At 44.7% G+C, this 144,179-nt stretch overlaps 1 protein-coding gene across 1 annotated transcript; it reads left to right on the forward strand.

Moving 5' to 3' along the window:
* The first annotated feature begins 30,052 nt into the window (after positions 1 to 30,052).
* Positions 30,053 to 91,895, forward strand: LOC147970456 (uncharacterized). Its single transcript, XM_087523444.1, has 2 exons — positions 30,053 to 30,865; positions 91,878 to 91,895. The coding sequence occupies exons 1-2, from the start codon at positions 30,053 to 30,055 to the stop codon at positions 91,893 to 91,895; spliced, it is 831 nt and encodes a 276-aa protein (XP_087379570.1).
* The last annotated feature ends 52,284 nt before the right edge of the window (positions 91,896 to 144,179 follow it).

Genomic DNA, 144,179 nt, shown 5'->3' on the forward strand with positions numbered 1-144,179 from the left:
CGTCCCCACTCATCGTGATACGTCTCCGTCGTATCTACTTTTCCAAACACTTTTGCCCTTGTTTTGGACTCTAACTTGTATGATTTGAATGGAACTAACCCGAACTGACGCTATTTTTAGCAGAATTACCATGGTGTTATTTATGTGCAGAAACAAACGTTCTCGGAATGACCTGAAATTTCACGGAGCAACTTTTTGGAAATTATAAAAATATGTGCAAAAGATGAAGGCCAGGGGGCCCACCACCTGTCTACGAGGGTGGGGGACGCGCCTGCCCCCCTAGGGCGCGCCCCCTACCTCGTGGCCCCCCTGGAGCTCTTGGGACTCCAACTCCAACTCTATATATTGTGTTTCGGGGAGAAAAAAATCAGAGAGAAGAATTCATCGCGTTTTACGATACGGAGCCGCCGCCAAGCCCTAAAACCTCTCGGGAGGGCTGATCTGGAGTCCGTTCGGGGCTCCAGAGAGGGGAATCCATCACCATCGTCATCATCAACCATCCTCCATCACCAATTTCATGATGCTCACCGTCGCGCGTGAGTAATTCCATCGTAGTCTTGCTGGACGGTGATGGTTTGGATGGGATCTAACATGTAATTGAGTTAGTTTGTTAGGGTTTGATCCCGAGTATCCACTATGTTCTGAGATTGATGTTGCTATGACTTTGCTATGCTTAATGCTTGTCACTAGGGCCCGAGTGCCATGATTTCAGATCTGAACCTATTATGTTTTCATCAATATATGAGTGTTCTTGATCCTATCTTGCAAGTCTATAGTCACCTATTATGTGTTATGATCCGTTAACCCCGAAGTGACAAAAATCGGGATACTTACCGGTGATGACCGTAGTTTTAGGAGTTCATGTATTCACTATGTGTTAATGCTTTGTTCCGGTACTCTATTAGAAGGAGGCCTTAATATCCCTTAGTTTCCGTTAGGACCCCGCTGCCACGGGAGGGTAGGACAAAAGATGTCATGCAAGTTCTTTTCCATAAGCATGTATGACTATATTCGGAATACATGCCTACATTACATGCCTACAAGTTCTTTTCCATAAGCTAGTTCTGTGTCACCCTAGGTTATGACTGTTACATGATGAACCACATCCGGCATAATTCTCCATCACTGATCCATTGCCTACGAGCTTTCCATATGTTGTTCTTCGCTTATTTACTTTCCCGTTGCTATTGCTATCATCACTACAAAATACCAAAAACATTACTTTTTCTACTGTTACCTTTTGCTACCGTTATCACTACTGTCATATTACTTTGCTACTAAACACTTTGATGCAAATACTAAGTTTCCAGGTGTGGTTGAATTGACAGCTCAGCTGCTAATACTTGAGAATATTCTTTGGCTCGCCTTGTGTCAAATCAATAAATTTTGGTTTAATACTTTACCCTCAAAAACTGTTTCGATCCCCTATACTTGTGGGTTATCAAGACTATTTTCTGGCGCCGTTGTCGGGGAGCATAGCTCTATTCTTTGAGTCACTTGGGATTTATATCTGATTATCATTATGAAGAACTTGAAAGATCCAAGAACCAAGATTTATCCCTCAACTACGAGGGGAGGTAAGGAACTGCCATCTAGCTCCGCACTTGATTCACCTTCTGTTTTGAGTAAGCTTGTGACACCTAAACCTGCTTCTGCTATTCGTTCTGATATGTCGCATGTTATTGAAGATGTCACTCCTGCTATACATGATACTTATGATGAAACTACTTCTATGCTTGATACTACTATGCCACTTGGTGAATTTCTTGATGAACAACTTGCTAGGGCTAGAGAGATTGAAAATATTGAATCTGATAATACTGATGAAATTGATGATGAAGACTTGCCTGTTATTCCTGAGGGTTATGTTTTTCATAAAGAAGCTTCTTTAGCTATTTTAGCTTGCAAGGATAGACACGAACTTAAGAGGTTATTAGCTAAATGGAATAAGCAATTTCTAAATGCTAGGATGAAACCTGTCCCTGCTTTTTCTACTTCACCTATCTGTGTTACTGATAAGGATTATGAATTCTCAGTTGATTCTGATATAATTACTTTGGTTGAATATGATCCTTTTCATGGCTATGAATCTGAAACTGTTGTGGCACATCTTACTAAATTAAATTATATAGCCACCCTGTTCACTACTGATGAGAGAACTCGTTACTTTTATATCCTTAAAATATGTCCGTTCTCATTAAAGGGTGATGCTAAGATATGGTTTAATTTTCTTGATCCTGGTTGTGTTCGTAGTCCCCAGGATATGATTTATTACTTCTCTGCTAAATATTTCCCTGCTCATAAGAAACAAGCTGCTTTAAGGGATATATATAATTTTGTGCAAATTGAAGAAGAGAGTCTCCCACAAGCTTGGGGGAGGCCTCTCCAATTACTTAATGCTTTGCCTAATCATCCTCTTAAGAAAAATGAAATACTTGATATCTTTTATGATGGACTAACTGATGCCTCCAGAGATTACCTGGATAGTTGTGCTGGTTCTGTTTTTAGGGAAAGAACACCAGATGAAGCTGAAATTCTATTGAATAATATGTTGACAAATGAAAATAATTGGACACCTCCGGAGCCAATTCCTGAGCCTATTCCTAAATCAACTCCGAAGAAAAGGGGTATTCTATTTTCTCAGTCCTGAAGATATGCAAGAGGCAAAGAAATCTATGAAAGAAAAAGGTATTAAAGCTGAAGATGTTAAGAATTTACCTCCTATTGAAGAAATACATGGTCTTAATTTACCGCATGTTGAAGAAACATATGATCTTAATCCATTACCCACTGAAGAAACTCATGGTCTTGATAACCAGACACAGGTAGTAAAGGTAAATTCTCTCTATAGATATTATAAAGCTGAAATCCTATTTACTAAGTTTGATAGCCCATGCTTAGATGAGTTTGATAAATTTATGGCTAAGCAAGAAGACTTTAATGCTTATTTTGGTAGACAATTGAAATACAATTCAAATATGCTTGAACACTTGGGTGATTATATGGCTAATGTCAAAGGTGAACTTAAACTTATTAGTAAACATGCTTCTATGGTTACCACTCAAGTAGAACAAGTACTTAAAGCTCAAAATGATTTGCTCAATGAATTGAATAGTAAGAATAATGATAATGCTATTAGAGTTATGACTAGAGGTGGTAAAATGACTCAGGAACCTTTGTATCCTGAAGGCCATCCTAGGAGAATTGAGCAAGATTCTCAGAGAAATAATATAGATGCACCTAGTCCTTCTAATAGGAAGAAAAAAATGATATGACTTTGCATGCTTCTAGTGAACCTATTACTGAAACACCTGAGAATCCAAATGATATTTCTATTTCTAATGCTGAAACTGAATCTGGTAATGAACCTGAAACTAGTGATAATGTTAATGATAATGTTCATGATGATGCTCAACCTAGTAATGATAATGATATAGAAATTGAACCTGCTATTGATCTTGATAACCCACAATCAAAGAATCAATGTTATGATAAGAAAGACTTTGTTGCTTGGAAACACGGTAAAGAAAAAGTGCCTTGGGTTCAGAAACCCATGCCTTTTCCTCCCAAACCATCCAAGAAAAAGGATGATGAGGATTTTGAGCGCTTTGCTGAAATAATTAGACCTATCTTTTTGCGTATGCGATTAACTGATATGCTCAAAATGAATCCTTATGCTAAGTATATGAAAGATATTGTTACAAATAAGAGAAAGATACCGAAAGCTGAAATTTCCACCATGCTTGCTAATTATACTTTTAAGGGTGGAATACCAAAGAAACTTGGAGATCCAGGAGTACCCACTATACCATGCTCCATTAAAAGAAACTATGTTAAAACTGCTTTATGTGATCTTGGAGCCGGTGTTAGTGTTATGCCTCTCTCTTTATATCGTAGACTAGATTTGAATAAGTTGACACCTACTGAAATATCTTTGCAAATGGCTGATAAATCAACTGCTATACCTGTCGGTATTTGTGAGGATGTGCCTGTTGTAGTTGCAAACGTTACTATTTTAACGGACTTTGTTATTCTTGATATTCCCGAGGACGATAGTATGTCTATTATTCTTGGAAGACCTTTTTTGAACACTACAGGGGCTGTTATTGATTGCACCAAAGGCAATGTCACTTTTCATGTTAATGGTAATGAGCATACGGTACACTTTCCGAGGAAACAACCTCAAGTTCATAGTATCAATTCTATTGGAAAAATTCCATCGATTATATTTGGAGGTTTTGACTTTCCTCTTCCTACTGTCAAGAAGAAATATGATATTCTTATTATTGGGGATGTGCATATCCCCATTGAGGTAACATAGTGTTCTTCGAAATTTCTCCGGTTCCATGTTATTCGAAATGAGTTCATTAACAAGACTTGATCAACCTTGTTAGTGGATTCCTTTTGATGATCATGAGATGGATGAAACTAGAAGGCACAACCTTCTCTACCCCACTTTTACTTTCTGTTATTTATATTAAATAAAATAAAAATAAATATTTTTCTGTCAGTTATTTGATTATCCGTGCAATATAAAAATACCCCGAAAATAAAAGTTCTCTAAATGCCCTGAAATTTAAATATGATTTTTTTCTGGAATATTTGAGAATATTTGGCACTGAGAACACGACAGGGGGGTCAACCACCTGCCCACGAGGGTGGAGGGCGCGCCCTACCCCCTGGGCGCACCCCCTGCCTCGTGGGCCCACGGTGGCCCTCCTCCACTTATCCTTTCACCCAGACACTCTTTCTTCCTCCCCTAAACACGAATAACCAGCTCAAACCCGAGTCCAAGCTCGTTTTGCTGCCATTTTCGATCTCCTTGCTCAATGCACCTCTCACAAAACTACTTGGGGAGATTGTTCCTTGGTATGTGACTCCTCCATTTGTCCAATTAGTTTTTGTTCTAGTGTTTTATTCATTGCAAATTTTTTCTGCTTAGGTGACCCTGTTCTTGAGCTTGCATGTCAAATTTATATGGTTCCAAGTAGTTTTGATGCATGATATAGGCTCTAGGCACTTGTAGGAGTAGTTGCTATCAATATAATTGAGTTTGGTTTACTTTTATTTTGAAGTTACTAAAAAATTTCAGAACTTTTCAGAGGAAGAAAAATTCTTAGGAAAATGTTCCAAGGTGGTTCCTCAAGGAAGCAAGGACCCAGGCTTGCAATGCGTGATGCCGATGATGAGCCACCAAGAGACGCCCAGTGCGTCCTTGTGAATGGCCTACTGAGAACTTTATGGATCAAGCGGGAATTAAGGAAGAATTTAACGCATATTTGCGTAACGCTGATCTTGTGAGCTTCGAGGAAGAGAAGTGCAGCCAGTATCACAATCTTACTAGTTCCTTTGTGAGAAGGTTTGAATTTTCATCTTCACGTAATTCTCCAACTTTCCTATTTGATCTTTATGAAAATTCTTATACTATGGACTTAGAGGATTTTACCACTGCTTGCAAACTTCCACAATGGAGTAGTATAAGGGATCCTCGCAAATCTGAATTTAGAGATTTTCTTGCTAGCATAACTGTGGGACAATCTAGAGATATTACACAAGCTACCATAGGGAGCATTCACTTTCCTGCTATACATTATTTTGCTCTCTTCATAGGTAGATGCATCAATAGTAAAGATGAGGCATGTCACATGTGTGTCCCTGACCTTGGTATTCTTAGGAGTGCTGTGTTAATTAGGAGATAAATCTTATAATTTGGGAGCCATTGTTGCACGTAGGTTGCATCTTAATAGATTTAATGGAGATTTCTTTGGAGGAATTTATGCAACCCGCATAGCTAATTTTCTTGGTATAGCCATACGCGAAGATGATATTGAATTACCCCTACTTACCTAGACTTTGATGCTATGGTTCACCACCAGTTTGTCAAGAGGAATGAATCACCTCTCCAGTATCGACTAATCTTTGACAGACGCCGTGCTGTCCATATTACTCTCCCTGCTCCTGCCTTCTTTGATCATCAGGCAAAAGGAAGATATGTTATTACCAGAGAGGAGGCAGATGAGTACGAGAGGAGAGCGGAGGCCGCTCGTCGCCACGCTGCATCTCAGTATGACCCCAGCTATTATTATGGATATCTGCCAGGCCAGCCGTGGCCATAGACCAACTTAAGCCAAAATCCTAAGCTTGGGGGAGTACATATTTCTCACCGACATTACATTTATGTTCACACACTCATTTCTTGCTGTCGGTGCTCATACTTTTTCATTGTATCATCCATGCTAGTTTAATTTCCTTTTTATGCTTTCTTCTTGTGTGTTTGATAAACCTTAAGAAAAACCAAAAAAAATTGGTTGTAACTTTTAGCTAGTTTTAATTTCCATGCTAGTAGTAGTAATTAAAAAGAAAACCCAAAAATATTTCATGTTCTTCTTTTGCTTGTTGGGAGCTTTCCCGTGTAAATAGTTTTATTTCTTTTCTTTTCTTTGTGGGTCAATAGGAGAAGACCATAATTAAATTGTTGAAGTGGCTCTTATATGCATAATTGTTGATCTGACAAAAGAGCCCATATTGCCTTGTCTTCTCCTATTTATTGAATGCTTGCAGATTCCAGCTTAGTCCAATGCACGTGCACTATTATTATTATTCACATCATTCGGTCATGCAAGTGAAAGGCAATTATGACGATATATGATGGACTGACTGAGATGAGAAAAGCTGGTATGAACTCGACCTCTTTTGTTTTTGTAAATATGATTAGTTCATCGTTCCTGATTCAACCTATTATGAATAAACATGTTTGCAATGACAACTAGAGATCATAGTTTCTTGTGCCATGCTTGATTAGCTATGAGTTATAATGGTTTACCTTGCGTGCCAACATGCTATTAAAATGGTTGTGATGTGGTATGATAGGGTGGTATCCTCCTCTGAATGATTTAAGTGACTTGACTTGGCGCATGTTCATGCATGTAGTTGAAAAAAAATCAACATAGCCTTCACGATATTTATGTTCATGGTGGATTATATCCTACTCATGCTTGCATTCGGTGTTGATTAATTTTAATGCATGTTCATGACTGTTGTCGCTCTCTAGCTGGTCGCTTCCCAGTTTTTTGCTAGCCTTCACCTGTACTAAGCGGGAATACTGCTTGTGTATCCAATCCCTTAAACCCCAAAGTTATTCCACATGAGTCCACTATACCTACCTATATACGGTATCTACCTGCCGTTCCAAGTAAATTTGTATGTGCCAAACTCTAAACCTTCAAATAAATATCCTGTTTTGTATGCTCGAATAGCTCATGTATCAACTAGGGTTGTTCGTATCTTCCATGTTAGGCGGGTTATTCTCAAGAGGAGTGGACTCCACTCCTCACTCACGAGATAAATGGCTGGTCACCGGGATGCCCAGTCCCATGCTTTATATAAACTAAATCAAAATAATTGCAAACAAAACTCCCCCTGGGACTCTTGTTAGTTGGAGGTACTCGTTGTTTCGAGCAAGCCATGGATTGATGCTTGTTGGTGGAAGGGGGGTATAAACTTTACCATTCTGTTTGGGAACCGCCTATAAGTGTGTAGCATGGAAGATATTGACATCTCTTGGTTGTTATGTTGACAATGAAAGTATACCGCTCAAAATATTATTCACCTCTATTTCAAAACCGAGCTCTGGCACCTCTACAAATCCCTGCTTCCCTCTGCGAAGGGCCTATCTATTTACTTTTATGCTGAGTCATCATCCTCTTATTAAAAAGCACCAGTTGGAGAGCACCGCTGTCATTTGCATTCATTATTGTTAGCTTACATTGAGTATGACTTGACTAGATCTCTTTTACCATGAATTACAATGTCTAGTTAGTCCTTGGTCTTTAAAGGTGCTCTGCATTTATGTTTTGCGGTCTTAGAAAGGGCTAGCGAGATACCATATTGTTATATCATATTATGATTGTTTTGAGAAAGTTTTGTCATCCGAGATTTATTATTATTGCTCGCTAGTTGATTATGCTATTAATATGAGTAAACTTGAGACCTAAGCGTTATTGCGAATGTGGTTAGTTATAATCTTTGCTGAAAACTTGAATGCTGGCTTTACATATTTACAACAACAAGAGCAAACAGAGTTTGTAAAAGTTTTTCTTTATCACTTTTAGTTTGTCAACTGAATTGCTTGAGGATAAGCAAAGGTTTAAGCTTGGGGGAGTTGATACGTCTCCGTCGTATCTACTTTTCCAAACACTTTTGCCCTTGTTTTGGACTCTAACTTGTATGATTTGAACGGAACTAACCCGGACTGATGATGTTTTCAGCAGAATTACCATGCTGTTATTTATGTGCAGAAACAAACGTTTTCGGAATGACCTGAAACTTCACGGAGCAACTTTTTGGAAATTATAAAAAATACCTGCAAAAGATGAAGGCCAGGGGGGCCACCACCTGTCCACAAGGGTGGGGGACGCGCCTGCCCCCCTAGGGCGCGCCCCCTACCTCGTAGGCCCCCTGGAGCTCCTCCGACTCCAACTCTATATATTGTGTTTCGGGGAGAAAAAAATCAGAGAGAAGAATTCATCGCGTTTTACGATACGGAGCCGCCGCCAAGTGATACGTCTCCAACGTATCTATAATTTTTGATTTCTCCATGCTATATTATCTACTATTTTGGACTATATTGGGCTTTGTTTTCCACTTTTATATTATTTTTGGGACTAACCTATTAACCAGAGGCCCAGCCAGAATTGCTGTTTTTTGCCTGTTTTAGGGTTTCGAAGAAACGGAATATCAAACGGAGTCCAAACGCAATGAAACCTTCGGGAATGTGATTTTCTCATCAGATAAGACCCAGGAGACTTGGACCCTCCGTCTAGAAAGCCACGAGGCAGTCATGAGGGTGGAGGGTGCCCCCTAGGGTGCGCCCCCTGCCTCGTGGGCCCCTCGAAGCTCCACCGACATACTTCTTCCTCCTATATATATATCCACATACTCGCAAACGATTAGAACAGGAGCCAAAAACCTAATTCCACCGCCGCAACTTTCTGTATCCACGAGATCCTATCTTGGGGCCTGTTCCAGAGCTCCGCCAGAGGAGGCATCGATCACGGAGGGCTTCTACATCATCATCCAAGCCCCTCCGATGAAGTGTGAGTAGTTTATTTCAGACCTACGGGTCCATAGTTAGTAGCTAGATGGCTTCTTCTCTCTTTTTGGATCTCAATACAATGTTCTGCCCCTCTCTTGTGGAGATCTATTCGATGTAATCTTCTTTTTGCGGTGTGTTTGTTGAGACCGATGAATTGTGGGTTTATGATCCAGTCTATCTATGAATAATATTTGAATCTTCTCTGAATTCTTTTATGTATGATTGGTTATCTTTGCAAGTCTCTTCGAATTATCAGTTTGGTTTGGCCTAATAGATTGGTTGTTCTTGCCATGGGAGAAGTGCTTAGATTTGGGTTCGATCTTGCGGTGTCCTTTCCCAGTGACAGAAGGGGCAGCAAGCCACGTCTTGTATCGTTGCCATCGAGGATAACAAGATGGGTTTTTTTATCATATTGCATGAAACTATCCCTCTACATCATGTCATCTTGCTTAAGGCGTTACTCTATTTTTAACTTAATACTCTAGATGCATGCTGGATAGCGGTCGATGAGTGGAGTAATAGTAGTAGATGCAGAATCGTTTCGGTCTACTTGTCTCGGACGTGATGCCTATATACATGATCATACCTAGATATTCTCATAATTATGCTCAATTCTGTCAATTTCTCAACAATAATTTGTTCACCCACCGTAGAATACTTATGCTCTTGAGAGAAGCCACTAGTGAAACCTATGGCCCCTGGGTCTCTTTATCATCATATCAATCTCCATCACTTTATTATTGCTTTGCTTTTACTTTGCTTTTACTTTTTACTTTGCATCTCTATACCAAAAATACCAAAAATGTTATTTATCATCTCTATCAGATCTCACTTTCGTAAGTGACCGTGAACGGATGGACAACCCCTAAGCGCATTGGTTGCATTGAGCTATTGTTTTTGTGTAGGTACAAGGGACTCGAGCGTAGCCTCCTACTAGATTGATACCTTGGTTCTCAAAAACTGAGGGAAATACTTATGCTACTTTGCTGCATCATCCCTTCCTCTTCGGGGAAATCCAACGCAGTGCTCAAGAGGTAGCAAGAAGAATTTCTCGCGCCGTTGCCGGGGAGTCTGCGCAAAAGTCAACATACCAAGTACCCATCCCAATCCCAATCTCCCGCATTACATTATTTGCCATTTGCCTCTCGTTTTCCTCTCCCCCACTTCACCCTTGCAGTTTTATTCACCCTCTCTCTCTACCCCCCCTCTCTATTTGCCTCTTTTGCCCGTTTGCTTTTTGTTTGCTCGTGTGTTGGATTGCTTGTTTGTCGCGATGGCTCAAGATAATACTAAATTGTGTGACTTCACCAATACCAACAATAATGATTTCCTTAGCACTCGATTGCTCCTCTTACCAATGCTGAATCTTGTGAAATTAATACTGCTTTGTTGAATCTTGTCATGAAAGATCCATTCTCCGGCCTTCCTAGTGAAGTCGCCGCTACCCATCTTAATAGTTTCGTTGATTTGTGTGACATGCAAAAGAAGAAAGATGCCTTTATAAAAGCGTGTTCTTCTAGTTCCTATGAAAATAATGATGAAGATCTAAAAGTTATTGATGTGTCCCCTATTAAATCTTTGTTTTTCAATATGAATCTTGATAATGATGGGACTGAATATGATCCACCTTTACCTAGAAGGCGTTCTAAGAATTCGGAATTTGTTGATCTTGATGCTAAATTTGATAAAAGTGGGATTGAAGAAATTAAAACTCTAGATGTTGCTAAACCCACTATATTGGATTTTAAGGAATTTAATTATGAAAATTGCTCTTTAATTGATTGTATTTCCTTGTTGCAATCCGTGCTAAAATCTCCTCACGCTTATAGTCAAAATAAAGCGTTTACTAAACATATCGTTGATGCCTTGATGCAATCTTATGAAGAAAAACTTGAATTGGAAGTTTCTATCCCTAGAAAACTTTATGATGAGTGGAAACCTACTACTAAAATTAAAATTAAAAATTATGAGTTTTATGCTTTGTGTGATTTGGGTGCTAGTATCTCGACTATTCCCAAAACTTTGTGTGATTTGCTAGATTTCCGTGATTTTAATGATTGCTCTCTAAACTTGCATCTTGCGGATTCCAGTATTAGGAAACCTATGGGAAGAATTAATGATGTTCTTATTGTTGCAAATAGGAATTATGTGCCCGTATATTTTATTGTTCTTGATATAGATTGCAATCCTTCTTGCCCTATTATTCTCGGTAGACCTTTCCTTAGAACGGTTGGTGCAATTATTGATATGAAGGAAGGGAATATTAGATTTCAATTTCCATTAAAAAATGGCATGGAACACTTCCCTAGAAAGAAAATAAAATCACCATATGAATCTATCATGAGAGCCACTTATGGATTGCCAACCAAAGATGGCGATACCTAGATCTATTCTTGCTTGTTATGCCTAGCTAGGGGCGTTAAACGATAGCGCTTGTTGGGAAGCAACCCGATTTTATTTTTATTCCTCGATTTTTGCACCTCTTTAGTAATAAATAAATTATTTAGACTATGTTTTGGTTGTCTTTTTTGTGTTTAATTAGTGTTTGTGCCAAGTAGAACCGTTGGGAAGACTTGGGGAAAGTCTTGTTGAACTTGCTGTAAAAAACAGAAACTTTAGCGCTCACTAGAACTGCTGTCATTTTTATTTGGAAAGTGATATTTAGTTAATTCTTTTTGAAGATGATTAATAGATAAATTCCTCACGTCTAGAAATTTATTTTAGAATTTTTGGGGTTCCAGATCTTGCGCTACCTACAGATTACTACAGACTGTTCTGTTTTTGACAGATTCTGTTTTTCGTGTGTTGTTTGCTTATTTTGATGAATCTATGGCTAGTAAAATAGTTTATAATCCATAGAGAAGTTGGAATACAGTAGGTTTAACACCCATATAAATAAATAATGAGTTCATTACAGTACCTTGAAGTGGTCTTTTGTTTTCTTTCGCTAACGGAGCTCACGAGATTTTCTACTTTAAGTTTTGTGTTGTGAAGTTTTCAAGTTTTGGGTAAAGATTTGATGGATTATGGAACAAGGAGTGGCAGGAGCCTAAGATTGGGGATGCCCATGGCACCCCCAAGATAATCTAAAGACACATAAAAGCCAAAGCTTGGGGATGTCCCGGAAGGCATCCCCTCTTTTTCGTCTACTTCTATCGGTAACTTTACTTGGAGCTATATTTTTATTCACCACATGATATGTATTTTGTTTGGAGCGTCTTTTATGATTTGAGTCTTTGCTTGTTAGTCTACCACAATCATCCTTGCTGTACACACCTTTTGAGAGAGCCATACATGATTTGGAATTTGTTAGAATACTCTATGTGCTTCACTTATATCTTTTGAGCTTTATAATTTTGCTCTAGTGCTTCACTTATATCTTTTAGAGCACGGTGGTGGATTTGTTTTATAGAAACTATTGATCTCTCATGCTTCACTTAGATTATTTTGAGAGTCTTAATAGCATGATAATTTTCTTAAAATCCTAATATGCTTGGTATGCAAGATTAATAATAAAACTTTAGTATGAGTGTGTTGAATACTAAGAAAAGTTTGATGCTTGATGATTGTTTTGAGATATGGAGGTAATAATATCAAAGTCATTCTAGTTGAGTAGTTGTGAAATTGAGAAATACTTGTGTTGAAGTTTGCAAGTCCCGTAGCATGCACGTATGGTAAACGTTATGCAACAAATTTGAAACATGAGGTGTTATTTGATTGTCTTCCTTATGAGTGGCGGTCGGGGCGAGCGATGGTCTTTTCCTACCAATCTATCCCCCTAGGAGCATGCGCGTAGTGCCGAGGTTTTTGATGACTTGTAGATTTTTGCAATAAGTATGTGATTTCTTTATGACTAATTTTGAGTCCATGGATTATACGCACTCTCACCCTTCCATCCTTGCTAGCCTCTTCGGTACCGTGCATTGCCCTTTCTCACATTGAGAGTTGGCGCAAACTTCGCCGGTGCATCCAAAACCCGTGATACGATACGCTCTTTCACACATAAACCTCCTTATATCTTCCTCAAAACAACCACCATACCTACCTATTATGGCATTTCCATAGCCATTCCGAGATATATTGCCATGCAACTTTCGATCATTTCGTTCATCATGACACATTCATCATTGTCATATTGCTTAGCATGATCATGTAGTTGACATAGTATTTGTGGCAAAGCCACCGTTCATAATTCTTTCATACATGTCACTCTTGGTTCATTGCATATCCCGGTACACTGCCGGAGGCATTCATATAGAGTCATCTTTGTTCTAGTATCGAGTTGTAATCATTGAGTTGTAAATAAATAGAAGTGTGATGATCATCATTATTAGAGCATTGTCCCAAGTGAGGAATAAAAAAAAGAAAGGCCATAAAAAAAGAGAGAAGGCCCAAAAAAGAGAAAGGCCATAAAAAAAGAAAAGGCCCAAAAAATGAGAGAAAAAGAGAGAAGGGACAATGTTACTATCCTTTTACCACACTTGTGCTTCAAAGTAGCACAATGATCTTCATAGTAGAGAGTCTCTCATGTTATAACTTTCATATACTAGTGGGAATTTTTCATTATAGAACTTGGCTTGTATATTCCAACAATGGGCCTCCTCAAGTGCCCTAGGTCTTCGTGAGCAAGCAAGTTGGATGCACACCCACTAGTTTCTTTTGTTGAGCTTTCATACATTTATAGCTCTAGTGCATCTGTTGCATGGCAATCCCTACTCCTTGCATTAACATCAATCGGTGGGAATCTCCATAGCCCATTGATTAGCCTCATTGATGTGAGACTTTCTCCTTTTTTGTCTTCTCCACATAACCCCCATCATTATATTCTATTCCACCCATAGTGCTATGTCCATGGCTCGCGCTCATATATTGCGTGAAAGTTTATAGGTTTCAGATTACTAAAGTATGAAACAATTGCTTGGCTTGTCATCGGGGTTGTGCATGATGAGAGCATTCTTGTGTGATGAAAATGAAACATGACTAAACTATATGATTTTGTAGGGATGAACTTTCTTTGGCCATGTTATTTTGAGAAGACATAATTGCTTAGTTAGTATGCTTGAAGTATTATCATTTTTATGTCAATATGAACTTTTGCCTTGAATATTTCGGATCTAAATATTCATACCACAAATAAGAAGAATTACATTAAAATTATGCCAAGTAGCACTCCGCATCAAAAATTCTGTTTTAATCATTTACCTACTCGAGGACGAGCAGGAATTAAGCTTGGGGATGCTTGATACGTCTCCAACGTATCTATAATTTTTGATTTCTACATGCTATATTATCTACTGTTTTGGACTATATTGGGCTTTATTTTCCACTTTTATATTATTTTTGGGACTAACCTATTAACCGGAGGCCCAGCCCAGAATTGCTGTTTTTTGCCTGTTTTAGGGTTTCGAAGAAAAGGAATATCAAACGGAGTCCAAACGGAATGAAACCTTCGGGAATGTGATTTTCTCATCAGATAAGACCCAGGAGACTTGGACCCTCCATCAAGAAAGCCACGAGGCAATCACGAGGGTGGAGGGCACCCCCCTAGGGCGCGCCCCTGCCTCGTGGGCCCCTCGAAGCTCCACCGATGTACTTCTTCCTCCTATATATATCCACGTACCCCCAAACGATCAGAACAGGAGCCAAAAACCTAATTCCACCTCCGCAACTTTCTGTATCCACGAGATCCCATCTTGGGGCCTGTTCCGAAGCTCCGCCGGAGGAGGCATCGATCACGGAGGGCTTCTACATCATCATCCAAGCCCCTCCGATGAAGTGTGAGTAGTTTATTTCAGACCTACGGGTCCATAGTTAGTAGCTAGATGTCTTCTTCTCTCTTTTTGGATCTCAATACAATGTTCTCCCCCTCTCTTGTGGAGATCTATTCGATGTAATCTTCTTTTTGCGGTGTGTTTGTTGAGACCGATGAATTGTGCGTTTATGATCTAGTCTATCTATGAATAATATTTGAATCTTCTCTGAATTCTTTTATGTATGATTGGTTATCTTTGCAAGTCTCTTCGAATTATCAGTTTGGTTTGGCCTACTGGATTGGTTGTTCTTGCCATGGGAGAAGTGCTTAGCTTTGGGTTCAATCTTGCGGTGTCCTTTCCCAGTGACAGAAGGGGCAGCAAGGCACGTATTGTATCATTGCCATCGAGGATAACAAGATGGGCTTTTTATCATATTGCATGAAACTATCCCTCTACATCATGTCATCTTGCTTAAGGCATTACTCTGTTTTTAACTTAATACTCTAGATGCATGCTAGATAGCGGTCGATGAGTGGAGTAACAGTAGTAGATGCAGAATTGTTTCCGTCTACTTGTCTCGGACGTGATGCCTATATACATGATCATACCTAGATATTCTCATGATTATGTTCAATTCTGTCAATTGCTCAACAGTAATTTGTTCACCCACCGTAGAATACTTATGCTCTTGAGAGAAGCCACTAGTGTAACCTATGGCCCCGGGTCTCTTTATCATCATATCAATCTCCATCACTTTATTATTGCTTTGCTTTTACTTTGCTTTTACTTTTTACTTTGCATCTCTATACCAAAAATATTATTTATCATCTCTATCAGATCTCACTTTCATAAGTGATCGTGAAGGGATTGACAACCCCTAAGCGCGTTGGTTGCGTTGAGATATTTTTTTTGTGTAGGTACGAGGGACTCGAGCGTAGCCTCCTACTGGATTGATACCTTGGTTCGCAAAAACTGAGGGAAATACTTACGCTACTTTGCTGCATCATCCCTTCCTCTTCGGGGAAATCCAACGCAGTGCTCAAGAGGTAGCACCAAGCCCTAAAACCTCTCGGGAGGGCTGATCTGGAGTCCGTTCGGGGCTCCGGAGAGGGGAATCCATCGCCATCACATCATCAACCATCCTCCATCACCAATTTCATGATGCTCACCGCCGTGCGTGAGTAATTCCATCGTAGGCTTGCTGGACGGTGATGGGTTGGATGGGATCTATCATGTAATCGAGTTAGTTTTGTTAGGGTTTGATCCCTAGAGTCCACTATGTTCTGAGATTGATGTTGCTATGACTTTGCTATGCTTAATGCTTGTCACTAGGGCCCGGGTGCCATGATTTCAGATCTGAACCTATTATGTTTTCATCAATATATGAGTGTTCTTGATCCTATCTTTCAAGTCTATAGTCACCTATTATGTGTTATGATCCGTTAACCCCGAAGTGACAATAATCGGGATACTTACCGGTGATGACCGTAGTTTGAGGAGTTCATGTATTCACTATGTGTTAATGCTTTGAGGAGTACATGATGAACCGCATCCGGCATAATTCTCCATCACTGATCCATTGCCTACGGGCTTCCCATATATTGTTCTTTGCTTATTTACTTTCCCGTTGCTATTGCTATCATCACTACAAAATGCCAAAAACATTACTTTTGCTACTGTTACTTTTTGCTACCGTTATCACTACTATCATATTACTTTGCTACTAAACACTTCACTGCAGATACTAAGTTTCCAGGTGTGGTTGAATTGACAACTCAGCTGCTAATACTTGAGAATATTCTTTGGCTCCCCTTGTGTCGAATCAATAAATTTGGGTTGAATACTTTACCCTCGAAAACTGTTGCGATCCCCTATACTTGTTGGTTATCAACTCGCCGCGGACTCCTCCACAACTCCGCACCCTAAGCTCAACGACTGTTGGCGGTGGGCGTAGGTCGCACTCCAAACGGCACGGGATTTCGCCCCTACCGCTTTCCGCCACCCATCTGCACCGACATTCTAGACTTTGGTCGACTGTGGTTTTCTGCAGGATTGGGCCGGGGATTTTTCTCATGGAGAAGGTAATCAACTAAGCGAAATATTCACTCATCTCTTATCGCAGTCCGTCCATCACTGTTAATCAACTGGCGGAAATCCCCGTGGAATCATTTTTGTTCTAGTTGATTCGTGGGTGTTCATTCATGTGTCCACAGTGCGAGCACAAATCGGGCAACTGTGGTCGTGGCCAGTCGGAAACAAAGTTCTATCTCACCATTCCGGATGACATCAGGGAGCGCTCCGTATGTTCAATCTCAAACTACCACGGTCGGCATGGCCTAAATTTTTGAACATATACCGTTTGTTGCTACATTATCTATATATTTGCATCAAATTTTTGTTACATTATCTATTTTTAATTCTATATTTTTGTACTTTTCTTTCATCTATATATCGATCTGTTCTATCATTTACTCCCATATTTGCATCTTGCTCTGTTATTTCAATATATCTAATTTATGATCTTAATTTCCATTTCAAGTAGTACATCCCTTGCTTTGCAAGAACAGGAGTAGAAGGAAATCTTGGGCTTTACTTTGTTGATGACTCCCAGGATGTCATATTGACAACGCAACATGGATTTACAATGACGGTTAGCGTAAAACATGATAAAGATGGTCACTCCTATTTTAATGAGGACCTTTGGAGAAAAATGTCTAGGTGTTATGAACTGAAAGCTGGCAATAAAATTCTAGTGCGTGCACCACAACCTGGTTAATTAACATGGATGTTTACTTCCCCAACATCATCAGCCGATCAAAGTCTGATCGAGGTTAGTGTCCTTTCAACTTTCTCCATGCTGGCATATTACTTAGCAAAATCAGGGTATTTGTTCTGACTAATTGATCACTATTTAAGCAACCAATTGTGATATCATATTCTGACTCTGTTCCTAGGCAGTAACAAATTCTATTTACCAATTTATGTGCACTATATATTCTTCTGCCATGTTCTGAATAAATAATACCTTTCCACCTTTTAAGCAGGATATGTTGGATGCATAGTGAATGATCTATATGTTACTAAGCGTACCAAATTTCACTGGAAGGACTTGAAGCATGTCATAAACTTTGTTGATGTTCTGACAGAGATAGCACAGCGTATGAACATTGGATTTTGGATGGGATTAATTAGACCTATGGTGCAAACACTGAACAAGACCAATTGTGTGCACAAAACGCTGGTAAAAAGTCTTATTTTAATGTTGATGCTCATAAACTATATATATATCTTCAACGATATGTTACAATTGATTTTTATTCTACATGTCAACAGAAATTGCCCCTTGTAGCAGTTCCTAGATTGATTTCCCGGCGTGGTCGAATTACACTTGTGCCTACTAATAATGCCAAAGTGCTTGCAAGGTACTACATTTCCCGCAGAAATGGAACCATTCAAATTAACAAGTTCTCGCTTCTCGTGGCAATGCATCCATATTGGAAAATTGGAGACACTGTTCTACTCATGCTCTACCAAGGCACGGGAGGGCTCTTCCTTTTCATTGACGAGATGTCGAGTCGCCGTGATCAAGCTGCTTCCGGTGCATAGTTGTGGTTGTTGGCCCTCAGCCTCTTAAAATGTGCTAGCTTTTATTATATATGTTAAGTATGTAGATATGGACCATATGGTTGTTGGCCCTTAGCCTCTTAAAATGTGATAGTTGTTACTATGTTAAGTATGTAGATATAGACCATATGGTTGTCAAAACCGTGTTACGAAGATCCTCCTTTTGTCGAATAGTGTAACCACTATATCTTTGTTACTCAAATGTTGTTACCCAAGTTCATAAATTTTCATGGAAAGTATTAGTATCATACATAGTTCATTGAGTTTAAGCGTGTGCTCGATGTCCAGAAGGCATTTGCATATTAACTGTCCATATTGCAAATTCACACACATGTTAACATAAGGAAACATATGTGTAACATACTAATCAACGCACACGAGTACCCGCAGCCGCATCGTGTGCGATACTCCTAGCCACCGCAAGCAACTAGTTTGCATTTTTCAAAGCTTTTGTACACACAGAATCGCACACGAAGTAACTTTATTGACCGTCTGTGTTGTAATTTCTCATCGCAAACAGTTCACCAGAGTCGGCTGTTTGCCACGTATCACACACATCTTGTTTACACAACTCGTTTGTGTTCTTTTGGCTCATCGCAAATAGTTCATCCATGTGAATTGTCTGCCGCATATCACACACATCTTGTTATTTCTGTTGTGTTCCCTAATCGAAAACAGTTCATCCGAGTGAACCATATGCCATATATCGCACACACATTGATATGGCTACTCGTTTCTGTTGTTCTACCTCATCGCAAACAGTTCGAATGGATTAACCGTGTGTCCTGCATCGCACACACATTGATATGGATGCCTGTTTCTGCTATTCTGCCTCATCACAAACAGTTGGAATGGATTAACCGTGTGCCCTGCATCGCACATGCAACTAAAATTTGAACCATGTTTGATGGCTCCGCCATCACAAATGTTTTGCACCTTTTTTGACGGTTTTTTACACCACCATTTGCGATTATTGCATCACACATAGTTTCGGCAAAGGGTCTCTGATCGTAGTGTCGCGTTAGCAGTATCCTACAGTAGTGAAAACTGGTATTATTTTAATTTGTGTCTAGAGTTGTGTTGTGATATCTTTCCGTGAGTCCCTGATCTTGACCATACACATTTGCGTGTATGATTAGTGTACGATTGAATCGGGGGTGTCACAAGTTGGTATAAGAGCCGACTGCCTGTAGGTATCTCCCCTTCCAACTCCTTGGCCGAAGTTGAGTCTAGTCCTTGGAAAACTTCTACTAACATTGTTGTGTGGCATAAGGGCCAACATCACATTTGGGTGGTATTAGGATATTTTACTCCTCGATCTTTACTCTGGGACTCTGATCTCTCTCCCATTCAGGTGAAAGATTTTGCTAACTCCAACTTTAGGTTCTCGTAACTACTTCCTCCCAGAGAGCCCCACATTCCAGATGATGGCTTGATTCACCAGAAGATCCTGAAGATACCCTTCGATGTTTTCCCGCGACCCTTGCGCGCATCGCTGTTACATTTCCCTACCACCGACAAATTCCCATGGATAGCTACATACACTTGTCGTCCATACGTTCATTCCCAATTGCTCTTGTTATTACAAGATACCCCTGAAATACTTTCTGCTATTCCGAGAATCCTTTGGGCTTACTGCCTTGTGTTGGGGAACACGGTAATTTCAAAATAATTCCTATGCACACGCAAGATCATGGTGATGCATAGCAACAAGAGGGGAGTGTGTTGTCCACGTACCCTCGTAGACTGTAAGCGGAAGCGCTATTACAATGCGGTTGATGTAGTCGTACGTCTTCACGATCGACCGATCCTAGTACCGAAAGTATGGCACCTCCGCGATCTGCACATGTTCGGCTCGGTGACGTCCCACGAACTCACGATCTAGCAGAGTGTCGAGGGAGAGCTTGTAAGTGCATCTAGTGCCCCTTAGTGATTTTGGTGTATTGAAGACTTATAGGTTAAGGGACTAATGTGTTTTTGAGTGTACACAGTGTTGGGTTTCGTAGTAATTTCAAAAAAATTCCTACGCACACGCAAGATCATGTGATGTATAGCAACGAGAGGGGAGAGTGTTGTCTACGTACCCACGCAGACCGACTACGGCACCGAAACTACGGCACCTCCGAGTTCGAGCACACGTTCAGCTCGATGACGATCCCCGGACTCCGATCCAGCAAAGTGTCGGGGCAGAGTTCCGTCAGCACGACGGCGTGGTGACGATTTTGATGCACTACAGCAGCAGGGCTTCGCCTAAACTCCATTGCAGTATTATCGAGGAATATGGTGGCTGGGGGCACCGCACACGGCTAAGGAATAGATCACGTGGAACAACTTGTGTTTCTTGATCTGTCTTTGGTGCTAGCCCTGCCCCTCTATTTATATCTTGAGCCCTGGGGTCGAAACTTGGAGTAAAAGTCTCCACAAAGTCGGTTTCACCCGATAGGCAAGAGTCCTTCTCGGACTCCAGGGCCAGACGCCAGGGATCCTGGCGTCTGGACCCAGACGCCAGGGACCCTGGCGTCTGGCCCCTGGACTCCACAAAACTTCCTTTTGCGCTTTCCAAAAACCTTGTGGGCTTTCCCCTTTGGCCCAAATAAAGTGTTCTCGTACCCAAACATTTCGGGAAACATCTGGAACCCCTTCCGGTGATTTCCGGAACCCTTCCGGTGACCAAACACTATTATCATATATATCAAACTTTATCTCCGGACCATTCCGGAGTTCCTCATCATGTCCGTGATCTCATCTCGGACTCCGAACAACCTTCGGTACATCAAAATGCATAAACTCATAATATAACTGTCATTGTAACCTTAAGCGTGCGGACCCTACGGGTTCGAGAACAATGTAGACATGACCGAGACACGTCTCCGGTCAATAACCAATAGCGGGACCTGGATGCCCATATTGGCTCCTACATATTCTACGAAGATCTTTATCGGTCAGACCGCATAACAACATACGTTGTTCCCTTTGTCATCGGTATGTTACTTGCCTGACATTCGATCGTCGGTATCCAATACCTAGTTCAATCTCGTTACCGGCAAGTCTCTTTACTCGTTCTGTAATACATCATCCCGCAACTAACATATTAGTTACAATGCTTGCAAGGCTTATGTGATGTGCATTACCGAGAGGGCCCAGAGATACCTCTCCGACAATCGGAGTGACAAATCCTAATCTCGAAATACGCCAACCCAACATCTACCTTTGGAGACACCTGTAATGCTCCTTTATAATCACCCAGTTACGTTGTGATGTTTGGTAGCACCCAAAGTGTTCCTCCGGCAAACGGGAGTTGCATAATCTCATAGTCATAGGAACATGTATAAGTCATGAAGAAAGCAATAGCAACATACTAAACGATCAGGTGCTAAGCTAATGGAATGGGTCATGTCAATCAGATCATTCAACTAATGATGTGACCTTGTTAATCAAATAACAACACTTTGTTCATGGTTAGGAAACATAACCATCTTTGATTAACGAGCTAGTCAAGTAGAGGCATACTAGTGACACTTTGTTTGTCTATGTATTCACACATGTATTATGTTTCCGGTTAATACAATTCTAGCATGAATAATAAACATTCATCATGAAATAAGGAAATAAATAATAACTTTATTATTGCCTCTAGGGCATATTTCCTTCAGTCTCCCACTTGCACTAGAGTCAATAATGTAGATCACATCACCATGTGATTAACATCGATAGTTCACATCATCATGTGATTAACACCCATAGTTCACATCGTCATGTGACCAACACCCAAAGGGTTTACTAGATTCGGTAATCTAGTTCACATCGCTATGTGATTAACACCCAAAAAGTACTACGGTGTGATCATGTTTTGCTTGTGAGAGAATCTTAGTCAACGGGCCTGCCAAATTCAGATCCGTATGTATTTTGCAAAATTCTATGGCTACAATGCTCTACACGGAGCTACTCTAGCTAATTGCTCCCACTTTCAATATGTATCCAGATTGAGACTTAGAATCATCTGGATCAGTGTCAAAAACTTGCATCGACGTAACCGTGTTTACGACGAACCCTTTTGTCACGTCCATAATCGAGAAACATATCCTTATTTTACTAAGGATAATTCTGACCGTTGTCCAGTGATCTACTCCTAGATCACTATCGTACTCCCTTGCCAAATCAGTGCAGGGTATACAATAGATCTGGTACACAGCATGGCATACTTTATAGAACCAATGACTGAGGCATAGGGAATGACTTTCATTCTCTTTCTATCTTCTGCCGTGGTCGGGCTTTGAGTCTTACTCAACTTCAGACCTTGTAATACAGGCAAGAACTTTTTCTTTGACTGCTCCATTCTTGAACTACTTCAAAATCTTGTCAAGGTATGTACTCACTGAAAAAACTTATCAAGCGTCTTGATCTATCTCTATAGATCTTGAAGCTCAATATGTAAGCAGCTTCACCGAAGTCTATCTTTTGAAAAACTCCTTTCAAACACTCCTTTATGCTTTACAGAATAATTCTACATTATTTCCGATCAACAATATGTCATTCACATATACTTATCAGAAATGCTGTAGTGCTCCCACTCACTTTTTTGTAAATACAGTCTTCATCGCAAGTCTGTATAAAACCATATGCTTTGATCAACTTATCAAAGCGTATATTCCATCTCCGAGATGCTTGCACCAGTCCATAGATGGATCGCTGGAGCTTGCATATATTTTTAGCACCTTTAGGATTGACAAAACCTTCTGGTTGCATCATATACAACTCTTCTTTAATAAATCCATTAAGGAATGCAGTTTTGTTTATCCATTTGCCAGATTTCATAAAATGTGGCAATTACTAACATGATTCGGACAGACTCAAGCATAGATACGAGTGAGAAACTCTCATTGTAGTCAACACCTTGAACTTGTCGAAAACCTTTTGCGACAATTCTAGCTTTATAGATAGTAACACTACTATCAGCGTCTGTCTTCCTCTTGAAGATCCATTTATTTTCAATTGCTTGCCGATCAACGGGCAAGTCAACCAAAGTCCAAACTTTGTTCTCATACATGGATCATATCTCAGATTTCATGGCCTCAAACCATTTCGCGGAATCTGGGCTCATCATCGCTTCCTTATAGTTCGCAAGTTCGTCATGGTCTAGTAACATGACTTCCAGAACAGGATTACCGTACCACTCTGGTGCGGATCTCACTCTGGTTTACCTACGAGATTCGGTAGTAACTTGATCTGAAGTTTCATGATCATCATCATTAGCTTCCTCACTAATTGGTGTAGGAGTCACAGGAACAAATATCTGTGATGAACTACTTTCCAATAAAGGAGAAGGTACAATTACCTTATCAAGTTTTCTACTTTCCTCCCACTCACTTCTTTCGAGAGAAACTCCTTCTCTGGAAAGGATCCATTCTCAGCAACGAATTTTCCTTCGGATCTGTGATAGAAGGTGTACCCAACATTTTTATTTTGGGTATCCTATGAAGACGCACTTCTCCGATTTGGGTTTGAGCTTATCAGGTTGAAACTTTTTCACATAAGCATTGCAACCTCAAACTTTAAGAAACGACAACTTTGGTTTCTTGCCAAACCACAGTTCATAAGGCGTCGTCTCAACGGATTTTGATGGTGCCCTATTTAACGTGAATGCAGCTGTCTCTAATGCATAACCCCAAAACGATAGTGGTAGATCGGTAAGATACATCATGGATTGCACTATATCCAATAAAGTACGGTTATGACGTTCGGACACACCATTACATTGTGGTGTTCAAGGTGGCATGAGTAGTGAAACTATTTCACATTGTTTTTAACTGAAGGCCAAACTCGTAACTCAAATACTCTTCTCTATGATCAGATCGTAGAAACTTTATTTTCTTGTTACGATGATTTTTCACTTCACTCTGAAATTCTTTGAACTTTTCAAATGTTTCAGACTTATGTTTCATCAAGTAGATATACTCATATCTGCTCAAATCATCTGTGAAGATCAGAAAATAATGATACTTGTCGCGAGCCTCAATATTCATCGGACCACATACATCAGTATGTATGATTTCCAACAAATCTGTTGCTCGCTCCATTGTTCCGAAGAACAGAGTCTTAGTCATCTTGCCCATGAGGCATGGTTCGCAAGCATCAACTGATTCATAATCAAGTGATTCCAAAAGCCCATCAGCATGGAGTTTCTTCATGCGCTTTACACCAATATGACCTAAACGGCAGTGCCACAAATAAGTTGCACCATCATTATTAACCTTGCATCTTTTGGTTTCAATATTATGATTATGTGTATCACTACGATCGAGATCCAACGAACTATTTTCATTGGGTGTGTAACCATATAAGGTTTTATTCATATAAACAGAACAACAATTTATTCTCTTACTTAAATGAATAACCGTATTACAATAAACATGATCAAATCATATTCATGCTCAACGTAAACACCAAATAACACTTATTTAGGTTCAACACTAATCTCGAAATTATAGGGAGTGTGCGATGATGATCATATCAATCTTGGAACCACTTCCAACACACATCGTCACTTCACCCTTAACTAGTCTCTGTTTATTCTGCAACTCCCGTTTCGAGTTACTAATCTTAGCAACTGAACTAGTATCAAATACTGAGGGTTTCCTATAAACATTAGTAAAGTACACATCAATAACATGTATATCAAATATACTTATGTTCACTTTGCCATCCTTCTTATCCACCAATCACTTGGGGTAGTTCCGCTTCCAGTGACCAGTCCCTTTGCAGTAGAAGCACTTAGTCTCAGGCTTAGGACCAGACTTGGGCTTCTTCACTTGAGCAGCAACTTGCTTGCTATTCTTCTTGAAGTTCCCCTTCTTCCCTCTGCCCTTTTCTTGAAACTAGTGATCTTGTCAACCATCAACACTTGATGTTTTTCTTGATTTCTACCTTCGTTGATTTCAGCATCATGAAGAGCTTGGGAGTTGTTTCCATTATCCCTTGCATATTATATTTCATCACGAAGTTCTACTAACTTGGTGATGGTGACTAGAGAATTCTGTCAATCACTATCTTATCTGGAAGATTAACTCCCACTTGATTCAAGCGGTTGTAGTACCCAGACAATCTGAGCACATGCTCACTAGTTGAGCGATTCTCCTCCATCTTTTAGCTATAGAACTTGTTGGAGACTTCATATCTCTCAACTCGGGTATTTGCTTGAAATATTATCCAGCGTGACACCTTGATCTCCATCGTAGCATCGTTGTCGTCTCGCCAATCTTATGCTTCTACGACTATCACTACCTCTTAGTAATAAAGTAAAGCATTACATCGCGATTGCATTGCATACAATAAAGCGACAACCATACGGCTCCTGCCAGTTGCCGATAACTCGGTTACAAAACATGATCATCTCATACAATAAAATTCAGCATCATATCTTGACCATATCACATCACAACATGCCCTGCAAAAACAAGTTAGACGTCCTCTACTTTGTTGTTGCAAGTTTTATGTGGCTGCTACGGGCTTAAGCAAGAACCAATCTCACCTACGCATCAAAACCACAATGATAGTTTGTCAAATAGACTCCGTTTTAACCTTCGCAAGGACCAGGCGTAGCCATACTTGGTTCAACTAAAGTTGGAGAGACAGTCGCCCGCAAGCCACCTATGTGCAAAGCACGTCGGGGGAACCGGTCTCGCGTAAGCGTACGCGTAATGTTGGTTCGGGTCGTCTCGTCCGACAATGCCGCCGAACCAAAGTATGACATGCTGGTAGGCAGTATGACTTATATCGCCCACAACTCACTTGTTTTCTACTCGTGCATATAACATCAACATAAATAACCTAGGCTCGGATGCCACTGTTGGGTTTCGTAGTAATTTCAAAAAAATTCCTACGCACACGCAAGATCATGTGATGTATAGCAATGAGAGGGGAGAGTGCTGTCTACATACCCACGCAGACCGACTGCGGAAGCGATGACACAACGTAGAGGAAGTAGTCGTACGTCTTCACGATCCAACCGATCAAGCACCGAAACTACGGCACCTCCGAGTTCGAGCACACGTTCAGCTCGATGACGATCCCCGGACTCCGATCCAGCAAAGTGTCGGGGAAGAGTTCCGTCAGCACGATGGCGTGGTGATGATTTTGATGCACTACAGCAGCAGGGCTTCGCCTAAACTCCGCTGCAGTATTATCGAGGAATATGGTGGCTGGGGGCACCGCACACGGCTAAGGAATAGATCACGTGGATCAACTTGTGTTTCTTGATCTGTCTTTGGTGCTAGCCCTGCCCCTCTATTTATATCTTGAGCCCTGGGGTCAAAACTTGGAGTAAAAGTCTCCACAAAGTCGGTTTCACCCGATAGGCAAGAGTCCTTCTCGGACTCCAGGGCCAGATGCCAGGGATCCTGGTGTCTGGACCCAGACGCCAGGGACCCTGGCGTCTGGCCCCTGGACTCCGCAAAACTTCCTTTTGCGCTTTCCAAAAACCTTGTGGGCTTTCCCCTTTGGCCCAAATAAAGTGTTCTCGTACCCAAACATTTCGGGAAACATCCGGAACCCCTTCCGGTGATTTCCGGAACCCTTCCGGTGACCAAACACTATTATCATATATATCAAACTTTATCTCCGGACCATTCCGGAGTTCCTCGTCATGTCCGTGATCTCATCTTGGACTCCGAACAACCTTCGGTACATCAAAATGCATAAACTCATAATATAACTATCGTCGTAACCTTAAGCGTGCGGACCCTACGGGTTCGAGAACAATGTAGACATGACCGAGATACGTCTCCGGTCAATAACCAATAGCGGGACCTGGATGCCCATATTGGCTCCTACATATTCTACAAAGATCTTTATCGGTCAGACCGCATAACAACATACGTTGTTCCCTTTGTCATCGGTATGTTACTTGCCCGAGATTCGATCGTCGGTATCCAATACCTAGTTCAATCTCGTTACCGGCAAGTCTCTTTACTCGTTCTGTAATACATCATCCGGCAACTAACATATTAGTTACAATGCTTGCAAGGCTTATGTGATGTGCATTACGGAGAGGGCCCAGAGATACCTCTCCGACAATCGGAGTGACAAATCCTAATCTCGAAATACGCCAACCCAACATCTACCTTTGGAGCCACCTGTAATGCTCCTTTATAATCACCCAGTTACGTTGTGACGTTTGGTAGCACCCAAAGTGGTCCTCCGGCAAACGGGAGTTGCATAATCTCATAGTCATAGGAACATGTATAAGTCATGAAGAAAGCAATAGCAACATACTAAACGATCAGGTGCTAAGCTAATGGAATGGGTCATGTCAATCAGATCATTCAACTAATGATGTGACCTTGTTAATCAAATAACAACACTTTGTTCATGGTTAGGAAACATAAGCATCTTTGATTAACGAGCTAGTCAAGTAGAGGCATACTAGTGACACTTTGTTTGTCTATGTATTCACACAAGTATTATGTTTCCGGTTAATACAATTCTAGCATGAATAATAAACATTCATCATGAAATAAGGAAATAAATAATAACTTTATTATTGCCTCTAGGGCATATTTCCTTCACACAGGTCTATAAGTCTATGAGGAGTTTGACATTTATAGAGAAAGTCAACCCCTAAAAAGGAAGTTCTTCGACTGAAGACTTTGGATTTCCGAAGACTTTCTGAAGACTTTGAAAGTGAAGAAATTGGTGCAATCCTGAAGACTTGGTATTCATTCGAGGAACATGAAGCGTGAAGACTTTTTGTTTTCGTAGTTTCATTTTCTCTTTCTTGAGTCGTAGGAAACACCGTACTGTTAAAGGGGGTCGAGAAAATACTAAGGAAAAATTTCCATGTGATGCTCAACTCAAAATCCTACACCTACCAATCCCTTCGAGCGAAGCCATTGGAAATCTCATACAGTTCAATCATATTCTTCAGTGATAGAGACAAAATTCTTCTGGTCTCTAAGCAATTTTTTCTGACTGAGGAGTTAGGAATTCACCAGTGCGGATTACCTACACAGTGAGGAACATGATAGCCTGAGGAATTTGATACTCAAATTTCCGACCGTTGCTGTGCTATGCGCCAGCTGTCCCAAAATATCTACCCACCTAACAGTCATATCATTGAAGGGCATTTATGTCTTATCATGCCAGGCTGCTCCCTAGGCTATAAAGAGCCGCCCCCTACAACCACTAGCTGGACGGCTGCTCCGAGAAAAACTGACACTTGTCATTTGAGAGCATCCCATCCTCCGAGGACTTTGAGCGAAAATCATCAAGTGAGGAAAACCCAAACCCAAACACCTACAAACCCCAAGTGATTGAGCATCACTGAAGAGATTGATCCTGCGTGGATCCGGCGCTTGTTACCTTTGAAGACTGTGCTTCTTCCAGATGATTAGGCGTCAAGGTCTAGAGCATCTAAAAGGAATTGTGGATCGTCGAGTGACCAAGTTTGTGAAGGTTCGGAAGTCACCTGAAGACTTACCAAGAGTGATTGGGCGAGGTCTGTGTGACCTTAGCTCAAGGAGAATACGGTGAGGACTGTGTGTCCAGGACTATGTGTCCTTAGGTTTAAATACCTACCCGCTCCAACCAGACGTACAACTGAGACAGCAGTTGGAACTGGTCTACCAAATCATTGTCTTCCTCGAGCTCACTGGTTCTATTTCCTCAACTCTTTCATTTCCTCATAACTGTGTTGAGTGATTGTTCGTATATGTGTTTGAAGACTTTGACTGAAGACTTTCTCAATTTCCTCAGTTCAATTTCTTCAGTCTGTTTGTCTTAATCCTATGTTATCCGGTGTTTACGCTTCCTGTACTCTGTGCTTGTCTTCATTTCATCATGATGACAATGCTTGTGGTCTGTTATGTTTACTTTTGAGTACTTACTCCATTGCTAGTAGTTCTTCGATAAGGAGTTTCCTCACCTGCAAATTCCTCAGTGAAGAATTCATAAAAATCGCCTATTCACCCCCCTAGTTGATATAACGCACTTTCAATTGGTATCAGAGCAAGGTACTCCCTTGTTCTGTGTGATTTTGGTTTAACCGCCTGGAGTTTTAGTTATGTCGACCACAGGTATGATCAAGGTCTCTGCTGGGTGTCCTACCTTCGATGGGACGGACTACCCCTACTGGAAGAATAAGATGTGAATGCATCTTGAGGCAATTGATAACGATCTCTGGTATGTTGTGGAAAATGGTGTTCCCTCAGTCACACCTTCTCTGAATGCTACTGATGTGAAGAGATTCAAGCAACTCGATTCTCAAGCGTAGAATATCATATGTGGCCATCTGAGCAAAGGACAGTATGGATGAGTGAGTGCTTTGGAAACTGCTAAGCTTATCTGGGATAGGCTGTCCAAGGTGAATGAAGGAGTCTCAACACAGCGTGACTCTCGAGCTGATGTTCTTCACAATCTCTTCAACCGCTTCAAAAGACTCGACAATGAAAATGTTCAACAAACCTTCGATCGCCTCACTGACATCTCAAATGAGCTTCAAGCACTTGGTGCCACTGACATCACCGACCATGAGGTGGTGAAGAAATTGCTGAGATCGCTTGATTCCTCATTTGACACTCTGGCATTGATGATACAAGAACGTGCTGATTACAAGTCACTTGATCCCGCTAATATCCTCGAAAGGCTAAATACTCATGAGTTACAGCTTGCTGAGAAGAGAGATCTCTATGGTTCGAGCTATGGCAGATCACGTGCCCTGAAGGCCAAGGCAGTGTCTGAATCTGAAGATGAAGATTCTGGTAGCATCCTTGGTGATCCTGAAGAACTGAGCCATGATCTAGCACTGCTCGTGAAGAAATTCCAGAAGTTCTCAAGATGTGGTCGCTTTGGAAAATCCTCAAGGAGCAATGATTCCTCATCTAGTGACTACAAGAAGAGGCTTTGTCAAAAATGCAAGAAACCTGGACACTACATTCAAGATTGTCCTCAGTGGGAAAAGGAATCAAAGAAGAAGAAATACAAGGATTACAGTTCTGATGATGCGAAGAAAAAGAAGAAATCCTCAAAATCTTCATCATCAAAATCCTCAAAGTCTTCATCTTACAAGAAGAGCAACTCCAAGAAGGCTCGGCCGTTCATTGGCAAGGAAATGGACCCTGAGGCTGAATCTGAGGAACATGAGGAAGAGGAGGCATCTGAGGAGTCTGAGTCTGGTGTGGCGAGCCTGGCTCTCGCTACTGCTTTCGTCAGCAAGTCCATCTTCAACTCCGAAGAAAATGGCTTCACCAACATGGCTGATGGAAATAATGATGACTACACGCCCACCTATTGCTTCATGGAAAAAGGTGCCAAGGTACTCAAATACCCCTCCTCTGAATCAAGTGAGAATGAATCTAATGAAAACCTCAAACCCAACTACTCCAAACTTGCTAAGATTGTTGTAAAACAACAAAAGGCTTTTGAAAAAGTTCAAAACATGCTAGACAAAAGTGATGATATGTTGGGTGAAGAAATGGATCGCACTAAAACCTTGACTGAAAATCTTCAGAGACTTCAGTCTAGGTTTGACAACCTTCAAGGTCATCATAACACTCTCTTATCTGATCATGAGAAGCTTTCATATGAATTTCTTCAAAGAAACCAAGATCTTGAAAAGCTAAGAGTGAGTTATGAAGATCTTCAGAAGGAGCGCGTGAAAGTGCGTTATATCGACTAGAGGGGGGTGAATAGGCGATTTTTATGAAAGTCTTCAAAACATGGAAGTTATGAAGACAAACGATAGAAATAAACCTATTACCCTGCAGCGGAAGGTAGACTACACTAGGCAAGCCATAGTCAAGTATTCAATAGAGTGAAAGCACAATGACTAATAGCAGCAATGTAGTAAGGATCAGGTAGGAAGATATTGTGAAGACACACAGAACACGCAGTCACTCAGTGAAGACAAAAGATAGTGCGAACATACAATGACTTCACAAGGAGTAACAGTAAGTAAAGGGAATGGAAGATGAAACCAGTGACTCGCTGAAGACAATGATTTGTTGGACCAGTTCCAGTTGCTGTGACAATTGTACATCTGGTTAGGGCGGCTAGGTATTTAAACCTTAGGACACACAGTCCCGAACACCCAGTCCTGAACAGGCAGCTCAGGACACCCAGTCCTCTCCGTATTCCCCTTGAGCTAAGGTCACACAGACCTCGCCCAATCACTCTGGTAAGTCTTCAAGGTAGACTCCCAAACCTTCACAGACTTCGTTCACCGGCAATCCACAATGTCTCTTGGATGCTCAGAACGCAACGCCTAACCGGCTGGAGGATGCACAGTCCTCAAGTGTAATAAGTCTTCAGATCACACAGACAAGAAGACTTAAGTGATGCCTAATTCTCTTTGGCTCTGGGTGGTTAGGGCTTTATCCTCGCAAGGAATTATCTCTCAAAGGCTTCGAGGTGGGTTGCTCTCAAATGACAAAAGCCGTACTCTGAATCTGAGCAGCCAACCGTTTATGGTTGTAGGGGGTGGGCTATTTATAGCCACTTGGCAACCCGACCTAATTTGTCCGAAATGACCCTGGGTCACTAAGGAACTGACACATGTTCCAACGGTCAGATTTCAAACTCACACGGCAACTTTACTTGGGCTTCAAGCAAAGCTGACTTGCCCGACTCTGGACAAGATTCGCTCTCGAAGTCTTCACTCGAAGACATAGGTTTTGTTTAAGCATCACTTCAGTCATTTTGACTGGTTCTCTTGGACCCCACTTAACAGTACGGTGGTTCCTATGACTCAACACAGAAGAAAGAGAACTACAAAATATCTAAGTCTTCGAGCTCCATAGGCTTCATGTGGTGTCTTCTCTTGTCATAGTCTTCAATGTGAATATCTTCATATACCACCTTTGACTTCAATGTCTTCATACATTTTTAGGGGTCATCTCTGGTAGGAAAACTGAATCAATGAGGGGCTTCTACCTGTGTTATCCTGCAATTCTCACAAACACATTAGTCCCTCAACTAGGTTTGTCGTCAATACTCCAAAACCAACTAGGGGTGGCACTAGATGCACTTACAATCTCCCCCTTTTTGGTGATTGATGACAAACTAGTTGAAGTTTTCAACGGGGAATATAATCTGTGAAATTGTAAAGGATAAGGAATTGTCTTCATAAGTTACAAGGGCTCCCCTTGAAGATGTGCATATAAGTAATTTGCTTTTGGAATGGAAATGCACATGGAAGGTTGTACTTGTGGAGATCCACTTCAACTTATGATGACAATCCACTATGCATGTGAAAGTATATGAAGATAATGACATGCATAATGGAAAATGGACGTCTGCAGAATGATCTAAGTGCGGAATTTATCGTCGCACATGCGGAATTTATCATCGCAACACAAGGTGGCAGATAAGTAGCAGACGACCATCGAGTTTAAGTGTTACAACCCAAAGAACCAAATGTAGCAAAACGAGAGTTGTAAGCATGAAGCAAAATATAAAGCACCCGCCCATATGGACCCGCTTGAAGACTATCAACCTCATATGCTTCTCCCCCTTTTGTCAGTAAGGACCAAAAAGGTTTGAAGACATAGAGCATCTACTCGTTCCCATGAGGAGTAGGTGAAGCAGCAGGGTCGTTGGTGGTGTTTGGCGGTGCTGAAGAGCTTGGAGCAGAGTCGAAGTGTGCTGAAGGAGGTGGCGGTGAAGTAGCATCGTCTTCATCCTCGATCACTCTGGCATTCACAGTTGCAACAGAGGAAGAGAACTCAGAGTCTTCAAGGGATGGAGTTCGTCGCAGCACTGCCCTTCGAGGAGGTGTGGAGTCAAACTTCAATCGCTCAGTGAAGCCATCCTCTTGAAGATCATCTTCAGAACACATCAGTGTCAGCCCTTTCCATGTGCGGCGAGAAGTTTCATGGGCAACAAAAGCATTCTTGGTGCCAAGATTGCGAATGCGATTAAAATCCACCAAGAGGCTTTGCATTTGATGCTTCAGCCAGTCATGATGCCTATCCTGTTTCTGATGAAGAGCCACAAGAATCTCTCGGTCACTGAGAACACGAGTGCACTTCTTGGGTCGTGGAGCAGTTGTACTGTCAGTGGCTTCAGTGAGAGCAGGATGCGGTGCACGTCTAGTGCCAGCCAAAGGATACACACGAGCAACTGCTTCAACTCCTTCAATGTTCTGGGAAAAACTCTGATGCTCTGCATTCTGAAGACTTAGGGGTTCCTTGGCAGGCTCAGGATAGATGACTTCAATCGACATATCCACATCGGGTAGAAAAATCAGATGATTGCGAGCAGATGGCTGATATGAGATAGTGGAGTGAAGTTTGATCAGCCGCATGACCCATGGGGCGTAGAACTTCAAGCCAAACAGATCAGAGCCTGATGTAGCAAGTTGGCGAATGAAGAAGTCCTGTGCATTGAAGCATTTTCCATGAATAATATAGAAGACCAAAGTCTTCATTGCACCTTCAAGCTTGGCATGTGGAGAGTGCCCTTTGATGGGCCAGAGAGTTCGCCTTATGATGTGATAAATAGTCCTTGGCAGATACTCTAGGTCTTCAACAAAGAACTCTTTGGGATATGCAGCATCTTGGGGTAATGGCTTCATCATACTGAGCATCTGACTCATGTTAGGTTCAGGCTTCTGAAAGATGCTCTCCACAGCTTCACTGTGAAGTTGACAGCCAGATTCGTAGAGATCTCCGGGAGTGGGCAGACCAGTGAGCTCAATGATGTCAAAGGCTTTGGCTTCGTGATGAACGTTTCCTGTCATCCACTCCAGGACCCAAGTCTTCGAATCTCTGTTATACCCACGGATGTGAAGTGTGGCATAGAATTGGAGCAGGAACTCTTCATTCCAATGCTCTTGGTCAGTGACGAATGGCAGTAATCCAACTTCTTTGAAGCAATCCAGAGCTTCTTCCAGACAGGGCAGACCAGCTATAGCTTCAATGTCAAGACGCTTGTGGGGGAAGATGCGACCTTGATTGTATAGAATGTAGGAGTAATAGCTTCGCTGCGGATAGCTCCAGAACCGATCAGATGATATCCTTTCCCTTGAGTAGGGGTTCCTGGAGCTATTGAAGAATGTGTTGTCTGCTCTGAAGCCATTGATATTGAAGGATCCAGGTGCTGATGTAGGACCTGGGAACCTGGGCAATCTTGGGATTGGCTTCTGTACTTGAGGCCTGTGTTCAACATGATAGTCGAACTGGGGACCGGCAGCAGGTGCAGGAACAGAAGCAATGGGATCAGTGGCTTCGCTGACTTCTGATGCTTTTGTTGGGGAGGGCTCCACATTAGCTTCAGCCATGACAGTGTCAGTGGCTTCATTGGTGGTGGTGGTGGCAGCCTCAAGATTTTCAACCTCCACTTGACGAGCTGGAGGGTCGGTCACAATCATGTTCTCCTCGAGAACTGCTTCTTGGTGGGATAGGGGAGTAGCAGCTTGTGGGACTTCTTCTTCATCGGCTAATGCAGCTGGAATGTCTTCAGCAGTTTCAGCTTCAGACACAGAGACTGGAGGCCTAGGTCCTTTGCGAAGCCTGCGCAACGCAGGCGACGCCTGTTTAGTTGGAGTTGGCTGGGCCTCAAAGTCTTCTTCCTCTTGTGGGCGATCAGCCCATGAAGCATCCTGAGCGATTGGCGTCAGAGGACGACCAATGCTGATGAGTTCGCTGTTCTCGAGCTGAGGAAGGACTGCACCATCTTCTACATGGTCATGTTGACCAATGTCTTCAGCAGCGATGGGATCAGCTGCTGGAAAGTCTTCAGCTTCATGAGCCTCTGTGAAAGCAGGCTCATGGATTGTCAGTTGGTGTTCAGCGTCAGGACGAACCATGGAAATGGGTTCAACTATCAAAGGCTCTGTGGGAGCAGCCCGATCTTTCTTGGTCTTCCTCTTCTTCTTGGAGGGGGCAATAGGAGAGGCTTCAGGATGTTTCCTCTTCCTGGCTTCAGCCTCAGCAGTCCTCATCTTCTTGAGCTCTGAAGTGGTTGACCGGCTTTTTGGCTTCGAGCCAGTCATTCTAGTTGGGAAGACAATGGGATCTGCTTCCTGCCTTGGTGTGTCAGGTTCAGCCGTAGCGGGCTTCTTCATCTTCTTTGCTGCCATCCTGGGGTCGATGCCAGGACGCCCAAGGGCCTTGCGCTTCTCAGCCTCATTGTAGGCCTGCACACATTTGTCAGCCAGAACCTTCATGCGCTCACGAGAACCTTGAGCTTCTGCACGTTTCTTGAGAAAGGCTTCCTTGAGCTCGTGCAGCATAATCTTGAAGTTCTTCACCTCTTGCACGCTGAGCTTGGCCATATGCTTCTTGAACTGAGCCTTTTCATAGTCAATCTTTTGCTTCAGTTCAACAATGCGTTGGGCGATAGCTAACTCTGAAGCAATGGCGCCATGGAAGGCGACACTGAGGCCAATGGGTAGTTGCAGATCTTCGAAGCTAATGTTTGGCATGTCAAACCATTCACCAATGAAGTTGTGGATGATTGTTACATCAAAGAGAGGCAGATCATTGAAGATTTCTGCTTCTTCTTTGCTCTTGATGAGTTGCTCAAGAGCGTCATCTGCAAGATCTTCATCACTTGACAGATCAATGGCATCATTGCGCAGAATGGTAGCAGCTGTTAGCTCTTGGCCAGTGTGTGGCAGAGGCATCTTAACCTTATGGGGCTTGGAGATGCGTGACAAATCTTCAAACTACACACTGTCTTCAGGAGGTGCAGTTGCCAGTGGCTTCGCTCGTGAGAGTTTTGGAGCAGAGGCAGGCTTTGAAGCTTTTGGCTGCTTCTTTGGCTTCGGTGCTGCAGGCGCTTCATCTGATTCAGCGACATCTGCAGGCTCATTCACGGCTGTCCCTTGAACCAAGATATGGGTGATGAGACCTTCAAGGTTGTAGAAAGGACCGACGACATTGGGTTCTGCATCACGTGTGCCGTCAGCCCTTGGAGCAAAAGGACCAGGGTTGAAGTCTAGTCCCAATGTCTTCTTGTTCTGCTTTGCTGAGTTCTGGGCAAAATGGAAGTTGAGCTTGAACAGAATGTCGTCACGACACCATAGCAGGGACGATGGGTCAGCATCCGCAGGTTGTGGTCCACGGACCATGCAGGGATAGAAGCCTTGTTCAATAGCTTCATCTCTGGTCCTGGGTTGAAGATTTTTGTAGAGGATGTCTCCCCATGGTCGCTTGATGGCATTCTTTTCAGCATATTCCTTGGTCACAAATTTGTACTTGAACCACTGTTCTGCCCAATAGCGTCGAATCCATTGGATTCGTGTCTTGCGCTGATTGTAATCCTCTTCAGGATCTGTCTTGTACAGCTCTGAGAGGTCATCGGGTAGATCTCTTGATGTTTCTTCTCGACGCTTTCTGCCACCCTTCCTTGCTGATTTTTCTGAAGCCATGAACCTTAATCTGAAAGGCTTCAATACATTCAGAGGCTTCAAAGGTTTTCGCTTGCTGGACAAACAGGAACTGGCTTCGGGAGAATTTATGTGATGCTGTAAGAATTCTGCAAATGAATGCAGACTATGAGAACCAAAGGATTCTCCCACAGACATGTACCTGTGACAGCATTAAGGTGCGAGGGAAGGGGAAGAGGTCATATGCATTCTCAGAAGATTTTGAAGATAAATCAGTTTAGAAGACATTGACCTCATTGTGCGAAGACATTCACTCATAGATAAGGAGTTGGTTCCAGATTTGTACGAATCCACAGATCAGTACAAGTGAGGAACCTAACTACTTTGTGAAGCATAAGTGAATATACTAGGCATGTTATGAGATGCAGTATGAGAGAGATCTAACTTGTGTGAATAGAAACTGCTTGTGGTAGAAAGTGACATAGCCATAGGATCAACGGTGCCGTAAAAAGGAAGTTTTATTTACCACACTAAGAGTGGAAGATGAGGCCGAGCAGTTCGATCTTCCGTGCCCTAACTTGGCGACGGAGGACACCTACGGTGACGGCGGAGAGGACGATGTCCACGGTCGGCGTGAAGACGGCGTCGGAGAGGTTGCGGCAGCGAAGCGCTTCATCGCCGGCGTCGTCGAGGGCTAGCGGTGGCACTAGGGTTCGTGCGAGAGTGGAAGAAGAGATAATGACCGTCGTGAAGTGTGTATTTATAGGTACAGGGGCGGCACTGCGCTATTACGCAGGGGCCCCTGGTGATTCGCATCTGAGGAACACGTGGCCATCATGCAGAATTTTGGGGTTTGTTCCACGTCCCACGCACGCCTGGATTGTCGGGTGGTCGTTCCTACTTCTCTGGGTTTCATGTGGAGGAATGAGCATTGAAAGTGGACTTAAGGTTTGTCTTTGTATCTTCTGCTGACAAGGACGCAGAGAAGACATTCGACAGTTTCAATAGAATGCATATGATTTGGAGAGATAGAGTTCGAGATAGATAGCATAGAGAGGTTAGGGTCCGATCACATTCACTTAGTTCAAAAGATTCAACAAGAAGACATAGCTATAAGTGAATGCTGTAGAGGACAGAACACTAGTATATATATATATAATCAACATAGTGAAGATAATCATGAAGACATGTTGAGATTGAAGCCAAACCAAATGTGAAGACATAGCAAGGTAACGCCATGAGTGAAACACTTCAAAATAGAACATTTGGTGGTGGCGTTACCCACCGTATAGGAAGTATTAGACCCAGACACGGCGCACAATTATCGTGGCGCTCCGAAGTCAAATTCCACATTAATGTATTCACACTTAGAATGTATGTCTTCATTGATTGAAGATATACTTTACTTCGTGTGTTGCACATGTAAGTCATCAATATGCATAAGGGTTAGGATGTGTGCCTGATGTAGACTTGCGATAAACTTTGTCACCAGCATAATCAGCATCCGAGAATCCAACCAGATCAAACTCTGAGCCCTTTGGATACCATAATCCTAGAGTTGGGGTGTGAGCCAAATATCGAAGAATTCGCTTCACAGCTAAGTGATGCGACTCCTTTGGTGCCGCTTGAAATCGAGCAGACATGCAAACACTAAGCATAATATCTGGCCTAGATGCACATAGATAAAGTAAAGAACCAATCATGGAGTGGTATACCTTTTGATCGAACTCTTTACCATTGTCGTTAGGACCCAGATGATGCTTGGCTGGCATTGGCGTCGTGAAGCCTTTGCAGTCTTGCATACCGAACTTCTTCAAACAATCATTGAGATACTTCTCTTAAGATATGAAGATGCCGTTGCGTTGCTGTCATATTTGAAGATCGAGAAAGAACTTCAGCTCTCCCATCATAGACATTTGATATTGCTCTTGCATCATATATCCAAACTCTTCACTATACTTTAGGCCCGAGGGGCTTGTTTGAGGCCATACAGTGCCTTGTTGAGCTTGTATACCATGTCAGGATGTTTTGGATCTTCAAAGCCAGGAGGTTGTGCAACATACACTTCTTCTTCAATCTTGCCATTGAGGAAGGCGCTCTTCACATCCATTTGATAAAGAAGTATGTTGTGATGATTTGCATAGGCCAGCAGTATGCGTATGGCTTCAAGTCTAGCCACAGGAGAAAATGTTTCATCGAAGTCAATGCCTTCCACTTGAGTATATCCTTGAGCAACGAGACGAGCTTTGTTTCTGACAACTTGACCATGCTCATCTTGCTTGTTGCGGTATATCCATTTGGTGCCTATTATGTTGTGCTTCCGAGGATCGGAACGCTTGACCAGTTCCCATACATTATTCAGCTCAAACTGTTGAAGCTCGTCTTGCATAGCTTGAATCCATTCAGGTTCCATGAAGGCTTCTTCAACTTTCTTGGGTTCTGTTATTGAGATGAATGCGAAGTGCCCACAGAAATTTCCTAGCTGAGTTGCCCTTGAACGAGTGAGTGGACCGGGTGCATTGATGCTATCAATTATTCTTTCAATCTGCACTTCATTGGCAACGCGAGGATGTACAGGGCGATGATTTTGCTCTTGCTGATCATTGTCGTTGTTAGAAGGAATGTCTTCAGGCTGAGCATTGTCTTCATGTTGATCAGGTGCTGAGATGACAAGTTCTCCTTCAGGATGAGCTTCAGAAGGTATAATTTCTCCAGTTCCCATTAGCTTGATTGATTCACTGGATGGAACTTCATCTAGCACATTTGGCAGTTGCTCTCTTTGTGAACCATTGGTCGCATCGAACCGCACATCCACTGTTTCAACCACTTTGTAATGAAAGAGATTGAAGACTCTGTAGGAGTGCGAATCCTTTCCATATCCAAGCATAAAACCCTCATGTGCTTTTGGTGCAAACTTTGAGGTGTGATGTGGGTCCTTGATCCAGCACCTGGCGCCAAATACTCTGAACTAACTGACATTTGGCTTCTTGCCAGTAATGTGATTTGTACACCCACTATCAATAATCCATTCTGAAGATGCTGGTGTCGTACCCTACAGTGCAGTTAGGGGGATAGGCTTCACGAAGAGCATTGTGAAGCAAAAACATTTGATGAACCAGTGGGTTATGAAAGCTTAGATCCAGATTAGGACTAATAGGGAGAGTAGCAAGCGATTCAGGAATGAAGTACATAGTAAGACCATTCGGGCATTTGATCTTGCACCCTACAAGATGTTTAAGCTCCCCAGCAATAGCGTCAGACGATTTTGGTTTTCTGCTGGAGACCTTTCCCTGCAAAAGAGAGTTAAGCTTTCTTAGCCACCCACATCTTCAAGGGTGGCTTAGAAGCAATAAGTCTAAGTGCAGCATCTGAGAACTTTGGCTTTGGAGCCCTAGCAAACAGTCTTGCAGGCGGACAATAGTACTCATAAGAATAAGCAGAAGAGTTCTTGGTCTTATGAACATGGCGGTTTGATGAACCGCTCTCATATTCATATGCCTGAGTATGGTTTCCCTGCAAAACATTTGCGTTAGTGCGACTCAGGTGAGTCCTCTGTCTGTATGAAACCTTTGGACCGTATGAAGCCTTTGGTCTGAGGTTTGTCTTCTTCACGTGAGGTGTCATGATGACATTCACAGGAAGATTCTCCAGACACCTTTTCGGAACCCAGATCTTCTTCATAGGCGGTCCATTCCTGCAGTTAGTACCAATGTACCTGGCAAACACTTCACCATTCTGATTCTTAAACAGTTTATAGTTTGCATCAAGGGATTCATCAATGATAATGGGGTTAGCACAAGTGAAGCCAGATAGATTGGATGGATCTACTGAAGGTTCCTTTGCAGCAACCCACGTGGTTTTGGGGTACTACTCAGGTTTCCAGTAAGAGCCATCAGCATTCATTTTTCTTACCAACCCAACACCCTCTTTCCTCGGGTTTCAGTTCAGAATCTGCTTTTTGAGGACATCACATAGTGTCTGATGCCCTTTAAGACTTTTGTACATCCTTGTTTCAAGCAATGTCTTCAACCTAGCATTCTCATCAGCAATAGCAGTGGTATCCTCAGCAGAGGGGTTAGTTACCACATCAACAGTTGAAGATATTGCAACAGTAGTAGCAGTAGAACATTCAGCAACAGAAGTAGCATTATCATGCTCAATGCATTTAAGACATGGTGGTTCAAATCCTTCCTGAGCGGAACTGATCTGTTTGGCGCGAAGTGACTCGTTTTCCTTTTGAAGATCTTCATGAGCCGCTCTCAATTTCTCAAGATCTTGCTTCCTTTGAAGATAATCATAGGAAAGCTTTTCATGAGTTGTTGAGAGAGTTTCATGACGACTTTCAAGTTCCTCATACTTAACGTGAAGATCTTTTATGTCTTCAATTAAGGATTCAGATCGAGTCACTTCAGCACCTAACAAATCATCGCTTCTGTCTAACAGTTTCTGAATATGATCCATAGCTTTCTGTTGTTCAGTTGCAATTTTAGCAAGTGTTTTGTAGCTGGGTTTTGAACCACAATCAGAGTCATCGTCACTAGATGTTTGATAGTGAGTAGTGCGTGTGTTTACCTTGGCACCGCGTGCCACGAAGCAGTAGGTAGAAGTGGAGTAGTCCTTGTCATTTGCATCGGTGTCGGTGATGAAGTCATTGTCTTCAGTGTTGAAGATGGACTTGGCAACGTATGCTGTAGCCAGACTTGCAACGCCTGAATCGGACTCCTCCTCAGACTCCACCTCCGCCTCCTCAGAAGCGGACTCCTCCTCTGAATCCATTTCCTTGCCAACAAACGCACGTGCCTTGCCAGATGAGCTCTTCTTGTGTGATGAAGACTTTGAGGAAGACTTGGAAGAAGACTTTGAGTATTTCTTCTTCTTCTTGTCGTCAGAGTCATATTCCTTGCTCTTCTTCTTCTTTTTGTTCTCATTGTCTCACTGTGGACACTCAGAGATGAAGTGGCCAGGTTTCTTGCACTTGTGACATGTTTTCTTCTTGTAGTCGTGAGCAGAAGCTTCATCATTCCTTGAGCTTGATCGGGAAGACTTTCTGAAACCTTTCTTCTTGGTGAATTTTTGGAACTTCTTCACAAGCATAGCAAGTTCCCTTCCATTGTCTTCAGGATCATCCGAACTGCTGTCAGATTCTTCTTCAGATGAGGAGACAGTTTTTTCCTTCAAGGCACAAGTTCGCCCATAGTTTGGACCGTAGATATCTCTTTTCTCAGAAAGCTGAAACTCATGTGTGTTGAGCCTCTCAAGTATGTCAGACGGATCGAGTGTCTTGAAATCAGGACGTTCTTGAATCATCAGGGCTAGGGTGTCAAACGAACTATCAAGTGATCTCAGTAGTGTCTTGACGACTTCATGTTTGGTGATCTCAGTAGCGCCGAGGGCTTGAAGCTCATTTGTGATGTCAGTGAGTCGGTCAAATGTGAGCTGGACATTCTCATTGTCGTTTCGCTTGAAGCGGTTGAAGAGGTTGCGAAGGACACCGATTCTCTGATCTCTCTGGGTTGAGATGCCTTCATTGACCTTGGAGAGTCAGTCCCAGACTAGCTTAGATGTTTCCAAAGCACTCACACGGCCATACTGTCCTTTGGTCAGATGACCACGGATGATATTCTTGGCAGTAGAGTCCAGTTGAACGAACTTCTTGACATCAGCAGCAGTGACACCTTCTCCAGCCTTGGGAACGCTGTTCTTGACGACATACCATAGGTCGACGTCAATGGCTTCAAGATGCATGCGCATCTTATTCTTCCAGTAGGGATATTCAGTTCCATCGAAGACGGGGCACACAGCGGAGACTTTAATTATCCCTGCAGTCGACATAGCTAAAACTCCAGGTGGTTAAACCGAATCACACAGAACAAGGGAGCACCTTGCTCTGATACCAATTGAAAGTGCGTTATATCGACTAGAGGGGGGGTGAATACGAGATTTTTATGAAAGTCTTGAAAACATGGAAGTTATGAAGACAAACGATAGAAATAAACCTATTACCCTGCAGCGGAAGGTAGACTACACTAGGCAAGCCATAGTCAAGTATTCAATAGAGTGAAAGCACAATGACTAATAGCAGCAATGTAGTAAGGATCAGGTAGGAAGATATTGTGAAGCCACACAGAACACGCAGTCACTCAGTGAAGACAAAAGATAGTGCGAACATACAATGACTTCACAAGGAGTAACAATAAGTAAAGGGAAGGGAAGATGAAACCAGTGACTCGCTGAAGACAATGATTTGTTGGACCGGTTCCAATTGCTGTGACAACTGTACATCTGGTTAGGGCGGCTAGGTATTTAAACCTTAGGACACTCAGTCCAGGACACCCAGTCCTGAACACGCAGCTCAGGACACCCAGTCCTCTCCGTATTCCCCTTGAGCTAAGGTCACACAAACCTCGCCCAATCACTCTGGTAAGTCTTCAAGGTAGACTCCCAAACCTTCACAGACTTCGTTCACCGGCAATCCACAATGTCTCTTGGATGCTCAGAACGCGACGCCTAACCGGCTGGAGGATGCACAGTCCTCAAGTGTAATAAGTCTTCAGATCACACAGACAAGAAGACTTAAGTGATGCCTAATTCTCTTTGGCTCTGGGTGGTTAGGGCTTTATCCTTGCAAGGAATTCTCTCTCAAAGGCTTCGAGGTGGGTTGCTCTCAAACGACAAAAGCCGTACTCTGAATCTGAGCAGCCAACCGTTTATGGTTGTAGGGGGTGGGCTATTTATAGCCACTTGGCAACCCGACCTGATTTGTCCGAAATGACCCTGGGTCACTAAGGAACTGACACGTGTTCCAACAGTCAGATTTAAAACTCACACGGCAACTTTACTTGGGCTTCAAGCAAAGCTGACTTGCCCGACTCTGCACAAGATTTTCTCGCAAAGTCTTCAGTCGAAGACATAGGTTTTGTTTAAGCATCACTTCAGTCATTCTGACTGGTTCTCTTGGACCCCACTTAACAGTACGGTGGTTCCTATGACTCAACACAGAAGAAAGAGAACTACGAAAGATCTAAGTCTTCGAGCTCCATAGGCTTCATGTGGTGTCTTCTCTTGTCATAGTCTTCAATGTGAATATCTTCATATACCACCTTTGACTTCAATGTCTTCATACATTTTTAGGGGTCATCTCTGGTAGGAAAACCGAATCAATGAGGGACTTCTACCTGTGTTATCCTGCAATTCTCACAAACACATTAGTCCCTCAACTAGGTTTGTCGTCAATACTCCAAAACCAACTAGGGGTGGCACTAGATGCACTTGTAGTGCGATTCATTACTTGCTCAACAAATCAGCACTTCTCAGGAAGAATTTGTTCCTCCATCCTTGAAGTGCATTGAACATGAATCTGCTAATTCTTCACCTGAATGTTCAAATGCTTCTATTGTTACAAATTCTTCACCTGTCTCTGCTATCACTAATTCCTCATTTGAGGACATTGCTAGTATCACTGATGATGCAGGGCTGAAGGAATTGTACATGACAGGCATGTACAAAAGCCTCAAAGGGCATCAGACTCTTTGTGATGTGCTTAAAAAGCAGATCCTCAACAGGAACCCTAGGAAAGAGGGTATTTCCTTTGAGAGGAAACTCAATGCTAATGGTACATATTGGAAGCCTGAGCAGTACCCCAAAACCTCATGGGTTGCTGCAAAGGGACCTCCAGTTGATCCATCTAATTTATCTGGCTTTGCATGTGAATCTCCTTGTTCTGATGATGAGTCAATTGACTCCAACTATAAACTGTTCAAAAATCAGAATGGTGAAGTATTTGCTAGATATGTTGGCACTAACTGCAGGAACGGTCCTCCTATGAAGAAACTCTGGGTTCCCAAAAGGTGCCTTGAAAGTCTTCAGGTGAATGTCCTCAGGACACCACCTGTGAAGAATAGGAACCCTAGATTAAATTCTTCATATGGACCAAACTCCTCAAAAGGATCAAAGTCCTCATATGAATATCATCATGCTAACAACTCTGTTTCACAGGGAAGAGCTAAGGGCTATGAATATGAGCTTTATTCTTCTAATTATTATGTTCATAAGTCCTCAAAGAATTTCTCTGCTTATACATATGCTTATCCTAACCCCTCTTATGTGCAACGAAATGGGTTGGCGTCTATGCCACCTTTCTCATATGGAGCTCGCAGAGTGATGAACTCTTTGCCACCCCTTCAGATGTGGGTGGTGCAGAAAAAGAACTAATCTCTTCTGCAGGGTCAGGTGTCCAGACGTACGTAATCGTCTGAAAAATTTGCTGGAGACCTGAATGTGCCTGATAGGACACAGGCTAACCATGAAGAAATGAACATTCATTTCTCACGTCCTCATACTACTTTATCTGTTCTATTGCTTGATGAAATTGATCTGATGATTTGATGTCATATTCTTCATTAAAGAAGTATATGAGTTCGTAAGCTGCACTAATTCATCTGCAGGATGATCAACCCAAAGCCACTAAGTGGGTCCTCCATAGTGGATGTACAAATCACATGACTGGTGACAAGAATCTATTGATGGATGCTCCATTATCTCTGTCGCATCTGAAGCATATCATCTTTGCTGACAAAGGAAAAAGTTAGGTATTGGGTCTAGGTAAGGTTGCGATCACAAAGGATCGACACATGGACAAAGTCATGCTTGTTGAGTCCTTAGGATACAACCTCATGTCTGTCTCAATGCTTTGCGATCTTGATATGGTAGTTGTCTTTGGCAAGTATCGTTGTGTTGTGATCATGGAAGCTGACAATTCCAAAGTCTTCGAAGGCTTTAGGAGAGGAGACTTGTATATTGTTGATTTCTCTAGAGGACCACAACCAGCCGTGTCCCTACTTGAAAAAGCTTCAGAAGGCTGGCTCTGGCATTGACAACTTGGTCATGCAGGCATGAGGAATTTGCACACGCTTGCGAAGAAGAAGCATGTCATTGGCATTGAGAATGTCAAATTACTCAAGGATCACTTATGCAGAGCCTGTGAAGCTGGAAAGATGACCAAGGCCAAGCATCCAGCGAAGACAATCATGACTACCACTCGACCATTTGAATTGCTTCATATGGATCTTTTTGGCCCTAATCATTATTTTGCTGTTACAAATGATGCATCTCTATATGGCTTTGTTATTGTTGATGATTACTCTCGGTACACATGGGTACACATTGTTACTTACAAACATGAAGTGCAGGAAGTCTACAAATGATTTTCCTCGAGGGCTTCAACCAACTTTGGTGTGAAGATCAAGCACATCAGAAGTGAAAATGGAACTGAGTTCAAGAATTCTAGTCTTGATGACTATCTTGATGAACTTGGTATCACTCATGAGTTATCTGCTCCTTATACTCCTCAACAGAATGGCGTCGTGGAGCGCAAGAACAGAACTCTTGTTGAGATGGCTCGCACTATGCTTGATGAATACAAGATACCTCGTCATTTCTGGATTGATGCAATTGATACTTGGTGCCACATCATCAACTGAGTATATCTTCACAAATTCTTCAAAAAGACTGCCTATGAACTCCTCACTGACAAGAAACCCAATGTAAGTTATTTCAAAGTCTTCGGTGCTAAATGTTGGAATAGAGATCCTCATCACAACTCAAAATTTGCACCGAAAGCACATGAAGGTTTCATGCTTGGTTACGGGAAGGACTCACACACCTACAGAGTCTTCAACAACGTTCTTCACAAGGTTGTTGAAACTGTAGATGTGCGGTTCGATGAAACTAATGGCTCACAAAGAGAGCACCTACCTTCTGTGATAGATGAACCAGCACCTGAGGAAACTATCAAGTTCAAGGCTACTGAGGATGTCATTCCTACTGATGAATCTGTTGAAGAATTCATTCCAGAACATGAAGAACGTCGAGCTAATGCACCTGAAGAACATACTGAAGAAAATGGTGCTGAAGAAAATGCTGATCAAATTCCTCAACGACAACCAGCTCATCCTCGCATTGCAAAAGAAGTGCAAGTTGAAAAGATCATCAATGATATTAAAGCGCCAGGTCCTCTCACACGCTCAAAAGCTTCACATTTATCTAACTTTTGTGGGCACTATGCTTTTGTCTCTATCACAGAGCCCACTAAGGTAGATGAACCATTTCTGGAGCCTGAGTGGATTCAGGCCATGCAAGAAGAATTGCATCAATTCGAGCTCAACAACATCTGGGAACTGGTCAACCGTCCAGATCCTCGCAAGCACAATATCATTGGCACAAAATGGATCTGTCGCAACAAGCAAGACGAAAATGGCCTTGTGGTAAGGAATAAGGCACGGCTTGTAGCTCAATGCTACACACAGGTTGAAGGAATTGATTTCGATGAAACTTTTGCACCTGTTGCTAGACTTGAGGCTATTCACATATTACTTGCTTATGCTAACCATCATGATATCACTTTATATCAAATGGATGTGAAAAGTGCATTCCTCAATGGTAAGCTTGAGGAAGAAGTATATGTTTCTCAACCCCCAGGTTTTGAAGATCCAAAGCATCCTGACAAAGTCTTTAGACTTAATAAGGCCCTCTATGGCCTCAAGCAGGCCCCACGGGCGTGGTATGATACTTTGAAGGAATTCCTTATGAAGAAAGGCTTCAAACCCGGTTAACTCGACCCTACTCTTTTCACTAAATCTTATGATGGTGAATTGTTTGTGTGCCAAATATATGATGATGATATTATCTTTGGCTATACTGACCAACGTTATAGTGATGAATTTGCCTATATGATGAGTGAAGAATATCAAATTTCTATGATGGGAGAATTTAAATTCTTCTTAGGTCTTCAAATTCGTCAACAACGCAATGGCATATTCATATCTCGGGAGAAATATCTCAAGGATGTACTGAGGAAATTCGGCATGCAAGACTGCAAAGGCGTCAAAATCCCTATGCCCACAAATGGCCATCTATGCACTGATGAAAATGGTATTGACTTCGATCAAAAGGTACACCGCTCCATGATTGGTTCCTTATTGTACTTATGTGCATCTAGGCTGGACATTATGCTTAGTGTTTGCATGTGTGCCCGATTTCAAGCTACACCGAAGGAATCACACCATAAGGTTGTGAAGCATATTCTTCGATATCTAGCTCACACACCAACACTTGGATTATGGTACCCCAAGGGCTCGGCTTTTGATCTCATCGGATATCAGACTCTGACTATGCTGGTGATCGTGTGGACCGCAAGTCAACATCTGGTACATGTCATTTCCTCGGACGATCTTTGGTCTGTTGGTCCTCGAAGAAACAAAACTGCGTATCACTATCTACTGCTGAAGCTGAGTACATTGCCCCTGGTTCTTGCTATGCTCAATTGCTGTGGATGAAGCAAACTCTCAAGGACTACGACGTCAACATGAAGAATGTGCCTCTCTTCTATGACAATGAGAGTGCCATCAAGATTGCTCACAACCCAGTTCAGCACTCGAAGACAAAGCACATTCAGATTCGTCATCATTTTCTTCATGATCATGTGTTGAAGGGCGACATTTCTATTGAGCATGTGAAGACTGAAGAATAGCTAGCCGATATCTTCACAAAGCCCTTAGATGAGAAGAGATTTAGCAAGTTGCGGTGTGAGCTAAATATCTTAGAATCTTCGAATGTTCTTTGAAAAGGACACTCATCCTAACACTTATGCAAAATTGATGACTTATATGTGCAACACATGAAGAAACGTTTCTCTTCAATCAATGAAGAATAACACTCTAAGTGTGAAGAAATTAATGAAGAATTTGATTCTCAAAACCCTACGACAATTGTACGCGGTGTCTGAAATCATCATTCTTATACGGTGGGTCACGCCACCACCAAAAGTTGAAATTCCTCGGTTCTTCAAATTCTTCAACTTTGCATTGTCTTCACTATTTCCGTCGTTTTTCTTCATTGGCTATATATATATGAGTTTATGTCCTCTACAACATTCACTTATGGCTATTTGTTCAAGTTGTTTTTTTGCTAAGTGAATGTGATCGGACCCTTCTCCCCTCTATGCTATACTCAACCCAATCTGTTCACAAATTCTTCATGTGCGTTCTATTTGAAACTCGTTCAAAATCTTCACTGTGTCCTTGTCAGCTGAAGAAATTGCGAACGGAACATTAAAACCTATCCTATCTAAATTTTCGGCTTTGCCGCTCAAACCGTTCCGCATCCCATGATATACTTATCTATTCACCAACGATCTAACACGATCTCCACTTCTCAGTACGTGGGTGACACATGTCATGCGAATGAGAAGGGTCAGGGGCACGTTCATCCAAATTCTTCGGGCGAACAGTTTTTCACCGTGGCTATAAATACCCCCTCTCCCCTTCCTCACTTCCTTTACTCCGCTCGACCTCCTTCTCCATCTCGATCTTCTCAAACCCTAGCGCCACCGCTACTTCATCGTCGCGCGGTGAGGAAGAGCTTCACTGCCTCGACCTCGTCGCCGCCGTACTCGCGCCGGCCGCGGAAATCTTCACTCCTCCGCTTCCTCCGCCGAGTTAGGGCGTGGAAGATCTGCACAGACGAACTTCACTTCTCCACCTCACAGTTCGTCATGTTCTTTGTTCAGGGTAATTAAAAGATACTTTTAGTGCCCTTTGTGATTCAAATGATTATCTACAAAATCTTCAAAGGTGTTTTTCTTCAAATCTTCACACACTAGAACACCTCACATGTCATCTATTCTTGATCCGTTTCTCTAAGCTATGTTTTTCTTCAAGATTCCTCAAATGTGTGGATTTTCGATCTATACATATCTGGAACCTAAGACAAAGAACGCTTAGTGAAATTCTTCAAGACTTATCTGGTCAAATTCCTCAAACTTGTTCTTTTTACAAAATCTTCTGAGAACGCATATGACATCTCCAAATTCCTCGCAACTATACTCTGTTCACGGGTACTCATGTCCGCTGCTGAATCACTAGGTTCTCATCAACTTAACTCATTTGCAACGTTCCTCGAAGAAAATTTGCATACTTCTTCAGAAAATTCGATTGTTCAAATTCCTCAACTAAAGAAAATGGCTGATGGTAAGAAGCCACAGAAGGAGGAAAGAAGCCAGAGGTCAACACAGCATTTGAAATCCCTGATGACATCTATGCTGGGTACTGCACACCTCCTGAGGAAGATAAAGATTAGCGCAAGGTGCGCATTCAGAAGATAGAGAGGAGATGGGATAGAGAGTGGAGGGAGTACAAATATGTTACTCTCAAATACATGAAGAAATTCGCTGTTACCCCTCCATGCTCAAGACCTCCATTGGCACCTGGCCAAGAAGCGGATCCCACCAGCGTCAAGCGGGGTGAGGACTTTCCTGAAGAATGGGCCAAGCGCCAGGCCAAGTTGGCCAAACAAGAAAAAGAAGCAGTGAGGAAATTCAATGAAGACTCTACTGCTGCTGCCACTGAGGCCTCTTTCAAGCCGAAGAAATCTATGGCAAAGAAGCCTGCACGTAAGCCAAGTGCTTCACCTTCAGTGCCCTCAAGGCCAAGTTCCTTAGCAATGCCCTCACGGCCAGAATCTTCAAAGCCCTCAAGGCCAATTCCTCATGCTGCTCCTGCTCCTCCAAAATCCTCAGCTCCTCCAAAGTACTCAGCTGCTCCGACAAAGTCCTCTGCCCCTGTGCATCTTGCCACATGCCAAAGGACTACATGCATCTCTATTGCCTCAGGAGCTTCAGCTAGTTCCTCGGCTGCACCCATTTCTTCAACGGGACCCTCTCTGCTGAATACAAAGGCCACTGCTGGACGAGGTCCTCGCCCTAGTCCTCAGAAGAAGCAGGTCGCCTTCCAAGTGCCGTCTGAAGAAGACGAAGCTGATGATGAAGAACTTGTTGAGATCATCAGAGATAGGCAAGTTAGGGCCGCTAGAGCCAAAGGCACAAATGTGCCACTGCTTTTGGATCCAAGGTTGATCCTCGACTATATTGCTCTCTGGCACAAGGACCCAAACACTCCTATGCCTAATTTCAAGTTGTCTCCTGGCCAAAGTCACATGCTGACCCATTTCATCCAAGAAGAAAAATGGAAATATGAGAAGGCTAGGCAGATCAAGAAAGCGCAATATAAGGAGAAATTTCTAAAGAACAACATTGTCTCTATGACAACTGATGAACTTGTAAAAATCCAGTCTGAAATCAAAACCCTCAGTGATGACTTCAAAGCCTACTATGCTGATTGGCAAGGAGCCAAGGTCAGGTTTGTTAAACTGATTGAGAAATTCACCTCAAATGTTGCAGCTCCATCGCAACAGGAAATTCCTCAGGCTGAAGCATCTGCTCAGCCAACTGAAGAACATGCCAGGACCGCTGATGACTTTTAGGCTGCTGAAGAAAATGTGAGTTCCAGGGCTGATGACTGCATTCCAGCCGCTGAAGAAATTGCCAGGGCATCCACTAGTGGTGCGCCTGAAGAAAATGAAGAAGTCAGGGCAACTACATCAGTTGTACCTGAAGAAAATCAACCAGATTCCTCTGCTCCTCCTGTGCCTACACCAACTCCGATCCCTCCATCTGCATCAGATGTGAAGAAGACCAAGGCTGCAGAGTGGGCAGCTGTGAAGAAAAGGAAAGCATCAGCTACTTCAGATTCTTCAGCTCTGAAGAAAATGAAGTCTATGACAAGTTCGTTCACAAATCCCATTGATGCTGTTCCGATCTCAACCATGCCATCAAAGGACCTTGTCCCTTTTGATGAAGAATATGTGATCCCTAGCGGATCTGATGAAGAAAATCCTTCTGCTGCTTCGTCAGAGCAGATGGATGAAGAAATTGAAGCGGATCAAATCCCTTTAACACCAGTTGTTTCCTCGCCTATGCCTCAGTTCACAGCTGAACAGGCTGGCGTTGAACAAATGGAAGATGAAGATGTGGACATTGGCTGTACCACACCTGTGCTAAGTGATGAATTTTGGGAAAGTCAGCATCCAAACTCTCCACTGTTCACAGCTTTACAACAAATACCTTAGTCCTCTGCACCAACTGTTCAAATGGGCTCTAAAGAAACTCACCCCACTTCGTCTGTACGTGAAGAAATTCTAGCCACTAGTGCTGAAGAAACTGCTGCTGCTGAACATCTGAAGACGCAGACTGCCACTGAAGAGGAACCAGAAATTCCTCAGCCTGAAGAACCTGAGATTGCGATTCCTGAGGTTGTGATGCAACTCACTGACACTCCTCTACCCAAGCCAAAGGATCCATTCTCCAGGAAGCAAAAATTCAAGGCTGATGATTTCTTCGGCGATCACGTATTCTTCACAGACTACAACCCCTATGACTCTGCTCGCATTAGGAAAAGGCGTTTCTGGACTGCCAGCCAGGCTAATTTCTATTCCTCAGTGCTGTTCAACAAAGACAAAATCTTCTAACATGAGCACATTCCTCACGTGGATATGGAATCTCTGTCGTGCTTCGTGCCAGTCCTCAGTGTTCTTCATGACGCTGGACTGTTAAATTTCTGCACTGACATCTGTGATTGGAATGAAGAACTCATTCTTCAATTTTATGCTACGGTGCACATCACAGGAGATTATGAAGATGTGAATTCATGGGTGCTGGACTGGATGTCTGAAACACTCACTACACGGCACCAGCTACTGAATTGCTTCGTGATTTACCACTCAGTCCTCCCCTTGAAGCTGCTCGTTGCATATACAGTGAACCTGAGCTTACAAATCACTACATGCAAGTTCTGATGAAGCCTTTGAAGCCAGGTCAGGCCCCACGAACCAAATTCCTCATGAAGGAATTACTATATTTGCCTCGGACTGTCTATCGCATTCTGACGAGGACAGTGAGTCCCATCAAAGGCCACGACTCATCTGATGAGGAAATAGTTGGCATCATGAAGAATCTGCTATTCAGCATCATACATAGCATTCCTATCAACTATCATGATTTCTTCATGAGGAATCTGGCAAATGCTGCACTTTATCCGTTTGAGTTGAAACCTTATGCACCTTGGATTATGAGATTCCTCAGAACAAGGTCTTCACTCAACTACAAGGCTGATTTTCAGAATCACCTTAGCTATCTGCCCCCGATTGAAGTCCTCAAGCAGGCTTTTGCTTCAAATGATGAAAAGGGCAAGGCTCCTGCTATCATTGATGAAGGCATTCGTCCATTGGATGGTCAGTTTCGCAAAGCTGCATCTTATTCCACCAATGATGACTCTGCCACACATGACTCTGCTGCAAATGCACCCAAGTCTACTCCTCAAGCCACTGCTCCTCATGTGATGACTGACAGTGAGCTTCTACTTAGTCTTCACCAGAAGGTGGATCAAAACCATAAATGGGTTAAGCGTCAGTTTGGTTCATTTCTTCACAACATGGCTGCTACACACAATGAAGTGAAGAAAAACCATTACTACCTCCATGAAGTTTTCGGTCGCACCTGGGCCATTCTGTCACATCTTTATGGTGAAGAAGATCTCAAGGAAATGGGTCTGAATGAATATTTTGACTGGTCTACACCTCCATCGAAGAAATACAAGAAGGTCAAGGTTCCTCCTTTGGTGTCCAGATCCTATTCCTCATCGCGCGACACCGACGAGCATGAAGACTTGGACGACACTGCAGCAGGCCCTTCCATGACAAACAACCCCAACAACGCTGGTGCTCCTTCATCAACTTGATATTCTTCAGGGGCGTTAGTCCTCATTTTCGATCCTTTTGGTCATTAGATGACAAAGGGGGAGAATTTTGAGTTAGTCTTCAAGCGGGTCTGTCTATATGGGCGTTTTTTTGCTAAGTTACAACTCTCGTTCTTCTGAAACTTTATTGGATCAAGTTGTAAACTTAAACCCGATGGTGCTCTGATGTGTTTGATGTGTTTTTTTGCATGCTTATTCCTCATATATGTTAATGCACGCATGCTGAATTACATCAGCCACCATATTTCATCATGCATTTCAAATTCCTCATTATGATATGTCAAATGCGTGTATGAATTACAAGATATAGGGGGAGATCTCCATGATTCAACTCTTCAAGTGTGCAATGCTTCAAAAGCAAATTCCTCATCATGCACATCTTCAGGGGGAGTTCTTCTATATCTTGCAATCAAATTCCTCAGTATCAGTATTTACACTTCATATGTTTATCCTCATTGAAAACTTAACATATATTGTCATCAATCACCAAAAAGAGGGAGACTGTAAGTGCATCTAGTGCCCCTTAGTGATTTTGGTGTACTGAAGACTTATAGGTTAAGGGACTAATGTGTTTTTGAGTGTACACAAGTCTATAATTCTATGAGAAGTTTGATATTTACAGAGAAAGTTGATCCCTAAAAATGAAGTTCTTTGACTGAAGACTTTGGATTTCTGAAGACTTTCTGAAGACTTTCAAAGTGAAGAAATTGGTGCAATCCTGAAGACTTGGTATTCATTCGAGGAACATGAAGCGTGAAGACTTTTTGTTTTCGTAGTTTCATTTTCTCTTTCTTGAGTCGTAGGAAACACCGTACTGTTAAAGGGGGTCGAGGAAATGCTCAGGAAAAATTTCAATGTGATGCTCAACTCAAAATCCTACTCCTGCCAATCCCTTCGAGCGAAGCCATTGGAAATCTCATATAGTTCAGTCATATTCTTCACTGACAGAGACGAAGTTCTTCTGGTCTCTGAGGAATTTTTTCTGACTGAGGAGTTAGGAATTCTCCAGTGCGGATTACCTACACAGTGAGGAACATGATAGCCTTGAGGAATTTGATACTCAAATTTCCGACCGTTGTTGTGCTATGCGCCAGCTGTCCCAAAATATCTACCCACCTAACAGTCATATCATTGAAGGGCATTTATGTCTTATCATGTCGGGCTGCTCCCTAGGCTATAAATAGCCGCCCCTACAACCACTAGCTGGCTGGCTGCTCCGAGAAAAACTGACACTTGTCATTTGAGAGCATCCCATCCCCCGAGGACTTTGAGCGAAATCATCAAGTGAGGAAAACCCAAACCCAAACACCTACAAACCCCAAGTGATTAAGCATCACTGAAGAGATTGATCCTGCATGGATCCGACGCTTGTTACCTTTGAAGATGTGCTTCTTCCAGACGGTTAGGCGTCAAGGTCTAGAGAATCCAAGAGGAATTGTGGATCACCGAGTGACCAAGTTTGTGAAGGTTCGGAAGTCACCTGAAGACTTACCACGAGTGATTGGGCGAGGTCTGTGTGACCTTAGCTCAAGGAGAATACGGTGAGGACTGTGTGTCCTCAGGTTTAAATACCTAGCCGCTCCAACCAGACGTACAACTGAGACAACAGTTGGAACTGGTCTACCAAATCATTGTCTTCACCAAGATCACTGGTTCTATTTCCTCAACTCTTTCATTTCCTCATAACTGTGTTGAGTGATTGTTTGTATATTTGTTTGAAGACTTTGACTGAAGACTTTCTCAATTTCCTTAGTTCAATTTCTTCAGTCTGTTTGTCTTCATCCTGTGTTATCCTGTGTTTACGCTTCCTGTACTCTGTGCTTGTCTTCATTTCATCATGGTGACTATGCTTGTGCTCTGTTATCTTTACTTTTGAGTACTTATTCCGCTGCTAGTAGTTCTTTGCTAAGGAGTTTCCTCACCTGCAAATTCCTCAGTGAAGAATTCATAAAAATCGCCTATTCACCCCCCTCTAGTCGATATAACGCACTTTCAGAGCTTCGTCAGCACAACGGCATGATGAAGGTGATGATGAATCTACCGATGCAGGGCTTCGCCTAAGTACTGCAATGATATGATCGAGGTGGATTATGGTGGAGGGGGCACCGCACACGGCTAAGAGATCAATGTCTGTTGTGTGTTCTAGGGTGCCCCCCTGCCCCCGTATATAAAGGAGTAAGGGGGAGGCCGGCCGGCTGGCCTTGGGGCGTTCCAAGGAGGGGGAGGAGTCCTCCTCCTAGTAGGAGTAGGACTCCCCCATTCCTAGTCCAACTAGGAGGGAGGGGGGAGGAAGGAGAGGGAGAGAGGGAGGGAAAGAGGGGGCGCCGCCCCCCTTCCTTGTCCAATTCGGACTCCCAAGGGGGGGGGGCAGCCCTATGGTCCCTCCTCTTTCTCTCACAAGGCCCATGTTGACCCATTAGTTCCCCCGGGGGTTACGATAACCCCCCGACACTCCTATAATTATCCGGTGACCCCCGGAACTCATCCGGTGTTCGAATATAGTCATTCAATATATAAATCTTTATGTCTCGACCATTTCGAGACTCCTCGTCATGTCCGTGATCACATCCGGGACTCCGAACTATATTCGATATATCAAAACACATATAATACTGATCGTCACCGAACGTTAAGCGTGCGGACCCTACAGGTTCGAGAACTATGTAGACATGACTGAGACACGTTTCCGGTTAATAACCAATAGCAGAACCTGGATGTTCATATTGGCTCCAACATATTCTACGAAGATCTTTATCAGTCAAACCGCATAACAACATACGTTGTTCCCTTTGTCATCGGTATGTTACTTGCCCGAGATTCTATCGTCGGTATCTCAATACCTAGTTCAATCTCGTTACCGGCAAGTCTCTTTACTCGTTCTGTAATGCAACATCCCGTAACTAACTCATTAGTCACATTGCTTGCAAGGCTTATAGTGATGTGCATTACCGAGTCGGCCCAGAGATACCTCTCCGATACACGGAGTGAAAAATACTAATCTCAATCTATTCCAACTCAACAAACACCATCGGAGACTCCTATAGAGCATCTTTATAGTCACCCAGTTACGTTGTGACGTTTGATAGCACACTAAGTGTTCCTCCGGTATTCTGGAGTTGCATAATCTCATAGTAGGAACATGTATAAGTTATGAAGAAAGCAATAGCAACAAACTAAACAATCATTGTGCTAAGCTAACGGACGGGTCAAGTCAATCACATCATTCTCTAATGATGTGTTCCCGTTAATCAAATGACAACTCTTTGTACATGGCTAGGAAACTTAACCATATTTTATTAATGAGCTAGTCAAGTAGAGGTATACTAGTGACACTAAGTTTGTCTATGTATTCACACATGTACTAAGTTTCCGGTTAATATAATTCTAGCATGAACAATAAACATTTATCATGATATAAGGAAATATAAATAACAACTTTATTATTGCCTCTAGGGCATATTTCCTTCAGTCTCCCACTTGCACTAGTGTCAATAATCTAGTTCACATTGTCATGTGATTTCACACCAATAGTTCACATCTTTATGTCATTAGTTCACATCTTTATGTGACTAATAATCAAAGGGTTTACTAGAGTCAAATCTAGTTCACATCGCTATGTGATTGATACCCAAAGAGTGATCATGTTTTGCTTGTGAGAGAAGTTTAGTCTATGGGTCTGCAACATTCAGATCCGTATGTATTTCGCAAATTTCTATGTCTACAATACTCTGCTCGAAGCTACTCTAGCTAATTGCTCCCACTTTCAATATGTATCCGGATCGAGACTTAGAGTCATCTAGATCGATGTAAAAAGCTTGCATCAACGTAACTCTTTACGGTGAACTCTTTTATCATCTCCATAACCGAGAAATATTTAGTCCTCTAAGGATAATTTTGACCGTTGTCCAGTGATCTACTCCTAGATCACTATTGTACTCCCTTGCCAGAATCATGCCAGGACTGGTACACAGCATATCATACTTTATAGAACCTATGACTGAGGCATAGGGAATGACTTTTCATTCTCTTTCTATTTTTTGTTGTGGTCGGGTTTTGAGTCTTTACTCAACTTCCCACCTTGTAACATAAGCAAGAACTCCTTCTTTGACTGTTCCATTTTGAACTACTTCAAAATCTTATCAAGCGTCTTGATCTATCTCTATAGATCTTGATGCTCAATGTGTAAGCAGCTTCACCGAGGTCTTTCTTTGAAAAATTCTTATTCAAGTATCCTTTTATGCTATCCAGAAATTCGGTATCATTTCCGATCAACAATATGTTATCCACATATAATATCAGAAATTCTACAGATCTCCGACTCACTTTCTTGTAAATACAGGCTTCTCCAAAAGTCTGTATAAAACTATATGCTTTGATCAACTCATCAAAGCGTATATTCCAACTCCGAGATGCATGCACTAGTCCATAGATGGATCGCTGGAGCTTGCACACTTTGTAAGCACCTTTAGGATTGACAAAACTTTCTTGTTGTATCATATACAAGTCCTCTTTAAGAAATCCATTAAGGAATGCAGTTTTGACATCCATTTGCCAGATTTCATAAAATGTGGCAATTGCTAACATGATTCGGACATACTTAAGCATCGCTACGAGTGAGAAAATCTCACCATAGTCAACACTTTGAACTTGTCAAAAACCTTTTTGCGAGAATTTGAGCTTCGTAGATAGTAAAACTACTATCAGCGTCCGTCTTCCTCTTGAAGATCCATTTATTCTCAATGGCTCACCGACCATTGGGCAAGTCAATCAAAGTCCATACTTTGTTCTTTATACATGGATCCCATCTCAAATTTCATGGCCTTAAGCCATTTCGCGGAATCTGTGCTCATCATCGCTTCCTCATAGTTCGTAGGTTCGTCATGGTGTAGCAACATGACTTCCAGAACAGGATTACCATACTACTCTGGTGCGGAACGTACTCTGGTTGACCTACGAGGTTTGGTAGTAACTTGATCTGAAGTTTCATGATCATCATCATTAACTTCCTTACTAATTGGCGTAGAAATCACTAGAACGGATTTCTTTGATGAACTACTTTCCAATTCGGGAGAAGGTACAATTACCTCATCAAGTTCTACATTCCTCCCATTCACTTATTTTGAGAGAACCTTCTTCTCTAGAAAGGATCCACTCTTAGCAACAAAGATCTTGCCTTTTGTATCTGTGATAGAAGGTGTACCCAACAGTTTCTTTTGGGCATCCTATGAAGACGCATTTCTCCGATTTGGGTTTGAGCTTATCAGGTTGAAACTTTTTAACATAAGCATCATAGCCCCAAATTTTAAGAAACGACAGCTTAGGTTTCTTGCTAAACCACAGTTCATATGTTGTCGTTTCAACGGATTTAGATGGTGCCCTATTTAACGTGAATGCAGCTGTCTCTAATGCATAACCCCAAAATGATAGTGATAAATTGGTAAGAGACATCATAGATCACACCATATTTAATAAAGTACGGTTATGACATTCAAACACACCATTATGTTGTGGTGTTCCAGGAGGCATGAATTTGTGAAACTATTCCACATTGTTTTAGTTGAAGACGAAGCTCGTAACTCAAATATTCGTCTCCGCGATCAGATCATAGAAACTTTATTTTCTTATTATGATGATTTTCCACTTCACTCTAAAATTCTTTGAACTTTTCAAATGTTTCAGACTTATGTTTCATCAAGTAGATATACCCATATCTGCTCAAATCATCTGTGAAGGTCAGAAAATAACGATACTTGCCGCGAGTCTCAACACTCATCGGACCGCATACATCAGTATGTATTATTTCCAATAAGTCAGTTGCTCTCTCCATTGTTCTGGAGAACGGAGTCTTAGTCATCTTGCCCATGAGGCATGGTTCACAAGCATCAAGTGATTCATAATCAAGTGATTCCAAAAGCCCATCAGCATGGAGTTTCTTCATGCGCTTTACACCAATATGACCTAAACGGCAGTGCCACAAATAAGTTGCACTATCATTATTAACTTTGCATATTTTGGCTTCAATATTATGGATATGTGTATCACTACGATCGAGATTCAATAAACCATTTATATTGAGTGTATGACCATAGAAGGTTTTATTCATGTAAATAGAACAACAATTATTCTTTGACTTAAATGAATAACCATATTGCAATAAACATGATCCAATCATATTCATGCTCAACGCAAACACCAAATAACATTTATTTTAGGTTCAACACTCATCTCGAAGGTAAAGGGAGTGTGCGATGGTGATCTTACCAACCTTGGAATCACTTCCAACACACATCATCACCTCGCCCTTACTAGTCTATGTTTATTTTGCAACTCCCGTTTTGAGTTACTACTCATAGCAACTGAACTAGTATCAAATACCGAGGGGTGGCTATAAACACTAGTAAAGTACACATCAATAACATATATATCCAATATACCTTTGTTTAGTATGCCATCCTTCTTATCCGCCAAGTGATACGTCTCCAACGTATCTATAATTTTTTATTGTTCCATGCTATTATATTATCAACCTTGGATGTTTTATATGCATTTATATGCTATTTTATATGATTTTTGGGACTAACCTATTAACCTATAGCCCAGTGCCAGTTTCTGTTTTTTCCTTATTTTAGAGTATCGCAGAAAAGGAAAATCAAACGGAGTCCAATTGGCTTGAAACTTCACGGAACTTATTTTTGGACCAGAAGAAGCCCACGGAGTATCGCAGATGGACCAGAAGAGTCCCGGGTGGCCCACCAGGGTGGGGGCTCGCCCCTTGCCTCGTGGACAGCCCGGAGATCCACCGACATACTTCTTCCTCCTATATATATCCATATACCCTAACAGCTTCAGGGAGCAGAATAGATTGGGAGTTCTGCCGCCAGAAGCCTCCGTAGCCACCGAAGACCAATCTAGACCCGTTTCGGCACCCTGTCGGAGGGGGGAACCCTCACCGGTGGCCATCTTCATCATCCCGGCGCTCTCCATGATGAGGAGGGAGTAGTTCACCCTCGGGGCTGAGGGTATGTACCGGTAGATATGTGTTTGATCTCTCTCTCTCTCTCGTGTTCTTGAGGTGATACGATCTTGATGTATCGCGAGCTTTGCTATTATAGTTGGATCTTATGATGTAATGGATCAAGTTTTCCCTTTGAAGTTATCTTATCGGATTGAGTCTTTAAGGATTTGAGAACACTTGATGTATGTCTTGCGTGGGATACCCGTGGTGACAATGGGGTATTCTATTGATCCACTTGATGTATGTTTTGGTGATCAACTTGCGGGTTCCTCCCATGAGCCTATGCATAGGGGTTGGCGCATGTTTTCGTCTTGACTCTCCGGTAGAAACTTTGGGGCACTCTTTGAAGTACTTTGTGTTGGTTTGAATAGATGAATCTGAGATTGTGTGATGCATATTGTATAATCATACCCACGGATACTTGAGGTGACATTGGAGTATCTAGGTGACATTAGGGTTTTGTTTGATTTGTGTCTTAAGGTGTTATTCTAGTACAAACTCTATGATAGATTGAACGGAAAGAATAGCTTCATGTTATTTTACTCCGGACTCTTGAATAGATCGATCAGAAAGGATAACTTTGAGGTGGTTTCATACCCTACCATAATCTCTTCGTTTGTTCTCCGCTATTAGTGTCTTTGGAGTGACTCTTTGTTGCATGTTGAGGGATAGTTATATGATTCAATTATGTTATTATTGTTGAGAGAACTTGCACTAGTGAAAGTATGAACCCTAGGCCTTATTTTAACGCATTTCAATACCGTTTGTGCTCACTTTTATCATTAGTTACCTTAATGTTTTTATATTTTCAGATTACAAAAACCTTTATCTACCATCCATATACGACTTGTATCACCATCTCTTCGCCGAACTAGTGCACCTATACAATTTAGCATTGTATTGGGTGTGTTGGGGACACAAGAGACTCTTTGTTATTTGGTTGCAGGGTTTCTTGAGAGAGACCATCTTCATCCTACGCCTCCTATGGATTGATAAACCTTAGGTCATCCACTTGAGGGAAATTTGCTACTGTCCTACAAACCTCTACACTTGGAGGCCCAACAACGTCTACAAGAAGAAGGTTGTGTAGTAGACATCAAGCTCTTTTCTGGCGCCATTGCCGGGGAGGTTAGCGCTTGAAGGTATATCTTTAGATCTTGCAATCGAATCTTTTTGTTTCTTGTTTTAGCACTAGTTTAGTTTATAAAGGAAAACTACAAAAAAATGGAATTGAGTTTGCCTCATACGCTCCATCTTTTTAATATCTTTCGTGAGTATGATGGAAAGGAAAATTATGCCAAAGTGTTAGGAGAAGAATGCATTAGAATGTTTGGCACTAAATCTTTGGATGGTGAGCATGATTGCAATGTTGTTAGTATGAATTCCTTGAATATCCCTGATGCTAATGATATGCAAAGCCACAAGCTTGGGGAAGCTATGTTTGATGAAGATGACATTTTTTGTCCCCCAAGTTTTGATGAGCAAATTTATTATGATGAAATAATGCCTCCTATTTATGATGATTATATTGATGAAAGTGGATTTGGAGAGGTCATGAATTTATTTAGTGATGAATCCACTATTTTGGAAGAGGTTCCAATTGATTATGAGAACAAAGTTGCTATCTATGATGATTATTGTGATGACATATATGCTATAAACAATAATGATAACCATGAAACTTGTCATCGTGATTTTAGTTTTCAATTGGATTATGCCTCACATGATAGTTGTTTTGTTGAGTTTGCTCCCACTATTATGAATGAGAAGAAATTTGATTATATGGAGAGTAATAAAATTTCTATGCTTGTAGATCATGAAAAATTCTTTATGTGATGGTTATATTGTTGAATTAATTTATGATGCTACTAAAAATCATTATGAGGGAGGAATATATGCTTGTAGGAATTGCAATAATATCAAGTTCCCTCTCTATGTGCTTAAAGTTTTAAAGTTATGCATGTTTTGCCTTCCTATGCTAGTTGATTATTGTTCCCATATGTTGTTTTCTCACAAACTCCCTATGCATAGGAAGTGGGTTAGACTTAAATGTGCTGGTCATATTCTTCATGATGCTCTCTTTATGTTACAATTCTTATCTTTTATGTGAGCATCATTGAAATCATCATGCCTAGCTAGGGGCGTTAAACGATAGCGCTTGTTGAGAGGTAACCCAAATTTATTTTAGCTCCTTGATTTTTGTTCCTATTTAGTAATAAATTAATCATCTATCCTCTGTTATGATTGTGTTTTTCATGTTTTAATTAGTGTTTGTTCCAAGTAAAGCCTTTAGGATCTTCTTGGGTGATTGTTATTTGATCTTGCTGTAAAAAAACAAAAAGTATGCGCTCACGAGAATAATTTTCATTTCTTACCAGAGAGCGATAAAACAATAATTCCAAGTGCAGTAGATCATTAAACAAATTTCCTTGGATTCACTAATTTCACAGGATTTTTGGAGTTACAGAAATATTCGGAACCTACAGATTACTAGAGACTGTTATGTTTCTGACAGATTCTGTTTTCTATGGGTTGTTTGCTTATTTTGATGAATCTATAAGTAGTATCGGAGGGTATGAACCATAGATAAGTTGGAATACAGTATATATTACACCAATATGAACTTAGAATGAGTTCACAACAGTACCTAAGTGGTGATTTATTTTCTTATACTAACGGAGCTTACGAGTTCTCTGTTAAGTTTTGTTTTGTGAAGTTTTCAAGTTTTGGGTAAAGATTCGATGGACTATGGAATAAGGAGTTGCAAGAGCCTAAGATTAGGGATGCCCAAGGCACCCCAAGTTAATATTCAAGGACAACCAAAAGCCTAATCTTGGGGATGCCCCGAAAGGCATCCCCTCTTTCATTTTCATTCATCGGTAACTTTACTTGGAGCTATATTTTTATTTACCACATGATATGTGTTTTGCTTGGAGCGTAATTTTATTTTATTTTGTTTTTCTTGCTGTTTGAATAAAATACCAAGATCTGAAATTCTTAAATGTTAGATAGTCTTCACATAGTTGCATAATTATTCGACTACTCATTGATCTTCACTTATATCTTTCGGAGTAGTTTGTTGTTGCTCTAGTGCTTCACTTATATCTTTTTATAGCACGGTGGTGGTTTTATTTTATAGAAATTAATGAACTCTCATGCTTCACTTATATCATTTTGAGAGTCTTTATAACAGCATGGTAGTTTGCTTTGGTTATGAAACTACTCCTGATATGATGGGCATCCAAGAGGGATATAATAAAAACTTTCATATAAAGTGCATTGAATAATATGAGAAGTTTGATACTTGATGATTGTTTTGAGATATAGAGATGGTAATATTAGAGTCATGCTAGTGAGTAGTTGTGAATTTGAGAGATACTTGTGTTAACGTTTGTGATTCCCGTAGCATGCACGTATGGTGAACCGTTATGTGATGAAGTCAGAGCATGATTTATTTATTGATTGTATTCCTTATGACTGGCGGTCGGGGACGAGCGATGGTCTTTTCCTACTAACCTATCCCCCTAGGAGCATGCATGTAGTACTTTGTTTCGATAACTAATAAATTTTTGCAATAAGTTTGTGAGTTCTTTATGAGTAATGTTGAGTCCATGGATTATACGCACTCTCACCCTTCCACCATTGCTAGCCTCTCTAGTACCGCGCAAATTTTGCCGGTACCATATCACCCACCATTACCTTCCTCAAAACAGCCACCATATCTACCTATTATGGCATTTCCATAGCCATTCTGAGATATATTGCCATGCAACTTTCCATCGTTCCATTTATTATGACACGCTCCATCATTGTCATATTGCTATGCATGATCATGTAGTTGACATTGTATTTGTGGCAAAGCCACCATTCATAATTATTTCATACATGTCACTCATGAGTCATTGCACATCCCGGTACACCGCCGGAGGCATTCATATAGAGTCATATCTTGTTCTAAGTATCGAGTTGTAATTCTTGAGTTGTAAGTAAATAAATGTGTGATGATCATCATTATTAGAGAATTTTCCCAGTGAGGAATGGATGATGGAGAAAATGATTCCCCCACAAGTCGGGATGAGACTCCAGACGAAAAAATAGAGAAAAAAATAGGCCATAAAAAAAGAGAAAAGACCCAAATAAAAAAATAAAAAATGAGAGAAAAAGAGAGAGGGGGCAATGCTACTATCCTTTTAACACACTTGTGCTTCAAAGTAGCACCATGATCTTCATGATAGAGAGTCTCCTATGTTGTCACTTTCATATACTAGTGGGAATCTTTCTTTATAGAACTTGGCTTGTATATTCCAATAATGGGCTTCCTCAAAATGCCCTAGGTCTTCGTGAGCAAGCGAGTTGGATGCACACCCACTTAGTTTCTTTTTGAGCTTTCATACACTTATAGCTCTAGTGCATCCGTTGCATGGAAATCCCTACTCACTCACATTGATATCTATTGATGGGCATCTCCATAGCCCGTTGATATGCCTAGTTGGTGTGAGACTATCTTCTCCCTTTTTGTCTTCTCCACAACCACCATTCTATTCCACCTATAGTGCTATGTCCATGCCTCATGCTCATGTATTGCGTGAAGATTGAAAAATTTTGAGAACATCAAAAGTATGAAACAATTGCTTGGCTTGTCATCAGGGTTGTGCATGATTTAAATATTTTGTGTGGTGAAGATAGAACATAGCCAGACTATATGATTTTGTAGGGATAGCTTTCTTTGCCCATGTTATTTTGAGAAGACATAATTGCTTGGTTAGTATGCTTGAAGTATTATTGTTTTTATGTTGATATTAAACTTTTGTCTTGAATCTTATGGAGCTGAATATTCTTGCCACAATAAAGATAATTACATGGATAAAAATGTTAGGTAGCATTCCACATCAAAAATTATGTTTTTATCATTTACCTACTCGAGGACGAGCAGGAATTAAGCTTGGGGATGCCGATACGTCTCCAACATATCTATAATGTTTGATTGTTCCATGTTATTATATAATCAACCTTGGATGTTTTATATGCATTTATATGCTATTTTATATGATTTTTGGGACTAACCTATTAACCTAGAGCCCAGTGCCAGTTTCTGTTTTTTCCTTATTTTATAGTATCACAGAAAAGAAAATCAAACGGAGTCCAATTGACCTGAAACTTCACGGAACTTATTTTTGGACCAGAAGAAGCCCACGGAGTATCGGAGATGGACCAGAAGTGTCCCGGGCTGCCCACGAGGGTGGGGGGCGCGCCCACCCCCCTAGGCGCGCCCCCTGCCTCGTGGATAGCCCGGACATCCACCGACGTACTTCTTCCTCCTATATATACCCATATACCCTAAAAACTTCAGGGAGCAGAATAGATCGGGAGTTCCGCCGCCAGAAGCCTTCGTAGCCACCGAAAACCAATCTAGACCTGTTTCGGCACCCTGCCGGAGGGGGGAACCCTCACCGGTGGCCATCTTCATCATTCCGGCGCTCTCCATGACGAGGAGGGAGTAGTTCACTCTCGGGGCTGAGGGTATGTACCAGTAGCTATGTGTTTGATCTCCCTCTCTCGTGTTCATGAGGTGATACGATCTTGATGTATCGCGAGCTTTGTTATTATAGTTGGATCTTATGATGTTTCTCCCCCTCTACTCTCTTGTAATGGATTGAGTTTTCCCTTTAAAGTTATCTTATCGGATTGAGTCTTTAAGGATTTGAGAACACTTGATGTATGTCTTGCGTGGGATACCCGTGGTGACAATGGGGTATTCTATTGATCCACTTTATGTATATTTTGGTGATCAACTTGCGGGTTCCGCCCATGAACCTATGCATAGGGGTTGGCACACGTTTTCGTCTTGACTCTCCGGTAGAAACTTTGGGGCACTCTTTGAAGTACTTTGTGTTGGTTTGAATAGATGAATCTAAGATTGTGTGATGCATATCGTATAATCATACCCACGGATACTTGAGGTGACATTGGAGTATCTAGGTGACATTAGGGTTTTGGTTGATTTGTGTCTTAAGGTGTTATTCTAGTATGAACTCTATGATAGATTGAACGGAAAGAATAGCTTCATGTTATTTAACTACGGACTCTTGAATAGATCGATCAGAAAGGATAACTTTGAGGTGGTTTCGTACCCTACCATAATCTCTTCGTTTGTTCTCCGCTATTAGTGACTTTGGAGTGACTCTTTGTTGCATGTTGAGGGATAGTTATATGATTCAATTATGTTATTATTGTTGAGAGAACTTGCACTAGTGAAAGTATGAACCCTAGGCCTTGTTTTAACGCATTGTAATACCGTTTGTGCTCACTTTTATCATTAGTTACCTTGCTGTTTTTATATTTTCAGATTACAAAAACCTTTATCTACCATCCATATACCACCTGTATCACCATCTCTTCGCTGAACTAGTGCACCTATACAATTTACCATTGTATTGGGTGTGTTGGGGACACAAGAGACTCTTTGTTATTTGGTTGCAGGGTTCACTACAAAAAAATACACTTCCGTGATGATACGTGTTTGTCACAGTAGGTCGCGTTTTCTGTCATGCATGTACATCCATGACAATTTTATGACAGAATCAAGATAGTCATACCTGTGCTGTCATAGAAGTGTTCCATGACATTACCAAAATTATCATCACGGAAGTGTCCACTTCCATGAGGACAAATCGCGCGTCACAGAAGTGCTTTCGTCAAGGGTGACCGACACGTGGCATCCACCGTAACAGAACGCCGTTAAGCTATCGGGTCGGATTTTGGATCCGATAACCCGTTAATAGCCCTGACCAATTGGGATTTTCCACGTGTAAGATCATCACTGGCTGGAGGAGACACGTGTCAGGTCCACATTGGCACATGTGTCACTCATCCAATGGGCGAGACGCGCCTATGATATGTTAACACGTGGACCGGTGTAACATCCCAAATTTTCAATTTGGAATGTTATACATTAGATCATCATTGCATATCATATTTTATTTGCGTTTGGTTTTGATCCTAGAAATTTTACGCTACTCAAAGACCCATGGAGAGAGTTGGGGATTTCATTATTTTCATATTTGAGTTTTCTCAAATTTTGAGAATAGGATCATTTGATTTTAATTATTTTATCATCAATTATTTCAATTACAAAAATATGAGAGAGGGAATAAAATGACTTTCCCAAAATAAAGAAATATTGAGGATTTAATAATAAAATCAAATAAGATTTTATTTCAGAGTTTTTTGTTATTTTATTTGAATTTAGGAAAAATGTGCGTTTTTCAAAATTGCATTTAGGCCCCAAATAAATGTTCACCTTGTGCGGATTGATTTTAGAAGCCCGGGAAAATTTATTTCGGGATTTTTGGAGTCTGTTTAGTATTTCTTTTTATTTATTTTTCTGCGCGTAATTATTTAAAAAAAATGAACCGACCTAGGGCCGTGTCCGACTAGGACTCCCAGCCCGTTAGGCTATATATAGCCGGGGGAGGCCCAGCCGAAACCCTAGCCAGCCCCAAGCCGCCCCAAGCCGCTGCCGCCGCCGCCGCGCCGCACCGCCGCCGCCGCCGCACGCCGCCCGAGGTCCGTTGCTGCCTCGTTTTCCGCGCTGGTTTTTTTTTTTTTCGAAAATCCGTTCGGTTTTTTGTCGGTTTTTTTAGATTCTTTTTTTAAATAGATCGGTTTTTCCGGTTTATTTAAATAGAGAGCGTTCGTTCGTTCTAGCGAACGTTCGTGGTTTTTTTTGTTCTCGGATTTAATCCATGATTTTTCTGATCGCGATTCCTGATCCGATTTTCTTTTTAGTATAACTTTTCGCTCGTTTATCGGAATTAGGCGATTCAAGAGCCTAGAGTTTCGTCTCGAAACCCTCTATCCGTTTAATCAACTTAAACAAGTTTTTGCTACTGTTAAATTTGCCCTAGATCCAGATTAGTAAAACAAAGTTGTTTTCTTTCGCCGTTTGACTTTCGTTGCTTCGTTCGATTTGATTCTTTTTGCAAACCGGAGTTCTTAAGTTGAACCTTCTGGTTAGATCTCTTATTTGAGTTTTACCCGTGCATTAGAAGAGTACTTATTGTATACTTGTTTGTTTGTTTGCGATACTGTACCCGGAGTGCGCCGCTTGTTACTTCGAATCGTTAGGTTTCCTGGATCATCAGCAAGGCAAGTAACACTTTGATCATACCTTTCCTACTACCCAGTTTTATTGCATTAGATCAATCCTCACACATTGCATGATTAGGATCTAATTAAATTGTGGGATGGGAAGTAGTTGAGATAGTACCTATTACCTGTTTATTATCAAACCTTTGGGAGTTACTTCTACGTTTGCTTATTGTGCCATGCTATGCTAGTAGACGTGGATTGGGTGAGTGATATCCATGACAGATGTGAGATTGTTAATTAATAGTTTATCTAAGGTGGCAACTTAAACACACATCTGGGTGGATTGAGGCAACTAGGTATTCCAGGACTTGCCTGTTTTCTTTTGGACCGCCACCCAGGCTCAAAGGGATCATGAGACTATTCATACTAGAAACTTTCGTGTGCAGCCACAAGCTATTATGGGCTCTAGCATAGTTGACTAAGTCGTGCGAACTCTTACAGTGGTAGACTAGCAGATGTAGGGGATGTAGGTGGTACGGTCTACCCGATCGTAAGGTGCTAGCTCTTCTGAAAGACTATGTCTCGATCATCCGTCTTCTCAAACACCATGTAGTGCGAGAAACCAAACGGAGGCGATCGAGTCTTGTGGGGAAAAGTGCGCAAACCTCTGCAGAGTGTAATAAAATAATCATGGTTAGCCGTGTCCCCGGTTATGGACATCTTGAGTATCTAGTACCTGGATTATCATGTGAATCTCAACATGTTACCCTAAATTAATTTTGTTGGGTTTGTTTAATGATGATGCTTAATTGGGATTGAGAATGCTGTCAACCATTCTCAATGTTTAACAACCACCATGATAGTAATTAAATTTATTCCTTTGTAGTAGGGAAAAATTGGCTTTACGCAAAACTGTAACCATAGAGCTTTCCACCAGCCAAATATGCATATAGTATGGCTGTTTCATTCCATTATTCTCTATGTGTTACCTTGCCAGCATATTCCATGTGCTGACCCGTTTCGGGCTGCAACCTTAATGTTGCAGACTTTTTAGATGATGATTAAGGAGTTTTTAGGTCGTGGTTCTATACTCAGTGATGCCGTTGGAGTTGATGGACTCACTTATCTTCCAAGCCTTCCGTTGTTATCGTTTTTAGATGGCCATAAGACATATTTATTGTAATAAATTCTCTATGGAGACACTCGATGTAATAAGTGTGTGATTGCTACTCTGTTATAAATCCTCCGAGTACTGTGTGGTGTCAGCATTACTGATCCAGGGATGACACCGGAGAACAGAGATCAGACTGTTTGAGGTCTGGTCGCTACAGAGATGGTATCAGAGCACACGCTGACTGTAGGACATGACCACTAAGCTAAAGACCTAGAACACTATTCACCCTCTTCTCTTCTGACTCCTCACCTTTTCTACTCTTTTAGGATGGCGGGTGCAAGGAACAAGTTCACGCAACCGGATGAAGATACACCCTTTGGACGACACTTGAAGGAAGTCACTAGATACCTGAACATAGGAGTACCAAGCTTCACCGGAACCTACAACACCACTTTACCTGAAGAAGAGCGCTGTATGATTCAAGTTGAAGTCCCAGGAAGAACGTTCATGCCAGCCACTGAGCCCATAGAGTTTTCTTTTGATGCACCAACTTGGAGTCTAGGAAAGAGCATGGCAGCTGACATAGCCATGGGACATATTGGAGAAGTCTACCGCAATGATCTCAAGGATACTATCTACCAGATTTGTGGGCGCCGAGATGAGCACTGGGAGATAATCAGCACCAGGAAAGATAGATCAATTGCACCTTTTATGCAGGAATTAAACCAGCACATTCGACGATAGGAAAACCAGATGTGCGCCGACATGATAGATCTGAAGAAGGCTAAGACAATAATCAAGGAACTGGAGGAAGAACTCAAGGCTACACGTGAGGATTATGAAGAAGAAATTGAAGTACTGGTGGATAAGAATGCTGACCTAACAAAGAAGATCGGGATATTTATGGGAGGCCCTACACCAGTAGATGAAGACGAAGAACCCAAGGAGATTCGCCTGGAAGACTACATCATCATCGACGACACCGATTCGGATCCAGACGATAGCGATGATGACTATGTCGATGAAGCTGGAGAAGATATCATGGAGTCTGCAACCGAAGAATATTTCTAGTATACCACCCCATCAGTAGTAGTAGTCCACCATGTAAATATAGTAGTTCGAGCACTTTTGTGATAGTTAGATCGATTCTATGCCCTTGTTTGATTGATTGAATAAAGTGAATTGTTTGCTTTTGCCTCATGTGCATATGGGTAGTGTTTTCTCTTTAGACCCCCTCTATTCTTACATCTCGTCTTTTCTAAACCCTCAGATGCCTCCGAGACGTGACCCCGGATTTACCTTTCCACCGGAGCTCACCTAGTTGATCCAGCAGCAGAACACATTGATGCAGTTGCTAGTCCAGAATCAAAAACACGGGAACAACAACGACAACCCACCACCACCACCCCCTGTTGATCACTTAGCGCGTTTTCTTAGGCTAAATCCGCCGGTGTTTTCCAGTAGCACCGAGCCGATAGTAGCAGATAATTGGCTCCGTAAGACAGCTAGAGAGTTGACCACAGCAGGATGCACAGATGCGGAGAAGGTGAAGTTTGACGCACATCAGCTTGATGGACCCGCAGCATCATGGTGGGAGAATTTCACAGCCACTTTCCCTGTCGACACTGTCACATGGGACCAGTTTCAGCAGGCCTTTCGTACTGCTCATGTTTCAGCAGGAGCTATGGCCATGAAGAAGCGTGAGTTTCGCAACTTGCGCCAAGGAGGACGGACAGTTGGCCAGTATGTGGAGGACTTTAGTAAGTTAGCACGTTATGCCCCAGATGACGTCGCTACGGATGCAGCAAAGCAGGAGAAGTTTCTAGAAGGACTGAATGATGAGTTAAGCATGCAGTTGATGGTAGCAACCTTCAACAACTATCAGGAGTTGGTAGATCGTGCTCTTATGATTGAAGGCAAGCAGCAACAAATTGAGAACCGCAAGAGGAAGTATGGACAAGGGAAATCAATTCAGGAGCTCAGCAGAAGCCACGTTTTACCCCTAGACCGGGAGGACATTTTCAGCATACCCATGGAGGAGGTAGCTCGCACAATCAAAATGGCACCAGGAATGGTAGTGGGAATGGAGGAAGCAACGGCCAGAATCGCACCAACCCATCAACCCCAGCCAAGAAATACCTGAGCCAAGTCACTTGTTTTAAGTGTTCGAAGACCGGACATTATGCCAATGAATGCCCTGAATTACAAAATGGAAATGGCAATGGAAGCTCTGGGAAGAAGCCGAACCCTTTCAACAGGGGACAGGTGAACCACGTTAACTGGAGGAGGTTGAAGCTCATCCTGATGCAGTAATAGGTAAGTTTTTGGTTAAGTCATTTACTGCACTCGTTCTTTTTGATACTGGCGCATCGCATTCATACATCTCAAGGGGATTTGTGGATAAGTATAGACTGTCAACCCAAGCCCTTAGGTCACCCATGTTAGTAACCTCGCCTGGAGCAGAATATATGGCTAGTCGATGGTGTGATCGGTTACCATTAAGGATTGGTAACTATGTTTTTCCCTCAGACCTAATAGTATTGGAATCCCAAGGATTGGATGTGATATTAGGCATGGATTGGTTATCAAAGTATGAAGGGAATATTGAATGTGCTAGTAAGTCAATTTTGCTTACCACACCAGAAGAGAGAAGGATCAAGTATGTATCCCGACATGTGCCAAAGAGGACATAAGTAAATTGCTTAACAGGAGTTGTGCAGGAGGAAGTACCAGTGGTAAGGGATTTCCCTGAAGTATTTCCAGAAGAGTTGCCAGGCATGCCACTGGATAGAGATATTGAGTTTTTGATTGAACTATTGCCAGGCACAGGGCCAATATCAAAGAGACCATATAGGATGCCAGCAAAGGATTTGGTGGAAATTAAGAAGCAGATTAAGGAGTTACTGGATAAAGGATATATCCGCCCAAGTTCTTCGCCTTGGGGATCGCCAGTACTTCTAGTGGAGAAGAAGGATGGATCGTTAAGGAGGGTTGTTGATTATCGAGGATTGAATGAAGTTATGATCAAGAACAAGTACCCACTACCAATGATCAATGATCTGTTTGATCGATTGCAAGGAGCTAAGGTATTTTCCAAGATCGATTTGTGATCGGGATACCACCAGTTGAAGATTCGAGAACAGGATATTCCTAAAACAGCTTTTACAACCAGGTATGGACTGTACGAGTATACCGTTACGTCATTTGGTCTGACTAACGCACCAGCATATTTTATGAACATGATGAACAAAGTATTTATGGAGTTTTTGGATAAGTTCGTCGTGGTGTTCATTGATGATATCCTGGTTTACTCGAAGAATGAAGAAGAGCATAAGGAACATTTGCGATTGGTACTTGAGAAGCTCAGAGAACATCAATTATATGCCAAGTTTAGCAAATGTGAGTTTTGGTTGAAGGAAGTAGGATTTCTCGGACACGTTATATCCGGAGAAGGAATAGCAGTAGATCCCGCTAAAGTTGATACCGTGACCAAATGGGAAGCACCGACCACGGTTGGAGAGATATAGAGTTTTCTTGGACTCGTAGGATACTACCGGAGATTTATTGAGAATTTCTCAAAGATTGCGAAGCCTATGATTGAGTTGTTGAAGAAGGATACCAAGTTCAAATGGACTGAGGAATGTGAGGCTAGTTTCCAGGAGTTGAAGAAACATTTAGTTACCTCACCAGTGTTGATTTTGCCAGACCAAACCAAGGACTATGAGGTGTATTGCGATGCTTCACATCGAGGACTTGGAGCAGTGCTTATGTAGGAAGGGAGAGTTGTTTCATATGCCTTAAGACAACTGAAACCTCATGAGTTGAATTATGCTACGCATGATTTGGAGTTGGCAGCCATAGTGCATGCGTTGAAAACATGGAGACATTTCCTCATTGGAAATCATTGTGAGGTGTACACGGATCATAAGAGTTTGAAATACATTTTCACTCAGAAGGAGTTAAACCTCAGACAGAGGAGATGGTTGGAGCTCATCAAGGATTATGATATGAGATTGCATATTCATCCCGGAAAGGCTAATGTAGTAGCCGATGCATTAAGCCGTAAGAGCCATGTCAATACATTAATGACGGGAGCAATACCAATGGAGTTAGCAGAAAATCTTCGAGAGTTATGTTTAGAAATAGTCCCGAGAGGCTATGTAGTAGCATTGGAGATTCAGTCAACTTTGTTGGATAGAATCAGAGAAGCTTAGAAGACTGACAAGGAGATTGCCTCTATTAAGGAGAAACTGAGCAAAGGAAAAGCTAAAGGATTTCGTGAGGATGAGCACGACACCCTATGGTTTGAAGACCGTGTTTATGTGCCTAATGACCCGGAGATTAGGAAGTTGATTCTGCAAGAGGCACACGATTCACCATATTCGATTCACCCAGGCAATACCAAGATGTATTTGGATTTGAAGGATATTTTCTGGTGGACCGGAATGAAAAATATATTGCGGAGTATGTAGCAGTCTGTGACGTGTGTCAGAGAGTAAAGGCAGAGCATCAGAAGCCAACAGGATTGTTACAACCGTTGCCGATACCCGAATGGAAGTGGGATAAGTTAGGCATGGATTTTATCACGGGATTACCCAGGACTCGTTCAGGCTATGACTCGATTTGGGTTATAGTCGATCGGTTGACGAAGGTAGCTCATTTCATCCCGGTAAAGACCACTTACACTAGTGCTAAGTTGGCACAGATATACATGACTAGGATCGTATGTCTGCATGCAGTTCCGAGGAGTATCGTATCAAATAGAGGAACCCAATTTACCTCAAAGTTCTGGAAGCAGTTGCATGAAACTTTGGGTACGAGGCTAGAATTCAGTACAGCTTTTCATCCACAGACAGATGGACAGACTGAGAGAATCAATCAGATTTTGGAAGATATGCTGAGAGCGTGTGCGCTAGATTATGGATCTAGTTGGGACGACAATTTGCCATATGCAGAGTTCTCTTACAACAAAAGTTACCAAACCAGTTTAAAGATGGCCCCTTTCGAAGCTTTGTACGGAAGGAGATGCAGGACACCGTTGTCGTGGGACGAAGTTGGAGACCGCCAGTTGTTTGGACCTGATTTGATTAAAGAGTCTGAACAGAAGGTGATGTTGATTCGCGACAGGCTCAAGATAGCCCAGTCCAGACAGAAGAGTTATCCAGACTCTAAACGGAAGGAGACAGTTTACGAAGTTGGAGATAGAGCTTATCTTCGAGTATCTCCACTTCGGGGAACAAAGCGTTTTGGAGTTAAGGGAAAATTAGCGCCACGATTTGTAGGACCATATCGAGTTTTGGAGCGTATGGGAGAAGTGGCCTACAGGTTGGAATTGCCTGAAGGATTTTCAGGAGTTCATGATGTGTTCCACGTTTCCCAGTTGAAGAAGTGTCACGCTGAGATGGCTGACATACCCTTGAGAGATACAGTGCCGTTGGAAACAATTCAGTTGGATAACGATTTGACCTATGAGGAGAAACCAATTAAGATCCTCGAGTTTGCCAGCCGAGTCACTCGCAGCAAGGTTATCAAGTTTTGCAAAGTTCAGTGGAGCAATCACACGGAGGATGAAGCCACCTGGGAGCGAGAGGAAGATTTGCTCAAGGACCACCCTCACCTATTTTCTAGCCAACCCGAATCTCGAGGGCGAGATTCATCTTAAGGGGTTAGGTTTGTAACATCCCAAATTTTCAATTTGGAATGTTATACATTAGATCATCATTGCATATCATATTTTATTTGCGTTTGGTTATGATCCTAGAAATTTTACGCAACTCAAGGACCCATGGAGAGAGTTGGGGATTTCATTATTTTCATATTTGAGTTTTCTCAAATTTTGAGAATAGGATCATTTGATTTTAATTATTCTATCATCAATTATTTCCATTACAAAAATATGAGAGAGGGAATAAAATGACTTTCCCAAAATAAAGAAATATTGAGGATTTAATAATAAAATCAAATAAGATTTTATTTCGGGGTTTTTCGTTATTTTATTTGAATTTAGGAAAAATGTGCATTTTTCAAAATTGCATTTAGGCCCCAAATAAATGTTCACCTTGTGCGGCTTGATTTTAGAAGCCCGGGAAAATTTATTTCGGGATTTTTGGAGTCCGTTAGTATTTCTTTTTATTTTTTTCTGCACGTAATTATTTAAAAAAACGAACCGACCTAGGGCCTTGTCCGACAAGGACTCCCGGACCGTTAGGCTATATATAGCCGGGGGAGGCCCAGCCGACACCCGAGCCAGCCCCAAGCCACCGCCGCGCCGCCCCGCCGCACCGCCGCCGGACACCGCCCGAGGTCCACCGCCACCTCGTTTTCCGCGCCGGTTTTTTTATTTTTTTCGAAAAATCGTTCAGTTTTTCCGTTGGTTTTTCGTTGGTTTTTTTTAGATTCATTTTTTTAAATAGGTTGGTTTTTCCGGTTTATTTAAATAGCGAGTGTTCGTTCGTTCTAGCGAACGTTCGTCATTTTTCTTTTTCTTGGATTTAATCCGCGATTTTTCTGATCACGATTCCTGATCCGATTTTCTTTTTAGTATAACTTTTCGCTCGTTTATCGGAATCAGGCGATTCAAGCGCCTAGAGTTTCGTCTCAAAACCCTCTATTCGTTTAATCAACTTAAACAAGTTTTTGAAACTGTAAAATTTTCCCTAGATCCAAATTAGTAAAACGAAGTTGTTTTCTTTCGCCGTTTGACTTTCGTTGCTTCGTACGATTTGATTCTTTTTGCAAACCGGAGTTCTTAAGTTGAACCTTCTGGTTAGATCTCTTATTTGAGTTTTACCCGTGCATTAGATGAGTACTTATTGTATGCTTGTTTGTTTGTTTGTTCGCGATAGAGTACCCGGAGTGCGCCGCTTGTTACTTTGAATCGTTAGGTTTCCCGGATCATCAGCAAGGCAAGTAACACTTTGATCATACCTTTCCTACTACCCAGTTTTATTGCATTATATCAATCCTCACACATTGCATGATTAGGATCTAATTAAATTGTGGGATGGGAAGTAGTTGAGGTAGTACCTATTACCTGTTTATTATCGAACCTTTGGGAGTTACTTCTACGTTTGCTTATTGTGCCATGCTATGCTAGTAGACGTGGATTGGGTGAGTGATATCCATGACAGATGTGAGATTGTTAATTAATGGTTTATCTAAGGTGGCAACTTAAACACACATCTGGGTGGATTGAGGCACCTAGGTATTCCAGGACTTGCCTGTTTTCTTTTGGACCGCCACCCAGGCTCAAAGGGATCATGAGACTATTCATACTAGAAACTTCCGTGTGCAGCCACAAGCTATTATGGGCTCTAGCATAGTTGACTAAGTCATGCGAACTCTTACAGTGGTAGACTAGCAGATGTAGGGGATGTAGGTGGTACGGTCTACCCAATCGTAAGGTGCTAGCTCTTCTGAAAGACTATGTCTCGGTCATCCGTCTTCTCAAACACCATGTAGTGCGAGAAACCAAACGGAGGCGATCGAGTCTTGTGGGGAAAAGTGCGCAAACCTCTGCAGAGTGTAATAAACTAATCATGGTTAGCCGTGTCCCCGGTTATGGACATCTTGACTATCTAGTACCTGGATTATCATGTGAATCTCAACATGTTACCCTAAATTAATTTTGTTGGGTTTGTTTAATGATGATGCTTAATTGGGATTGAGAATGCTGTCAACCATTCTCAATGTTTAACAACCACCATGATAGTAATTAAATTTATTCCTTGGTAGTAGGGAAAAATTGGCTTTACGCAAAACTGTAACCATAGAGCTTTCCACCAGCCAAATATGCATATAGTATGGCTGTTTCATTCCATTATTCTCTATGTGTTACCTTGCCAGCATATTCCATGTGCTGACCCGTTTCGGGTTGCGACGTTAATGTTGCAGACTTTTCAGACGATGATTAAGGAGTTTTTAGGTCGTGGTTCTAGACTCAGTGATGCCGTTGGATTTGATGGACTCACTTATCTTCCAAGCCTTCCGCTGTTATCGTTTTTAGATGGCCTTAAGCCATATTTATTGTAATAAATTCTCTATGGAGACACTCGATGTAATAAGTGTGTGATTGCTATTCTGTTATAAATCCTCCGAGTACTGTGTGGTGTCAGCATTACTGATCCAGGGATGACACCGGAGCACAGAGATTAGACTGTCTGAGGTCTGGTCGCTACAACCGGCCCATCAAGTTTAAATGGGTCAGCCCAACTGAAGGCCCACAAGATTTTGCGGACCATAATGGGCCGGCCCAGCTAAAGGCCCATGAGATTTTGCAGACCATAAATGGGCTGGCCCAGCTAAAGGCCCACAAAATTTTGCGGGCCATAATGGGCTGGCCCAGGTAAAGGCCCACAAGATTTTTGTGTGTCATAATGGGCCGGCCCAGGTAAAGGCCCACAAGATTCTTGCGGATCATAATGGGTCGGCCCAGCTAAAGGCCCATGAGATTTCACCGACATTAATGGGCCGACCCAGCTGTAGTCCCACAAGATTTTGAGGACCCTAGTAGGCCGGCCCATTAACTGGCTGCCATGTTTTGGGCCAAATGCCCGCCCATATTTCATCCGGTCCATTAATGGCCTGCCTCGCTCCGGGCCTAATAGTGGCCCATATGAGATCCGTCCCGGTAAAAGCCTACCATGTTCTGGGCCAAATTACGGCCCATACCAGGCCTGGCCCTTTAAGAGGCTTTGGGCTCAATTATGGCCCATATCAGATTCGGCCCGTCAACTGGACACTATGCTTTCGGGCCCACTTGCTAAAGGCCCACTTAGTAATTCGGCCTGATATTAGTTTTGGCCTGTTAATGACCCGTTTAACATTTTGGCCCTATATTAATTTTGGCCTGTTAAAAGCCCGTCATATAGTTGGGCCTAACTACGGCCCGGTTTGCATCCGCCCTGCTCGCAGCCGATATCTGATTGGGCCAAACAAGGGCCGAGACAATTTTGGCCTGTTAAAAGCCTGTGATTTGATTCGCACAATCATGGGCCTGGGTTCATTTTAGGCTACTGTCGGCCCATGAGTTGTTCGGCACGTTTCAGGCCCAACCTACATCGTGATTGCATGACGGCCCGATTATGTACCGTAATTTTACGGTTTGGCCGGTTTACTGCGAAAACATGATATATATACAGTAAAATAATTGCAGCATCATGAATAAGAAAAAAACCTAGACTATACAATAAAGAAATTACGGCATATTACATCCACTGGGCATCAAAGTTCGCCACTATGATAATAAAGCACAAGCAGAGAGCAGATTACATACACTGGGCATCAAAGATCGCCACCAGTGCAAATAAATATGCCGACAAAATAATATACAAAACCGACAACACTTCAATAGAGTTCAAGAAAGGTTAGCCCTGCTGGGGAGCTGCAGCGCAAGCAGCTGAGCAAGATGATGAGACTGCGCTTGTTCAACACTTATATCTTCCTCACTCTGAAAGATAAACAAGCAGACAGATGACAGGTTTTGCACATAAAAGTATCAGTGCTGACAATTCATCACATTTCTTACTGACGAATAAAGTGACACAATTTAAAATTGCATTAACACAATATGGTATTGTTCAGGTCAAGACATCGCAGGAAATGACATTGTGAAGGAGTTGGCAGCTTCACGACACCACTAGATTACAGATCAAGAACTCATAAGTATCAATGGTTAGTGTGCTGTCAATTTATACCATTTCTGATTGGCAAAATAAAGAGACGGTTTAAATAATATTAGAGTGATATGACATTGTTCATAGTTAAGACATTGCAGAATATGACATTGTGCTGTAGTGGGTAGGTTCACCACACCACTGGATTACGGATGAAGAACAGAAGCATACATGCAGTGCAAAAGAAGATCACTTGCTCTGTATAGATTAATTTACATGGTATGAAGAAGGAACTTGGTTGTACAACTGAAAACTTAAATTGAGAAAGGACAAACTTTTGTTTATGAGCTACATAATAAACTTGAAACAAGCAATTTGACGCAAACACCAAAAATAAACAGCTGTTGCAGTCATGCCTAACCAAATATATACAACAAAGTTTGTAGGCTTGAGATGGACAAACTTACATTATTGGTGAAGACAGGCTCTATAAAGGCCTTGACCATGCTGATGGGGTGGCAATTCAAGAAGTTTACCACAGAATCTTCTTCAAAAGCATTGCCTTTATTCTACATTTTGTTAAGAGTAAATATAGATGTGATAATATACGAAAGAATGGAGAATAATTAAGATAAGCTGAAGAGTGATGCTACATAACCAAGTAGCTATAAATGTAAGTGTAGCGATACAGGAAAAAGGTACAGCCAAGAGCAATGCACAACTAAACTTCTTCAGTACCAACCTTATGATAAGAGTAAATATAGACCTGATGTGTAGAAAATGGAGGGCAAAGGAAAATAAGCTGCAGAGTGATGGTACATGAACAACTACCTGTCATTATAAGTACATTGATAAAGGACAGCATGTACTTACAAGAACAATGCAGAGCTAAAAAAACATTGGCATTGGATATATTCTACACTAATGTAACCATTCATACAGATCAGATAATTTGGAGCGAACAATTGATACGCAAGCTATCATGCATACTGCTGTCACATAATGAACCAGGTATGTATGCAAGTATAGTGATACAGGACAACAGGTACTAACAAGAGCAAAATAGCGGGCAGCATATTTGCGATATCCTGTCATTCTTGTCAAACTGGAATTCTTCTTCGAGCAGATTTCCTGCAAAAAAGATCCGTAAGGCACATGCGGAAAAGTAGAAGTTCAAATTTTCATGTGTGTCATAGACAGTACCTCATCCTGGGAATGAGACCAGTGCATAACAAGGTTTTTCCATTCAATGTCTTCAAAATTTAGCACAGGAGACTTCACCAGAAATTCGTTTATAGACTTGCCACCAAAGTGTCATTTCCTCCGGTAACACCAATACTGCTGCAATGCTTCCTTGAAAAGCACAAGCAAGCTTTACTCGTCATGACTATCCAGATTGACCCTCGCCTAGTTACAACAATGTAATGTAAATCATTGATGTGTTCAATAAGCAGAAACAGGAAAATAATAACCATGAATAATAGCACTTACACGTAAGTTGGACAAGAAGATGTGAAAATGGTGTTTCTCTTCACTATAATCTTCCCATGATGGGAATATATGCACGTAGTCCCTAACAACATGGAAAGCATTGTCTTTTAAACTGGGAATAAACGGAATGGGGTTCCAATCTGCAGGAATGGGCCGTCTCTGCAGTTGGGATAGGTCTTCAGCCGGTGAACTTGCTGTACTTTTTGTTGGAGTGGGATTTTTTCTATGGTACAGCTGGTGCTATGGCAAATGAAATCGGTACACCTTTTGCTGGAGTGCAGGTCCTTTGTGGTGGGGCTAGTGGTGTGGCCAGTGAAGTATGGGTACAGTTTGCTCGAGTCGGTCCTATGTTTTGTGTCATTGGTTGTACAGCCAATATAAGTGGGGTGCTATCTAATTTCTCCGGCACCACCACGTTTTTCAAGGACTTTGCTAGTGCTCCTTCAGGTTCGGCAATCACCCTCTTCCTTTTTGGTGTCTGATGCACAAGAATAGCATTTGAGTGGGAAAACATGGTATGATGATAGATGGAATATGTATTGATAATGGATGGGCATGGCATCTCGACATATATGATGAGTAAACTAAGCAGATGACGGTGCAACAAAGTAGAAGAAATGCAAGACAACATATGCAAGATACGCGCAATCAATAAAACATTGCCAAATTAGAACAGGCACCTTGATGGGTGAACAGGACAGGCCATCTACCTTTGACTCCTTGAGGTTAGAATAGTCATTAGGATCATATTCTGAACAAGAATCAACAGGTGGGGGGCGTATGAGTTTCATTGCATCCAGAATGGCACTCAATGCATTGGTGCCAATTTTGTAAGTCATTGCAGTGTTTAGCTTCAAGAGTGGACTGCTGCTAGTGTGACACAAAGCAGCTACACAGATCATAGTGTAGATATAACGGGAAAACCTTAAGCATCAGAGTAAAATCAGCAAAGTGGAACTTGCTAGAATATATGTGCTAGTATTGCCGGTACGGCTAGAAAGGCTTCGGATACCAGCTCTCTTCAAGCGAAGGTGCGCTACTGTTAATATCAGTGTAACACTCAAAGGCGACACAGCTCCCCGCATTTCCTTGCTATTCTTATAGGATTCAAGTGGGCAGGCCACTACAAATCCTATTCCTATGTTTACAAGATCCTACGAATCAAAGAGGCTCAAAGTATCCATCACAACCGACCGTATAGACCTCTACACTGCAAATGTCCCTTCTCATCTTTAGTACAAGGAACATATTGTACTACTATCATACTCCCTCCATTCCAAAATATAAGTCTTGGTAGAGATTTCCACTATGGATCACATACAGATGTATCCAGATACATTTTAGAGTGTAGATTCACTCATTTTGCTCCATATGTAGTCCATGGTGGAATCTATACAAAGACTTGTATTTAGGAACGGAGAGAGTGCATATTAAAGAGGAATATGGTAAAGAAGAGCAAGCAGATTTTGGATAATAAAATGTTGGTTGCGCAGTGCCCACCCATGATGAACTAGAGCGCATTAAGAATGCAACTCCCAGCTGTCTCTCGACCATTTCAGGCGGTTGGATGAACATCCTACGTCTCCTAACCCTTCTTCTTCCTTGTCTCTGATTCTTCCCATACAGAACACCGCACGGGCCACCGGTTGGACCACCGGCCCCCACCGCCTGTGTTCCTCCGGCACCCCCACCCCAAACCCCACCAGCGTTGAGTTTTCTTCATTCGGCAAGGCCCCACAACAACCCGAGCCCCTTCGATCGCACCGGCGAACTCTAAAAAATCGAGTGACCCAATTTTGAAATTTAGTCTACTGTGATTTAATTAGTGTGGAATATAAAAGGGGAAAATCATAAGCATTGGGAGTATAGTGTTGAGCGTGCCATGGAGGATCTGAAGGTGCAACCCGAACAAAGGCAACTTTGCAACCAAGACAAGAAATCAGAGTAAAGCAGTGACGATCTATTTTCTTGCTGCGATAAATAAGTTGAGCAGATACGAAAGAGTACCGCCTCCGGTGCGGCGACGTGTACGCATCTGCTGAGAATTTAACGGTGCTGCAGTAGCGATGGCTACCAGTGGCGTGGAAGCAGATCTTGGAGGGTAGACGGTGGCAGCGGGGCGCGGTGGACGAGATGGTCATAGGAGTGGCGCCGTCAAGGTGGACGACGGCAGGGATGAAGCGAGGGGACGGGATGCAAGGATCCCGGTCCGAAGCCGTGGATGAGAGAGGTCGATCTCTTGTAATGGACGGCGACATCGGGGTATCAGCTCTGGCATGGTGGAGGAGGACGGCGGTGGATGGGGTGGCGGACGGCGGCGGACGGAGGAGGGTGGGGTGGAGAGGGTGTTTTGGCGCCCACGGAGTACGAATGGGGAAACGGGAGGTAGAGAGGAAGGGGGAACCATGTATTCAGGGCACACTTGTCTCAAATGCGAGGAAATTTACAAACTTAGCCCCCGTTTCAAATTTCTACTACATCACAGCAACATTAGTCGGTTGGGGATAGGACGGTAATCTTGCATACACCGAATATTTGCCGACGAGAGTTTGTTTTTGGCGCCCACCGTGTATGAATATGAATCGGGGAGGGAGTCGATTTCGTCCGAGGACACACTCTGTTTTGGCGCCCACCATGTATGAATCCGGGTGAGAGGCGGTTACGTCACGTTTGGGTGAAATTACAAACCTATCCCTATCGAAACCTATAGAAATCCAGCAGATAGGCTTTGTGTGGCAGGGATAGGCAGTAGTGATTTCCAACTCGCAGATTTTGGTTTCGGGCGGTTACTGCGACTATCCCCGCTTCGTTCAAATTTTGCAGAGTGCACGTTTACCATACCAACTCAATTCGAATCCCGTTTGTATTCTATTTTTTCGGGCGGGATCCATTTTCAATTGGAATTACATTCTATATACATCATTTTTTATATATACTTTCAAAAGCACAGCACCATTTATACATAAGTATGGTTTACAAATGGCATGATCTCAGATTCATAAGGTTGTATCCATCAATTTGTATTTTCAAATATTTGAAACCACTTTATGTTGAAATCCAATGTATGCATTCCTCGCTAACTGTCTCCAATTAATGTGTGTTTCATGTGGGTTTTTTGACTTCTCAAACATGTATAATGTGTTTCACACACGCAAAATATAGTGTAATCCCGTTTACACATTAATTGCATATAAACCATGCATTGTTTGTAATTGAAGAATCTATGGATCACCAATATTGATAAACTAGATAACATTACACGTGTGCCCAAATTCAAATGAATATGCATGTTTGATACACCAATTTGCGTTATGATATTATCGATGTCGTGATCTCCAGTTTAAATATTTGAATCCCCTTTAATCCAGATATTTGTCTCATATAGCTATCACTCATGCTTATATAGGACTATTTCTCAGGACCTATACGCGTTCATCGTCTCTCAGGTATCTCTCGTGCTACATGTATGTCGACAATGATCTTTTATCTTCGTAACACACTGACGTTACTATCTCCCTCGACCTTCATCACTCTGTCTCTCTCTAAGTATATCTCGCTCCCTGCTATGTGTCTCTAACTATGATTCTCCATGTGGAATCTCTTTCTCTCACACAAACACAAAACTTTGTCTCCCGGGGTCTCATTTCTCTCTACTATTCCCATGTGTGCCACTCGCACACCCCTCATACAGAGATGTCTTTCGCTCCTTAGATATGAGAACCTACGACTCTTCCTCTTCAATATATCTTTCTCACACACAAACACAAACTCTGTCTCCCAGGGTCTCATATTTCTCCATTGTTCTCTTGTATGTTGCTCACACACACCCTCTCCCTAGAGATATATTGCATTCCCTCGTATGTCTCTCTAGCTATCACTCTCATTGTGAAATATCTTTCTCTCGCAGACACAAAACACCGTCTCTCTGGATCTCATTTCTCTCTGATATATGTTTGTATGTGACTCACATGCACCCTCTCTCTATCTCTCTCACACCCACACACATAACCCAGCCTTCTGATCCACTTGACTCCTATCTCTAACGCACACTAGCTAGCATCTTTATCTTTCTATTTATCTGTTTCTCCATCAACCTTCTTTCTCGCCCTCACTCTTGATTCCTATCACGCACACTACATATGTTTCTCTCTACATGCAGGAAAGTGCCCTCTCACACACATATATAACTTCACCCTTTGAACCACCCGACGGTCATATCCAACACCCAAACTAGCGGATGTCCCTCTAGCTAGCATCTCCATCTCTGTATCTATCTGTAGTTTCTCTGTCAACATTTCTTTCTCGCACGGAGTCTTACTTCCTATCACCCACACTATATATGTCTCTCCATACACATGCATTTATAGGTTGGTCTCTTTTGCACAATCGTTGTGCCTCACTCCCTCTGCTCGCAATAGATGCATGCTCCAGCCCACGCCACTATCTCTTAAAGACAAAAACACATGCTCAATTGTCGGGCCTTCTTCCCTGCATTCTCACATGCATGCATATTGTCATACCGATCCATCTCTCCCATGTCGTTGATCTTATGACTTATGTCTTCTTTCTTTTTATCTCGATCATGCGCGCGCGCACACACACACATCCCACGTATACATGTATACATCTCACACATGCATGTTCAAGGTCTCTATGTCTCCATACGTAGTTAATTACCCTCAATCCTAATGCCACATCGAATCGTTCTCCTCTTTTGTGCACATAACTTCCGCCTGGATGGGTAAAACACACACTCACACTTAACAATCTCCTTCTAGCTACCCCCCCGGGCGCCTCTCACTCTTCCCCTATATCCCCGAAACCAATAAGACCATCCCTTTGTTTAATTCCCTCCTACATGCACCATCGATATATAGTAGTATTCCTCGGTGTCTCTCGAACAAACACATTCTCTCAATGTTGAATCCTCTCCCGCACACACACCTTCTCTTCCCTCTGCACGGGCATTTTCTCTCTCGCACCCCATCGTTGGTGGCCTCTGCCATACACATCACCTCTCTATGATGAAGCTGTGCACACTTAAATTACATCCGCCACAGATGACCCCGCGACACACACACACGCACACACACACACGCACCCCCCACACACACACTAAGACTCCATCTCTCTCTCACACACACACAAACACACACACACACACACGCACGCATGCACGCACCCCCACACACACTAAGACTCCATGTCTCTCTCTCTCACACACACACAAACTAAGACTCCATCTCTCTCTCTCTCTCTCACACACACACACTAAGACTCCATCTCACACACACATGCTCTAGGCGGAGCATTTGTTCCTACCACCCTTCATCCAACCTTACCCGTATGATAAAAAATCACCTTTATTTACTTGCATAACAAGGAAAAATTCCACTTTACTTTAGTAGTCAGCAAACTTATCATCTGTACCCTTATAAAAAACGAGTTGGCGGTGATGGTGCGCCTGCCATCTTGTAATACAGACAGTATGATCTATATCTCAGGATAGAAAGCAACACCTCTCTTCACATCATTATCTCCCGCAACCTCATTGCTCACCAATTGAAAAAGGAATAAGTCTCTGGAACAACCTAGCATGCATGGTGGCCGCTGCCGCCTGCCGACGCCGTCCATCCCCATGCCTCTGCCCATTCCGACCACCAGTCACCACCACGCTCCACTCCTCCTCGCCTTATCTCTCATCTTTCATTTTTTCGATGACATTCTTGAGATACTAGTTTTTCGATAAAATTCTCGAGATGACATTAGTTTTTACACATGGGATTACTCCTGCATGGGTCAATCACAACAGGTGTTTTGTAAAAAAATGCATATTGATGTTCCCTGGAATGCACGAGAATCTTGCTTGTAATTATATAACGCAAATCACGAGTAGGAAGTGACATTTTTTTGACACAACCACGTTAACATGGCCATGTAAAATCACTAGCTAAAGTAAATACCATTATACTTATATCCCGATGCAAAAGGTTGAGTACATGTCCAAAGAGTAGAGTCGCACACACACACTCTGTCTCTCAGAATCTCTCTCACACACACACCAGTTACGTGACGCCCACTTAAGCAGACACGTATGTTACAATTTGTGCACCCGCGGGTACACGTGATGCTGCGCATTTATTTAAGCCGGAAGGCGAACCCAAACAGTAGCTGCATTCATTCCTCTCCTGCCGCCTCTTCTCTGGTCACCGTCGCCCGTAGCCATGGGCCGGCCGAAGGTAACAACATACGCCATACTCCCGCCGGAGCGGCGCTTTAATATGGAAATTTTACTGGTCATGCATGCATCTTTTTGTGCTAGCACTCCTATATAAGGGTTGACCGGTCGCTTCCCGCGGACGTGCGCGGGCAGTGGCAGAGGAAGGAGAAGGGAAGCGGGCTGTGGAGTAACGTTTTTTACCACAATTTCTTAGGAAACTGAGTGCAATAATTGAGTAGTTTTGCAAACTACCAGTACTACACCTGAAACGGTTCAAAACCTATACTCCCTTGCCAGCGCGTGCTTCCCGCGTGAAACGGTCAACGTCGCCCTGGAGCGTCAGTGCCGCATTAATGCCCAGCCAGAGCGGAGGCGACCTCTCACTGGCGCCGGCTTTGAAGTGGCGCGACGGCCGAGAGAGCGCCGCTTCCCGGTGCACGTGACTGCTCCGCGTCGAGACTGGCCATAGGCCCTGTTTGGATCCATGGGTTAGAGTTAGTTTGAGCTAGTTGGGGCTCAAATAGCCCTAAAGTATCCAAGCATGAGGGTTTAAATTGGAGCAAGTTGCACCGAACCCACCAAAAAAAACTATCCCACCCAAGAGGTGCTAACTGGAGATAGTTCTCATTGGGACCACTGAAAAATCACTTTTCTCTCTCCATGAAGTGCATTTATTGTCAATCTAACCCTGTCAGCAAACACCTCTTTGGCTACAGTTAGTTCAGGGTTAGTCATGAGTTAGTCTAACCTCTAGCTAAGTTAGAGTATCAAACAGGAGCATTATAGGACATGCAAGTTGCTCAAAGCATACAGGCAAATTCGTACGTGAAATGATTTTTTTCTTTTTGAAAATGGAACGTGAAGGAATTTTTTTTAGAATGCTCTTGGCATGTCGCTAACATGTGATAGTTAATCGACCTCAATAGACGGCAGAAACGCTAGCCCGCCGCACTTTGATAGAGACGAGGAGGGAGAAGCGATACGGGCTGCTGGATTACTAGAGATAGGTGTCGCACGGAAGCCAAGAAATATGGTGATAGCGTGGGTTAGCCATGTACTAGTATGATGTAACTACACTGGGCTGCCGTGTTTCGTACTCTTCCATTCCACTGTGGAGATGATTGGTTAATTTTATATCACTGAATAATATTAAATATTATGAGTGCCGACGCTCCACCACGAGGTTCCTTGCTCCTTCTCGGTCGTCCGGAATATATGTTCTTCCACTCTATGTTGTTGCGTGAGCTTTGTTCATCCTTTTTCCAACACGCGAGACATCTAGCATCAAGGTGCACGTGTTATGCAAGGATCGTTCCATCTATATGAAGAACACGTGGGACTGGAACTACGAGACGGACATGTACCCAGGAGTGGACGTACGAACCTGAGTAATGTAGCAAAGTAAGTGAAGTAGAAAGGCACAAATGGTATGAACATGCGTGGCATATAGGGTGTGTTTGGTTGCGTTCTCGTCTCAGCATAGTTGTTCCCTCTTCATGCATGCTCAAATCAACACCCCTCTTCATGCATGCTCTCTTCATGCATGCTTCTAGTGTATTTATGCTAAACTAGTGTGGACTCATGCACCCTCCATACACTCTACCAAACACCCAAAAGTAGGTCGAGAAGGGAACTCTTGGGCGGCATTTGTCTCTTACTGCGTACTACCACTAAACGTTGTACGTGCAATGCACGGTGATGTTATGGAGTACGTGCCTAAGTACTCTACTACCACTATATTAGTTGGAGGCACATATTAACTTTTATATTCGTTTACGTGTATGCCCCGAGACCTTCCAACTAGATGTGTCTTTCTCTCCAGGTCGCACTTTGTGTCGTTCATACCACTAAGTACTACTACGTGTGGTCTCCGACCCAGAAGTGGAAGAAGTGGAGAGACTCTACCACGCTGTTTTTTTACGCTAGGCTCTACCACGCTGATCATGTCCCACTCCTTTCGCTGACGTGTGGGACATCCAGCACGTGCCGTGTTTGGCACCCTTCATCGTAAGAGTTGAAACGCTAGCATTCATCAAAAATAAAAAAATATATAAATCGGCAGTGATACTATTTTTTTGCGAACCAATCAGCAGTGATACTATACCACGCGGTTTCCTTGCTCCTCGATATCGGAATGAATACTTCCGTTCGCCAACATGTGGGACGTCGACCATCCTGGTCCACTTGCCATGCACGTAGAACTCCAAGGGAGAGTCACCCAGGTCCTCGCGCCATAGTAACAATGACTAATGATCCCTCAAATCACAGGCCCACTTCCCACTTTGAAGTTGCTCGGACGAAGGAACCATCATGACTTCGTTGAATTCCGCTTCTTGAAGAAAACTACTGTACCAGCAGTACTGCTAGCTACAGTAGTTACTCCAATAGAGGCCTCCTTTCGTTCATAGGATAGGAATATGAAAATCATAGGAAGTGAGATGACATGCATCTCAATTCCTATAGAGAAAGAGATGCCATTTGATGCTTAGGATAGGAATTTTTCCATTTAGTCTAGGCTAATGTACTGGTAATTTGCTCTAAAAACTACAGTAGTAACTAGTAGTATTGGTACATGCTCGTACTCAGACATAGACACACATACTAACTACTAGTACTACTACATCTCACATGCTGGCCAGACGCCGTCGTTCTCCTTCCCGGCTTTGTCGGTGACACCCCACCGTGCTTGGATCTCCGCCGACCTCTCCGCAGCAGCACGTGCGTCCTTTTCTTTCTTGCGATGGCGGGCCTCTCTTTTCTTGAGTGCTTCCTGACTTTTCCACTCCCTCTCTGCGGCTTTGGCCGCCTCTTGCTCTACCGCCCATTCGGCCTTGGCATCTTCAAATTCCTCCCACATAGTTGTGACGTCACGAGCGGCGATGAACTCGGCATGGCGGGATGCCATCGCTTCCCTACCATTTTGTGTGCCGTCGTGGGCGGCGAGGAACTTGGCACGGCGGGATGCCATCGCTGCCTTACCGGTTAGTGTGTGGCACAGTGGCATGAACGACGCTTGGTGAGAGCTCTGGGGTGGAGTGGCCGGACAATCGTATAGTGCATTGGTTTCTCAAGAGCTCAAGGACAGAAGACGAAGCAAATTTGGATTCCCCTTCAATCCTGGTCATTTATTACTGAGTAAAATGCATTGGGGGTCATCGAACTTGTCTCGATAGCTCACTTTGATCATTGTATACGAGATATGGTGATTATACGGTCACTAGCTCAGCGTATAGCTCCGTATTTGTCTGGTTGACCAGTCAAACAGTCCGCATGCGCCTCATCAGATCGTGTTCTTTATCTATCTACGCGGGCCTACCTGTCAATGGAGAAAGAAATACTGTAAAAACCAAAAATAGGCGTATGTGGGGAATAAAACCACGGACTCGGCGCTGCAACGCACCCTCGTCAGCCAAATGAAAATGAAATACTTCGCGTCAGACACTCACGCTCATGCTGTCAAAGCATGCTAATGCATGCACGTCACCCTCTAAATCAATGTCTTGCTCATGGCGCAACGCAAATAGCGAGCCCATCACCTGCGCGCCCCGGCGGTGCCTGACATTACTGTTTAGACGTTTGATGGAGGCCTACGCGAACATCGAGCATGTATTCACCTGGCTCAACACCAACGGTCATACTTGGACCGCCTTGCTCATGTATATCGTCCATCACAACGACAATCTATAAAACAGCCTAAGCTAGAGAGGGTACTATGGTAGTATGGTACGGAGTATGTACTATCATGAGCGACCGATCTTAGTGCCATTGCACACCGAAACCCCTTGCATCGCTAGCGCGTGCTTCCCGCCTGAAACGGTCACCGTCTCTCCAGAATGTCAATGCCGCATTCACTGGACTTAACTGGAGGTGCAATTGGTGTGTCACTGATATGCGGGCTAGATGCCCGTTGGGCCCACATGTCAGTAACCCAAACGCATCTGTAGTTAAGTCACTGAAAAAGCGTCCGCATTCACACCCGACGAACCTACTCCGGCGCCAGTTGTGCATCCGTCTGCCGCGGCTCATTGCCATTCGCCCGCTATATTTACTTGAGCCCCAGCTCCCAGCCATAGCCAAAGACCCACACTTATTCTCCTCCGGTCCCTTCCTTCTGTCGGCACAACTTCAACCATGGCCTCCTGGTACTCCGAAGCTCTCTTGGATGTATTGTCGCAGGAGCAGACGAGGGACATCGGCGGCTCCGCTCCGGGCGCGCTCCAAAGCTCTCTTCGATGTACTGTCGCAGGAGCAAACGAAGGAGATCGCCGCCAGCCCCCCCGGTCGCCCTCCACCGCCACGACCACGAAGCCGGCGCGCATGCGCGGGCGCAGCCGGCAGCGAGGAAGAGTAGTACACGGTAGGTCGCCGCTGCTCTGGTCCCGGGAAGGCCACCGCTACTCCACTCAGTCGACGCCAAGCTTGGTGGGGTAAACATCGGCGGCCGATTAGCCACTTGACGGCAACGTGGAGGCGGAAATCTTCATAACCTTGTGCTTCCGAGGAGGAGGTTATCGAGGCGGATGAGGAGGAGGCAAAGGCAATGGCCGACTTTCTCGGGTTCATGGCCGGACCTGGTGGTCGGGCGCCGGCGATCGTTTAGATTAGGTTTATAGTAGGTTTTAGTACGGTTTGTGCGAAACATGTAATGAATTTCGTCCAGTTTGTAGGAAAAGTTTTCGAAATGTAATGAATTTCATCCGGTTAATTTGAAATTTGCTTTGTTTGCACGAATTTCATCTGGTTAGTTCATATAGTTGTCGAAAGGTATGCGGGCAGCATCGGATGGCATCCATCAGTGTCCTCGGACAGATGACGGTGTAAATTTGTGGGCCAGCGCTGGAGATGCCCTAACTATCATGCTATAATCGCTAACAATCCTCCATTATTTTGCAGGGAACAGTTATCCCTTGATCAAAATCAGATCCGCGGTGTTTTGCACTCCTCCCGCGTAAGAGTGTAAACTCTTGCTTACATAAAAATGGAGCAAGTGGATGGCACTGTAGCACGTCATATCAATCGAACTAGCCCGCCTAACAAGCGGGAAAGCACCGCCCTCGTCATTTTGTTCTGGATTTCTATCGATCGATCGCGCAAAAATGTTACGCTTCGCAAGTTCTAAAGGAAAAGGCGGCACACTTACGACTCATACGCGTCGCAACCCCGACAGTCCGGCTCGCACGCCGCTCACCAGAGGGGACACGCATTGTCTTGCAGTTTCACTGACATGTGGGACCGTAATTGAATAAACCATCGATAGCCGAAATCTAATCGCTCGGTGGGCGTCAGCTGAGAAGAGAGAAACGGGGGAGGGAGAAGAGATCGCCCGCCCGCCGCGCACGGACTCCAAGAAATATATGGTGATAATGTTAGGTGGGCCATGCTGGAGTCCGGACCACTTCCGGAGCCCGCTCTCACCGCCCTGGCCCCTCAAGACGCCAACTGCCTGCCGCATGCATGCATAGCAAGTACTACTCCTTATGTGGAGGAGAGAGAGGCATTGACAAAGTCAAGGAGTGGGCTCTGCAAGAGCCCGTCTCTACACGCGCTCCTAGGTATAAATAATAATTCTAAAAAAGGCATAAAAACAACTGTGTCTTACAAAAGAAGGTAAAAAACATTTGAGAGGAAATAGATAGAGAGAAAGTGAGAAAAAGCTATAACCTGGGCATTACATGAGGAAGGAGGGAGTGGTGCACATGCCAAGTTCAGCGGGCTGCCGTGTTTCACACTCCTCCATCGTAACAGTGGAGACAATAGCATTCATCAAAAATAAACAATGAATACTTGTTGCTCGTCCTCTATATCGGAAAGAATACTTTCATTCGCCAACATGTGGGACGTCGACCATCCTGGTCCACCTGCCATGCACAAAATTGTCTTGGTCTACCCCGGTCGTATCGCAGGCCCAACCTTTCCCACTGTAAGTTGTTCGGACGAAGGAACCATCATGACTTCATTGAATTCCGCTTCTTCAAGAAAACTTACTGTACCCGCAATACTGCTACCACACGCGAAGACTGGACGGCACTGTACCACGTCATATCACTGAAACCCACTAGGCCAAACTAGCCCGCCTAGGTCATCTATTTTGGAATGGAGGGAGTACGTCTCTACACTGCTATGATTTTGTGTTGCACGTTTTCTATACTTTTGCTATGATTTTCCTACCCTATGAACCAAATGAGGCCTTGTCGGCGTTCTGGGAACGGGGGTCCCCAGACTTGCCTGCCTGCGGCCTGCGGAGTGGCTCAAGCGGGGGCCCAGCATGGCCCATCTTCATCAGCTCAAGCTCAAAGACCCTCGCGAGGGGCCAAGCCTCGCGGGGCGGACGACAGGAAGCTTCCTCAGAGGCAGCCTCATCAGGCAGGCTCGCGAGGCGGCAGAGAGATCAAGGCAGAGGTACCTCACGAGGAACCCGTGACGCAAGCCATGACGATCGAGACCAGGCGGGCGCCGGCCAGCGCAGTGTCCTTGTTTCCTCTTTGGTGCAAAGGGGGCAAGCACAGGCCAAGGCATTAGGCAAAGGTTACCACTCTGGTGCAACGAGACCAAGACCAGCCGGACGGCAGGACGGAGGTCACCGTGGAGCCCAAGACGGCGTCATCGCCAGTGCTTTTGGCAGCCGAAGACCACCTTTGGTCAGGATAACTTATACTAGATGTTCCCCTTTGAAATGGCCAATTGTTGGCGCCCTTCCCGCTCATTATGTGGGGAGAGGCCCAGGGCCTCTATAAATAGAGCTAGCCACCACATAGTAGACAAGATCTAGACATCTAGGGATCCCCAAAGACATCTAGACACCCCAAGAACATCGAGAGATCTGGTAGAACCCTAGCAGAGAGAGAGGCGATGAACTCACCCTAGCAGTTCATCGCACCAACTCAAGAACACCTCTCGCGAGGTTGTTCTTCCCTTGTACTGTCCATCATCAGCTCTAGAGGCAATCCACCACACCACACACTAGAGTAGGGTATTACACCACAACGGTGGCCCGAACCAGTATAAACCTTGTGTCTCTTGTGTTGTTCATCATTTTCATCTTAGTTCGCACGAGAGGATCAGACGTAGATAGGCAGGGGAGAGATCTCCGCGCGCACCCCAGTGTTCGAACCTCAAGGGTCTGCCGGAACCCCAAACCCGACATTTGGCGCGCCAGGTAGGGGATGCGCCGGAGTCCTCCTTCCTGATGACCCGCTCTTCCCCAACATCGCATCCCGCCCTCATGGCGGACAACGCGGCGCCCGCTCCAGCAACGGACGCCGACACTGGGGCCAGGGGCTCCGGGCCTTGCCCCCCGCCTTGCGGCAAGTGTAGTGGTCGCGCAAGTTCAGGCCCGAGATGCCGCCGCGCTACGATGGTGCGATGGACCCGATGATTTTCCTGCTGGCGTACGAGGAGGCCGTCCTCGGAGCCGGGGGCGAAGATCGGGTGATGGCCAACTGGTTAACCATGGCCCTCACCGGCGTCCCACGCGCAGGGCTCCTCGACCTGCCGACGGCCTCTGTCACCTCCTGGGAGGAGCTGCGTGACCTCTTCCTCGCCCGTTTTGCCGCACCAGCGCCACCCGTCATCGCAGCTCTCCTAGGTGGCTCCAAGGCACCGCCCTCGAGCCACCACGTCAAGTCGTTCACCCGCCGGATCAACACCGCCTCCATGCGCCGAGAAGCCCCCTCGGGCTGGGTGGCGCCCGATGCTGATCTACCTTCGACTCGGAGGACCACCCCTTCAACCCCATTGGTTCGGGCGCACTCCCGATGCTGTGCACCCCCACCATCTGCCAAGTGGCCGTCACTAGGACCCTCATCGACGGTGGTGCTGGCCTCAACGTGCTCTCAATGGAGGCCTTCAGCCTCCTCCACATACCACTAGAGCGGCTCCGACCCAGCAGTCCTTTCTCGGGCGTCGGAGCCGGTTCCACCGCCTCCTTGGGGCAGGTCCGCCTTCTAGTGACCTTCGGCACCTGCGACAACTTCCGCACGGAGCTGATCGACTTCGAGATCGCCCCCATCGGCCTCCCCTACAACGCCATCCCCGGCTATCCGGCCCTGGCTCAGTTCATGGCAGTAACTCACCCGGTGTACAACCTCATGAAGATGCTGGGAGCAGCGGCGTCCTCACCGTGTTGGGAGACACAAAGATGCGCTGCAGGTGCTCCAGCTTGTTTTCAGGGCGGCCGCAGTGGCACAGCCCACTGGCACCGACGCCCTCGAACCCAAGGGGGCTGCACCGGCTAAAAAGAAGCAGTTGTTCACCCAAGACAAGGCAGAATCCAAGCAGGTACCAGTCGACGAGGACGGGTCCGCTAGCGCCACCTTCACCATAGGGGCCAACCTCGAGCCCGAGCAAGAGAAAGCCCTGATCGGTTTCCTGCGTGCGAACAAGAAGGTGTTTGCGTGGGAACCTGATCAGTTAGCAGGGGTCCCAAGGGAAGTGATTGAGCATCACCTCAACGTGTGCCCCAATGTGCGCCCCGTGAAGCAGAAGGCAAGGCGGCAGTCTACTGAGAAACAAGCTTTCATCATCCAAGAGACCCGGAAGCTAGAGGCAGCAGGAGTTATCCGCGAGGTCCGCTACCCTGATTGGTTGGCTAATCCGGTCGTTGTGCCGAAAAAGGGAGGAAAGGAGCGCATGTGTGTCGACTTCACCAACCTCAATAAGGCCTGCCCGCAGCATCCATTTCCGCTCCCCCGTATTGACCAGATAGTCGGCTCCATCGCAGAGTGCGGCCTATTGTGCTTCCTAGATGCCTTCTCGGGCTATCACCAGATCAAGATGGCGGTAGAAGACGTGGAGAAGACGGCCTTCCTGACCTCGTGTGGATTGTACTGCTATACGTGCATGCCGTTTGGGTTGCGCAACGCAGGCGCGACCTTTCAGCGCCTGATGCACATTGCCTTAGGCCGGCAGCTCGGGAGGAAAGCAGAAGCTTACGTCGATGACATTGTGGTGAAGTCTCGTGAGGCAAGGACCCTGATACAGGACCTGGAAGAAACCTTCGCGAGCCTCAACGAGGTGGACCTACGGCTCAACCCAGAGAAGTGCGTGTTTGGAGTCCCCTCAGGCAAGCTCCTGGGTTTCCTCGTATCCCACAGGGGCGTCGAGGCCAACCTGGAGAAGGTCAAGGCAGTCGAAGACATGAGCTTGCCAAGGACCCTTAGAGAAATGCAGAAGCTCACCGGGTGTGTAACTGCGCTGGGGCGTTTCATCTCCAAGCTGGGGGAACGAGCGCTACCCTTCTTCAAGCTGATGAAGAAAAAGGGCCCCTTCGAGTGGACTGAAGAGGCCGACAAGGCATTCCAAGACCTCAAGAGGTACCTTACCAGTCCACCAGTGATGGTAGCTCCGCGTCCCTGGGAGCCCCTGGTGCTCTACCTCGCGGCCACCCCCTACTCCGCTAGCGCAGAACTGGTAGCGGTCAGGGAGGAGCGTTGTGCCAAGGCCGCATCAACCGTCCGAACTGAAGCAAAACAGAGCCGGGAGGGCCTTGCGAAGGCCGCAACCGCAGATGGAAAGGAACAGCCGTGGCAGGAGAACGCACCCGGAGCAGGAGAGGCCCCCTCAGGCGACCAAGCACTGGGAGCTCCGTCGTCTCAAGAGACGCCTCGACCTCCGGAGGACACAAGCAGTGCCAGCACCCTCAACCTCGTCGAGCACCCCGTGTATTTCGTTAGCACAGTGCTACGGGACGCGAGGGCGCGGTACCCCATGCCTCAAAAGCTCCTCCTCGCGCTATTGGTGGCCTCACGCAAGCTGCGGCACTACTTCCAAGGCCACCCCATCAAGGTTGTCTCGGCATACCCCTTGGAGAGGGTACTAAGGAGCCCCAACTTGGCTGGAAGGGTTGCTGAATGGAACATCGAGCTGCAGGCATTTCAGCTAGAATTCAGTATGACCAGAGTCATCAAGGGAGCCGCGCTAGTAGATTTCGTGGAAGAATGGGCAGAAGCGCAGGGTCCCGAGGCAGGCGAAGACCGGTCACTTTCTCCGGGAAGCGAAGCACCGGATGGCTGGGTCATGTACTTTGATGGGGCGTTCTCCCAACACGGTGCGGGAGCTGGCGCAGTGCTCGTATCTCCTACCTAGGACAAACTCTACTACGCCGTGCAACTTTGCTTCCAGCACGGAGAAAAGGTCTCCAACCACATAGCGGAGTATGAAGGCCTGATAGCCGGCTTGAAGGCCGCAGTTGCCTTAGGGGTGAAGCGCCTCATCGTCAAGGGTGATTCGCAGCTCCTCGTCAACTTCTCCAACAAGATATACGAGCCAAAGGACGAGCACATGGAGGCCTACCTCGCTGAGGTCCGCAAGATGGAGAAACAGTTCTGGGGACTGGAGTTGCAGCATGTGCCTCGCGGCACCAATCAGGAGGCTGACGACATTGCCAAGAGGGCATCTAGGCGGCTGCCTCAGGAGCCCGGCGTCTTTGAGGAGCGGCTCTTCAAACCCTCGGCGGTGCCGTCTCTGTGCAGCATGGCACAACCGAGGGAGGAGCTCCCTCAGCCGCCTGCCTCGGGAGCGCCGGTCTGCGGCCCGGCATCAGGGGCACACCTGCTCCTGGCGTTGGAGCCTCAGAAGGGATGTTGGATCCCAGAGCTCAAGGACTACCTGATGCAAGGGATTCTGCCAGAGAACGAGGAGGAGGCGGAGCGTGTGGCACGGCAGGCCACAGCTTATTGCATCCAGGATGGCGAGCTCTATAGGAAGCGGCCAAATGACGTGTCCCTACATTGCATTTCTAGGGAGCAAGGAAAGGAACTGCTGGCAGACATACACAGCAGAGACTGCGGGCACCACTCGTCGTCACGAACCCTCGCCGGCAAGGCGTTCCGCAGCGGGTTCTACTGGCCCACAGCACTCAGCGACGCCGTTCAGCTGGTGAAGGCTTTTGAGGCCTGCCAGTTTCATGCTAAACAGATCCATCAGCCTGCGGGGGGTCTGCAGACCATACCCCTCTCCTGGTCGTTCGCAGTTTGGGGGTTAGACATTCTGGGCCCGTTCCCTCGGGCGCCAGGGGGCTATCGCTACCTCTTCATCGCCATGGACAAGTTCACCAAGTGGGCCGAGGTGGAAGCTGTCCGCACAATCCCGGCAGGCTCGACAGTCAAGTTCATCAAGGGTCTCGTGAGCCGGTTTGGGGTGCCTAACCGCATCATCACTGACAACGGTTTGCAATTCACTAGTAATCTCTTCAAAACGTACTATGCTAACCTTGGAACGCAGATATGCTACGCTTCGGTAGCACACCCCTGGAGAAATGGCCAGGCTGAACGAGCCAACGCAGAGGTCCTGAGGGGCCTCAAGGCCAGGACCTTCAAGAAGAAGCTGGAGGCCTATGGCAGGGGCTGGCACGACGAGCTCCAGTCCGTGCTATGGTCAATCCGCACGACAGCGACCAAGCCGACTGGCGAGACCCCGTTCTTCCTCGTCTACAGAGCGGAGGCTTTTCTCCCTCACGAGGTCAGACGTCGCTCCGCACGGGTCCTGGCATTCGACGAGGCTTAGCAGGACGCCCAGGGGGGGACGGATCTCGTGCTGGGAGAGGAACACCGTCGGGAAGCCGCACTGCGAGCGGCAAGGTATCAACAGGCGCTATGATGATACCACAGCCGCAACATCCGCCCCAGGACCCTTGAGGTAGGGGATCTCGTGCTCAGAAGGGTTCTCTCCAGGGAGGGGCTGCACAAGCTCTCTCCCATGTGGGAGGGCCCGTTCAAGGTTGTTCATGTTTCCAGGCCTGGCTCCGCGCGCTAGGAGACTCCGAAGGGAGTACCCATCCAGAACACATGGAACATTCAACATCTTCGGAGGTTCTACCCCTGAGTGAAGCCACTGCGTTTTGGAAAAGGCCCGGTGCCTGTGAAGAAGGCGAATGCCTATGAAGCCGCTGCGTTTTGGAAAAGGCCCCGTGCCTGTGAAGAAGGCGAATGCCTGTGAAGCCGCTGCATTTTGGAAAAGGCCCGGTGCCTGTGAAGAAGGCAAATGCCTGTGAAGCTGCTGCGTTTTGGAAAAGGCCCGGTGCCTGTGAAGAAGGCGAATGCCTGTGAAGCCGCTGCGTTTTGGAAAAGGCCCGGTGCCTATGAAGAAGGCGAATACCTGTGAAGCTGCTGCGTTTTGGAAAAGGTCTGGTGCCTGTGAAGCTGCCGCATTCCAAGAAATGCCCGGTGCCTGTGAAGCTCGCCGCCCGTGACACTCTCATGTAATAATGAGTGGGGCTGTACACGCCCCGGAGTCTCCGGAGTGCTGCCCTCGGGCCTCGAGGGCTCCCGCCCACGCCCAGTGGCAGCATTTAGCTCCGCGCTAGTGAGAAGACGTCGAAGACTAGAATAGGCGCCGGACGCGGCTTTCCCATTTTCTTTCTGCAGTTGGCTTGTTTATTCCCGTTTGAAGTTTTTATTGGAGTTGCTGACGTTCCTGGCTTGTGGCTCTTTGTCTTTCTCGCTCGCTCACCTTGTTTTCTCTCGCGAAGTCTCGCGAGGGAGGATCGCGGGCGCCCTCGCAAGTGTTTTCTGCCCCGATCGCTTGGAGCTTTCCTTTCCGACTCCTCTGTGGCAGTACCCCTCCCAGCCCGTGCCCCACGGGCATCGCGACACGAGCGCAGGACCTGGGCCGAACACCCTCACAGCTAAGACCATAAGTTACCCCTCCTACTGATCCTTGCAGGGCACGAAGCGCGCGAGAAGGCCACGGCCTCGGGAGGCGAGGACCGCGTCAAGCCCCACCGAGCTAAAATAGTTCCCGCACATGGGAGCGCGACACGAGAACACGGCGCAGAAATAGCGGAAACATCGCGATGGTTAAATGGCAACAGTTCTAATACGCCCCCACGGGGCCCTACATTACTTACTATTTTTGCGCAGGATAAGAAAGAAAACAAAACGGGCGCGATCCATCCTGCGCCAACCCACAACGAAGGCTCGAGCTGCTCCTGGGACTCAGGCGGATCCCTCCTCTCGCTTCACCGGGGCGCGACGGCGGGCTGCCCCGCTACCTTCACCCAAGCGGGCGCGACGGCGAGGAGGCTGGTCGCGGCCACCACTGGAGGAGCTGCTGCCTGAGAGGGGGTTGCTGAAGCTCGGCGGACCCCGAGCACCGCCGCCTGTACGCCAGTCGCCATCTTCATCCTGGTCAGAGCCAGGGCTGGGTAGGCGGCCGTGGTCGTCGTCTTCAGGGCAACACCCGGCACGGCGACCGTCTTGCCCGAACACCCTCACGTAGAGGGTGGCGTCACCATCAAACATGAAGTACAGGGTGCACCACCGGCTCAGGCCACGCGCGCGGGCAAACGTTTGCCAGCCACGTGTCAGAGCCCCGTTCCCAGAAACGGAGACCTCCAGCGATGCCCAGGAGGCCCTGCTGCAGCATCTGTCTGCCTGGAGCCAGAAGCCGCAAAGGGCGCTGGCCGGCACCTCATCTACGAAGAAACGGGGGAGCTGGAGCCTGGTGCTGGATGGGTCTGCCGACCACACGACGAACTCCGGCAGCACCCCCGCAGAGCGAAAGCATGGCCTAGGGGGGCGCACACCCACGGCGTGCCCCCCGTCGGCAACCTGGCGCTCACCACCGTGCTGGGAACCGCCTCCATGGCCGCGGGAGGCCACCACGGGGACTGTGGTATACTTGTGAGGGCGGCCTTGGCCACGCTTGGCCAGGGGGAGTCAGGCCCAGCCTGGGGGGCCTTCCCTTTCTCCGTCGCCGAGAATCTCTTTGGAGCCATGGGAGCGACGGGTAATCGAGAAGAAGGAAAGGAGCAGCAAGGAGGGACGGGGCGAAGGGGGTCGCCCAGCCCCGTACTTATAGCCAGAGGGGGCCAAACGCCGTGCACCACGATCGTGGGTAATCATGACCGGTTTCTCTGCATGCAGCGACTTATCAAGTCATGCGGTCGCCGAGGCGTTGTGGGGAAGCGCAGTCGCCCACGTCCAATCAATCGCCACGCGGCGCCCAAGGCCGCAGGCTGTTAGGGCCCGCGGCGCTTCATGCTTGCCCCTTCGTTTCTCTGCTAAGCCAAGCCTGCACGTGCCTTGGGCCCGGGGGCTACTGTCGGCGTTCTGTGAACGGGGGTCCCCAGACTTGCCTGCCTGCGGCGTGGCTCAAGCAGGGGCCCAGCGCGGCCCATCTTCATCAGCTCAAGCTCAAAGACCTTCGCGAGGGGCCAAGCCTCGCGGGGCGGATGACACGACGCTTCCTCAGAGGCAGCCTCATTAGGCAGGCTCGCGAGGAGGCGGAGAGATCAAGGCAGGGGTACCTCGCGAGGAACCCGTGACGCAAGCCATGACGATCGAGACCAGGCGGGCGCCAGGCGGGCGTCGGCCAGCGCAGTGTCCTTGTTTCCCCTTTGGTGCAAAGGGGGCACGCACAGGCCAAGGCATCAGCCAAAGGTTACCATTCCGGTGCAACGAGACCAAGACCAGCCGGACGGCAGGACGGAGGTCACCGTGGAGCCCAAGACGGTGTCATCGCCAGTGCTTTTGGCAGCCGAAGACCACCTTTGGTCAGGATAACTTGTACTAGATGTTCCCCTTCGAAATGGCCAATTGTTGGCACCCTTCCCGCTCATTATTTGGGGAGAGGCCCAGGGCCTCTATAAATAGAGCTAGCCACCACCGAGTAGACAAGATCTAGACATCTAGGGATCCCCAGAGACATCTAGACACCCCAAGAACATCGAGAGATCTGGTAGAACCCTAGCAGAGAGAGAGAGAGAGAGAGAGGCGATGAACTCACCCTAGCAGTTCATCGCACCAACTCAAGAACACCTCTCGCGAGGCTGTTCTTCCCTTGTACTGTCCATAATCATCCTAGAGGCAATCCACCACACCACACACTGGAGTAGGGTATTACACCACAACGGTGGCCCGAACCAGTATAAACCTCGTGTCTCTTGTGTTGTTCATCATTTTCATCTTAGTTCGCACGAGAGGATCAGCCGTAGATCGGTAGGGGAGAGATCTCCGCGCGCACCCCAGTGTTCGAACCTCAAGGGTCTGCCGGAACCCCAAACCCGACAGGCCTACAATTTTTGGAGCTAGGGCTATTGGTCGATCGACGAGGGATAAGTATAAGCGTACCACGAGCTCATCAGCCCCAACTTTCTCTTTGGTGAGTGGTTTGCAAGTACTATAGCTCGCACAGTAGCTGGCCTACTAACACTAAGAATCATCAAACAAGCCCTGCTGATATGATAAACAGTTCAAACATACATCTAAGCATGCCATATATTACATTAAAAAGCTGGTGAGGATACATATGTTTCCATAACTCGGAGAGGGTTCGCATGATTCATCGCATGATTCACTATCAAACAAAAGTAGCAAGATCCGCCCACACAAGACAGTGCACTAGCCCTAAGATGGTTTGATAACACGCATTGTTCTGGTAATTAAACACAGGGCAATGCAAACTACCCTGAAGGATTAGCGTGACCAACTATTTCTTGTCACCGATCTCTCGGGCAATGACCACAGCACGGACAGCGGCATGGGAATCGATTTCTGGGGCGAAGTCCACAGGACTGATCGCGACATCGGAATCGATCTCTAGGGCGATGTCCACAGGATGGACAGCGGCATCGGAGTCGATCTCCGGGGCGACGCCAACAGGACAGACCACGACATCGGAATCATCAAGGACGTCCACTAGCACCTACACAACCCTAACATATTAGCAAGCACATTGCAAATAATCAAAAACCACAACTATGGTAATAAGCCATTATTTTTACCTTGTGCAGCTCACCGGGGGACCTCATCCCTCTGGGGGCCATCTCCTCGTCCTCGATGGGGGCCATCACCTTGCCAGGGGAATACTGCTTCTCAACGGCGACTATCTCATCAAACTCGGTCTTGAGCCTCACATAGGTGGCAATCAGAGTTCCTGGGGTAGGCACGGTGGGGCCCTTGCTATTCTTCCAACATCCTTTGAGGAGTTCGTCCGCCAACGTCCTCAACTCTTTGGCCAGTGCTTGTTTCTTAGAGTTCTTCGTCTCCATGGGTTGGCCCGCCAACATGGTCAACTTGTTGGTCGGTGCTCGCTTCCTGGAGATCGCTGTCTGCAGTGGGTTGTCCGCCGGCAACTCTTTGCCTAGTGCTCCAGGATCCATCAATGAACTGACAAATAAAAAGCAATCGAAAGGAAACCACAATCGCAATGAAAACAGGAAAATAATAGGATGTGAGAATCGGTCAGTGCTTTGCAAAAAGAAGATTCTTGGAATGAAAATATAGCAGCATAACTGATTTGCCCACCTTTACTTCGTCGGTACAGAAGAAAAATGGCAGAAGTGAGTAGCCTGGAGTGAGGTTTTCTTCAAGAATGGGAAGGAAGGGCTTGAACGAGCGTTCCACTAAAATGATGGTTGCTTCGTCCAGTCCAACTTGGAGGCCACCTTACCACTGCTGGTAAAGGTGTAGGTTTTGTGATATGACGGGTCATGACGGCCACATCGGGGTTACAGGTGAGTCTCGACTGTAGCACCTCGCTGTGATTTGTTGGATGGCAGGGGGCCCGGATGCTTTGAAATGTCCCGCATGTAGATAGAGCGGCTAGTCATATAGGAGTGCTCAATATTGTGCACCGCGACCAAGGCGGAGAGGAAAACGAGAGAACTACGTAATTAATGTATGAGTTTAATTAGGGTAGTTTTGTAAAGTACGATTTACATTCCTCCAATCGCAAAATGCCTTGGTTCATGAGATTTGAGATTTGAGCCCTATAAACCGGAAGGGAGGGAGCACTGCACACGGTGTAGTCTAGTCACTTGTTGAAATCTCTAGAAAGGCAAATACTCCTTTCTGGTTTACAGGGCTATACTACTCCCTCCGTCTAGGTGTGTAAGTAATCTTACGAAAACCAAATAGTCCCAAAACACTTAGGCGCGGTGCATTAACTTCTACCTTGTTTCTTGTTTCTTGACATATCAACCAATAAGAGATGAGAGGTGTGCATGCTTTTAATGACTTGCAATGGCTAGTTCATTGCATGCAATGCTATTAATTAGCAAATGACCATTGGTCACCCCAGGAGAAAACGGTGCTAAGCGTCTGGACCTATGCAGAATGAGTATCAACCAATGGATAATGGAGTTTAATTGTTAAACAATAGCAATTTTGTCTCATGCAACAGCCTGGCTAGTACTCCAAGGATCCGCACCATGCGAGCGTTCGCAACTGCCATGTTCGGGTTGCGCTTGGCTCTTCGCCTCTTCGAGAAGACGAAAAATGATGTTACTCCTACTTCTACAGTATCGAATCCACTGCTGCATGTCCGTCCACCTCGTGCGGGAGGGATAGCGTGTAGCAAAAGCTTCTACTTACTGCTCCTGCCTTTGCGTCTATGACAGGTGGGCCCAACAGGTGGTTGGCCCTCCTATCATGCAGAAAAAGGCAGGTGCAGTTAAGGCACTGGAGCTCAGCCCATGAGGGAGAGGGCGTTGTAGTAATCAAATTTCTCGGTCTTGTACGAGTTGACGCGACACATCAAAGAACTGCACTCGATATAAGTCATTTTACACATTTCAAATTTGCTATTTCGTATGTAGGAGTAGACATATTCTGCTTCGTATGTAGTCACTTGTTGCAATCTCTAAAAAGACTTACATTTGGAAACGGAGGGAGTACAACGCATGCATGCATGCCGTGACTTTCCTTTTGATACTTGCATGGGTTGATTTGATGCACCTTGCCAAATTTTGACTATAAATTTAACTAACCAAATTTTCATGCATGTGACAAAAATTACGGGGCTGTTGGGATTGTGACTATGTTTGTCTTATGTTGCCACATTATTTTTCCCACACTTTCCACACTTGCCTAACCTGAGTTGCTCAAATTGTTAGACACACTTTGGCTTGCCTAAGGGAATCTTGCCACAATTTTTGTGTCTATGACATGTGGGGTTCACTGCTAATAAAAAAAATCTTGTCTTAGGTGTGGCTAATAAAAAAGACTTATATTTAGGAACGGAGGTATTAGAAAATATAAATAATAATGCAAGTTGGGGCAACCCACGTTTCCGCTAATTTTAGCCGTGGGCTTGTTCACAATTTTTACGAGGGGGTGGTTGTTCATTGAATGGAGGGACTTGTAGTACCAGACTTGAACGATGCAAAGTGTGACCTGGCACACCGTAACACCACTTGGAACAAGTGGGTAGCTATCTCAAAAAACAATCAACAACTAAAAAAACCGCGACCTGGAATGTAGTAGTACAGAATTTTAAATGATTGTTTTGATGGAGTGAAAAAGGAAAACTACCCCACTACATATATATAGGCTGAAGCCTCCGCGCTTGCTTGCTAGGGTTGCTCTATTCACACACTCTCATCCTCTCCAGATCTAAACAAGATAGGGGTAGTAACACTGTCTTTCTCCCTTCAAAAATCACTGGCTTTCTATCCTCACCGCTAGTTACAGATCCAGACGTATCCCCCTCCGCCGGTGAAGGGGAGGAGGGGCAGTGAGCGAGTTCGGGATTAGGGGGTATCCGGACAGCCGGATTATATCCTTTTGTCGGACTGTTGGACTATGAAGATACAAGATTGAAGACTTCGTCCTGTGTCCGGATAGGACTCTACTTGGCGTGGAAGGCAAGCTAGGCAATACGGATATGTATATCTCCTCCTTTGTAACCGACCTTGTGTAACCCTAGCCCCCTCCGATGTCTATATAAACCGGAGGGTTTTAGTCCGTAGGACAACATACAATCATACCATAGGCTAGCTTCTAGGGTTTAGCCTCTCCGATCTCGTGGTAGATCAACTCTTGTAATACTCATATCATCAAGAATAAATCAAGCAGGACGTAGGGTTTTACCTCCATCAAGAGGGCCCGAACCTGGGTAAAACATCGTGTTCCCTGCCTCCTGTTACCATCTGCCTTAGACGCACAGTTCAGGACCCCCTACCCGAGATCCGCCGGTTTTGACACCGACACTGGTGCTTTCATTGAGAGTTCCTCTGTGTCGTCACCGTTAGGCTTGATGGCTCCTACGATCATCGATAGCGATGCAGTCCAGGGGGAGACTTTTCTCCCTGGACAGATCTTTGTGTTCGGCGGCTTCGCACTGTAGGCCAACTCGCTTGGCCATCTGGAGCAGATCGAAAGTTACGCCCCTAGCGACCAGGTCAGGTTTGGAAGCTTAAACTACACGACCGATATCCGCGGAGACTTGATCTTTGACGGATTCGAGCCCCTGCCTTGTGCGCCATGCGGTCACGATGAGTAGGATTTAGCTCTACCATCGGACAGTGTCCAAGAAATCACACCGGCAGCCGCTCCGACCCTCAATTCGGAGCCAGTTGCACCATCCATGGACGGGTGGATAGACCCCACCACGGAGGCCGTATCCTCTGCGGCGATTGAGCCAAATATCGACCTTACCCTTCACGAGAGCTGTGTTGCCAAACTGCCGGATCCTTCTCCGGCCACGGACTCTGAACCGCCTGCGCCCGTTCCTGTCGAATTCGATTGGGCGCCGGTCATGGAGTTTACCTCGGCGGATATTTTTCAGCACTCGCCCTTTGGCGACATACTGAACTCATTAAGGTCTCTCGCCTTGTCAGGAGAATCCTGGCCGAACTACGTCCGGCAGGATTGGGATGTGGATGACGAAGAAATTCGCCGCCCACCCACCACCCACTTAGTAGCCACTGTCGATCACTTAACCCACATGCTCAACTTCGACTCTGAAGACATGGACGGTATGGACGACGATGCAGGAGATGAACAGGAACCACTGCCCATAGGGCACTGGACGCCCACTTTATCACATGACGTATACATGGTGCACACACCCAAAGAAAACAACAATGAGGAACGGAAGGACACAGCGAAGGGTTGTTCCCTCGAGAAGCAGTCAAAGCAGCGGCGTAAAATGCCGCTCCAAATCCCGCTTCGGTAGAAATAACGATCACATAGACCCAGCGATAGGGCAGGGTGAACCATCGCCCGACCAGGGCAACACGGGGAATCAAAACGAACAACCTGACTCCGTCGAAGATAACAGTCTGGACGACACCACACCAAACATGCGCCAGGAGCAACATAATGCCCACCAAAGGCTTGTTGCCATGGCGAGGAGCCTGAAAAAACAGAAGCAAAGGCTCAAGGCTGCACAAGACACACTCAAAATCAAATGGAGTGAAGTACTCAACACTGCAGCAAAGTACGGCAGTAATCGCCACACCAAGAGCTATCCAAAGCGAAAGTTGCTCCCTGAATTTGATGAGGAGGCCTTAGATCCTCCACAATTAAAAAATAAAACGGCCATCCGGTCGGATAGACGAACTCATAGCCAACATAAAGTGGCAAACGACGCCGCACATAAACCAGTACGCGATCCGCGTAAGGGCTCGCATCAAAAGGACGGTGCAACCAGATCCATCTATGGACCACGCAAGTGCGCTCCAACATACAATGCAACACAACAAACATCCGAACACCACGGTACACCCAAATACAGGGGTGCCGCACACCCCCTATGTTTCACCGACGAGGTGCTGGATCATGAATTTCCAGAGGGATTCAAACCCGTAAACATAGAGGCGTACGACGAAACAACAGACCCTGGGGTCTGGATTGAGGACTACATCCTCCATATCCAGATGGCTCGAGGAGATGATCTCCACGCCATCAAGTACTTACCCCTCAAGCTCAAAGGGCTAGCTCGGCACTGGCTTAAAAGCCTCCCCGAAAACTCCATCGGAAGCTGGGAAGAGCTCGAAGACGCCTTTCGGGCAACTTTTCAAGGGACATATGTCCGACCACCGGATGCAGACGATTTAAGTCATATAACTCAACAGCCCGGTGAGTCAGCCCAAAAACTTTGGAACAGGTTCCTCACTAAAAAGAACCAAATAGTCGACTGTCCGGACGCCGAAGCCTTAGCAGCTTTCAAGCACAACGTTCGAGACGAATGGCTTGCCAGACACATCGGTCAAGAAAAGCCGAGAACAATGGCAGCATTAACAAGCCTCATGACCTGTTTTTGCGCGGGCGAGGACAGCTGGTTAGACCGATGCAACACCAGCGACCCAAGTACATCCGAAGTCAGGGATGGAAACAGGAAATCATGACGCAGCAAGAATAAGCGCCGGAATAAAGAAGACAGCCCGAAGAGCACGGCGGTAAACGACGGATTTAGAAGCTCTCGGCCAGGCCAGCAGAAGCCGCCCTCCAAAGGCAACAGAGACGAACTGTCCAGCCTAAACAAAATTCTGGATCAAATATGTCAGATCCATAGCACCCCTGATAAACCTGCAAATCATACCCACAGAGAATGTTGGGTCTTCAAACAGTTCGGCAAGCTCAACGCCGAACACAAGGGGCAGGATACACCAAGTGAAGACAAGGACGAGCCTCGCAAGAAAAGCACAGGGGAGCAGAAGAAATTCCCGCCAGAAGTCAAAACAGTCAACATGTTACACGTGATAAAAGGGAGAAACAAAGCGGCACCTTTAGAGGAACACACCCCAGGGCATATCACCACGGAGCTCCGCCACTGGTCGTCCCAACCGATCACCTTCGACCATCGGGATTACTCGGCAATTATCTGGCGTGCAGGATGGGCTGCCTTGGTATTAGACCCAATAATTGATAGATACCACTTCACCTGAGTCCTGATGGACGGCGGCAGCAGTTTAAATCTGACATATAAGGACACAGTCCGCGAAATGGGGATAGACCCAACAAAAATTTGCCGCAGGAATGCAACCTTTAAAGGAGCAACGCCAGGCCTGGAGGCTCACTGCAGGGGCTCCCTGCTACTAGAGGTTATATTCGGCTTCCCCGATAACTTTTGCAGCAAAAATTTAACTTTCCACGTCGCTCCATTCCAAAGTGGCTATCAAGCACTACTCGGACGCGAAACTTTCGCTCCCTTTAACGCAATAGCGCATTACGCTTCCCTCAAGCTCAAGATGCCCGATCCATGCGGCGTCATTACAGTAAATGTAAATATTGGACGCTTCTTGCGCGCCGAGACGGTGCGGCCGCCTTGGCCGCCGCACACTAAACGGCCTCACCAACTCAAGCATTTGACAGGTCGTTAAGACCACGGATACGGCTAGACGAGTCTGGCTCAGCTATATGTAATTAATACAGGTTTGATGTCTATACCCCTATTACAATACAAGGGGCTCAACGCACGCGCAAAAGTGGTAATAAGGCTCACCTTTACTCATTTTCAACTATATATTGTTTATTTATTATAACTTAACTTTTGCACGGCAACTTTTCAATTAAGTTCCTCTCTTTTTCAGATGACCATCGTGCTACACCCGTCCAGGATACGGCACAACGGAGACACAGGCGCAGACGTGCAGCAGAGACCTGCTCCAAGGATTCTTTTTAGATTAAGACCCTGCGTAAACCTTTTTTACTGTCTCTTGTTGATACACATCCCTCGAATTCTTAGCACAATTGAGAAGGATGCTGACGTCTTGGCATGTGGCCACGTCAAAATAATGCACGTACCTGGACACAAGGGGCTTCTTACAAAGGGTACTGTTTAGGCCCGGTTTATACCATAAAGACCGAATACCTTAGGGAGTGTTCGGCGTCGCGAGTTTGGCCTTATATGCATCAGCTCCGAATCATTGTCTTTGGTCAAATGTTGGGTTTGCCCGGCTCCTGTGTTTTGGTGCCTTACGTTCCGCTTTATTAGCTAAGGCAGCACCAGGAGAACTACTGCGATTGTGCCCTGGTTCATCCGGACGAGCACCTCAGTAGAGAAAGCCGAAAACTGACTGTCGTGATATAGCGTGAGACTGGTCAACCACTCGATGACCTATTGGAATCTTCGGGATTCCTCCATCCTAATGAAGGGCCATCTCCCGGCCAGGCATGTATGCACCCCGAATCCGGATGAGTGCGGAGCCACCAGGGGCTATATAGTAGCCCCACTGTTAAACTCCTATGGCTAAGTGAAAGTGTCAAAGCATTATAGTCCGGTTGCCTAGTTCGCTGCGCTATCACCTCCTTAATAGGACCAAGACGTTGGATTAAGTGTGAATACACGTCTTCTGCAAACACCCCCGCATTATATGCGTGGGGGCTAAAGCCGACGACTGCAATCTTTCAGGTTATATACATGTATACATAAACGGCCGCACAGGAGGCATCACAATACTTTCGGGCAAAAGTATAAATACAGCCTTGATAAATTCAATAAAATGTTGTTTTTACAATGGGAATACATGTCACTCAAACATAACATTCTTCGAGCACCGGGCCTCTATCGAACGAGCGCCCTCAATAACTTGTTCAAAATAATGCTCGGCAGCCACTCGGCCTATGGCCGAACCCTGTGCCGCGACAGTGGTGGCATCCATCTCCGCCCAGTATGTTTTGACACGGGTAAGGGCCATCCGCGAGCCTTCTATGCATGCCGACCTCTTCATCGCATTGATGCGTGGCACCACACCAAGGAACTGCTGCACCAAGCTAAAATAGATGTTCGGCTTCAGCCTTTCCGACCACAGATGATCCACGACAGACCTCATGGCGAGTCCGGACAATCTATTGAGTTCGGCCCATTCGGCAAGCTGATCAATCAATGGAAGCGGACGCTCTGGAACGTTTAATTATGACCAGAATAGCTTGTCCACTTCACGATCCGTTTGATCTCGGAAGTATTCGGCCGCGTTGACAGCGCTCGCCGCCAAGTCCAGATATGCGTCGGCTGGACTCCACAGCTGATCCAGAGGGGCATACCGCGGATCGCCAAACTTCCTCCACGGCATTAAGGGCTTCCCAGCCACAATGTCCCCGGCTTCACGCAGTTCCTCCTTCTTTGCTCTCATTGCAGAGCGGGTGTCTTTGGTCGCCATTATGGACTTTTCAAGGTCCGTAGCCTTCACCCGGTTTTATTCTTCAAGAAACTAGCAGCGGTCGGCAGTGTCTTTTAACTTCACAACCATTTTGGCCATTTTCTCTTTGCTCTCGCTATGCGCGGCCTTCTCGGCTCTCAACTCTTCGGCCGCCTGCAAAGCGGCCGCATTACTACTTCTTGCTTGCTCCTTGGCTCGGGCAAGCTCCGCCCGCAGGGCCTCCACGGTGGCAGCTCCATCTGTAGTCACAGCATATTAAAGATACTGGCATCACGCTGCTCTTACTATGTGACATTCACTATAAATATCACCTACCCTGTGCCTCGTCAAGCCGCTTGTTAACAAGCTCGATGTCGGCATCCGCCGCATCCAGTCGCCATTTTAGTTCGGCAACCCCATCAGTCCGGCTAGCCACCGGAGCTTCAGACACCTGCACATAATGGCAGTCTGGTTATTACCTGGGACAACGATCCTCTGTTTGCCGCCGTTCTCGACGACAACCAGAGTCTCTGCGGCTACTATCTACACAGGGCGCACCTAAAAATGTGCGGTACTACCACAAATGCATATCATTCCACGTACCTCAAAGCCCGTCAGTAGACTCATAAAGGCTTCATGCAACCCGTTTTCGGTGGACGAAATCCTTTCAATCACCATACACATTAATGTATGATGCTCTTCTGAGATAGTCGCTCGCTCTAGCAGACCCTTTAGTACGTCCGACCGCATACCAGGTGGTGTCGGACTCTTTTGATTGCTCTCTTCAAGAGCCGGATACTGAGGGCTTCGGGTGACCATGGGATTACCTTCTAGACTTGCCGGATCTGGAGTAACTCTCCATGATGACACTTCAAGGCCGCCCGCTTCTTGAGCCAGGGAGTCCGGGGGAGGAATTTCGCTCTCCATCATCTCCGGAAGAAGATCCCCCGAAAACAAGCTCTGCTGAGAAGGGCTCAGATCCGAACTGGCTTCGTTTATCTTCCTTAGAAGTAAGGTATTATATCTTCACAATTAAGTACTTTTTGATTACTTGCAGCTCGTTAGAGGGCTGATCCCCGCACGGACTTTGTGCGGCAAGAGCACCCTCCGAGGAGGGACCCTCTGGTGGAGTTTACTTCTCCCATTTGGAAACCTTGGTTTCCGGATCATCAGAGGTAGTCCTCTTCCTCCCCCGGGGCGAGGGAATGTTAGATTCCTTCCCTTGGTTATCCTCCCTCGCGGAGGCGCTCGTTCCCTCGTTTGGAATAGGTAGCGGTGGGGGCCCGGTTTCACCCTCTTTACTCCCCCTTCATGTTCCTTTGAGGGCACCGGGCAAGGTGCTAGCTCGAGCATATTTTCCAGCACCGGATTGTCCAAGCCTTCGGGAAGGGGGGCCGAACACCGGATCATCTTTGCCTTTGTTATCAAGTCCTGGTGAAAAAGCGATTCTTCAGAATGACGTCATGATGAATGAAAGACAGTGTGTTTGGCTAGAGGATTACTTACTTGGGCCGCGGTGCGGTTGCTGCTCAGGCCCACGTCCTCGGAGGTGTCCGGACACTCTATTTGGGGTCTGAAGAACGACTTGTACATCTCCTCATGCATCAGGCCGAGGAAATTCTGAATAGCGTGCGGTCCTTCTGGGTTGAATTCCCACAAGTGGAGGGGCTGGCGTTTGCAAGGCTGGACTCGACGAACCAGCATGAATTGCACTACCATAACCAAACTAAAATCTCCCTCGAAGAGATCTTGGATGCGGCTCTGCAGTATGGGCACATCCTTGGCTGGACCCCAGCTCAGCCCCCTGCTAATCCATGACATCAGTTGTGGTGGAGGGCCCGAGCGAAAGGCGGGGGAAGCTACCCACTTGGCACTTCTGGGAGTGGTGACGTAGAACCACTCCCTTTGCCATAATCCGGACATCTGTGGAAAGGAACTCTTTGGCCACGGAGCTCCAGCGATCTTGCTTATTAATGCCCCTCCGCACGCTGCATGCTGCCCCTCAACCGTCTTCGGCTTCACATCAAAAGTCTTGAGCCACAGGCCGAAGTGAGGGGTAATGCGGAGGAAGGCCTCACATACGACAATAAATGCCGAGTTGTGGAGGAAGGAATCCGGGCCTAGATCATGGAAATCAAGCCCGTAATAGAACATCAAACCCCTTACGAAGGGATCCAAAGTGAGGCCTAGTCCTCGAAGGAAGTGGGAGATAAACACGACGTCTTCATTGGGTTCAGGAGTAGGGACGACCTGCCCTCGGGCAGGCAGCCGATGCGAGACTTCGGCGGTCAAGTATCTTGCCTCCCTCAACTTCTCGATATCCTCTTCCGTGACGGAGGAGGGCATCCACGGGCCCTGGAGGCTGGATCCGGACATGATTGAAGGTCTGAAGCACCTGACCTGGGATTTGGGTGTTAGAACTCAAGGCGGGGGAAGGATTCGATTGAGCACGGGAGGAAAAAGTAAAAGCCTTGACCCTTTATAAAGAGGGTGAATATCAAGCATCCTCCTCGTGGCCGTTTGGGACTTGCCTAAAATCTAGGAGTGCTAGGCACGGTTGGGTTACCCACACCCGTATTGATGAGAATCCCGTAATAAGGGGGACACGATCTCTACTTTGACAAGACGTATCAAGAAACTGCCTCGCGTTATGTGCGGGGCTGGTTAAATAAAAATGGTTCGAATAATCACCGGGCCATGGCATGATGTCGTGTTGCCAAAACGTGTCAGCAGATTAGATTTTTGGAAATATTATTCTCTCTACGCTGGCATGTGGAACTTATTTTGCAGGGTCGGACAATATCCTTGTATTTAGATTTTTCCGTGGTGTATTCAGAGGAGGAACCCGCCTTGCAATGCCGAACACAACACTACGTGCCGGACTAATCCTCATTGAAGCCTGGTTCAGGGGCTACTGAGGGAGTCCGGGATTAGGGGGTATCCGGACATCCGGATTATATCCTTTTGCCGGACTGTTGGACTATGAAGATACAAGATTGAAGACTTCGTCCCGTGTCCGGATAGGACTCTACTTGGCATGGAAGGCAAGCTAGGCAATATGGATATGTATATCTCCTCCTTTGTAACCGACGTTGTGTAACCCTAGCCCCCTCCGATGTCTATATAAACCGGAGGGTTTTAGTCCGTAGGACAACATACAATCATACCATAGGCTACCTTCTAGGGTTTAGCCTCTCCGATCTCCTGGTAGATCAACTCTTGTAATACTCATATCATCAAGAATAAATCAAGCAGGACGTAGGGTTTTACCTCCATCAAGAGGTCCCGAACCTGGGTAAAACATCGTGTTCCCTGCCTCTTGTTACCATCCGCCTTAGACGCACAGTTTGGGACCCCCTACCCAAGATCCGCCGGTTTTGACACCGACAGGCAGCGTTTAGGCCGTCGTCAATAGCGAGGGAGGAGACCCACTGCTGGCCGCACCGTTATCTCTGGCTGAGCACTGGCGCCGGAGGTCCTCCGATCCCTTCGTCGTTGCCTGTGGGCGGATCTGGCCTCCCGCCGCCCACCTATCCACATCTCGATGACCTTCAGGTATATCTTCGTTCGAAACCGCCATAGCTCTACTTCCCCGGCTTGCTACGTCGCTGCATGTGCATCATTTTCTACCTCTCATCCCCTCTCGATCGGATGGTCCAACATCACATTTTTTTCTTCTATTGTTAGAGGTAAAGCTACTTCATGGAGTCGAATCTTGTAGTACTTGGTTCAAACAAGAAATAAAGTGGGGGTGGGGGAATTTAGTATGTACATCGGACTTGGTACAAACAGGAAGGAAAGGGGTGAAAGTAGTACAGACTGGTCATCCAACCGGTCTCTTGGTCGAAAAGGGAAATATAGGGGTAACGCTGTGCACAGTCGTATGACTAGGACTAGATTTGCTATCCACACATAGGAGTAGGTGGCTAGAGTGAACAAAAATGGGACCAACCCAGATATGTTTCTTGGATGTTTGTTTCTCGGGGCAACAAACTATGAATCACCGCTTTATGCCCCTGTTTACGTACATGGTGCTGGACTGCTGGTGCACCCACTGTTCTTAATCTAATGTCCCTGGTAAAAATGAAGCCATGCCACTGTTATAAGCCACGACAAGTTTAGCCAAATGTTTTTGCCTGTAATTGTTTGAGACTCTGACTGTTTCCTCTGTGCCTTTTTGTGCAAACAGGGATATCCAATTCACCTGGTTGCTGTTGTGACCTTTTGGTGCACTGCACAAAACTCTTCTTAAAAGAAGTGACTTTTGTGCTGTTTAACTGGAATGTCAGAATGGAACAGTTGATTCATTTTGGTGGAAATGCACAAAGGGAGATCTGTGTTCCAATCCTCATCATCCATATTTGCGCCATAACCTTCCTTTAGGTAAGAATGATATTTAATGCATGTGTTCATCTCTATTTTCCGACTGCCATGAGAAAATAATGCTATTTTTTTACTAGTACACTTGTACTCCCTCACTGACAAAACCAATTCTGAATTAGAAGTCCAATCATGTACTTGGTTTCACCAACTGGTGGGGAGAAAGAGAAACAGAGCATGAAGAGGAAGGAGAAGAAGAATAAACAGTGCCAAGGCGATCATGGTGAAGCTAGAGGCCTCAGGTCGAGGCCATTCAAGGGCTCCGGTAACGACTACCTTACATGTGAGACGATCCTCCAGGGAGCCCTTCCACTTCTTCTGCCTCACTTAATTAATTAGGAGTACTTAAGTACCACTAATTTATTACTGCCTAATTTTACTGTTGGAGTTAAACAAATCTTTAGTAGGACCCTATGATGAATCATGTACGTGTGTATGTTTGTCTATGGAAGTGAATCATGTGGTGGAGCAGGGAGGGAATATTATTAGTGTCATGACATAATAGTGCTATTGTTTTGCATGTCAATTTATTGCCATTGGTTCAATGAGGCAATGTTTTGCGTATTGTCCATCATGAATATGATGCTACTGTTTGAGTAATATGCTAATGTCTTCCTATCCTTCCTCACTAAGTTAATGAAGGTTTCACCTTGTTCCTACTTGTGCAAACAGGGATCATGTTGTGCCAATCATACATTTTAGTGGAACTACACAAGACAATACAATGAACTGTATCCCAGCCAGTGCTTTAACTCTCCTGGAAGTTCTTCATAATATTTCGATATAATCTCAGCACTGGTAAACAAGAGTGATTTCAACCATACATTTGAAGTGCACAAAAATATATACTATTGTGTAATTCCAGTGAGTGCTTTATCATCTCTTATGGGACTACATGAATAAGCTTTTTTGTCAGGTTGGTACGGGCCTAAGGCCTTCATCCATATTAGTTTGCTGTCATCTCTATTTGTATCGGGCTACTGTCATGAGAAACTCCTTTATCTTTGCATGTTAAAGTTTTGCAACCTATGATAAATGGCAATGCTTTGAGTGTTGAGTTGAGCTAATTGGCACTGATTAAATAAACTAATACCTCTCTTTAAGAAAGACTACTATGTTGCTAACTTTACCCATTAAGATAATGAGGGTGCTTCTATTTGTTAGTGTATGTTTCATCAACTAGTCCCACTATTACAGTAATCTCACTCTCTCAATATATGTGCCAACAGGGATGCTCGATTTTGGTGGAACTGCACAAAAACTTTGGGTGCTTCATTGCCTCGACAGCATCCGTCCTTTCCCGTCAGTCGCTAATCTCCGCTTGCTTTCTTCCTTTGCTGTGAGTCGCTTGGCTTATCTCGGCTTCCAGTCAAAGGAAATAGTAATTGATATGCTACCTCACATAGGTTGGTACTGGTCTTTATCCTGATTATTGTGCCTGTCATATGTATTGGTAATTTGGTATTGTGCTACTGTTTGCCGATTTCATAAAGGAGTAATTTGGAGCCTGAACTCGCAGGCAAATCATTACATCGGGTGATTTCAGTAGAACTGCACAAAATGATCAGATGGACAGGTACTTATGCTGCTGCTATGTACTCCAAAGTTCACTCAGACAAGCATCGATGTTGACAAGAAGTGCCTATATTCATTCGAGTATCAACCGACGTCAACCAATTGTCAAACTCCAAGTATTAGGAGAGTGAATGCCAAAAATATTGCTTGGTGCATAGCCCAGAAAAACGCAGTCCAGTCTTTGGTCCCAACTTGTGCCTTTTGGTTATCGGCACATATGGTAGCGAACTATATGGCATGGAGTCTAAAGATTCCAGACAAATTGGTTGACGCGTATATTCATCTGGCACTTAACCAGTCTACACGCCAAGGATGCTCCATTTCAGTTGAACTGCACAAAAAATTTGGGTGGTTCATTTTCTCAACCACCTTCTTTCTCGTCTGCAATGTAGAATTTTGGCGAGATACACGACCAAGATGAGCCAGTCAACTAGTTGGATGAAAGTAGTGGCCAAGTTGCTCAAACCTCCCTCGGCACGAGGCCACTATTTGAGGATAAACCTACAAGCAAAGTTCAGATTGTCGGTGCTGCCTCTTATGTACTCGAAAGTTTACTCGTATAAGAACTAATTTTAGTAAGAAGTACCTCCGATTGAACACCATTTACCAGTCTGTACCCAAGGTAATTAAATTTCATCCATGGATCATATTGGTTGTGATCTCAATCATTTGGATGCATCAACACACTGAACATGTGTATATCTGAATCTTTTTGTGAATTATGTATGAATATTGTCGTGTGATCTATCAATCATTTGGATGCATAGATATGCTGAGCTTGTGTATATATGAATCTTTTGAGTTGTTGATAGTGAATGTTGGCTATGAATATGAACGTGTCCTGTGAACCTGAGTTTGATATGAATGTTTACCTTTTCTGTTGTATTTGTGTGTGAACTTGTTAGTATGCCTACTGTGGGTTATAAAACACAGGTCTCTTATAAAAGTAATGTTGTGTCCAATTTATGTTTTCCCTTCTACCACATTATATATACTATCATAAGGGCCCGTGCGTTGCATCAGGAAAAAGTATGGCACACACTTACGTTTATTCTTCTTTACCGGGTCTGTCATTACATGTGCTCCAGTGTAATAACATCATAAATTACCAAACTGCCTTAGGAGTTTTTGTCTCATGCACCATAGTGAGAATGATTGACAATATGAGCATCACCAGCCTGAAGAAAGTTCTTGCTATTATGACCGGCATGGCCAAGAGGATATATGATGCGCACTGACATCCAACAACAACATTTCTCATGGTTTTGGGTTTTTTTCTGAACCAGTGCTATATTTGATTATTTGGCACAAAAAAGTTGTAATTCTTTCACTCTAACTATGACCAACATGGCTCGTCATTCTTCCAAAAGATGTCCCTTATGATATTTTTCAGAAAAAAGGAGTGCATTATCTCCTTGCTGTCATCTAACTGAAGGAAACTGAATGTGAAAATTTAAGTGTATATAGACTGACCCACTCGGAGTGCATACAAAAATATTTTTATCCAAGTCATCAGTGCCAACACTTTACCTCCAGTGTCCATCTGCATCTACACGGCTAGGTCTAATCTTAAGCAAGAAGGAAACTACCAAGCAAACTGAGATAACAACATGTAGCCGACCCCGGGCAGCACGTGGTCAGGGATCATCAGCAGAGAAACACGAAGTCGGCTGACGACCGCCGAGCATGGCCAGGCCCATCTTGCTCTAGTGGCTGCCGTGGTGGCTCCCGGGCCTCTCCGTGGCTCCTCCACTCCGAGTCCATAGCCCAACCTCGGCATTCCGCCTCCATTCTCCTCCGCCCTCTGTCCCGCGTGCTCATCCACACCTCCCTCTCCAAGCCGACGAATCCGACCTTCCCCTCGCTGGATCCGGTCCACCAGGAGCCTCAAGCCACCCTGCCGCCGCGCTCGTGTCCATGTCGTGTGTGCTGTAGAGGTGGCCAGCATGTGGAACAGGCTGCGTCGCAGGCATCTGCGCGCTGCGCCTCCGCTTCCTCACCCCGGCAAGCGCCGGACTGAACAACTTCACGCCGGACTGCCGTTTTGTTGTACAATTTCCCTTCGTTCTCTTTCTGTGTTTGTTGATTCAAGAGGCTCATTGTTGATATGCAATTTTCCAGGTATATAAACTGGTAGACTTTCATGTAAGAAATCGAGGTGGGATTACTCCGAGTACATGTGTGAAAATCAGGTAAGGTACAGATACAGAAGCGTGCATGCAGGCCGAAACATGCGTGCAGGCCCAATAAGAGAATGTGGACGTGGACCAATTGGATGGACAAAGTTTTTAGTACCGCCTCGCAGCAATTGGACGGACTGTCGATCAAAACTAACGGAAAAAAACTGAAAGCGTAAATTCACGGAAAGAAGCGTATTGTGACGGTGAACCCAAAGAGTCAATCCGTGCTTTATTATTAGGGAAAGATTTATATAATTAATATTATCGTATATTTTATAGACACTTATATATACATTATAAAAACATCCCACGTGTTATTAACTTATAAAAGTAAATGTTTAACGGAAGTTGGCAAGGAAAATCCTGGTTGTTTTTTACTCACAGGCAAGGAAAATCCTGGTGATTTCGTACAAAAGCTTGCGAAGATTTTAAGGACCAATTTAATAATAATGCGCTCATTTTTATTTTGAGCAATAACTCACTAATTTCTTAATTATATATATATAATGTGCCTCTCTGGTTTATTCTTTGATATTAATTGCTCCTTCTAACATAACATTATATACACAACGAGCCCACCTAATACGTGTATTTCAAGGAAGTGCAAATGGGCTGGGATTTCTTAGAAAATATAAATGGGCCTGATTGACGCGAAATTATTTGTTCACCCAGCCCAGCAAATGGATTGTACGTGTATTTCAAGGAAGTGCAAATGGGCTGGGATTTCTTAGAAAATATAAATGGGCCTGATTGACGCGAAATTATTTGTTCACCCAGCCCAGCAAATGGATTGTACATTCTAGAAAACATGGGTTAAATATATGCCACATTTTTGCAGGCTGGCATGTGGGCCAATAGGTCGAAGCCTACGTAGGGCGTTGTCAACTTGGTCAACAAATGATTGTGTCATCCATAGCCATTGAATTTATATCCAACGGCCGGCATGCACCTTCAATATCTTGTCTTCTTCCTCCAGCGTCGCCGGGACCGCCTGGTCCGGCCTCCGGCGGCTAGCGGCTCTGCTTAGCACGCATCGCTGCAAAGCGCTACCCCACCGCCGGCCAAGCTATCCCTCCACCCCTCGACACCTCCTGTTATTCTCCACAGACTACAGCCCCACACCACAACAGAACAAGTTATAACCCTTCTCCTCCTCTCAATCTGCGACTCCACTGCCGCGTTTTCCCATCTCCGAGTCATTCCCGTCCGGGGCCTCGCCGTCGTCCACCGCCTCACTACGTTCGGTGCGGCGTGGTCAATAAAGGAGAGTCATCGGAAGAGGACTGTACGTGGAGAGCCTGGCGACTGGGACCCACGAGGTCCATGGTCGCACGCAAGGAAACTTCCTCCTTATTGAGCTGAAAAAAATGTTTCCTCCACCTGACAGCTGGGACCCACCGGCTGTATCTTCGCATGGAAGGAAGTGCCTCCTTAGTTTTGCGAAAAAAATTATTCATCCCGTTGACAGCTGGGACCCGTCAGATTTGGTGCCTGACTTGTGGTCCTACTAAGAGGACGTGTACGCACGGCTTTGTCAACTTAATCAACAAATGATTCTAGCAGTTGGACCGTTGGATGTTAATCCAACAGCCGTGCTCCTTCTTCAACCTTTGTTCTTGCTCCTGTCTCCCGTGGGCGGCACCGCGGCTGTGCTGCCGCGCACCCGAACCAGTGAAGTTTCCCACTCCTCTCCATCAGCGACTCCACTGCCCCGTCTTCCCCATCTCCAGGTCGTTCCAGTCTGGGTGCGCTCGGCATGGTGTGGTCAACATGGTCAACAACCGAGAGTCATCGAAAGATGACTGTACGTGAGAGGCTGACAGTGGGGACGCACCACGCCCATGGATGCATGCATGCAACGGAACGCGGTGAGGTCAACGTGGTCAAGGAACGACTTCCATCGGAAGTATACTGTACATGGAGAGTCTCAGCTAGGTCCACGACCGCAGCAAGGAAGTGCCTCCTTATTACGCGAAAAATAATGATTCCTCGAACTGACAGAAGGGACCCACTGGTCGGGCCACCGTATTTTGCAAAAAAAACATTTGCCCCCTGACTGCTGGGACCCACCTGACGGGCCATCGTATTTCGCGAAAAAAACGTTCCCCCCGCTGTCAGCTCGGACCCACCGGAAGTGCCTCCTTATTACGCACAAAAAAATGAATACTCCCCCGTCTACCTGGGACCCACCTTGGTGGGAGGCTGACTTGTGGGCCTACTAAGTTGACGGGGATGAAGGGCTTTGTCAACTTAGTCAATATGAACGATTCTAGCTCCAGTGACCGAACGATGTCCATCCAACGGCCGTAGTGCTTCTTCAACCTCTGGTCTTCTTGCTCCAACCGCCCAAAGCAGTGTCGATCGTGCCGCATGCTCCTGCCTCCCGTGGCCGGTTTTGCTGCCGCGGAGGCCTCACCGGCCCCTACTATTCCCACCGCTGGCCAGGCCCTGTGGCGACTGCAGCCTCATGCCGCAGCCGAACCAGTGAACCCTCGTACTCCTCTCCGCGCGGGCTTCCACTGCCGCGTCTTCCCCGGCTCCGCGTCGTCCCCTTTCTAGGCCTCGCCATCGTCCACCACCGTGGTGCTCACCGCGTGGCGTGGTCAGCGTGGTCAAGGAACGACTTCCATCGGAAGAGTACTGTACGTGGAGAGGCTGATAGCTGGGTCCACGGCCAGAGCCCAGTTTTTTTGTGATTTGCCAAGTAAGTCGCTTTGTCAGGACTGTTGGGCTGCAAATCTTTCAAGACGAGGAGAACTTTCATTCGGCTGGCCGAGAAAATGGCCCATCAGTAATGAGAAATGGGTTGTACATTTTTAAAACACATCAAATCGGCAATTACTTTCCAATATCTCTTTTTCATTTCGAGATTTTAAATTACATTAATTTTTATGCTGGAGAATTTGTTGGATTTTATATTGATATACATTTATTTTTAAAATGAGTTTGAATGAGTCGAAATTTCGAGATTAAAAACAGTTCGGACCGCACCGAAATATGCAAAATTTCGTATATTTTTTTAACCGTGGCCACAATATGGGCTGTAATGCTAACAAAAAGAATATGGGCTCCAAAAAAACCATAAGAATTAGCAAATGGGCTATAAATTATTTGAAATAATAGCAGATGGGTTGTATGTTGTTTTCCACAGATTTGAGGCTTTCGTAAAAAAAGGTTGATGCACAAGCAGTGACTGTTGGATGTCCATCGAACGGCCGTCATGCTTCTTCAATCTCTGCTCTTCCTGCTCTAGCCGCTCAAACAAGCGCCGGCGGAACTGCCTGCTCCCTCCTCCCCACGGCCGGCTGTGCTGCCATGCAGGCCTCACCGCCCCACTGTACTCCCATCGCTGGCCTAGCCATCCCTCTACTCACCCACACCTGCTGTTATTCTCCGGCAATGGCAGACGAACCAGTAAACCCTCGTACAGTCGTACTCCCCTCCGCTGAGTCTTCCCTGCCTCCGTGTCGTTCCCTTCCTAGGCCTCGCTGTCGTCCACCACCCTGGTGCTCTCGGCACGGCCTGGTCAACATGGTCAACGACTGACATGCATCTGAAGTGGACTGTACGTGGAGAGGCCGATAGCTGGGTCCACGGCCGCACGCAAGGAAATGCCTCCTTATTACGCACAAAATAATGATTCCTCCACCTGACATCAGGGACCCACCAAAAGGGCCTCTGTATTTCACGAAAAAAACGTTACCGCCGCTGACAGCTCGGACCCACCAGCTATATCTTCGCACGCAAGGAAGTGCCTCCTTATTACGCACAAAAAAATGAATACTCCCCCTATTAGCTGGGACCTAGTATAGTGGCAGGCTGACTTGTGGGCCTACTAAGTTGACGGGGACGGAGGGCTTTGTCAACTTAGTCAATATGCACGATTCAAGCTCCAGTGACCGTACGATGTCCTTCCAACGGCCGTAGTGCTTCTTCAACCTCTGGTCTTCTTGCTCCAGCCACCCAAACCAGCGCCGGTCGTGCATCGTGCTCCTACCTCCCGTGGCCGGCTGCGATGCGGCGGAAGCCTCACCGCCCCTACTACTGCCACCGCTGGCCAGGCCATCCCTCTACTCACCCACACCCCCTGTTATTCTGCGGCGACGGGAGCCTCACACCGCAGTGAACCAGTGAACCCTCGTACTCCTCTATGCGTGGGCATCCACTGCCGCGTCTTCCCCGGCTCCGCGTCTTCCCCTTCCTAGGCCTCGTCGTTGTCCACCGCCCTGGTGCTCTAGGCGCGCGTGGTCAACGTGGTCAAGGAACGGCTTCCATCGGACGTGGACTATACATGGAGAGGCTGACAGCTGGGTCCATGACCGCAGCAACGAAGTGGCTCCTTATTACGTGCAAAATAATTATTCCTCCACCTGACAGCGGGGACCCACCGGACGGGCCACCATATTTCGCGAAAAAAACATTTGCCCCTAACTGCTGGGACCCACCAGCTACATCTTTGCACCCAAGGAAGTGCATCTAGGAAAAAAACGATTCGCCCCCCTGACTGCTGGGACCCACCTGGTCGAAGCGTACATAGTGTTGTCATTCTGGTCGCGAATGTGTATGTACATATATACTGGTGGATGTAGAGGCGCGCATGTGTCGTAGTAGAGGCGCGTACGTGTCATAGTAGAGGCGTGCACGTAGCATGTTTGCGTACGTACAACGGCCAGGGTGCAAGAAAGAAAATAAGGTCACGTATGTGTACATACGGGCGGGGTCTCGAACGCCTACTCGCGCGTACGTACGGCCAGGGCTCGTGTACATGGCTGGGTCGGAACGGAGAAACAGCGTCGTCATCGTGTTCATGGGGAGGCAACGGAATGCGTCGTGTTCGTGGGGACGCAACAAAATGCGTCATGTTCATCGGGAGGCAACGGAACGCGTGGGAGCCAACCGGCTTGGTCGGAACGGAATGCGTGGTCGTGTTCATCGAGAGGGCTTGGACGGAACAAGCGATGGAAACGAGGCCTGGCGTACCGCACAACGGAGGAAACGGACCTCCTACGTTCAGAACGGGGTCCTGTTGATCGGGAGGGGTCTGGCGTACCGCAAAACAGAGGAAACGGACCTCCTACGGTTGAAACGGGGGCCCTGTTGATCGGGAGGGGTGTGGCGTACCGCAAAACGGATGAAACGGACTTGTGTTGGAGCGCTACGGTCGAAACGGGGGTCCTGTTCATCGGGAGGGGTGTGGCGTACCACAAAACAGGACTCCACGGGATACTATTCATCTCCACCGTCGACCTCCTCCAGCCTCCACAGGCTACCGTCGACCTCCTCCAACCTCCACAGGCTCCTGTTCATCCAACCTCCACCGCGCGCTACTCCACCGGCTACTGTTCAACCACCCCTCCACGGGCACCCCTCCACCGTCTACTATTCATCCAGCCCTCCACACCACGGGGTCCTGTTCAACCACCCCTCCAGGGGCACCCCTCCACCGTCTACTGTTCATCCAGTCCTCCACCACACCACGGGGTCCTGTTCATCCAGAGGCAACGCCACCGCTCACTGTTCATCCAAACCCCCCCCCCCCCCCGCAACACTCATAGTTCATCCCAGAGGCAGCATCGGTCGGCTTCAGTTAGCAGCAGTAGCGAAGGAATCGCTCGATCGGGTTCAGTTAACATCCATCGATCGATCGCTCGGGTTCAGTAATGCGTAGCCTGTAGTGCAATCGCTCGGGTTCTGTTAGAGCCTAACGCCTCGCTCGGGTTCAGTTAGAGCCAATGCCTCACACACATGCGCGTATGTGTATGAGAGAAACGCGCATCGCTCGGCCCCCGACCTCCCACCGTAACTGGGAACCCCTAGAAATTTTCCTCCCCCTCGCTTCTACCACGGTTTTTTCCGTCATGGACGGCCCAAAGAATGTCATGCAGTTGCGTCTCCAGCCCGCCCAGGACAAAAAGCCCATTTTTTGTCATGCTTTTTTATCATAGAAGTAGGAGCCCACCACATCTATGATGATACCGGGTTTTGTCACAATTATCGTCATAGAAGTGTCATATGTATGACAGAAAAAAATTCGTTCGGCCCAAAATGTCATGGATGTGTCATTTTTTTGTAGTGGTTGCTTGAGAGAGACCATCTTCATCCTACGCCTCTGACGGATTGATAAACCTTAGGTCATACACTTGAGGGAAATTTTCTACTGTCCTACAAACCTCTGCACTTGGAGGCCCAACAACGTCTACAAGAAGAAGTTTGTGTAGTAGACATCACCAAGTATCTAGGGCAGCTCCACTTCCAGTGACCATTTCTTTTGCAGTATGAGCACTCGGTTTCAGGCTTGGGTCTAGCTTTGGGTTTCAGGCTTGGGTCTAGCTTCTTGAAGTTCCCTTTCTTTCCCTTTGCCCTTTTCTTGAAACTAGTGGTCTTGCTAACCATCAACACTTGATGCTATTTCTTGATTTCTACCTTCGCCGATTTCAGCATCGCGAAGAGCTTGGGAATTACTTTCGTCATTCCTTGCATATTATAGTTCATCACTAAGTTCTAGTAAATTGGTGATAGTGACTAGAGAAATTTGTCAATTACTATCTTATGAGGAAGATTAACTCCCACTTAATTCAAGCAATTGTAGTACCCAGACAATCTGAGCACATGCTCATTGGTTGAGCTATTCTCCTCCATCTTGTAGGCTGATACATCTCCAACGTATCTACTTTTCCAAACACTTTTGCCCTTGTTTTGGACTTTAACTTGCATGATTTGAATGGAACTAACCCGGACTGACACTGTTTTCAGCAGAATTACCATGGTATTATTTATGTGCAGAAGCAAACATTCTCGGAATGACCTGAAACTTCACGGAGCGACTTTTCAGAAAATATGAAAAATACCTGCAAAAGATGAAGGACAGGGGGCCCACCATCTCTCCACGAGGGTGGGGGGCGCCTGCCTCCCTAGGGCGCGCCCCCTACCTCGTGGCCCCCTGTTGCCTCTGCAACTCCAACTCCAACTCCATATATTGTGTTTCGGGGAGAAACAAATCAGAGAGAAGAATTCATCGCGTTTTACGATACGGAGCCGCCGCCAAGCCCTAAAACCTCTCGGGGGGCTGAGCTGGATTCTGTTCGGGGCTCCGGAGAGGGGAATCCATCGCCATCGTCATCATCAACCATCCTCCATCACCAATTTCATGATGCTCACCGCCGTGCGTGAGTAATTCCATTGTAGGCTTGCTGGACGGTGATGGGTTGGATGGGATCTATCATGTAATCGAGTTAGTTTTGTTAGGGTTTGATCCCTAGTGTCCACTATGTTCTGAGATTGATGTTGCTATGACTTTGCTAGCTTAATGTTTGTCACTAGGGCCCGAGTGCCATGATTTCAGACTTGAACCTATTATGTTTTCATCAATATATGAGTGTTCTTGATCCTATCTTGCAAGTCTATAGTCACCTATTATGTGTTATGATCTGTTAACCCCGAAGTTTCAATAATCGGGATACTTACCGGTGATGAACGTTGTTTGAGGAGTTCATGTATTCACTATGTGTTAATGCTTTGTTCCGGTTCTCCATTAAAAGGAGGCCTTAATATCCCTTAGTTTCCATAAGGACCCCGCTGCCACGGGTGGGTAGGACAAAAGATGTCATGCAAGTTCTTTTCCATAAGCACGTATTACTATATTCAGAATACATGCCTACATTATATCAATGAACTGGAGCTAGTTCTGTGTCACCCTAGGTTATGTCTGTTACATGATGAACCGCATCCGGCATAATTTTCTATCACTGATCCATTGCCTATGAGCTTTTCATATATTGTTCTTCGCTTATTTACTTTTCCGTTGCTATTGCTATCATCACTAAAAAATACCAAAAACATTACTTTTACTATTGTTACCTTTTGCTACCGTTACCACCACTATCATATTACTTTGCCACTAAACACTTTGCTGCAGATATTAAGTTTCCAGGTGTGGTTGAACTGACAACTCAGCTGCTAATACTTGAGAATATTCTTTGGCTCCCCTTGTGTTGAATCAATAAATTTGGGTTGAATACTCTACCCTCGAAAACTGTTGCGATCCCCTATGATTGTGGATTATCAAGACTATTTTCTGGTGCCGTTGCCAGGGAGGATAGCTCTATTCTTTGAGTCACTTGGGATATATATCTGCTTATCATTATGAAGAACTTGAGAGATCCAATAACCAAGATCTATCCCTCAACTACGAGGGGAGGTAAGGAACTGCCATCTAGCTTTGCACTTGACTCACCTTCTGTTATGAGTAAGCTTGCGACACCTCCACCTGCTTCTGCTATTCGTTCTGATATGTCGCATGTTATTGATGATGCCCCTTCTGCTAAGCATGATACTTATGATGAAACTACCTCTATGCCTGATACTACTGTGCCACTTAGTGATTTTCTTGATGAACAACTTCCTAGGGCTAGAGAGATTGAAAATATTGAATTTGATGATACTAGTGAAAGTGATGAAAGTGATGATGAAGAATCACTTGTTATTCCTAAGGGTTATGTTTTTGATCAAGAAGCTTCTTTAGCTATTTTAGCTTGTAAAAATAGAAATGAACTCAAAAGGTTATTAGCTAAATGGACTAAGCAATCTCTAAATGCTAGAATGAAACCTGACCCTGCTTTTGCTACTTCACCTATCTTTGTTACTGATAAGGATTATGAATTATATATTGATCCTGATATAATTACTTTGGTTGAATCTGATCCTTTTCATGGTTATGAATCTAAAACTTTTGTGGCGCATCTTACTAAATTGAATGATATAGCCACCCTGTTCACTAAAGATGAGAGAACTCGTTACTTTTATATCCTTAAAATATTTCCGGTCTCATTAAATGGTGATGCTAAGATATGGTTTAATTCTGTTGGTCCTGGTTGTGTGCGTAGTCCACAGGATATGATTTATTACTTCTCTGCTAAATATTTCCCTGCTCATAAGAAACAGGTTGCTTTGAGGGATATATATAATTTTGTGCAAATTGAAGAAGAGAGTCTCGCACAAGCTTGGGGGAGGCTTATCCAATTACTTAATGCTTTGCTTGATCATCCTCTTAAGAAAAATGAAATACTTGATATCTTTTATAATGGAATAACCGATGCCTCCAGAGATTACCTGGATAGTTGTGCTGGTTCTGTTTTCAGGGAAAGAACACTGAATGAAGCTGAAATTCTATTGAATAATATGTTGACAAATGAAAATAATTGGACACCTCTGGAGCCAATTCCTGAGCCTATTCCTAAACCAACTCCGAAGAAGAGGGGTATTCTATTTCTCAGTCCTGAAGATATGCAAGAGGCAAAGAAATCTATGAAAGAAAAAGGTATTAAAGCTGAAGATGTTAAGAATTTACCTCCTATTGAAGAAATACATGGTCTTAGTTTACCGCCTGTTGAAGAAACATATAATATTAATCCTTTACCTATTTAAGAAACTCATGGTCTTGATAACCCGACACAGGTAGTAAAGGTAAATTCTCTCTATAGATATGATAAAGCTGAAATCCCATTTACTAAATGTGCTAGCCCATGCTTAGATGAGTTTGATAAATTTATGGCTAAGCAAGAAGATTTTAATGCTTATTTTGGTAGACAATTGAAATACAATTCAAATATGCTTGAACACTTGGGTGATTATATGGCTAATGTCAAAGATGAACTTAAACTTATTAGTAAACATGCTTCTATGGTTACCACTCAAGTAGAACAAGTACTTAAAGCTCAAAATGATTTGCTCAATGAATTGAATAGTAAAGATAATGATAATGTTGTTAGAGTGGCTACTAGAACTGGTAGAATGACTCAGGAACCATTGTATCCTGAAGGCCACCCTAAGAGAATTGAGCAAGATTCTCAGAGAAATAATATAGACGTACCTAGTTCTTCTAAAAAGAAGAAAACGAAAAATGATAGGACTTTACATGCTTCTAGTGATCCTATTGTTGAAACACCTGAGAATCCAAATGATATTTCTATTTCTGATGCTGAAACTCAATCTGGTAATGAACCTGAAACTAGTGATAATGTTAGTAATAATGTTCATGATGATGCTCAACCTAGTAATGGTAAAGACATAGAAATTGAACCTGCTGTTGATCTTGATAACCCATAATCAAAGAATCAACGTTATGATAAGAAAGACTTTGTTGCTAGGAAACATGGTAAAGAAAGAGAGCCTTGGGTTTAGAAACCCATGCCTTTTCCTCCCAAACCATCAAAGAAAAAGGATGATGAGGATTTTGAGCACTTTGTTGAAATGATTAGACCTATCTTTTTGCGTATGCGATTAACTGATATGCTCAAAACCAATCCTTATGCTAAGTACATGAAAGATATTATTACAAATAAAAGAAAGATACCGGAAGCTGAAATTTCCACCATGCTTGCTAATTATACTTTTAAGGGTGGAATACCAAAGAAACTTGGAGATCCAGGAGTACCCACTATACCATGCTCCATTAAAACAAACTATGTTAAAACTGCTTTATGTGACCTTGGAGCCAGTGTTAGTGTTATGCCTCTCTCCTTATATCGTAGACTCGATTTGAATAAGTTGACACCTACTGAAATATCTTTGCAAATGGCTGATAAATCAACTACTATACCTGTCGGTATTTGTGAGGATGTGCCTGTTGTAGTTGCAAACGTTACTATTTTAACGGACTTTGTTATTCTTGATATTCCCGAGGACGATAGTATGTCTATTATTCTTGGAAGACCCTTTTTCAATACTGCAGGGGCTGTTATTGATTGCACTAAAGGCAATGTCACTTTTCATGTTAATGGTAATGAGCATACGGTGCACTTTCCGAGGAAACAACCTCAAGTTCATAGTATCAACTCTATTGGAAAAATGCCATCGATTATATTTGGAGGTTTTGAATTTCCTCTTCCTACTGCCAACAAGAAATATGATATTCTTATTATTGGGGATGTGCATATCCCCGTTGATGTAACATAGTGCTATTCGAAATTTCTCCGGTTCCATGTTATTCGGAATGAGTTCGTTAACAAGACTTGATCAACCTTGTTAGTGGATTCCTTTTGATGATCATGAGATGGATGAAACTAGAAGGCACAACCTTCTGTATCCCATTTTTACTTTCTGTTATTTATATTAAATAAAATAAAAATAAATATTTTTCTGCCTGTTATCTGATTATCCGTGCAATATAAAAATACCTCGAAAATAAAAGTTCTCCAAATTCCCTGAAATTTAAATATGATTTTTTTCCAGAATATTTGAGAATATTTGGCACTGAGAACACAACAGGGGGGTCAACCACCTACCCACGAGGGTGGAGGGCGCGCCCCCTGCCTCGTAGGCCCACGGTGGCCCTCCTCCACTTATTCCTACACCCACACACTTCATCTTCCTCCCACAAACATGAATATCCAGCTCAAGCACGAGTTCTAGCTCACTTTGCTGCCATTTTCGATCTCCTTGCTCAAAGCACCTCTCACAAAACTGCTTGGGAGATTGTTCCTTGGTATGTGACTCCTCCATTGGTCCAATTAGTTTTTGTTATAGTGCTTTAATCATTGCAAATTTTTGCTGCTTAGGTGACCCTGTTCTTGAGCTTGCATGTCAAATTTATATGGTTCCAAGTAGTTTTGATGCATGATATAGGCCCTAGGCACTTGTAGGAGTAGTTGCTACCAATATTATTGAGTTTGGTTTACCTTTATTTTGTAGTTACTAAAAATTTCAGAATTTTTCAGAAAATGATGAGGAAACTTTTGAGGGGCTCATCGAGCCAAAGCTCGAAGGAAAGGGCACCGAAGCCTAAGTATAATCTGCCTCGCACCACGGAGGTTCGGGCGTGTGAATGGCCTTCCGAGGATTTCTTGAGAGCAGACGGGATTTATGAAGATTTTCATGAATTGGCTAAGAATGCAGGCCTTACCACTTTCCTCCATGACCAATGCGATCAGTATCTCTTACTCACAAATATCTTTGTGTAAAACTTTCATTTCCATTCTAGGAGCTCACCACCTACGGTGGATTTTTATTTATATGATGAGCATAAGGAGATGCCACTTTATGATTTTTGTCGGGTTTGTTTAGTCCCATTTGAGGGCAAGACAGAAGAGCCACATCTCGATGATGTGGAGGGGTTTATTGATACTATCACTGTAGGGGAAACAAGGAAGGTTTTCGATGCACGAATCACTAGCATGCATTTTCCTGTTTTACATTATTTTGCATTATTTGCTAGTCGTTGCTTAATTGGTCGCGGAAACTGTGGAAACCTTAGTATCCCTGATATTATTATTTTGCTCCACGGTTTATATGGTGATAACTCTGTTAGAATGGGCGGCATTATTGCCAAACGGTTAAGCTGAACCGTACAAAGGGCCCCATCTTTGGAGGCATCTATGCTTCACGCCTAGCTGCACATTTTAACATACCTGTTAGGCATTATGAGAAGGAAGAAAAAGTGTTGCCTCGTGTTTATCTAGATTATAAAAGTATGGTGGCACATGATTTTATTGTTAAGAATAGGGAAGGAGAGCTTAAATATCAATTGTTCTTTAACAAACATCATCCTGAGACTATTACCCTGCCTTCTCCTTCTTTGTTTGATTTATCTTCAGGCATGTACCTTGTTTCGTTGAAGGCTATTCACGCCTACCGGAACCCTGCACTAGCTGAGGAGCCAGAGCCAGAACCACAAGTTGATCCTTCACGACAGTCTAATTACCAGTGGGATCCGGAGATGATTGTCAGCCAGTGGCAATCGAAGTCTTCCTCTTCTTCTTCTCACTACGACCCCAACTATTATTATGGATATCCGCCAGGCCAGCCGTGGCCATAGACCAACTTAGGCCAAAAGCCTAAGCTTGGGGGAGTACGTATTTCCCACCGACATTACATTTATGCTCACACACTCATTGCTAGATGTCGGTGCTCATACTTTTTCATTGTATCATCCACACTATTTTATTTTCCTTTTTATGCTTTCTTCTTGTGTGTTTAATAAACCTTAAGAAAAAACCAAAAAAAATTAATTGTAGCTTTTAATCAGTTTAATTTCCATGCTTGTAGTAGTAATTAAAAAGAAAACCCAAAAAGATTTCATGTTCTTCTTTTACTTGTTGGGAGCTCTCCCTTCTAAATAGTTTTATTTCTCTTCTTTTCTTTGGGGGTCGATAGGAGAAGACCATAATTAAATTGTTGAAGTGGCTCTTATGTGCATTATTGTTTATCTGACAAAAGAGCCCATATTGCCTTGTCTTCTCCTGTTTATTGAATGCTTGCAGATTCCAGCTTAGTCCAATGCACATGCACTATTATTATTATTCACATCATTCGATCGTGCAAGTGAAAGGCAATTATGATGATATATGATGGACTGGCTGAGATGAGAAAAGCTGGTATGAACTCGACCTCTTTTGTTTTTGTAAATATGATTAGTTCATCGTTCCTGATTCAGCCTATTATGAATAAACATGTTTGCAATGACAACTAGAGATCATAGTTTCTTGTGCCATGCTTGATTAGCTATGAGTTATAATGGTTTACCTTGCGTGCCAACATGCTATTGAGATAGTTATGATGTGGTATGATAGGGTGGTATCCTCCTCTGAATGATTTAAGTGACTTGACTTGGCGCATGTTCACGCATGTAGTTGAAACAAAATCAACATAGCCTTCACGATATTTATGTTCATGGTGGATTATATCCTACTCATGCTTGCATTCGGTGTTGATTAATTTTAATGCATGTTCATGACTGTTGTCGCTCTCTAGCTGGTCGCTTCCCAGTCTTTTGCTAGCCTTCACCTGTACTAAGCGGGAATACTGCTTGTGCATCCAAACTCTTTAAACCCCAAAGTTATTCCACATGAGTCCACTATACCTACCTATATACGGTATCCACCTGCCATTTCAAGTAAATTTGTATGTGCCAAACTCTAAACCTTCAAATAAATATCCTGTTTTGTATGCTCGAATAGCTCATGTATCAACTAGGGTTGTCTGTATCTTCCATGTTAGGCAGGTTATTCTCAAGAGGAGTGGACTCCGCTCCTCACTTACGAGATAAATGGCTGGTCACCGGGATGCCCAATCCCATGCTTTATGCAAACTAAATCAAAATAATTGCAAACAAAACTCCCCCTGGGACTCATGTTAGTTAAAGGCACTCGTTGTTTCGAGCAAGCCATGGATTGATGCTTGTTGGTGGAAGGGGGGTATAAACTTTACCATTCTGTTTGGGAACCGCCTATAATGTGTGTAGCATGGAAGATATCGCCATCTCTTGGTTGTATGTTGACAATGAAAGTATATCGCTCAAAATATTATTCACCTCTGTTTCAAAACCGAGCTCTGGCACCTCTACAAATCCCTGCTTCCCTCTGCGAAGGGCCTATCTATTTACTTTTATGCTGAGTCGTCATCCTCTTATTAAAAAGCACCAGTTGGAGAGCACCGCTGTCATTTGCATTCATTAGTGTTAGTTTACATTGAGTATGACTTGACTGGATCTCTTTTACCATGAATTACAATGCCTAGTCAGTCCTTGGTCTTTAAAGGTGCTCTGCATTTATGTTTTGCGGTCTCGGAAAGGGCTAGCGAGATACCATCTTGTTATATCATATTATGATTGTTTTGAGAAAGTGTTGTCATCCGAGATTTATTATTATGGCTCGCTAGTTGATTATGTTATTGATATGAGTAAACTTGAGACCTATGCGTTACTGCAAATGTGGTTAGTTATAATCTTTGCTGAAAACTTGAATGCTGGCTTTACATATTTACAACAACAAGAGCAAATAGAGTTTGTAAATGTTTTTCTTTATCACTTTCGGTTTGTCAACTGAAATGCTTGAGGACAAGCAAAGGTTTAAGCTTGGGGGAGTTGATACGTCTCCAACGTATCTACGTTTCCAATCACTTTTGCCCTTGTTTTGGACTCTAACTTGCATGACTGGAATGGAACTAACCCGGACTGACGCTGTTTTCAGTAGAATTACCATGGTGTTATTTATGTGCAGGAGCAAACGTTCTCAGGATGACCTGAAACTTCACGGAGCGACTTTTCAGAAAATATGAAAAATACCTGCAAAAGATGAAGGCCAGGGGGCCCACCACCTCTCCACGAGAGTGGGGGCGCGCCTGCCCCCTAGGGCGCGCCCCCTACCTCGTGGCCCCCCTGTTGCCTCTCCGACTCCAACTCCATATATTGTGTTTCAGGGAGAAACAAATCAGAGAGAAGAATTCATCACGTTTTATGATACGGAGCCGCCGCCAAGCCCTAAAACCTCTCGGGGGGCTGAGCTGGAGTCTGTTCGGGGCTCCGGAGAGCGGAATTCGTCGCCATCGTCATCATCAACCATCCTCCATCACCAATTTCATGATGCTCACCGCCGTGCGTGAGTAATTCCCTCATAGGCTTGCTGGACGGTGATGGGTTGGATGGGATCTATCATGTAATCGAGTTAGTTTTGTTAGGGTTTGATCCCTAGTGTCCACTATGTTCTGAGATTGATGAAAGTGCAACTATCCCTAGGTGGTTTTGGTAATTCATAACAACATATAGCTCATTGAGCTAATACTATTCCAAGATAATTATTTTAGGAAAGCTCAATGATTGGCATGGCATGGATGTGAAAGTGGAACCCTAAAAATGCTAAGGACAATGGATTGGCTCAAGCTCAAAAGCTCAAGACTCTTCATTTTATATTTTAGTGATCCAAGATCACATTGAGTCCATAGGAAAAGACAATACTATTAAGGAGGGATGAGGTGTTGCTTAATGAGCCTCTTGCTTCATGTGCTTAGTGATATGCTCCAAAACCCTCAACTACTTTCCCATATCCACATATGACCAAAACTCTAAGCCAAACTCGGTCCTACCGATTCTTCCTATCCGGCGCCACCGAGTTTCACTTGTCATTAGCCACTGCCAAACCCTAGAAATTCGGTTCCACCGATAAGGATCTCGGTCCCACCGAGAAGGGGTTGCAAACTCTCTGTTTCCCTTTCGTAACTTTTCGGTCCCACCGAAAGAGCGAATCGGTCCCACCGAGATTGCAATGTAAACTCAGTGTTTCCCCTTTGTAACTTTTCGGTCTCACCGAGTTCCACTTGGTCTCACCGAAAGAGCAAATCGGTCCCACCGAGTTTTCCTGACCAACTCTCTGGTTAGCTAATTACCAAATTCGGTCTCACCGAGTTTGTGTAATCGGTCTCACTGAGATTACGTTATGCCCAAACCCTAACCGAATCGGTCCTACCGAGTTGCATGTCAGTCCCACCGAAATTCCTAACGGTCACTAGGTTTACTATTTCGGTCAGACCGAGTTTTCTGATTCGGTCCCACCGAGATTGGTAAATTGTGTGTAACGGTTGGATTTTGTGTGGAGGCTATATATACCCCTCCACCTCTTTCTCATTCAGTGAGAGAGCCATCAGAACACACACATCATTCCAACTCATATGTTCTGAGAGAGAACCACCTACTCATGTGTTGAGACCAAGACATTCCATTCCTACCATATGAATCTTGATCTCTAGCCTTCCCAAGTTGCTTTCCACTCAAATCTTCTTTCCACCAAATCCAAATCCTATGAGAGAGAGTTGAGTGTTGGGGAGACTATCATTTGAAGCACAAGAGCAAGGAGTTCATTACCTACACACCATTTGTTACTTCTTGGAGAGTGGTGTCTCCTAGATTGGCTAGGTGTCACTTGGGAGCCTCCGTCAAGATTGTGGAGTTGAACCAAGGAGTTTGTAAGGGCAAGGAGATCGCCTACTTCGTGAAGATCTACCGCTAGTGAGGCAAGTCCTTCGTGGGCGATGGCCATGGTGGCATAGACAAGGTTGCTTCTTCGTGGACGCTTTGTGGGTAGTTGCTTCTTCGTGGACCCTTCGTGGGTGGAGCCCTCCGTGGACTCGCGCAACCGTTGCCCTTGGGTGGAGCCCTGTGTGGACTCGCGCAAGCGTTACCCTTCGTGGGTTGAAGTCTCCATCAACGTGGATGTAGGATAGCACCACCTATCCGAACCACGGGAAAAACATCCGTGTCTCCAATAGCGTTTGAATTCTCCAAACCCTTCCCTTTATATTCTTGCAAGTTGCATGCTTTACTTTCCGCTGCCAATATACTCTTTGCATGCTTGCTTGAATTGTGTGATGATTGCTTGACTTGTCCTAAAATAGCTAAAATCTGCCAAGAACTAAAATTGGGAAAAGGTTAAGTTTTTATTTGGTCAAGTAGTCTAATCACCCCCCCCTCTAGACATACTTTCGATCCTACAAGTGGTATCAGAGCTTTGGTCTCCATTTGCTTGATCTCCATAGCTTTTGGTGGTCATAGCCTTGGTTTCACAACCTAGGAGAGTATGGCGTCTAGCGAGGGAAATTATCACCGTAGAGGTCCTTACTTTGATGGTACTAATTTTGCTAGCTGGAAGCATAAAATGAAAATGCATATTCTTGGACATAACCCCGCTGTTTGGGCTATTGTGTGTGTTGGTTTGCAAGGTGACTTCTTTGATGGGAGAGAACCAAACCGTGAAGCTACCGCGGATGAGTTGAAGATGTTGCAATACAATGCTCAAGCTTGTGATATTCCCTTCAAAGGATTGTGCCCCGAAGAATTCAACAAAATCAGCCGCCTTGAGAATGCAAAGGAAATTTGGGACACTTTGATTGATATGCACGAAGGTACCGACTCCGTCAAGGAATCCAAGTTGGATGTGCTTCAAAGCCAACTTGACAAGTTCAGGATGAAGGATGGTGAAGGTGTCGCTGAAATGTACTCTAGGCTTGCTCTCATCACAAATGAGATTGCCGGCTTAGGAAGTGAAGAGATGACCGATAGATTCATCATCAAGAAGATCCTAAGAGCCTTGGATGGAAAATATGATACCGTCTGCACATTGATCCAAATGATGCCCAATTACAAAGATCTCAAGCCAACGGAAGTGATTGGAAGAATTGTTGCTCATGAGATGTCACTTAAAGATAAAGAGGAACTTCACAACAAATCAAGTGGTGCCTATAAAGCCTCATGTGAAGCCCCTACATCATCAAGTGATAAACAAGACTTCAATGAAGAATTGAGCTTAATGGTGAAGAACTTCAACAAGTTCTACAAGAGTAGAAGCAAAGATAGAAGCTCCAAGTCAAGGTCCTACAATGACAAAAGATCTTCTAGTCGAGAGCGAAACTGTTACAATTGTGGAAGACCCAGACACTACTCCAATGAGTGTACGGCTCCCTACAAGAGAAGAGAAGATTCTCCAAAAAGAAGAAGCAAAGGATCACCACCAAGAGAGAGAAGGAGTAGAGATGATCGTTATGAACGAAGATACTCACGGAGAAGCAAGGATTCGGAAAGGAAGGAAAAATCATCAAGGAGCTACACAAGACGAAGACATCAAGCTCATGTTGGTGAATGGGTTTCCGGCTCCGACTCCGACAGCCACTCTGAGAGAAGTTATCACTCCGACTCTGAAGATACTCAAGATGAAGGTGTTGCCGGTCTAGCACTTGTGTCAACCAACTCCTACGACATATTTGACTCACCAAATGAAGGAATTGGAAGATGCTTCATGGCCAAAGGTCCTAAGGTAACACACCCCGAGTATGTTGATTTCAATAGTGATGAAGATGACTTGTTAGGTGATGATTTGCTTGGTGACAACTCTAGTGACGAATACTATGATGAAAGACCAATTAATCATGCTAATCAAGATAAAACGAATGACAATGATAAGGAGAAGATTGAGGCTCTAACTAAAGAACTAAAAACTCTTAAGTTGGCTCATGACACTATCTTCGAAGATCATCGAGAACTTTTAAGAGCTCATGAGAAACTATGCTTTGAAAAGCTCAATCTTGAGCAAGAGCATGAGTTCTTAAAGGCAATCAATGATGATCTCCGCAAGAAAAGTTCTTCTTACATTGCCAAGCGTTTACTCTTATCCACTTACATGCCTCAAGTCAAGTCTAACAAGAAAGATTCTTCCTCTAGTTGTAACAATGATCATGCTAAATTCAATATTGTTGCTTCTAGTAGTTCTCTTGATTCCACTAATGATTCTCTTAGCCAAGTTACACTTGAGCAAGAAAATAGCTTATTGAAGGGAATTATAGAGAAAGGAGTGTACAAAAGCCTTGCCGGGAGTAAGCAATTCGAGGAAATTGTGCGCAAGCAAGGAATGCACCGGAAGAATCAAGGTGTTGGTTTTGAACGAAAGTTCAATGCCAATGGAGTTGAATGGGAAGAAGATCAATACCCCAAGACAAAGTTTGTCCCTCAACAAGAGAATTATACTTCTTTCAAGGGAACACAAGCTCAAGATGATCTTCCACCACAAGACTACGAGCAAAAAGGCAAGGACAAGCTTCAAGAGGAAATTGATGCATTTGAAGAAGCTCCTAAGACCTTAGTCAAGTGGATTCCCAAGACTTCTTCAAGTTCCACTTCATCAAGTACGACTACAACTCCAAGGATTCCCATCAAGATGATGTGGATCCAAAAGAAGAAGAACTAGAGAGTTCTTGAGGGTGACTCCGCCAACATACTTCACTCTTATCATTTTGGCAAGAACAAGTGCAATCAACTTCCACATCTTGCACTAGTTCAAGGAGTCACAAACCCTCTTGTTGGTAAGACAAGGGACAAGGTAATCTAAAAGTTTTCCTGGACATCATCTTTTGTGTGCATCACTCTATGTCTATGGATATCCTTGTTTGTTCCTTGTGGGACTAACCCATGTAGGTATTGAAAGTGCAATTCACTCAAATGGATAGCTCCAAGAGATCTACATCAACATTGAGCATCCACATCTTCAATATCTACATGAAGTCATCATCGACAAAAACCAAGGTTAGTTCATCCCTCTTAGGGGGGATATCACATCTAGGGGGAGCTTTACTCTAAGACTTGAGCTAAAGCAACTCTAAAGATGTGAACAAAACAATGCTTTATGTAAAAGTGGTAACCCCACTTGAGCTTAAACGATGAGTATGACCTACGATCAAGTGTTCTCACTTGACTCCTAGGTCAATATACTCATATATAGATGACCTAGTCATCGCAAATTGCTTGATAGATGCTAGAATTGGTTGTGCATGCCTTGCCACATATTTCATTTGCCATCTTATTGTGTGAGCATGCTGATTGCATATTTTACTCATTCGAGGACATCCACTTGTTGCTTTGATTGTTCGGTTTTATTTCTTTTTGCCAAGTGGATGGACAAGAATGCCTAAGAACCTCCTCTAGCTATCTATGCTTTTCTCGTCTCAAACTCTATTCATGCTGCATCACAAAATTTGATCAAGTCATATTCGAACCACTCTGTGTGAGGAGCGCTGGGAGTCCCCGATTCGTCATAGACTTAAACTTCCAAAACCTCTTTATGATTCTCGGTCTGACCGATACTCCACTTTCGGTCCTACCGAGATCATTTAGTTGATCTAGGTTTTCGATCTCGGTGCAACCGATTTGAACCTTTCAGTCTCATCGAGTTTCAGTAACTGCACGCAGTTATGAATCTCGGTGCCACTGAGTTGTTCAACTCGGTCACACCGACAGGGTCGGGCTATATATAGTCACGGGCAAAATTTGGAAATTTCTCCGAACCCCTTCGCCCGCGCGATAGCCTGCTCTGCCCCCGAGGTCTCCGGATCGTCTTCTCGTCGCCAGCAGCCTCCAGTCACTGGTCTCCGTCGCCGTCAACGGGATTTCTGCCCCGCCGTTGCCGCCGTAGCAAGTCCCCGCCGAACTAGGGTATGGACTTGATCTTTGTGCTATTCCTCAATCTGATTCCTAGCACATTGTGATCATATTGTTTCTGGCCACGTTTGATAAACTTCTATCCAGTCAAAACGCTCATAGATTAGGTTTGATTCGAAAATTCTAGGTTTAGGTTTCCGCCGAAACCATCTTGGACCCACCGAGTTGAAAAACTCGGTCCCACCGATTTGGCTTATGCCATTGCACAAGTGAGACTCGGTCTGACCGAGAATTACTTATCGGTGTGACCGATTTTTGAACTCAGTGAAACCCTAGCAGTATCGGTGCCACCGAACTGTGACTCGGTCCTACCGAGTTCACTAGTTTAGGTTCCAAAACTGCTTCGGTATCACTGAGTTTGAAAATCGGTAGATCCGAGATGATTTCAGTGGGAAACTAAAACTAAGTTTTTGAATCATTATTTTTGCAAAAATCTCTGCATTTTGTGATGCTTATCCACTCTATCTCCTCTATAATCTATTCACAGGGTCAGCAGTCAGTTTGCAACATGTCAGACCAGAGTGACAGTCAAAACTTGTCAGAGCAGCAAGTGCAGCTGAGTGAGGGCACTAGCCCCTCAAGTTCCTCAGATGATGGCAGCAGGAGCACACCCAGCAACCTGCCTAAAGCTGCCACGAGACAAAGGAAGAAGAAAACCTCAGATTCTGAAGATGAGGACTATGTGGCAGAGGAAGAGGCCACTTCCAAGAGAGTTGAGCCAGCTCAAGGCTCAAAGCCAAGCCTAAAAATCAAAAGGCCAGCAGGCAGGCAGCCCATGTCAAAGGCTAGAGCCTCAACTAGAAGCCTGCTCCCATTGAGCCCGTTGCAGCTGAGGGCAAGAAAAGGAAAGAGAGAGTGAAGAAGACTGTGGCTAGAGTGCTTGGGAAGGCCTCCATCATGGTAGAAGAGGAGGAGGAAGAAGAGGCAGCTGCACCAGCGCCCAAGGCAGCCAAACTTATGAGAGATGCCATAAGGTCAGGGGGAGCTGCATCCAAGCCCAAGGAAGCACCTAAGGCTGCATCTAAGCCTAAAAGTGCACCAAAGAGAAATACAAGAAGCATCCCAGCCACTGAGAAGAACAAGGCCCCAGTGCCTGAGACTGTTGCAGAGGAAGAGGAAGAGAGTGTCCTTCGGAAGCTCAAGCCCAAGATCCCAGACCACAACGATGCTCATCCTGTGGCTGAGGATATGAAGCTAAGGAGAGACTCGGGGCTCAGGAAATGGAGAGAAGCAGATCCATATGCTTCTAGGAGAAGGACTGCAGTGGACTACAGATTTCATACCAAGGAGCAGCAAGATTTCTATGAGACAGTGCTACTTGACAAGAAGCCAATCGTATGTTACATGAGATGGGTCGACCGGACCTATATCAAGGATAATGAAGAGTACTACCCAGGAGTTCAGGACAGCTTCAAGGCGTGTGGAGTAGAGGACTTTGTTGGGCAGAAGCTCACAAAGTGGAACGAGGAACTCATCATGCAGTTCTACTCCATAGCTCACTTTTATCCAGATGGGAGGATTACATGGATGTCTGAGGGTACGAGGTACCACTCTACTGTTGAGGAATGGGCGAAGCTGATCAATGCCCCAGAGGAGCAAACAGATGACTTGGACATTTATGCCAAGAAAAAGATGGACCACAACTCCATGTCCAACATGTACAAGGAGATTCCGAATGAAGCACTTGACACGTTCAAGTTTGGCTCAGTGCATTATCTGCTATCAGGATTGCCTACGATCAACTGGATCCTTAGGCACACCCTTCTTCCCAAGTCTGGAGATCACAAGATGATCAGAGGTCACGCGATCAACTTGCTTCATGTCTTTGACGTGCCTCAGAAATTCAAAGTCATGAGCCTCATAGTGGAAACAATCAAAAGGACTGCGGCAGATCAGAAGAGGAGCTGTGGATATGCCCCTCAGATTCAGGAGCTCATCAACTCCAAGATGGGCACGGGCGTATATTTGTTGGATAAGGAACACCTGCCCATTCGTCCAGATTTCGAGAACAATGAAGTTGTGATGACAGAGAATGAACCATCATCTGCCCATGCACAAGCTCAGAAGGAGAAGGCGAAGAAGGAGAAAGCTGCCAGGATGCCTACTCAAGCGGAGGCATCTGACTATTTCTTGAAGACCAAACAAGAGTAGCTCAGTTACTTGATTGTGTCCACCCTGCGGATTGAGCGGAGTATAGCCACCCTGACTCAGAACCAGGCGAGTTTAGAGAGGATCATGGAACAGAGGTTCTATGACTTGGACATCAAGGTAACAGAAGTTCAGCCTGCAGTGGAGCAGCTCCAGGAGGACATGAATGAGAGGAGAGGCAGGACCACGACTCATGCGTTTGCGAGGGTGCCACGAGGTCCGAGGTCGTCTGCACTGCCAGTTGCTGACACCAGAGCTACAACGTCTGCACCAGCCACAGCCTCAGTTCCACCAGCTCCAGCATCCACTTCAGCTTCCACTCCGACCACGTCTACCGAAGGCTTCGTCCTTGGAGTGATCTGGACTCCACCACCACCTGAAGATCAAGCCTGAGCGTCGATCTAGTGCTATGCATTTTCTAGGAACTTTTTGGTAACTTGTTGCCAAAGGGGGAGAAGATGTATAGATCATAGGCTTCGAGAGAGAGAGTGTTGCTTTTCTCTCTTGCTTTATTTGCTTTTCGAACTTTGTTTGCTTGTGTGTGAGATACTACGTCCTTATGCCTGTGAGACATCGATGATCATGTGTTTGATCATAAGCTACACTTAATGTTTGCTTGATGCTTGCTTAAATATTATCATTCTATCTATCGTTTGTGATCATTCACTATTCTTGGTGATGAGTGCATGTATTTCAATCTTATCATTTTTTGAGCGCTCCACCAAGATGTATGTGACATGGAAGAGTAAACCATGATTCTAACTCTTTGTGCATTTGCAGTCCAAAGCAAATTTTAAATATGCACAAATTTAGGGGGAGCTCTTACTTATCACATACCTCTCAAAGCAACGATATATTTCATGCTTATTATCATTTCTCGAAGCTTTGATCTATATGTTGTCATAAATTACCAAAAAGGGGGAGATTTAAAGTGCAACTATCCCTAGGTGGTTTTGGTAATTCACAACAACATATAGCTCATTGAGCTAATACTATTCCAAGATAATTATTTCAGGAAAGCTCAATGATTGGCATGGCATGGATGTGAAAGTGGAACCCTCAAAATGCTAAGGACAATGAATTGGCTCAAGCTCAAAAGCTCAAGACTCTTCATTTTATATTTTAGTGATCCAAGATCACATTGAGTCCATAGGAAAAGCCAATACTATTAAGGAGGGATGAGGTGTTGCTTAATGAGCCTCTTGCTTCATGTGCTTAGTGATATGCTCCAAAACCCTCAACTACTTTCCCATATCCACATATGACCAAAACTCTAAGCCAAACTCGGTCCTACCGATTCTTCCTATCCGGCGCCACCGAGTTTCACCTGTCATTAGCCACTGCCAAACCCTAGCAATTCGGTTCCACCGATAAGGATCTCGGTCCCACCGAGATGGGGTTGCAAACTCTCTGTTTCCCTTTCGTAACTTTTCGGTCCCACCGAAAGAGCGAATCGGTCCCACCGAGATTGCAATGTAAACTCAGTGTTTCCCCTTTGTAACTTTTCGGTCTCACCGAGTTCCACTCGGTCTCACCGAAAGAGCAAATCGGTCCCACCGAGTTTGCCTGACCAACTCTCTGGTTAGCTAATTACCAAATCCGGTCTCACCGAGTTTGTGTAATCGGTCTCACCGAGATTACGTTATGCCCAAACCCTAACCGAATCGGTCCTACCGAGTTGCATGTCAGTCCCACCAAAATTCCTAACGGTCACTAGGTTTACTATTTCGGTCAGACCGAGTTTTCTGATTCGGTCCCACCGAGATTGGTAAATTGTGTGTAACGGTTGGATTTTGTGTGGAGGCTATATATACCCCTCCACCTCTTTCTCATTCAGTGAGAGAGCCATCAGAACACACACATCATTCCAACTCATATGTTCTGAGAGAGAACCACCTAATCATGTGTTGAGACGAAGACATTCCATTCCTACCATATGAATCTTGATCTCTAGCCTTCCCAAGTTGCTTTCCACTCAAATCTTCTTTCCACCAAATCCAAATCCTATGAGAGAGAGTTGAGTGTTGGGGAGACTATCATTTGAAGCACAAGAGCAAGGAGTTCATTACCTACACACCATTTGTTACTTCTTGGAGATTGGTGTCTCCTAGATTGGCTAGGTGTCACTTGGGAGCCTCCGTCAAGATTGTGGAGTTGAACCAAGGAGTTTGTAAGGGCAAGGAGATCGCCTACTTCGTGAAGATCTACCGCTAGTGAGGCAAGTCCTTCGTGGGCGATGGCCATGGTGGGATAGACAAGGTTGCTTCTTCGTGGACCCTTTGTGGGTGGTTGCTTCTTCGTGGACCCTTCGTGGACTCGCGCAACCGTTGCCCTTGGGTGGAGCCCTGTGTGGACTCGCG

Source organism: Triticum urartu, chromosome 5A, assembly GCF_056163025.1.
Source record: "Triticum urartu cultivar PI428250 chromosome 5A, HENAU_Tu73, whole genome shotgun sequence".
NCBI classification, from domain to species: Eukaryota; Viridiplantae; Streptophyta; class Magnoliopsida; order Poales; family Poaceae; genus Triticum; species Triticum urartu.

Coding starts and splice junctions, on each gene's coding strand:
- LOC147970456 (XM_087523444.1), top strand. CDS start 30,053: ATGATACAAGAACGTGCTGATTACAAGTCACTTGATCCCGCTAATATC.